The following is a 144,179-nucleotide window of genomic DNA, read 5'->3' as shown; positions in this document are numbered from 1 at the left end:
TAGCTGAGCACATTGTGAGCACCAGCACTGCTACATGGCGCCTGGAGGTGGTACAACACTGGAGCAGGTCATCCAGGAGGATGTCATATCTTCACCCTTGGAGGTCTTGAGACTTTGTGCAAAGCCATGGCCGGCCTGGTCTGGAGGCAGCAATAGTCCTGATCTGAGCAGGATGCTGGACTAGACATCGCAGTGGTAGCCATCTGGCAGCAGCTCTGATGCTGTAGCTCTGTTAGTCACAGCATCAGAGTCCTTCTTTCCTTCAGCTGTTTGGAACTTTAGAAGGCAAATTTCTTGGTCATGGATCTCTTCAGAAATTCTCCCTAGGGTATACATGCACTTCTATATTTCCCCAGGAAGAAACATGGCTACTTAGTCAACCAAAGAAGCTCCTCACTGAGATCTTGTTTTCAAGAATTCAGCCTTTGTAAATGGGTATGTAAGAGCTGATACAGACAAGTACGCTGAGGAACTTAATGTTATCATATTTCTGTGGGTTCAAGATAACCTGTATTAAACTGTTAGTAGTCATCTAAATATTTAAACCAGTAGATCATACAAAGAAACAAGAAAGATAAAGTTTAATCATGTGGCTCAGTTCCATTAAATATACCTGTGAAGTGGTATTTCTGGTTATTTGTGAGTGGAAAAACATTTACTTACTAAATTGTTTCTCATTTATAGTCATTATAGGCTTAGGAGTCAGTGATTTGTATGGCCAAAACCATTAGATAATTTGTCCAACCGTGTAATGTGCAGAGAATCTCCACTGCCAAATATTTTCTCAAGCCCATGGGATACATCTTGCCATCATGGATCATTGCAACTGCAGGAATGGTACCTGCGTATATAACTTTAAAGTAATTGCTTTCTTTCTATTTAAGGGAATGCAAGCAAACTTGCCTGAAGTACTCCTTGGATATCTATGAATATTTGGCAAAACATTCAAAGCAACCTTTTAAAAATTCCCCTTTAACTTCCATGGAAGTTACTTACACACTTGAAATTAAGCACACACTATAGGGCTCTGCTCTGAGATGATGACACATATGCACAATTTGAAGTACTATTTATACAGGAGTAAACCATAAACAGTATGAAATCATGTTCCTCAGTTTTGAGAATGAAATTTCAAAGTCCCTAGATTATTTTAACAAACAAATTCCTCTATTAAAAGAGGCACTTTTCTGAATAATGTATAGCTGGTATAAAATGCAGCAGCACCTCAGGGTTTGGGGGTCATGGCCACTGTGCAGGAGACCGTCACTTGTATCCTGGAGGTGATGCTTTTACCAGGCACCGCGAGTGACTAGTGGAGTGGCATCTGCAGAGACTGCATTACTAAACACTACTGAATGTCTAAGCTGACACAAACTGAATTTCTTTCCTGGTTTACTGCAAAGGGGTTTTTTTCACCCTGATTTTGTTGAGGCTTTGCTGAGCGTGGTAGACTTTTTCACAAGAATAGGAGCAGATGGAGTAGCAGAACAAGTATCCTGCCAACTTTCCTGGGACAATGCACGGAAAAGATTTTCAACATCTGTTTAATTTTTTTTTTTTAACAGGATCAAACCAACCATTTTTTCTCTCAACTTGTTATCAGAAATGGTTAAACATTTTTATTTGATTAAGAAAATAATTTTGAGCCATAGCAAATCTCAGCTGTTCCGGTTAAGATTTTAGAGAACAATAAACAATTAAAACCACAGTCTCATAATTAAAAATGTGAGGTGATTTTAACCATGCTAACACCTATATGAGAAAAGCAGAAATAAGATGATATATCTTACCGTGTATTAGAAACAGTATAAAAATGATTTAAGTTCACTGTACTAATTTCTGAAAAGTCTCTTCTTATGAACATCTAAAAGAATCCAGAATTATTTAACAAATTAGGAAATATTTAATAAGAAACTTCCTCTGTTTTTTACAGTGTGCCTTTACTTAGTCTTACCAAGACACTTATTAATTCGCCAAAGTTATTCAAGTCAGCTGAAGGATAGTATGTGTGTACATGCATGCTTGTACACAGCCTCAGTCAGTATACGAGGAACTCATACTGCTGTAATAAACTGGAATAGTAAGAAGAAAACATGATGAACAACACTTTAGAAGAAAGAGTTAAATAGAGGGGAATTACATAAATGTAACATGTTACAAAAGGTATTTCTCCATTATTCACTTAGTGCTGATTCATTCTCATTAAATGGTGAAATCAGCTTTGACATGACTATGCAACACTAGTGTGATATTACAGCTAAATGCTACTTAAATAGTGATCTGTTATTATAAAATTAACTTTTATATTAGAATCTTCAAATATTTATTTTGGAGTAAGGACATATTGATTTGGCTTTTCCATGAACACAAACACCTTCCTAGCAAGTGGGGACACTATGTTAGAGTGAAAAATGTTTAAGGCTTTTTATTTACAGCATTTGTTTTAGTGGCTTCTGGAAAAGAATATTACATATTTAAACTGTCAGCATTAGGACATGGAATTTATTTTCTCTGCACCAATTTAACAGTCTTTTAAAACTTTTTTTATATGTCATGGCTCCAGGGCTCTTCACAACTGGGCTCTGGAGAGTCAGAAACAAATCATCATTGCAGTCAGCGTATTCAGAGGTCTTATTCCTATTAACTCTGGCTTAAGAATAGTGTCCAATCCCAGAGCTGCATTTTGATCATCTTCCTCTTTCAAATAGTGCTCCAAGACCATGTGGGTCTTGCTACAATCACCCTATACTCCCTGATTTAGACTGTTAACTTCTGTAACGATGCAGAGCTGGTGCTGACCCTCCTTTCACTCCGAAACACCCTCACTACATGCTCCTTTGGCTACTAAAAGTTCGTGCATACTTTAAAGCAATCTGGGGCTGATTTATTCAGTGCACCTGCACGAGGCTTGAGGGAACATACTGCACCACCCATCGCCTCCCAGGCACACGCATTCCCTCTAATTCTTGGTCATGACCCTGTCTCCTTCTCCCTCAGCTCTGCATTGCATATCTGAAATGTTTCACAGAGAAACATGTCCAAAGGCTGTTGGTTAAGCAGTGGGGAGATGGGGCCAGGACACGTGCACTGGGTCTGGTGAAATCTGCTGCCGTTTGCGCTGGCTGTCCCCTTGGTGTGCTTTCCTGGCCCGGGCACCATGCAGAGAGTGGGTGAAAGTGCCCTATGAGTTTCACATCACATCAGAAGATAGATATTGTGGTAAGTCTTCAGGGAGGCAGCTTTGAGGAGAAGTGGGAATATGGCAGTCATTACAGTTCCCTGAAATGGAATCTGCTCTTTCCATGATATCTTCATGAAAGTAGAAGTGCCCTAGAAGTCTTACAGGTCCAGAATCTGGGCTTTGGTGTTTTTCTTTCCTTCATTAGGAATTTTGTCTATCTGGATGAGTCAGAGAGGAAGTCCCTTTGAGTTACACAGCAAGCCAGATAAAACGAGAGACCGATGGCCTCCCGGAACGGATAGCACTTTAGCTAATGTACACATGCACAAGGTCAGCGCTCCAACAAAGGAAGCTAGCAGATCTGTCAAGCCTTCTTTGGACAACCTGTTTGAGGATTAATCATACCAATGCTTGCTCCATGAGGTTGTGTGCATTCAGGCACTGTTCTCTCCTCCAACTCCTTAAACAAGGAAACACTTCTTTTCTAGGATACAGGGGTCAAGTTTGGTCCCCTTTTGGCACCTCAAATCCTTTCAATTTGCCTGCTACTGCTAAGCTAAATGGTGGCATGAGGTAATTTATTTGGGATCAGGGTTAAAGTGTTAATGAGAACACCACATTTCTCTGAAGCTCAGCAGAACCGAGAGCAGCATTCTCAGCTGAGAGAAAGAAAAAAAGAAATCCTCAGCACATATTGGAGCCAAGAGGCATATGGAGCCATTTTAGTCCACGGTTGCATAGCTTCCTCTCAGGTTTCAATCTGAGATTGAAAGTCAGACTGTAAATCTGAAGGGCAGTTTGAATTCTCACATACGTGCAGGAAGTCCATGTATTCAGGATTACTATAAAAGCAGGCTAATTAGAGCCTTTCTCCAGCAAGGTGCTGAGAGCCTTCATCTCCACTTGGAATTGAGAGGACCGGTATGTTTAGCACCTTGAAGGATTAGGCTTCTAAATGTTCCTACTGCTGATAGCACATTTGCTAGGAGGATTGATTTGACAAGGGTAGCAATGTATGGCCATTAAATTGTTTGCAGATTTGACCTATCTGTCTATAATAAGAAATAACATCTGAAGTGCCATAACTCTGTCAAACATTTCAAAGGAATACTTGTTTAAAGATTGAATGAATTATGTAATCTCATAATGTCAGATTAGGACATAAAGCTATGGAACATGACACAGAGCAGCATTACAAGACACTGTCAGAAATTTTATAAACAATTTCTTCTGGACCTCTCATGTGTTATCAGTTTGAGTAGTGACTATGACGCATTTCACATTCCTTCTGGCAGCTGGAGACAAAATGATGTGGCAAAAAAGTGACTGGAAATATCATCCAGGGGCTCTTAAAAAAGAATTTTTTCCATAGCAAAACAGTACAGACCTGCAGATTTTGTCCTGGTGTGAGAGAACCAGTGGGGAGAATGGGAAAAGAGAAATGAGAGCAGAATGATCAAAATCAAGGAAAGCTGGCTTAGAGTTACCCAATGCTTATGCCTATGTTTTCAGGAGCATAATGGATTTATTTTTGTCACATATTATTTGCCTGAGTATCAGACTACCTAGGTAAGATAAATATCTTTTACCTTGGAAGGATCTATCTGATTTCTTTTCAGAATAAAGCACTTTGGAATTTGGGGAAATAGAAAAGCAAAATAAATTCCCACAAACTAAATCTAACATCAAGACAGGTATAAAAAAACAGGTCTGAGAGAAGAAAAGGAAATAAACCAGCAATGAAATAAACAGTGATCATTTTTTATGAGACTCGTAATAAAGAATAATGATTTTAACTTTCTTTAAGTGACAACTAGTGGAAAAATAGGAAGCAGCTAAAAAGTAACATTGAGCATGCTAGGCTGGTGAACATCAGCTGGAGTTGCTTTTTCTGTTATTTTCCTCTTATGTGTAATCTTCATCATTTTTATGACCTTATTCAATTCAAAGTATCTATAAATGTATTTATGTATATAAAAGTATATAGAAATGCCATATACAGCATTTTTGTGAATTGAAATTTAATCAAGCAGAAGCATATGGTGGGCCACTTCAGCAATATCAACCTTGTGCAGTGTAGAATGACAAAGCCCCCATATCAGTGCTGTGATTGCAGAGGTTATGATTTTCACTCCCATATCCCACCTCCACCACTGGCAAGACAAGAGGGGTTAAAATGAAGCTGTACAAGGGTGGGGACCAGCTCCCACCCAGCTCCTGTTTTCCTACTGCAAAGCAGTGTGTGGTGAAGGGAATGCAGCCCTGCAAAAGATCTCAGGAATTGAGAGTTCAGGCCTGTCAAAGCAGCATTAATCCTCACTGGGACGTGCCACCCCTTCTTGGGGGAGCCTGGAGTGCAGCAGGGAAGTGATGCTCCAGATACTGCCTCTCTTGCCTTGCTACGATGCTGTGCCTTGGGGAAAGGGTGAAAAAAGGGTGCCAAGATAGAGCTCTGACGGTGACCAGCTGAGCAGACTCTGGGTTTTTGCCTTGCTTACTTTGGCACAGGGAGTGTCAAGCTGGCCCTGCACTTCAGGAGTCAAGAGCTTTAGGGAGAAATACACAAGTGCTGCCCTGCTTGGCAGAGCGGGTTTTGAATGAGCTTGTCTTCTGTGAGCCATGAGCAACATGGATACACATCATGCACAACGAGTGGAGGAGCTGGGAGCTATCTGCGCTTCTCTGCTGTCAGCATGAGTTTTGCCCTGTAGCTGCTCTTGCCCCAGCAGGCTGTCAAGCCCACACCCTTGATCTTTGCGCAGGCAGCATCTTGCAGGCTGAACTTTGTTTCTGCCCTAGGACAAACTGCAGACAGCTTCTCCTGAGACAATGAGCAGTCTGTCAGCCTGGGACCTACACTTCTCTCAAAGGACAGGTGATCCCCTCCATCTTTCCCTATCTGCATCTCTCCATGTGGGAATCATGCAGAGCAGGGCTGTGGGGAAGCTGGGATCAAACTATGTTTAGCAGCATTAGCCTTGGTAGCAACTTGCAGGATGTACACTCACAAGAAACATCGGTGCTTGGTGATGACTCCCCAAGGATGGCTGGTCTCTGACACCTGTCAGCCAGCACCTTCACATTAGTGAATGCTAACTGGGTCAGTATTACTTTGTGTTAGATGTAATAGCACTTTGTTCCCTCCTTTTTCTTGCTAATAAGTACCTGCTTCCTTACATTCCTTTTGGTCAGCTCTGCCTTGTCAAATGACATGTCTGTCAAAATATATATTATTCAAAAATGGACCTGTTGCCAGCTCTGTGGGGCTGGGGGATGGGCTCATGTATCGTATCACTCTTCCCTTCCATACATCTCAATTTCCTGCTTTCTGCATGATTAATGCACATTTGCTTCCCTCTACATAATGTAGACAGCAAAGAATGAATTATGCTGCTTCATTACATTAACTGGTAACATGTCTTTCCATACCTATATATGTTAATCACTGCTTTCTTGTGCCTTATGTTTGCAAATGAACTAGATAGAAAGAGTAAATACAGAATAATGGCATGTTATGCTCCTTTAATGTAACAGAAATCAAAGAGGAGGCCAAGAAAGTGTTTCTCCTACTACAGAGTTAGTTTAGTAGGTTTTCGTAATTTTAAAGTTATCACTGTCCTTGTTACACATTTGATCTTTGATGTTGAGCTTTGGTAGTTTTTATTAAATTCGAGGAATAAAAGATAGACCTTTCCTGCAGTTGATAGAAAATAGATACTAGTGACTGAAAATAATTAACATATACATTAGAAACATAGACTACAAGATATTGTTCACACACTGAGTGGTTAATCTCTGCCTAAACGTTATACTAAATAAAACAAGCCAATATTGGCACTCTACAGTATTGCATCTGGAAATAACAATATTATGCAGACATGAACATATTAGTAGCTTGAAAACAGAGAGCAATAGCAGATGCTATAAAATACACAGAATCAATCCTGCTTGGACATTTATTGCATTAATACTATTTTCAATTTATTTAGCAGCAAAGTGCTTTTATTACTGACTACTGACTATGTATGAGTGAGAATGTGTGTGTGGGTGTTGTACACACAAACATGCGCATGTTAGCTGCTCTGCCTGGCATAAACAGTCTCTAAGAGGACAGCAATAAAATGTTTTAACAACACCTAACAACATCATACAATACGGCATAAGGACGCAACACAAGAGAATACTGATGCCACAGATCCAGTAATAGTTTAGACACAGGGGATAAAAACTTTATTAACCAAACAGAATTTGACTAGAAAATTAGCAGTATCATCTTATCATCGAGAAATGCCATGGGATCCCTAACCAGACGCAAGAAACCAGCTGTTGGTTGTTTGCCTTTTTTCCCCCTTTTACTTCACAGAGTCTCCAGAAGCTTATGTAGAAAGAAAATCAATTAAATAAAAATGGACAATGATGAAGAAGTCAAGAGAGCAATTTTAAAATCAATACATTTCTTCAAGAAAAGCTCAGAAGGTGGATGCAGAATATGGAACATAAGCCTGACATACCAAGCAGATACAATGTTAAGAACCAAAGGAAGATCCCACAATACTTTCATATTTATCAGAAAGGATGGCATGGAAAGATGTGTAGTAATACAAGGTTGTGCTATTATAAGCACACCAAACCAATCCTCTATTGCCTATCCTGACTCCTAGAGGATAGTTAGTGAAGTTTCAGACACCAGGCTGGTTTTGAGTTGACAGTTTGGGTTTGAAAAACCCAAAACTTCAAGAGTCAGCCAAGAATGAGCTTTTATAGTAGCAAACATCAGCACAAATATCACCAACTTCTGCTCTAAGTACAAGACATAATTCTTCAATTTGCAAATAAACACATGCCACACACTTTTTATAAAAGGCAACAATTAAACAATACGACTCCGCCAACGCAAAATGTTCCATTGTGCACGCAGTTTTCTCCCCATGGAGAGGACTGAAGAAAGAAAATACCCACATGTGAAGAAATGTTAGTCATGTTGTTTGACGCACTTTTGTGTGGTTCTCAGATACTGTCGTAAGGACAGTACAAGTGAAATAATGGAAAAAACCACCAACAAACGAATGAACTTCATCCTAATGCTTACTTACAAGCTGATGTGGGCAACTTTCTGAAACCATCACTGATAAAAGTCACCTAACTTGACACAGAACATGGTGATCTCAAACTATTTCGCTGGATACATGATTGGCAGAAAAGGATCTGTGAATAGTGAATAGTGAATTGCTACAGTTAGCTGTATTTCAGTGCTGCTTCCAAAACTGCCAACTGTAAAACTCAGCCCAGAATATTTCTTGACCTTTTTTGCTATGTCAAAATTAAGGCAGAATTAAATATGACTCAAGTAGTCAGGCAGAGTATTGAGTCAAAAAATTCTTAGCTATATTCACTTTCACTTCAAAACCATTACTGTTTTATTGTAAGTCCATGATTCCAAAAACAGTTCAAAAAGATGACTTTAAAGAAATTCCTTTTTTTTTTTTTTTTGTGCAAAACATCTGTGTAGTGATATACCATGATGAGCATGAGGCGTGCAAATACAACTCAGAGCAACTGGCACTTCTGTCAACACAGTACTGAAAACACTGATGTCATTTAGTATTTGTGGTAAGCCCCAAATATTCCTCTTGCAACAGAACATTTGTTGTCTTCTTCCTATGGAATTCTGAGCTGAAATCAGGTCCAGCTATATCATATTCTCTTTCTTCCCTTACACAAGGTTTTCTTTTTTGAATTCTTCAGTATCAGATGCACACAAGCTCACATCTGAACTTGTATGCCAGGAAGTCCTACCTCTCCTTGAAAACAGGCTTGTTGGCTTTTCTTTCAGCTGTTATTATTTGCAGGTTTCTCATCCATTCTCATGTTGATGAAACAAACCAATGTTGTTGTGTCTTCCCTTCAACCAATACAGTATTTTCATTAATTTTAGTCACACAGAAATTGTAATGAGTTTTTTAATGAAAATCTTATTTGTCTGTAAGGTGTGCTTATAGATCGTTAACACTAAATCATTAACAGTTTCACTGTGCTTTTAGAAGTTGGCGTCACCAGCATCAAGTATCTTTCCATAGGTACTGGCCAAATTCTTAGCAGAGACAGCATCTGTGATACTCTGTCATCAACTGCCATGAAGAGTGATACTGTACCTCCAGCTCTTCTGTGGTTAATGTCCTAGGATCCTCAGGGATTTTCATAATAAGAGCAGGGGCAGTGGCTGAAGGACAAATCTGCAGTCTGTTTTCTGCCACTGTTACCCTGAGGTCGAGGTACTGTTCAGGTCTGTGCCGGTTGTGTCTGGACTAGGAAAAGCTGGTATAAGACAAAGAGTGGAAAACTGGGGAAAAAAATTTATGAGTGGTGTACGTGAGATGCTTGACGTGGGTTCAGAGGAGGAATTTGCTACTGGGTAGGCATCATAAGTGTGTTAAACTTGCAGCATCACTACTAGGAAAACTTAAACACACCTGACTTCCTCCACAGCAGCCACATGCTGAACGGTGACTTACTGCTGCTCCTAACATCACCCAGGGCTGATGGTCACAACCAGTGCTCCCACTCTTCATGCTGCCCCTCCTTGCGGCTTGCACAGAGATCCATATTGCTTCCTATTGGGACATAGTAAAGGATAATCAAGCAGCTAATTTGTCATATACTCCCTGTTTTGAAATAAATACTAGTTGCGTGGGGGCCATGCAATATGAAGCCCCAAGCGAGTACCTGAAAAGACTGTGTATCTGCTTTGAAGAGCTACCCATCTGGGAAAATAGTCTCACAGTCCTGGAGATAAAGCAAAATACAAAACTTACAGAACACATCAGGTTGCAATGTATCTCCACACATCAGCCCTGCTTTCTAACGCAAATTCATCATAACCCCCCAAAGGCCCTGTTCTAGAAATGAGCTCTGCTACAATAAGCCCATAGGCATATGTGAGGCAAAGCTGAGAGTGCTTTTTGGGATACTCTTTTGTCTATAATTTTGATAAGCATCACACGTTTGGAAGTATAATGATTACAACAAATATAACTTCATAAGGTACTGCAAGCCTTTACTAGCTGCTTGTCAGTTGAAGTCCTATCAGGACTTAACTTCACCACACTAAATCCCCCAAAATATTTTCCATAAAATATAATGCTTTTTGGAGTTAATTTTGTACAACTTCCTCTTTTTTTAAAAACTGCTGTCTGATATATCAGGAATGAACATTAGAGCTGATGATCATGACCTGCTCATGCCAGTAATGGTGTCTGGGATCAGCAAAATGACACTAGCAGAAACACACAGCATTTAAAAAAGCAAAAAATCCCCCAAATCGAGTGTTACATTTCAACATTTACATTTCAACATATACATTTCAGATACTTAAAACTAATATTCCCTGCCTTTTGCATATGCATCTGTGGCTTGTGTATAGGAAACCTGGAAAATCAACAAAAGGAACCAGGACAAAATTAATAACCCCTCCTTCTGCAAATTAAACTTCACTCTGCTAAATTAGTTGACCTTCAAAGTTTGGCCCAGGGGAACCACATAAGATTGGAGGGTTTATCTGAAGAAACAAAGATGGAAACAGGGATGAAGAATGTGAGGTGGCTGGTGGAGCGGATGGGCATGGGAAGATTTGTTTAGTTACCTTAAAAAAAGTTCATTGAAAGGGGGAGCTACTGCCACCTCTGCATGAAGGTACATTTTGTCATGACTTATCATTTACTCAAAGGGACTTATTTACCTTCATAAGAATGTGTGTAGAGAGGAAAAGGAAGCATTTTTAAAACTCAGCACAAAGTGTGCTGCACCAGCTGGGACAGGGAACCAAAAGAGAAGGCAGTACAGAAAGATGCTGTTTTTTTCCGATGGTCCAAGTTGAGATACAATGAGAGCGTTACTCCGCTAACACAAGCGGTTTTCAGAGTGGGCATTATTCAAACCACCCCAGACACGTGAACTGAGATGACGTAGATGTCTAAGAACTGTAGCTCAGCTCCAGAGTATCTTCCCTCTGGTATTTCAACATGTTGGGTTTCTGTTGCAATGAACTCATACAGCTGAACATCTAATAAGAAAAGAACTAGAACAAGTAGAAAAGACAAATGATTGTGTGGCCGCTTTAAAAAAGGGTTAAACATGGAACATTCACCTGCTCCTGCAGACTTATGGTCTTATCCCCTTGCCAGAAGGGATTCAGTGCCACAGCATACAGACACTTCTGGGACAAACATGCGTTTCTGCTTACTTTGTAGGTTTTATTGACGGTGGCTATTGCTACTCAATTTTCTAAAACCTGTGATATGGGCTACCTGTGTGATGGTTGATGATGATAACTGTGTGAGTAGACATAGGTACATCAAAAAGACTCCCACAGTTTCTTAAACTACGAAAGTAAATCATTAGTCCTGACTACTAGGGAGACTTGGACACATCTTGATACAGCTGTAGCTTTGCTAACTGTTACAGGCAGATTGTCACTAGTATGGTTCTTGCAAAAAGGTGATCTGACTAATATCTGAAAACACTTACATGTTGGTTGCATTGATGGAGAGTGGGAAGTGTAACCTTTGACCAAAGAAGTAATAACAGTGTAAACTTTTCTAAAAACAAAACCTAGAGGAATTAGTGTCCAGTATCAGTCACAAAGTGCATTTGGGCTCTCTATAAATCTTGCTGAAACATTTAATGAAATGGTCATCTTCCTGTGTAATTTGAACCAGATGTAAGAGTTTTGCAATGAGGATGTTTAAACTTCCAGAGGACTAGGGCGAGAACCAAAAAAGCGTGTATGACACTGAGGAGTGGGGGGCTTTCATGGGCTCTGACCCGGTACTGTGAACCCATATACAGGACGTTGATATCTGGTAAAGCAAATAAGAGTTAGCTACCCCAACATCGGATCTTCAGCATCAGTACGCTGAGCAGGGGCCACCAACCTCTAATTGCTTGGAAACACGAAGGAAAGCAGACATATACATAGGTGTTCCTATTTTGTGCATCCCTTTGTTTTTAACACTCCCCACAGATATCACAGTTCATGGGTCAGAAGATTTTTCTGGAATGTGGAAAGTTTAGATTCAGTTCCCTCTACTCGTTTCTCATCTGACTGATTCAAAATCTACCTGCTCCACTTCCAACAGAGCCTCTCCAAGGAGCATCAGAGAGGGACTCCATCCTAACAATGCTGAGGTATCCTCACTGGCTACTACAGCAGATGGGAATGGCTGATCTTTTTCTTCCACTGTATGTACTGGTACCAAGCACAACGGTTATAAAAAATAAGCTTGCAGGCTCAAGTCTATAAATATTAGTAAATAAGGGATGGACTAACAAACACAATTTAAATTGGCTTCCATTAACTAATTAAAGGAGGCTTATTCTCCTATGGTGTTTGGCGTCAGCTAGGTTGTTTCTTTCTTCATTTGAGGAAGATTAATGGGCCTATTTTCTACTTAACTTTCATCATGATAGTACATTTTTGTTGTGATTTTCTATTTAATGTGTTTTTACCATGATTTTTTTAATCATCATATATCAGCTCCCTGACTGTGAAGCTTTTTCATGACCTTGCCGAAAATTTCTTTTTGATGTCAGAATCCCTGTGTGAGCAGGTGTTACATGCTTTGGCAGTGATAGAATTATTCTTTCATAGCCTATAGAAGCTCTTAAGCTGCCTTCATCCCCATAGCATCTAAACTCCATCGAATAGCACATTAACTGGCAAGACTAACATCCATCATCTTTGCTTCATTCTCCTCTCTTGAGGAAGTGCGTATGTAGGAGAGCATATGGTTTGGGTGGTGTTTTCACTGTGTTTTGTTTTTAAACGTCCATGCTGCTAGGTGTGTATCAGAAAATTCCTCCCCTCGCATGGAGCAGAGGATGCAGAGAAGTTTCTAGAGGTCTTTCACTCATGCCATTTTTTACCCTTGTGTCTTCAGTCAGTCTCTATCTTGTCCAGAAATGAGATTTATCATGACAAATGATCTAGTCCAAGTGTTAAAAAAGGGATCCTTTATTAGAGCATTTTATACCAATGAAATGTTTTGCATCTGTAGTAGAAAGACCTTCCAAACTGAGGATTTTTTTTGTATGGTCTCCCAAGAAAGCAGTAACACTGGTAGCTAGAACCATTACTCCTTACATACACAGCTACCAATAAAAAGACATTCAGTTGAAGTTTCGCCACTGAGTGAAGGCTGATGATTGCTATTAAAGTCCATGCTTAACATTATGGTTTACTTGTTGTTTTACTCATTCAGCTTGATATTCTAGGAACATTTCCAGGATAAGGGGATCCTAATATTGATGATAATGGAGTATTCTACTGTAAGGGTACTTAACCTTGGACAGCTGGGCAGTCACTCTGTTATTAAGATTTGTCATGAAATCAAAATATGCTTGGCAGTGTTACCATGCTGACATCAAAACATCGTACAGGTATCACTCCCTTTCCACAATTTAAAGATAGATTAGGAAAGCAGCATTACTATCCATCCAGGACATGACTATCCCGTGATTGTATCGCTTCACCTCACTCATGGTCTTACTTCTGTGGCACTCCTTCTCAGTCTTGGCTCACTGTCACTCCTCCTCAGGGAGAGGAGCTGCCAACTCCTCTGGCACTGTCATTTACCCTTGTAGCAATATGCAGAAGCAGATTAAACAGGAAACAGACTCATTTCAGCTTGCCATCAAATATGTAGATGATAAAATGCTCCTGGACCACAGGAGTTCTCATCTAATCTAATGTGGTCAGTGTTAGTCACAGTCCAGTGAAATACCAGCTCATATGACTTTGTTATCAGTTGTGATGAATTTATAAAGCTTCAGTTCTCAAACTGGTGATTTCTTGAAGAACACAATTTTTTGCAATTTTTTATTTTTTAGCCCCATGAAAACAGGATTCAAGTACATAAGGCACCAAAACATATAAAGAAAACACAAAATATATTACTTTAAAGAAAATTTCTTTGTCTGTAGAGGGCTACAGTTGTGATTTTTGATCTCTCAGGTTTGATACTGCTGATGTTGCCAAGGGTGAAATAGCCCTTTCTGACAGACCTATATGGAAAACTTGAACTCTGTGAAAATGCCATACCTCCCAATTTTCCCTGCTTTGTTTCCTATTCCACAAGAAATCCTCATTAATTATTCTCCTTACTCTTGACGCAAAGCCACTTATACCGTTTCCTGCTGGATTTCATCCTCCACCTCCTGCGCAATTAGCAAAGGAGTTCTTATTTGTGCTCAGATTTCTTCCCACTGTTCTGCTCTCTCCCCACCTCTCACAGCTCTTCCCTTTTCTTTGGCTGTCTGATTATTCTCCATCCCCTCGCTCCCGATGTTAGCCCTCCTCCTACACCTTCTGTGCCCTCCCTCTCCCATCGCACCCCTCCATTTTGTTTCGCTGTCAGCACAGCAGCAGAAATTAAACTGACTAGCATCCCAGTCCCTTGCTGGTATTTCAGAACTCAGGAGCAAGATCAATTTTGTGTGCTGCTAGCAGAGGCAGGGGAGAGGTGGGACACAGCCTCCACCAAAGGGGAGGGAGCAGGGAGGCAGCACAAAGGGCACAGCAAGGAGGCAGGCAGAGCGAGGCTGCATGGCGAGCAGGAACGTGGCTCCAACATGGAGACACGCGGCTCCATCCATCGATCACCATGCTGCATCTCCCCTCCGCAAAGGCTGTGAGCAAACGGCAGTGAGTGCAGTGAGGGATACCTGCAGCTGAAATGCCTGCGGAGGCTGCACAGGCAGATCTCCGTGAATTCTCACTGGGAGCTGGGAATGACTTCAGGATTTTCCCCAGAGGGGACTTCTGGAAGGAACTGAAATGTGTGACTGTTTCAAGGCTTGACTGACATTTCAGCTCCACAAAACGCAAATTGCTCCCAGGTCTGGGGAGCACACAGTGGCCAATTCCTTTTTCTGCGAACAGAGCATCTATCTTGCTACTTTGCAAATGTTGGGATATCCTGAAGATGAAAGAAACAATGCACGCTACATCTACAGTCTTGTTGTTAGCATTTGGCACCAGAGAATTTATTACTGACCTGATAATCCAAAGAAAACAAAGAAAGAAGTGCTTTTAACTTCCCATGTGCTATGATGGTGGAGCTAGCTGTTGCCTATGTTCCAGGGCTCTTTTTGTAGGGTCTGTTTGCTCTGGCCCTGGGTGTATTTCCAAAACTTCGCCTTTCTTTGGTAAAGAGATCACATTATGCTGAACAGCCTTGGTATGCAGCAGCAAAAATACACATTCCTGAGCATGAATGTCTTGTATCCCACTGTGGGGAATACTGACGTGATATTTCACTGGCGTGAAAACCCCATACTGTAATTCACCATATCAAAGGCCATACACCCCGTATATCCCACAGTTTGTTGTTAGTTTGTGCACTGACTCATCTACACTAATCCCTATGTTGTTTCGACCCCATTCAGAACGATGCTGAGCTGCCATTCACAACCACACACAGTCTTCCCATCACCTCACTCAAGTATCCTATCTACTGGACCTCTATAGCAAAGACATATCAGGAAAAACATCCTGAAAACAAAAATGAGTCAGAGGAGGTAACCAAATGCTTCCATTTATATCTTTGCTCCACTAGATGCGTACAATACTGAAACACAGCAGCCTTAATAAAGAGGAGGGGCAATGACTTCTGGCCAATACTAAATTAACCTGTAGCTCTTGCTGTCATGGAAGTCACACAATATATTCTGTGATAATTCTGAATAGGTGCTGTGAAATTTGCATTCAATGAGTTATGGTATTTATTTAGTTTACATATTATTTTTTCTGGAATTCTCTGTCCTCATGTACTCTGCAGGGAATCCAGTCAATAAAAACATCAGAATCGATTATTCACATAGGCCAATTCCAGCAAATAACCTAAGCTCCTCTTGAACCAGTTTTGAGCTTCAAAGGTTGCTTGGCCGGGTTTTCTGAAGACCAGCACACAACCATTATGACCAAGATCAGTCCTGTTTTACCTGACTAATCCTTCAGAACTGAACCCTGGAATGAGCAAGGCAACCTGTTATGGTGCTTCTGGACCAGTATGGAAAGAAAAAACTACAGATCCCTTCAGATATTTCCGTGTATTTCTAAATAGGAAACACTCCCTCCTACCTGAAAAGTCTGTGAGACCAGGGAGACTTGACACAGGTCTTGCATTCTTTCCATCCTAGCTAACTCACTTTTGTAATAGGTTTCCTTCTCTTTCATGGTTGAAACCTACAGTCCTGGGGAAGTAATTCACTTTCTTCAGACAAAAAGGAGCACTGCACTAGTTGAAAACACGTAGCCTTTACTAAACAGCATCTTTTGCAGCACGCAAATGTGCAAGTGTAGAGATGTACTGACAATGTAGCATCTCTACAGGGATACAGTACAAATGATAAAGGAAGAGACTCTGGCACAATTTAAAGCTCATACAAAATATCATGTCAAGCTACAATATGCAGACTTTACCAAATAGATATTTTAAGATGAAGTCTGGAATTCTGATTAATGTTTTCAGTGTCAATGGGTTGTTCTCACTGTGGACTCCTGTTCTGCTGTGACTGGAAAAATATTTTAGGCCTAATTCATCCTCACTGTCTCTAGCAAAATTAAGGTAACAGCTAGAGCCTGTTCTTGGCCTATATTTTTTCCATCTTCATTTTAAATAATACACTGTATTTTAGACATAGCTACTTCCTCTAAGACATGGTCTGATAATGAAAACATCATTAATCTATAGTATGGAGACACATAGATATTTGACAAAATACCCTGTAAATGGCTCTAACAGAGTAATATTGACTGATTCTGTCAATACTTAGTAAGCAATTTGTTGCAATATCACAGAATCATAGAACAGTTTAGGTTGGAGGGGACCTCTGGGATGTCATCTGATCCAGCCTCATGCTTAAAACAAGTCCAACTAGATGGGGCTGCTCAGAGCCTTGTCCAGTCATGTTTTGGCTGTCTTCAAGGATGGAGACTTTACCTCTCTGGGCCCCTGCTCCAGCATTTAACCATCCTCATGGTGAAATCTTTTTTTGTTCATCTAATAAAAATATCCCTTGTCACAACTTGCATTTGTTGGCTTTTGTCATATCACAGTGTGCATTCGAGAAGAGTCTGTCTTCTCTACAACCTCTGATCATTGTAGACATCAATAAGATCGCCTCTCACCTTCTTTTCGTAAGGCTGAATAAGTCCACTTCCCCTCAGCCTCTGCTTGTATGTCAGGTGCTCAGAGGCCATCTTGGTGGCCTCTGCTGGATTTTTTCCAGTGCACCAACATCCCTTTTGTGCCAGAAAGCCTCAGAAAGGACATAATACCCCAGATGTGGTGGGAATAATTTCTGCCCCTGTCTACATGGCTGCAATCATGCTATTATGGTACAGTATGCTGTTGGCCTTATTTGTCACAAAAACACACTGATATCTCCTTTTCAGCTTCTTGTCCACTGGGACCTTCAGGTCTTTTTCTGCAACACTGCTTCCGTTGTCCATTCTATATGGGTGTATGGGATTATTTTGTCCAAGTTGCAAGACACTGCACTTGCCTTCACTGAGACCCCATCAGCCCATTGCTTCAATCTGTCAAGGTCCCTCAGAAAAGCATCCCTTCCTTCCAGCATATTGACTGCTCCCCATAACTTTGTGTTGTACACAAACTCGCAGATCATGCCCTTCATCCTGTTATCTGGGCTGTTAATAAAGAGGTTGAATGCTCTGGCCCCAGTGCCAATGTGAGGGATGCAACATGGAACTACCTGCTAGCAGGATTTTGTACCTCTGAACACAATCTTTTGAGCCTGTTAGGCCAGCCAGTTTTCCTCTTGCCTTAACATCCACTTATCCAGGATAAATCTACCAGTTTACCTACAAGGATACCATGGAAGACGTTGACACAGGCCTTACTGAAGTCAAAGTAAACAAAATCCACTGCTGTCCCCATGTTCATATAGGCAGTCATCCTATCAGGTTGGTCAGACTTCCTGAAAATCAGAATGACTGTTCTTGTGCTTTGAAGAGGTTGTCCTTGAAGATAAAATATTAATGTAAATTAAATACATATGTATTTTGAAGACTGCTTAAGACTGTACACTTTCATCTAACATATTTAAATAATTAAGAATTGGAAAGCGTACCCTAAAGAAGGTTTGCTTGGTGCTGGGTATTTGATCGGTGTGCCTGGTACTGTATACTGGTTTCTCATTCAGGAAACAGAGAAGTGGCACAAACAAAATCAATGCAAGCTTGTCACCAAATACCTTCAGATTCATATTGTATTGGGCAAAGGCAGCTTCTTTTGGTGACATTTCAGCAGCATCACAGGTGCTGACAGCCGCTTGGGAAACAGAATGATAGTATAAGCTTTGAGCAGTACAAATTGCAACAGGAATGAATTGCAACAAGAATGAATTGCAAATCCTCAGCTCTTCTCCACAAAAGGGTGACTACACAGGTAAGATCAGTTGAATGACAAGCATTGTACGCTACATCCAAATACAGCTGGAATGTACTTTTCTTTTTATTCCCTCTCAGGTAAATTACCTGTAGGGTCCTTCAGAGGTCTGGCTTTTCATCTGTGTTGAGACCTCACCATTACAAAGCAGATATTGGCCTGAATGTAGGTTTTTGGGGAATTATGTTTATACGAAAGTGTTTATATGGTGTTAGAAAGAGACTCCCATGAAAGAAGGATCTTTTTAGAAAGTGACTTGTGATCAGTGTGAAAATACAGTTAAAACCTTTGGGCTACTCTATCCCACCTATTGAACACCTGTTGCTTTATTAGAGTGACATAAAAGAATTTGTTAATACTGTTGTGAGCTACATTACTTCCAATTGCGATAGAAATCATGGACTGCTTCAGGCACTAACTACACGCTGAACAATTTGCCTTTTGGCAGGACTGTGCCTCTGCTGAGCCCCTTTCCACCTGGCCAGAGCTGCAGAACTAGTCCTCTGCAGCACATCCACCTGGTCTATGGGTTACAGTGGGATAGCCCATGGGGGCCCTAGCTGAAAGCTGGACTTGAGCTCCTGACAGAGTACAAGTTCTTTGGAGCACTTCACGTGTGTACTGTGCATATAAATAAAACATGAAGCATGCTACGCTAGCTCCAATTTGGAGCAGCAGCACACTGCCGTAAAATGGAACTACATTACCATATAAACCACATGAATTTTCAGAAGTATCTAAGAAAGACTTTTCCAAATATTTGCAGACAAACCAAAGGGGAGACTAAACAACATGGGGTGAGAGTAGTAAAATGATATTCCTCCTCTTTTTGCTGGAGAAAGAAGGGCTTAGAAGGAGCTGTAGATGTGATTACATATAGAGGAAAATTCCAACAGTGTGGTAAATTATTAATTAATATTGATGCACTATCAATCAGCTTAGTGCTTTTATGGAGTATTCAAAATTAGAGAAAGGCTGATTAGCAGTCTAGAGGGAAGGCCATTTGAGAAAGCATGGCAGAAACTTTGGCTTAGATTTATAGTGGTATTTATCTACAGATTTCATGGGTGGCATTGAATCTGTGCATCCAGTGGTTTCATAAAGTTACTTACTAGGTACTTCATAGTGAAAAAGTAAATCTAACTAGATATGTTTTTTCCAGATTAAATGTAATGGAAATGCATACACTGGACAGGGAGAGGAGTTCCCACAGACCAATCCATCACACCAGTTCCAGAATTGCTCATTTGATATAAGAAAATCCATACTTCAGTTATTTAGCCAAGTAAATATTGAATTTCTATTCACCCCAATAAAACATATTTCTCTGCCAGGGAAATATAAAAATACACCTACTATGACAGTTAAAGACTACAGTGATTTTGGATATTATGTGAACAGAGATGCACATGTATACCAATTTTCTCCTGACATAACATCTATTGAACAACAATAAAGATTAATTAAAATTGTTTCAGGAGTTTTTTCTACAACATTTAGAGTACTGAGATTCATCTTTATACTTATTAGAATCTATAACTTTTAAGAATATTTAGAACAGTAGTGTCTAAGTTTCAAAATTGCATTTTTGGAGTGAGAAGACTGAACCACAGATGAAATTTTACTTATGATTTCATAATTTCAAGCAATAAATCAACTTGTTGTTTTTGTTAAAACAATGCCTGATGACAGACACTTTTCTGGAGTGGTTTGATTTATATTGTTTTAAAGTCAGTCGTCAAAATTAACTTTCTTTTCTTTAGGATTGCTCTAAGGGTTAATGCCTGCATTATGCAGGTTCATTCACATTTCCTATTCAATCTCATTGAGAAGTTAAAAAAAAAAAGAAAGTAGATTTGAAATTATAATTCAGATTTCATTTTAAACTGCTTATCTCTGTTCACCTTCTGATTAAACATAATTTTTTTGGAACCAAAATGTCACATTATCTTTATGACCACGCTCTCCATCAAAGCAGTAAAAGCTTGACGGTTTACTGCAAGAAGGGTTCCCCTTACTGGTGACTCAGAGTACTACAGCATTCTAATCCCCTGTACGGTTTTAAACCTCTAGGATGACAACCCGGAGCAGCTGCCAGTTGTACGTCTTGATTTGCGGACCCCTCACTCGGTCTTTCTTCAAGGCTTGTGCACATGTTTAGCAAACATGCCAAATCATCTTAAAGGTCTTTTCCAACCTAGTTGATTCTATGATTCTAAATACTGGCTACTGATTACTGGATTTGCAAGTATCCTTATGACATTTGGATACTTTTCAATAGGAGGGACATATCTGTGCATGTGCGTAAGTGAGTAAGCAAACATTATGTGCTAAGATACCAATCACATTATTTACAGCTGTAATATGTAGACACTATAGTTATACAGAATGGTTGGAAGATTTTATTGGCAGCTACCAAAACGAGACAGTGACAATTATGTAAGTCATCCTGTTAGTACTGCTGAAAGCATTTTCCCCTGCCAGTATGCAGAGAGAATACAGAAACCTCATGGCTTCAGAGAGAGGGTGCTTGCAACTACAGAGGAGGTCAACACTTCAGTAGTGTGTTTTCACACCATCACACAAAGAACTCCATGGGAGAGAGCTCAGGAGATGAAGCTGTACAGCTAATCCCCCAAGGGTATCTATCCACTCCTCTGCTTTTCATTTGGAACATTGGAAGAAATGTGCTTTCATTTCCCATGCATGCAACTAGACAGTTTACGCTGAAACTTCTGCTGCTGGTATACACACATCTATAGCATACAGAGAACACAAGGTGAGAAGGTCTGTAGTTGTACTTCCTCACACTTCAGGTAAAGAAGTAACCTTAATCTGAAAGGCTGAATTAAATGACTGCTGCAGCCAGGTCAGGAGTTTAGAAAACATCTCAGGTGCCCAAGATAGCCAGGCTCCTCTGCTGGGTAGTTCTTACTGTTATAGGGTTAGGATCAGCTCTGAGAGAGATGGAGGCTGCACTGCAGCATAAGATGAAGCATGCTTATCACCCAGCAGCACTGAAGGATAGAGCTACAGCCTCTCCCACTTTTCCTGTCATGTATATTGTTTGCATATGCCCCTATACTTATTCCCTGCCACACAGGCAGAGGGGCAGTCAGAAAGCTGACTTTGCAGAGAAGGCTCCTTCCCTCACCAGAGCTCTCCTGTGGCTGGGTACAAACAGTTCATCTTACATGTGCTCTCCTGAATGATTGCTGGGTTGCAAAAAGCAAACAAAAAATCCCATAGCCCTTCACTATCCCCTCCATTCAGCTCACACAGAGATACCTGCCTCAGTGCAGGCTTGTCAACTGCCACCACCTTCCCAAGACAAAAAGCTCCCCATACTGCAAAGTGAAAAAGGGTAGCAGCAAGGAGCATGCTAGAGCCCAAATCACCAGCATCACAGATTATCTCGATTCTTGCTAAGCAGTGAATGGCTGTTCCGATCCTAATTACAGCCCATGCCACAGTCCCAGTGAGGCCACAAGGCTTCCTGGGACTTGACTGTCACATCAGGCAAAGCTACACAGATCCAGGCAACCCCTGCTGCCAGGACATCCCCTGGTCAATAACCACTGGTTTCATGGCTCAATTTGTAATACCCCTTGCTGTGGTGGGTTTCTCCCTTTTAAGTCCCACCTTCAGGTTTTTAAGATGTTCAGCTGTGGGGGTTGGGTTCAGAGGCTGTATATTTTTTACCATTTCCAGTTTGAGTGGAAAAAAGACATTCCACAATGCATAAGTTTGGAATATCTTTTATTCTTCTGTGCTAGAGGAAGATTCAGTTAGTATCCCATTAACCACCAAACTGGATTCAGAAAATACATGACCTCCTCAGTTACACAACATCCCAAAGTCACATTCTTAGGGGAAGTTACAATATATAGATTCCTACTCATTTTTGAGGATTTCCTCTTCATTGTATGTGATAGCAACAGCACTGGAAACCTACACTGGATTTCCAACGAATTCTGAGCCTAAAAGCTGTGAAAGCAAGTCAGAACACTGGAATGCTGCTATGAAATAAAACAAAGCACAACAGCCTGATGTTTCCCTTTCCGTAGTCATTACTGTCATCACTTTTTTACCTGCGTTTTCAGGCAAAAAGATGAAACTTCTAACATTTCTTAAGTATCCCATATCCTCTGCTCCAAGCACTAATCTATATAGGAGTGCTGAAAGCTGAGAGAGGAATCTCCTGACAAAAGAATCAAGCTCCAATGAAGTAATATTTAATTTAAAGCTGAAAAATCGTAAATGATGGTTGGTAGAAAACTTTAAAGTGTTACAGTGCTCTGGCTTGCTTTCAAAGGAACGAGAATCTATCCTACAAATGGCCAAGCATCTGAAGTGTCTGTCTGGCCAGGATGTATGTTGTAACTAATTTAGGCATCTGCTTTTGATGATGTCTTTCTGGCCTGTTGTAGGAAGTAGCTTGTGCTAATAGTCATATATGCCATTTTTGGCAGTAGGCCTGTTTCCTTAATTAAAGTAATTTCATTCATACAATCAATAAACACACATTTCCTTCCTAAATATATCTTGAAAAAAATGTTAATTTAGATAAAGAGTAATATAGTATTTGGCCATGCTATGATAATATTAAATCAATATTTGAAGGAGATTAGGGAACATTTTTGAGAATATCAATATCTTCACTAATGGATTAATAGTTTGTCACATACTTAAAAAAATATTTAAGCCATGTTAGAACAACTAACAAGAGAAGTCTGGATTAAGGCTGCTTCTTTTGGTCCCAAACCTAACACACCCCCCCAAAAATAAAAGCAGAATGACATTAATTAATTGGTATGTAGGGTTTCCTGACTTAATGTCAGCTTCTTAACATTGTTTGAAGCATATTTATGCCCTGAACAGCTTTTTTAAAACAAACCAACCCCCATACTTTTAAATGTAAATTACCTACTTTGGCACTTAACGAAGTTGTTTAACTAAGCTTGAATAGCAAGACACTATTTTAAGAACTGCTGAATTTTAGGTTAGACACCCCCTCCCCCAATTCTACTCCAAAGAGCACTTTGCTCTAAGCAGAGTCAAAGGGACATATTGGTTTTCTCCTATTAATCTTTTCTAGGCACCACTGAAACCTTTCTACCTATGTGATGAACCAATGAAGGTCTGTGTGTTTGGGGCAGGCAGGCTACTCAGAGCAACCAGTGTGCTATCACAGGATGGGCAGGTGGACAGAGCTGCTCTCTAAACCTCCATTCTACCAGCATCTATATCAGAGGTGATTACTTGCCTCCCCACACAGGAAGGCCATATATCTCTTCACAGTAGAGATTTGAAGACATAAAAACCAGCCTGCTGAGGCTGTGCTTTGCCTACAGCTCTGCCTTTCACTCCTCCACAGCGGAGAAGCTCAGAGATGTCTTTCACCACATCAACTATGGTGGTGACAGACTTGCAAGGTCAGGAAGTAAAGGGGAAAAAGCTTTAGCCTCCAACTAAAAGGAGAGAAAGATTTAGCCTCCAAGTGCCAAGAGGTGATGAGAAGTCCAGTGCAGAACTCTACCTCTGCATAACAAAATCTCTTACTGCCTTCTCCACTTTCACTGAGCAGACACAAACACAGCAAGGCCTGATGTAAAGCAGGCATCACACTATCTCTCCTTGCCTGGTCCTTGCCACCTCCTTAATTTCTCTGCACATATAAACTGTAAGATCCCTGCACCCTAAGTTGCACTCTAGCTATGCGTTTGCATAGTTTTGTACCCTGTGGTAGTGATGGCCATGAGACTATCAGGAGGAACTTTTAAAAACTGAACTGCAACAACCACAAAATACCTGATCATGCTGAGTAATGCTTGGATGTTCTCACCTGAAAGGTGACAATACAAGTTGTTACAGGGATGGGGCTACCCCAAATTGCTGTGCTAGAGCAGGAGATAATGTACAGCTCAGAGCAGGAAAAGCATAAAAGATGCCCAAGGCATTTATCCTGTCCATAAAAGCTGAAGTTCATCTGTGCCCTAATTCTGTGATAACTGTGCAGTGTGAAAGGAGAGATCCTGACAATCATCTTCCGCATGTTCCTGAACTCAAAAGAATGATGGGTTTCCAAAATGCACTGCTGTGTGAAGGAAGAAGAATCAAGCATACTCAGCATTAGAGACTCCCAGTTGCCTGAATAAAAGACATTCATCATGTAACAGGACACACTTTTTCAAGCTGTAAGAAAATACTTATTTCTAAGACAAATTCCCTAAACTCACATACATCCTGGGATTTACTGAGAATTGACTTATGCATGTGCATTCCAAGGGACAGAGCATTTTTGATTTCATGGCCTAGAAAACAGATGAAAAATAAAACTGTAATTTGAAGGCCAATGTTGAGTCCAAATTAAATAGGAACTTGGGCTGCTCCAGCTTCTTGTTAACTTGGCTCTGTGTTGCATAATCCATCAGCCAGCAGATACATTATTTGTGGGATTGTATTTGTGAGAGCAGCCTTCCTCAAACCACTGCACTTACTTGCAGGAGTAACTGGCCATCATTGGGAGAGAAAAGCAAAATCTAGTTTTTGATGTATAGAAAAGCAGTTTGGCAAAATACATTTTAACAAAGGGCCTCTCTCTATGTTGAAGTGTTGAAATATCCCTTTTCCCAACTGCACTAAGTACGATCCCATCTAGTTAATTTTCCCTTATTGAAGTGTTTTTTGTTGTCTGGTGGTTTATGTTGTTGTTGTTTTTTTTTTTTTTTTTAATTATTATTTTTTCTGCTTTTGTTTGTTTTTTAAATGGGTGTTGGATGAGACAAGATATTACATGGTTGGGCACCTCTTTCTTGTCCTGAGTGGAGGAGTCAAGTCCCAGAATAAGATCCAGACATGAAGGATTCAACCAGTGTGAATAGTTGGTCTCCTTTTGAGATTCACCCAGCAATAGTTTCGTAAATAGACAAAATAGTGAATGGCCAGGGATACGCAAGGTTCTTGTGCTGTGCTGTAGATTTATTGCATTTTTGGCCAACTATAGAAAACACCCTGTTTTAGAGTGCTTGTAGAAAGCTATCAGAATTCCTTGTTGTACAGATTTTATATTTATTTGGAAATTAATATAGTTCACCTTGTATATAAATTTCACAGACTTATAGGTGGCAAATACATAGCACAGGCTCTTGAGAAATACTGTAAAACTCTCCCAAGGTTTGTTTCTTGCCCATCTAAAATCTGCATTGAATGAAGCATCTGGTTGCCATTCTTAATTCCCTGCAAAATGGCTCAGAAAAGACCCATTTCTCATTTCCAAAAAGACCATTTAATTCTATCTATGTGGCACTATAAAGTGAGCATAAATTACCCATTCTCTTCCTACTTACATTATTGTAAGTCAAGTGACTTCAGTACAACTAATCCTGATTTACATCAGTGTAAGCCAGGAGAGAAATAAGGGCTCTAAATTTCCTGAATGTTTGTTTTCATACAGTATTTTCTCCTTCTGATCGTTATCCATTAGCCTATAAATCTTGGTAGTCCTAAACTCATACAGCTCATTAATTTTTGAAGTGGTTTGGCCTACTCTGCAATATACTTGAGCCAACTCTGGCAGCCATATCTCCTGATCCCATTTCCTGATCCCACAAGAAGGTGCTAGTCTGAGGAATTTAGTCTCAGCTTTATAGCTATGCAGGACCATCACTACACACTGTCCTGATGTCTGACTGCATGTCTTAGGGATGCCCCAGAACACTTCCTCAGCAGATGTGATATTTGAATATTTACATGCACTACTTCTGTCATTAACCAAAGGTACCAACTTGAAATCCCCAGTCGTTAGCATTTGCAAACATGGATATCAGTGACAGTAATGGTATCTATAAATATTCCCACGGGAAAGGATGAAACCTCTATGTTTCTAAGGTACTCATCCCCCTTCTCACTGCTCTCTACATAACATTTTGATACCTGCTAAGTGGAACAGACATCAGATTGAATCTGGAGGAACAATGTTAATTGATTAAGATGTCAGTTAAGAGATTGTTCAATACCCTACAGAGAGAAAATAGAATTTTAGGACTTTTCATCCACACTGTACCTTAGGAATCAAATGACATACTCCTGAAACAAAACATTAGAAGAATGATATCACCAGAATGATCGCTCCCTGTCTCATCAAGCCTTTAAGCTACGACTTGTTCAAGGGTTTTAGAAAGTTGATAACTCTCTTCAATTGTTACAGGGCACTGGGCTTGCATCCAATAGTTTTTCATTAAAGGGTGATATCACTAGAGATTTAATGGTTTAAAAATACTACTTTGATCAGTTAATGAGTATAACACCCTGTTTAGTCTTCCCATTCATATGAACCTCCCTAAAGTGACAATTGCTAGAAATAACTTTATTGTTGTACAGGAAACTGAAATTATTGCATAGCAAAATATCAGTTACATCTCCCTGCTTATAAATTCCTAAATTATATAGTACTTTGTATTTACACAATTTACATGTGTTTTCCACCTGAATGATTTCAAGTACTTTTACAAATCATACTTAGAGCTATATTACTTCAGCCTTCCCAAATACTGAAATATAATTCCCGTAAGAAGCAATTCACTACATAGTTCTTTTGCTATCAGCATGCCACCACTGAAATTAGACAGCATTATTCCCTTCCCATAGTGAAAGAAAAAAACCTAAGTGACTTGTCTCAAACCATAAACCAAGTGGTAGTGCAGTTAGGAATGGATTTTGGATTTTTTCATTGCTTGTTCTTCTAACACAAGCAGTATAGTGATAAGGACACATGCTTTAGCAATGTAACCTTTCCATCCATGCCATTTTACTTCAAAAAATTGTTAATTTTTGCTTTGCATAGGGTTGCTATTGAATAACAAATGATACATTTCCACTCCAGAGACACTTGTCTATCACCTGGTATGACAGGAAATTAAGACTGTACTTATAATTTGCAAAGTGCTTTGGGCTTCTGTGGAGCAAAGGTACCTCAGAAAACCAAAGTATTTCGTAATTTTAACTGAAGAGCCTAGCTTCAGAATTGTTTCTCTGTGAGTAATAAATTAGCATTTCCTCTTCTAGTTGCTGTCTTTTGGTCTCTGCTATCTCTAATGTGAATTTGCAGCTGTCAAAATGAATAATACGCAGCATCAATTTAAACCCTGCTTTCGATAAGTTCAGCGTAATAGTTTCACTTTGTCTCGATTTTGTTGATTGCTATTAAATTCTAGATTGTTTTAAATTCCTTGAGACTATCTTGGAAGTATCAATTATAAACTGTAGGCATTTATAAGAATTCAGTTTGAGACAGAGCACTCTCATTTGGCTGGAAAACATTTCTTTCTGTACTTTGGACTTCAGACAGAAGAGGTCATGGAAATATAATTTGCCATTTAAGAAAGTAGACTGTTTAAAGAAGAAATGTTATAAATTATTGTAGAGATTAGAAAAAAAGGAAAGAACCTTCATAAAGAGCGTGGATCAAGTTGAAGAACCACACACAACTTGCTTTTTGTCCATCTACAGAGTTCATGGCTCGTCAAAGTCATTGGAAGAGAAGCAATTTGAAAAAATGAAACTCGAAAGTAACATGACTCTCCTCATTCACAAAGTAAAATTCCCTCTGACTTGGAAATGGAAAATGAAGCCATCAATTCTTGCAGGTCAAAATATTTCTAAAATTATATGTCTTACAACACACTCCCTAAGAAACATGTTATTTCTGCATGACTAGATGTTTTAGTGGATCAGAGCTATGTATGCCATTTGACAGTAAAATCCTGCATAAACCCTCCCTCCCCCTTTTTTTTTCTTTTAGCAATATTTAGTATTCCAAATGTTTGTTGATACTCAAAATAAACAGCAACATCCACATTTTTTCTCCACTGAACACAGCTGACATGTAGGCACTTTTCACAGCCTCTGCTATTTATACAATACTTGTACAGAAAATATCCTTGTCCCTCTGCTTTACAAAAAATAAAACACATATCACAGAGATCAATATTAGAAATGGACTGAGAAAAAGTCTAGGAATAGATTAGGGTTTATCTTAAAATGGAGACTGAAATTAAAATTCAGAGTGAATGAGAGTGAAATCTTGTTGGCTGGTCTTTTGATTTTTTGTTCAAGAGCATGGATGATCTCCTAAGATCATCTGGAGGGTGTTTATAGTGTGCTTGACAAAGCCATTCAGGTTTTTTACATCTTGTTACTTTACATGTTCTTTACCTACAAACCATCCAATATGTGAATTTTCATCTGACTTGCATGCAAATATTGAGCAACCGTTATTTAGGCTAGAAGAGGATATTAATTCTTCTCTTTTTAATCTACATTCTGCTTTTAAATCATTCTTTGAATTTCTATACTTAAATTTAAACATCATATTTTCTATTAATTACTCTGACTGAGGTCATCACTAATGCTGATACACTAAGTCATCTTGATTAAAGCTCAAATGGCAACCAAATTGCTACCAAATGTGTACTGGTTCCCATTTTTAATTTTTCTTTCAAGGATGCTGATGATTTCAACCAGAAAGATTCACTAACGGTTCCTTCCTGCTAATAGGAGTCTACAGTTTCTTATTTCCCTGATCTGGAGCGATACTGGTTATTTTGTCCAGACCAATAAAATAGGAAGGGTACAGCCTTGGATCCTGGCCAGCTTCACCTTGGTCTGGACTCTAGTGTTGCAGGTGAGACTTCGTTATATATGTGAACAGTTACTTGTGCTTGAAATTACATGTCTAAATTATCAGGCAGAATCACTGATGCAACCTTTGGCATAGGTGCAATCCCAGCATGAATCAATCATCTTTAATATGATTAAAATGCACATACCTGAACACTAATTCTTAATTCCTCATATTGTTTCCAAATAAACACTGCACTCAGCAGTGAAAGCAAAAAGGAAATTTCCACACCAACGAGCCATGTCAATTTTAGGAATTGCATACATATGAAATTTAATTAAACTGGAAAAAAGCGGCAAAAGATTATTACACTTTCAGATCCCCAAAGACTCCCAAAGCCCATGAGATGAAATAGATAACAAATAAAAAATATATAATTATAGGTATAAAGAGGGATGAAGAGAGGGAGAGTGATAGAGAAGAAGCTAAAGGTACAACGTAGACTATAAAGTTTTGCACAAAGCACTACATAAGCACCTCTGCTCTTAATATCCATGGTCTCTTAGTAGCTTTTCCTATTGTTTTTTTATTTCATCTCAGTTTGCCATTTTCGCCCCATGTTTCCTTTCTTATGTTTTTAACCTGTAGCTCTTGACTACAGCACACTGTCTATTGTGACATCTATCTTCTCTTTTCTAAATCCTTTCTGTTTAAAAATGTCTTTCAGAAAACTAGCACTGAGATCCCTTTTAGAACAATGAGCTGATCTGGCAGAGGACTTCTGGAGAGGCTATTATTTCATTATTAAATGAAGCCAACTACCTTAGATGGTAAGTGGCTAAGTAAAAATAGATGATTCATATATAGCTGTGCATGCACACAATTCAAATCTGGGGCTTCCCGCAGTGATAGTACTTATTGTTCTCAAATCTAGGCATTCATGCAAAGGGTAATGAATCCAGGAAACTGAGCTTAAAGCGTCATTTTAGATTTGCTGACTTGTGTGCCAGACACAAGGTTGAATTTTGTTTGGAGCCTTTGGCATGGTGTCAAGAGGCGATTGCCTTCCCTTTTGCTTTTCATCTTTCCCTCCTCACCCCAGCACAGCAAGTATCCAAGCAATTGGGTAGAAATGAACTAGAGTGGACAAAGTAGGAGAGTTTCCTGGAGAGACAGGGAAAAGACAGAGGTTGGGATTTCTGCTTCCCTTGCTAGTAAACTACATTCTAAAACCACTGTGAAATCTCTCACCTCTTTGTGAAACTACTCTGTGCTCTGCCTGACACCAGTGCCAGCCTCAGCCCAGCCTCAACACCTTCGAGATGCAGCTTACTCTTGTTCTCGAGTTTATCCAGGGTTGGTGACCTCCTCTCACCAGTAACTGGACTGAGCCCACAGCTGGTTGCAGCAAATGTCAGAACATTCATGCTGCTTATGTTCACCACAATGCCCATGGGGGAACATGGCATTTTTCCTGCATGTCATCAGGAAAATTGTATGTCATCAGGACCATTCAGCCATAGAAGAAGTGTGTTGCTTTATTCAGTGCCCAGAAATCCAGATTTACACTGACGTCAGAACTGCAGTGAATCCCAGCACGCTACTGGAAGCTGTGGGGGCTTATAAAGCCTCCAGACTCACAGAGCCAGACTTCTTCCCCAGACTCTGCTGGGCACAGACACAACTGGGGAAGCAGAGCAGACGCCTCCTTCCAGGGCTCCTGGCATCTGTGTGCTCCTGCCAGGTCAGATAAAGCTTTATGCCACTAGGAACAGTTTGTGGGTAAATGTTGGGTTTGTTGGGTTGACATGACACAGGCAGCTCTGTTTTCCATAGAAAAGACAGCAACTGGAACCTGAGCAGATTATTACACAGAGCTGCAATGACTATGTACACTATACGACATTCATCATTGCTATTGAAGACTGACTGGGTCCATAATAAATACATGACTATTTGATATATGTCCTCAAAAAGGTCATCCAGAAGCATATCCTGGGAAGCCCCTGCTGGCATGAAGTGCAAGACCAGCCAAATTGTTTTAACTTGCCAGTGTATTTTTTGAGTTCATTTAAAACATTTTGTTATGTATATTCTCTTTTAAAGAATGATACATCACCACTGACAGGCAGTGCACACTGTTTTCATAGCCTTGCTTTCATAAATATTATGAACAAATATCACAGTGGTATTGTTATAATGAATTACAGTGATGTGTTTCTTGAGAGTGTGCCAATGACTGGTTTATATCCTCCATGATGTTAGTGTCATAAGAAACGTGGCACAAATCTTTTCCCAAGGTTCACCAGTGTCTTTAGGCCAATAATGCTACACTTCTTTAACAGTTTCCTCTGAAAATTGATGTATAGCCTTCTAAAATTTAATTTTAATATGGTCAGTGATCTAACAACACTTATCATGTTTGAAGTTCCTTTACTGTAATCTGGAAATAATTTTCATCTAGCTCTCACCAACAGCCAAACATAATAAAATATGTATAAGCCAAATAATGCTACACAGAGGCTCTCAGGACTACATGAGGTTTTCATACAGCCCTGCAGTATCACAATTACAGAGTACTGCAGTGCAAGTAGAAAAGGATGCACTGAACTCTTCCCATCTACCGGTAGCTTATCTGAGAGTGAAAGAACATTTAGCAATGGTGCAGAGAAACCCCGTCAGATTCCTGTTCACACACCCGTCCATCAGAGGCTGGGACAAACTTTGAGCTTTCCCTGGGGGTGCCTTGTTTCTAGTCACTGTGCACTGTCTCTGCACTAGGACTGGTGCCCTGCCAGCCTCCTTACAACCTTCCCAGATGGACCGCTTCCTTCAGAAATGATGCACCAGCAGGCACCCTTAGAAAGATATAGCTGGATGAATGTGAAATTCATTTTTATAAGATCTGTGGAGGAGAAAAATGTCATATGTTTGCCAGCTGCTTGTCTGGAGATAGGCTTGTAGTTGGAGCTGTTAAAAAAAAATAGGATTTTAAACTTTTTTCTTTTTCCTGGTTTTTAATCTAGCCTACCCTGTGAGAACAATAGTTCATTTAACTCCAGCTGTGTTCCACCACATTCATTTCAATAATATTTGGTCTACTGAACACACAGAATTAAGTACCTGTGTGTTCTGAAGTGGCATAGATATTTTGTCTTAGGCTCTCAGAAAAAGTACTGCACAAAAATATACTAAGGAGAAATTATATGCAAATATATACCTGCCCATGGCTGAAATGGCAACATTTGCTAACAGATATACCACACAGTATGCTAAGCATGTTTTAAACATACAGAATAAGATATAATAACAATTACCTTTGCAACTTTGCTAGTCTACCTAGCACATTAAATGCTGCCTTCATAATAGTAACCCATCCATAAGAAATTCTAAATGCCTTGGCTCTTTCAGTATCTCAAGGAGTTTTGGATTTCACAAAGCTCCTTTTGCTTCCCACACAAAGATATTGCTCTCATTACAAAAACAAACCCACCCTCCACCAATGAAACCCAAGCAAGAAAATTTCCAGAATGATAAGGAGATCAAAAGTAGTGAGTGAAAACAAAAAAGTCTTTGCCTAAAAGAAGGAAAAACCCTGAGGGGCCCCAAAGCTGCATTTTTTTAATTTGACAGGTATTTAGAAGTGTAATTGATGGGGCAGTTAACATGGCTCTTGACCAAATCAGTTCATATGCGATAGAAATGTCACATTTATAACACACCAAGAATCATGCTAACATGTATTCCATGAAAACACAACTACTTCATAAAATAGGAGAAAAAAGATCTTGTACATTAATAAATGTATTAAAAGTTTCAAGTTGGAAGTGCTATATTGTTATGTCATATTATCTCTGCAAATAAACACAACGAAGACCTTTTCAAAAGCTCCCTCTATTCCTCTGTTCCACTAGGCTATACTACCTGTGCTACAAATATGATGAAGCAAATTGTCTACAGTCCAGCTTTACAGTGGAAACCAATTGCCTCCCACACTAGGAGAGGGAAGACCAGGTCATTTATCAAAAATCACTAATGCCTAAAGCCATGGGTCACTTTTCAACCTAAAGGATAACAGTTTTTCCTTTCAACTACAAAATCTAGTCTAGATGTGCTTTATGATACTTTTTGAAATGCCTTTTCGCCTTAAGTGTGCTCCAGTGTCAGTTACCCTTGTCTGAGGCTTCTTTATATGAAGCCAGAGGCAGCTGCCTTTCGGGCAGTAGGAAAGCCTGAAACAAATAGGCAGAAGAGTTCCTCAGTGCATGATTTTTTTGCAGGCTGGTGTTCACAGACTACCTTTCTAGCACCTACTGAGTATAATATATATCTGCTCTTATGAGTAAAATATATATATACACACACACGTAATTTGGCATTATTTTACCCTGTAAATATTGGTTACTATAGTAAGTTTGATGCATAATGAAGCAGAGGAACAAAGAGACACTCACAATGGAGGTGTGCCTCTACAGGTATTCTGTTCTGCACTCACAGGGTGTGGTAAACTCAGAAAAAAAAACAAATATGGAAAGACAGTTACTGCCCCAAGGATCTTAGTCTAGCTCTGTCATCAAGCCAGACATGCCATAACTTGATAGTCTCTACCGACAACGTTAACTGGTTGCCTTATGTTACGCAAGAACTTTGGGCACACCATAGTGAAAATTAATCTTAGTATATCTGTAGCCCTCTGAGACAGCTTGCTACTAATTACAGAGCTTACATTTATTACAGGTGCATAGGGTCACTGTTGACATCTCAGCTCTTAATGGCCTTTCTTCAAGTACACACCAGAGCACAGCATGTTTCTGCTGTTAAGCGCCATGCAGGTCTCAAACCACCAGTGGAGCCAGCCATCAGCCAGTAGTGACAAATTCACTAGTTGCATTTAAAGTTCCTACTGTATCTTATCAATTGCTATAGAGAAAAGATCAGAAATAAGTACTCGGTTGTCCTCTACCAAATGACTTCAAGAAGTTAAAACACAGCACCACACTACCTGCTACATGGCACAGTTCGAAGTGACTAATTTTGAGTAACCTGAAGGCTGCGCATTTCCCTCAACCCCACAAAGCAGAGCTGAGGTACACTCACAAGACACAGCACAAGCTCCCTCTGCCCTGCTTTTCTTCCTTCTTCTATAGATCAAGGACTATAATCTGCAGGAGCTGTCAGTCCTGCAATTTGCACAAACATTAATTTCCCTGAAAGATAGCAATTCTAGTTTAGAGTGGGTCATCTCTCCAGGCTACATACCAGTTAAACTAAACGTTCATTAAAAAAACAGAAAAAGCTCTTGGATACCAGCACATGGCAACCGTAAATGTTAATTTACAAATCATGGCTAACTTGAAAAATATGAATAAAGATGAAAGTGAAAACAGTGACTGAAAACTTTATGACTGAACATGCTGAATTTGAGTAGTTATGATTAATGGGGGTCACATTTTGTTCCTTGTAAATAGTTGAGTAATTGCTGTAAATCCATGAAAATATTCACAAAAAGTGAAAGGTTTTAGCAAACATCAACCCACACAGGAAATGTGTAATGCATTACCACAGAGCTGTACAAAACCTAAATTCTTTACAGCTTGTGATATTACAGCCAGTGTTCCCTTCAGTTTCTGGCATCATTTTGCATTTCTTCACCCAAATATGATCACAAAATATCCCTGTTTTGTGATCCAAATACAACTCCAGTTATGTGAAAATTATTATTAAAAAACTCAAACATGCACACATTATTGGCTACTTTGAATCTTTACTTTAAAAGAAGTATAATCACTATGTTCATGGATCTGATAACATTACTAATGTAATAGCTAAAAATAGCTGGGGCCAAAATGAGGACGTGTCAAGAGGCAGATCTTGAACACTGATGAAAATGTGTGCACATCCAGTTAGAGAAAGTAGGAGATGACTTATAGACCCACTTTTATCCGAGAAATCTCTACGATGTCACATTCAAAACATGATCAAACAGTCTGCAGAGGGAAGAAATGAAAGGTCCTGTTTGCTCCGTCCCTAGAGCTTGGAGACGGCTTCTCTACCCGTCACCCACCAAGCTGCCCACCAGCTTGATGGCCCTCAGACAGGAAAACTTGCATGGCTTCTCGTAGATCCAGTACTCTACTATACCTGTTTATGCTGAAAAAGCGTTACACTTTTCAAAGCAGAAAAGTTTCTGAATTCTAATCTCCTGCCTCCTTATCTAAAGAATCCTCAAAGGTTCTTCAGGCAGAGTTTACAGTTAAAAGCGTTTTAACTCTGTCTTCAGCAACAGACCTTATCCAGAGCCCCAGTGCTGATTGAACACCTTCCCAGAAGTCTACACTTGAGTTCTTCAAACTTAAAATGTAACATGACTGCTGCTAAAAACTGAAGATGCAGCAAGGTGTACTTATCAAAGTCATTTCCGTATTTGATGAATACTGCCAAGCTGTGCAAGTTACATTATCGAACTGTATCTGACTTAAGTTAAAAATATCAGCCAGCAAATGCCAGACACAGAGTATAAGCATGTTCCTTGTTGCTGCATGTTTACTCAATCAACTCTGCAGACAGGAGCATAAATGACCCACAGGGAATATCTTTCAGCTGTCAGACAAAGCTCGGGTTGGTTTACTGAAGCACCGAAGGTGTTTATGTTCTGAAAGCCCTTATGTCTGCAGAGACTCTCTAATGAAAATCTGAAACATTAGCATCACCTTTAAATCTCTTCAGAAGTTTTGTGTTCTCTGTTTCCAGCATGGCTAATGACGTAGGTTTTCACAGTAAATAAAATCTCCTTTGTTAGCAATGAAAATACATTTTAATTCCAAGTGAGTTTTTATCTTTTTTCTCTCAATAACAAACGTCCAACTTCATCCCGTAACTTTTGTTTTCTTCATCTGCCTTGCACAGACTTGCCAAAATTTTACCAAATATGCTTTTTTCCATACTGAAAATGAGGACATTTTCCATTTTTTTTGTTCTTTGAAACATCTTTTTTGAAACACTTTGCTCCTCAGTATCCTTTGGCAGTGGTAAACCTCTGCTTTCCTTCAGAGATACCTTCAATATGTCTTTCCTTTTTCCTTGCTGCTACTCGTATCAGTCAGGACAGGCTGGCTAGTAACTAACTTCATATCTTCTAGTCAGTGAGTCTTTTGCAACACTGTCAGCCCAGAGTCTGGGTTAATTGGAAGTCATTGCCCAAGGCTAACATCTGGCAATCTGGGCATGAGGCTCTTTTGGAAGTGCAAACATTAATGACTATTCTTGGTGGTGTCGCAATATTAGCTGAACTGAGCAGCTTATACAGGATGCTTATGAAATTAATGATTGTAGAATTGACCTTCACTTTACCTTCGTGAAACTGATGCAATGATTCAATGTTGTGTTCTCAATCTACAGTGTCTTTGTCACTGTCCTCTCATGCTCAAGATGCTTCTGTACCAGAAGGGAATGGTTAAAGATAGGACGAGTTAGCCAGAAGTAGGAGATTATTTTCAGGCACAGATATGTGGGTTTCTGATGTCCAAGAAGACTCTATGCTAATGTCTATCAGGTGAAAACTAGGAATTTTCACAAGGTACCCAGGTTGCAGGGGAAAAACCTATAGTCACTGCCTACTTTGGTACTGTGACACAAAACGGTTGTTGTGAAGGTTAAAATCAGACTGCTAAAGAGGAGCTGGGCAGGACTTCCATAGTAATATCCTCTAAAAAGCCATGTACAAGGCCCAAAAGACAAGAGATCCAGAGTGTCCGGGCATAGAAGAGATGATGTTGTAAACAGCAGGAATTTAGCTATGCTAGGAACCAGGGGCCCATTTAGAATGGAGGAAACCTGTGCAGGTTGGATGGGCTGCCTGTTCATCACAAAAACCAGCACATTGCTATGGAGAACTAAAACAGTCATTGAGAAGCACCAGATCTGGAAGCAGGGGACAAGCCAATAGGGACAGGAACACTCAGTTCAGACTGACACAACCTATGAGGTGGTCCTAACTAAAGTGTAATGCATTCCTGAGAGCCAGGAGGAAAGTAAGGAGCACATTCTCAGTGAATAAGGAAGCGTGAATTAGGCTGCCACCATGCCCACTGAATTGCACACGCAACAGTCAGCAATGGTGTAAAGCCAATACTTGGAAGTATTTCTACATTAATTCAAGAAGCCTAAAAAGTTAGAGAGCGAGCTAAAATGCTTAGCACCAAAAAACAACCTGATAGAATAGGCTTCTTGGAGTGCGACGGAAGAAGGATAAATAATGAAATGTGGTATTACCAATTTGATAGGAAAGATGGAATAGGACACACAGTCAGGGAAAAGCACTGTATATAAAGGATATTAAACAGTGGAACAGTAGAAAAATATTTTTGGGGAAAAAGAAATGCAATGGAATCCTTGTGGGTGAAAAGTATGGACATTAATAACAGTATAGCTGTACCACCAAGCCTCTGATGAGGCCAATGCCAGAATCACTGGCTCAGGAAAAGCTTTATGAAATTAGAGAAGCTGCAAATTTAGGTGAGGTACAAATTCAAAGAGACTGCAATTAATCTCACCAGACTGAGTTAATGCTTCATTAAGATTCAGAAATCTACTTTTTTTTTTTTTGACACACAAATGCTTGCTACTGAAAAGAAATGTATTGGAGTTTGTCTCAGCTGATCAGGACAGGACAACAGCTACTAATGGGAGAGGTGGTCTGTATTAGTGATCATCATATGCTATGGCTTAAAACTAGAAAAAACCAGAGAAGGCCAAACAAATCTAGTCAGTGGCTATTCAATTTCAAGAAAAAAATCCAACAACCATATGCTAAAAAAATTAGTGATTATAAAAAAGTAAACCCCAACACTATCTCTCCCCTCCAAAAACTCTGAAAGGGCTAGTTCTGAAGCCAGTAAGTCTGCAAAAGCCTGATAGGGATGAAATACACTAAACTAGAAGCCTAGGTAACGTGTGACACAAACCATGAAAAAACCAAAGCAGTCCAAACCACCTCCATATGGCTCAATAGGAAAGCAAAGGAAGCTTTCAAAGGCAGAAGATCAGAATGAAGAAAACCCAAACAAAACCCAACCAATCAAAGGAAACCCAAACCCAAACAAAAAAAGCCAACAAACATCAAAACAAAGCAGAAAACTTCCTAAAGAAAAAGTTTCTAAAATCCCGTAAAATAAAGCAGCTCAAATGTAAACAGAAAATAAAGAGGGTGAAACCAGAATTTTAAGAGTGGCATTTAAATGATGCCTAAACTGATAGTAAAGCATTCTTTGAACATCAAAAGCAGGAAGCTATCTTGCGATTAGCAGGACCAGTTGATGACAAAGGCATAAAAAGGAAGAGGAAGGAGCAGCTATCTCGTCTATGTAGTGTCTCCTACACTACATAGTCTAGGAGCCTTCCACTGAGAGTGGAAAGCTAAAAAGGAAGTATGATCACAGTTTATAGTATCAGAAAGAAGTGGATAGCGGAATGCAAGCAGGATCAAACAGAATGAAATCCTGCAATGCTAAGAAAAGTAGTAGGGGACACTATGAAACTGTGTCTGAAACAGGAGACTGATTTAATTCAGATCAAAGTACTTTCCACAGCGAATAGTGAACCTCTGGAACTTGCTGCCACGGGAGGCTGCTGAGGCAGACAGTATAACAGTTTCAAGTAGGAAATGAGGCAAATTCATAGGAAACAGACCCTTGAACACTAGAAATAATATGCAGGTACATGGCCTCTAACATCCCTAATACACCAGCTGTGATGCTGAGAAAGCATGAGAATGGACCATGGAAGTGACCTAGTTTGCATGCTATTCTTAAACAATCTCTCCTACTGCCTCTGCTGGAGGCAGAAGCAGGCTACGCCGATCATTGGTCTTATGTAGTCAGGCATCTTTTTATGAACTTTTGCCCAGTTTCTGCGTCTCGGCTTGTGTTATGTTGCTTTTTTAATCTCTCAGCTAAACAGCCCATCCCATAACAGTCTGTGTCACTCTTTTTATCATTTCCGATAGATTGCCATAAGTCCTACAACTCAGGTACAGGTGTTCTTCTAGGGCTGATGTATGAAAGAAGCCCAAATCATCCATGAGTGAATACCCTAAACCAAAGTGGATACCATTTCACAGCAGCAGTTATAGAGAAATAAAAAAACAACCCTTAGCATGTAGCAGATTTAAGTCTCAATATGAAATACTTCTTTTTTGAATAAAAGGGCCAGAAACTGAATTGGGAAACATATTCAGAAAATTATATTAGCATTGATTAACCAGTACATTGCAGAAGTTAGTATCCTAGTGAGACCTATTCTAAGAGTAATAAGTAAAAAAAGTAAAGGAAAAGTTGGTGAACAACAGATCACAGTTAAATGGAGGAAATACTCTCTTCTGCAGAGTAATTTCTGCAGCTTCTAATCTACAGTGTTGCAAAGCATACAACAGCAGTAAAAGTTAGTGAAAAGATGAACACTCTATCCCAAAATATTTGTAAATTACAGCACATTAACAAAAGCCATTTGGATACGGTCATTAGTACAAAAAATAATGCAACAAGCAGCAACACCCCCACTGTCCTTCACTAACAATCAGAGGAAACACAGATTCCTCAGCGCACATGTACCAGACTCCCATCTGGAATATCCTGTATTTCCTTTCTCCTCAGATTTTGATGAAAGGTGATAACAGATAGTACAAATCATCAGCACAAGCTCACTTATTGGCTCGATGGAAATTCTGAGCAAAAAGATGTTGGCAACAGCATCCCAACCATCTCTTTTTCTGATTTGTTGGTGCAGTACAACACACAATCATCAGAGAGAGAGTTTTACAACCATTGCAATAGTACTTTCTATTTATAACTATTGGAATGTGAATTTATGGTCTGTGAAAGGCTTTACAGTTCTGACTGACAGCTTGGGAGTCTTTTATTTCATAAACACTACACGATTTAATAAGCAAGAGATCAGGAAGCTGATTCTAAGAAATGAACCTACAGAAAGTATTTTTCAATCTGAAGACAATCATGCTAAGAAGTCTGAGGTTATCCTCTTCATGTTGTTACATATAGATGTGCATGTGTTGCTGTACAGAAACACAGCAAGTTGCAGGGTTTATACAAACTCCTAGAAGGGAGAAAATGTTAAAACAGCATGCTGGGGAGACAGCTGAATTAGAAACCCACAATAAGAAATAAATGACTTTTCAAAGGAAGCATAATATGTACTTTTACTAAGGACCATTTATTAGGGACTAACACATCATTTATTTTGAGTGCAGCTTTGGAAAAAAATTTGCAAAGGCCGTTATAGTTAAATCTGAAGATTAAATTTCTAGTTTGGAATTTTCAAAACATTCTTTGCTAGTTTAATCCTGCTCCCCTTAAAGTCAAGAACAGTTTTTTTCAATGATTTTAATGGGAAAGGAACCGAAGCAAGCAGAGCAATTCCAAAATTTCTGCCATGGAGTACTTCAGCTTTCCTCTTTACAGGAGTATTAGTTACATTTTTATGTAGCTATCTAGACAGGCTGGGCTGCAAGAGCTGGCTGAAGAGAAAGTTCTTATTGGCCCAATAGGTCTAGGAGTTGAATCAAAGTGTTGAATGTTTTGTTGAATTAACTTCATACAAGAATTTAGTGATGGGTCACATCTTTCTAAATGCAAAAGCTGTTGTCAGAACTACATTGTTCAACTTCAGAAGCTCTCAGTGAACACTACAATAGGTGCCAAATTTTATACTTCTACAGGCTTTCCAAGTGTCTTAAAAACATTGATAGTCTTAGCCTGAAAAATCCTTGTGAAGTGGGCTATAACCATGATCGCCCGCCTGCCTTTTTTTTAGCATAGATAAGGAAGAGAAAATACAGAAGCTGTAGCAGAGAAGAACCTACATGGAAATTTGTGACTTCAGGCCATTAGCCTGCACAGAAAAGGAGAAATAGGAGAATTGCTGGTGATGAAAATACTGATCAGTGCAGTTACTTGCTAGAAGATACCTTCCTGCCTGAAGGTCCATGGGTTCCAGGAGGCTGGAAGTTGCACAGTAAGCCAGCCAAGTAACCATTAAAGTATTGAACGAAAAGGGGAAAGCAATCAGTCCTTGAAGGCAGGAAAGGTCTAAAACAAGCTGGACACTTGGGAAAAACAAAGGTGAGCATGAAAAATAATGTGAGTCTGGTCCCCTTTTATCAGGACAGGGTGAGGTTCACCTAATTTCAGCTGCCTAACAGTTACAGAAGTCTCATCTGAGCTGACTGTCCATCCTCCCTTTAGCATTAATGAAGAGATCAAGCACTGCTGGGGTGCACCTAGTTCATCCCTCCACTTCAGATCGTGTTCTAGGACAATAAGCTGCAGGCAACTGAAGTTGATGACAAAAAACCCACCTTGGGAGTGTCAGCTAATAATTATTTTAAGATGGGGCAAATTTTCAATGAATAATAGACCTTCAGCTACTCTATTCAGGACTGCATGTGGTCCAAGGCAGCAGAAAGCTGTCCAGCCTGTAACTGCATTGTGCTAACATGCAGTCCTGGCTATGTTAATTAATAGTTAATTAACTGGTTTTGTCCCATCTGCACAGAACCTAATGCAGTGGATGCCTAACTAGTGTCCCAGTCTGTGATTTGGGATCACATACAGCACAGCATTTGATAAAATAATGCTGTGTTTTATAAACTGCGCACAGATCCAAGGTTGGAAATTGCTAAAGGACGTAAAAAGCTTGTATTATTACAATTAGATTTAGCTGTTTCAGTGAATAGCTGAAAAAGTTCAATACTTAGCATCACCAGATATAACTTGTCCTTGAATTTGCACAAACTCTGCTTCCTTTCTTCAAATTTCTTCTTGTATATGTCCTTATAATATGAATGTCCACCACTTTTCATGATCAATGGAACAATAGCTACCTCACCTTTAACTTTACATCTTTAGTTGCAGAAGCCAGTAACTGTGAAGACAACTTTGAGTGTTATACTTGTTTTCCCAGAGGAAACTGCTAGGATTTGCAATGGAAAAATTACTTTGAACATTTTCCAAAATAGCAAACAAAAATTACATCTGTCAGCAGCGGGAACAGATCTTACATGTACTTCTTAGGCACAGCTTCCTTTTGATATTATGGAGATGGAAGGGCTTGTTTTCTCAGCAGCAATTTAGAAATGTCATCTAGAAGCTTCAGAAAGGTAACCCTTCAAGGTACTGTAGTCACACCTTAAAGAGAAATCTGATTTAAAAATCAACACTGACCTACACTTCTCCCTCTGGGCACACTACACAACAGGCTAACACCTGCACATCTGTTCTTCATACCTGAGTGTGTCTCAGATGCAGAAATACAGGAAATAAACTACTGTCTAAATCACAAGATATTGTATTACACTTTGTGGTTCCCATTAACTTAAAGTGATCACAAACTCTTGGAAAGAAAACCATACCATTAATCATATGCATTTAACTTTATGTAAAATTACAATTAAGAACAACCTAAATGCAATTGATTAGTACCAAAACCTGGCAATTTATTCAGATTGTGATTTGTGCAAGCCCGGCCTGGAAAATGCACAAGTAAGTGATATTCAAAATGGCTGCTACTGTATGATAGTAGCAGTTTTCTTTCCAGCTAGTTCAAGCAATCTATTCTGCTGCCCAGTCTATCTCTGAATGTCTCTTATTCCCTTATCTTTTTTTGTCTTTTTGATCCCCTAGATAGCTAGCACTCCTAACTTGGAGTCTTGAAAATACATATCAGCTCATTTGCTATGCCTGGCTGTATGCAGGTTTCACTGTTATTATCTTTTTTTTTTTTTACTTTTCACCTACAATGGTAGGCTATCTGTAATACGGTCACAAAAGCTGCTGCAAAAACAGTCTAATGACATCCACTAGCATGTAAGATTTTATACAAGCGTAATTGACAGGTCAATATGCAATATATATGTTCTTCCAGCTGTTGCTAGATGTGATCACCACTAAGATATGAAAGAAAGGAGAGGAAGAAGAATTCTAAAAAACAACACAGAATAAAAAATATTTCATATAGGAACTAAATGTATAGCAAGCACTGGAGTCTTCCATGCTGAACCTACTTGCATTTAGTGGTGGGTCATTGTTCTTACTTCTCAGTGGCACCAATACATTCTTCTCTGGCCTTACAAGCATCACTAAATTGGGAGAGGCAATGGTCTTTCCTGGCCTTTGAAAACTCTATCTGGAAGCAGAGGTCTGATGAAATTGTGTGTCTGGTGTCACCTCACTTGTGAAAGACAGAGAAGGCAAATACTTTGTCTAAGGCAATGTCATGAAGTATCATATCAAACCAAAATGTTTCACACTAAAAATCAAGCATCTCCTTCAAACTCCTTACACAACACAGACTAACACATTCAAAGGCATCCAAATGCTGTTTGCATACCCCTGCACAGGTCTGCCTGCAAACCAACTGGTTTGTACCTACTGACACTAGTACATGGACAGCATAAATAATGCAGGCTACTAGGGTCTGCCCTAAAAAGAATAAGTGAAAATAAGAAAAAGAACTATTAGGACCTATTGTGATAATTTGGTCAAGAGTCAAAGGATAGAAAGAGCAGCCATCACAATCTATATATGAATTATTCACACAGTACATGTGGAAAATTGGTACTGAAATATTTCAATTTGAAGACTTTCTGATTTCAAAACACACTTTTCAGTATTTTGCCGAATTATTCAAATTTGCAATATTTTGCCAAATTATTCAAATTTGCAATATTTGCAATTATTGCAAAATAAATTCAGATGTTTAGCTCTCACCAGGAATGGAAGTTTTTTGGGACTCTCTCATTCCAGTTCCCAAGACTTTGTAGTTACAACATGTAACCACACCAACCCTGTCACAAAAGCATTTACATTAGATAGCAATGGAACATATATAATTTCTTAAATCAAACTAGCCGCTTGTCCTGAAAAATACATGAAACACACCCACAGCCCAATAACGCTTTTCTCACTCATGCTAATTGGGTCCTTCTTCAGTGGCTGAGAATGCACAGGAACTCAAGCTCACTATTTAACTCTGCTTTTGCAACTCAATTCCTATCATTTCCTGAGACTGTCCACCATAAAACAATTACATGAAGTATTTCTGTTTGATGTTGTCTAGTTCTAGAGTGACTCATATAAAAACCAAACTCTTAACACATTACACTTAAGATACTTTTTTTTCCAGTGCTCATTACCACAAAGTCGCTATTACATGTCCACCCAGATTAAAGTATAGTGGATTTTTTGGCATAACATTCTTTTCACAGACAGATCAAATGAGATGGTATTATTGCTCTGCATATATTTAGCATGCTCCTAGCAGCTAGAGGCACAGAAGACAAACCCCCCAGACACCATTGCACACTTCCTAGAGTGGCACAAATACTGCTGCATTTCCCTTCAGTTTGAATATTGGTCCAAACCACCCATTGCCTGCACACAGAGGAACAGTGGAATGACACAAATATCAACACGACAGCTAACAAAAGGCAGAGGAAGTGTCCTCTCCAGTCAAGCCAAATACATAAATTCATCATTCAACACTACATTAAATAGCTAAAAAGAAAAAAACCCACTTGAACTTCGACTTCCTTTCAACACACTTGATGCTGTTTACAGTATTTTAGCATGTTACCAGATTTTAATACAACAAATGTGCTCAGCTACTGTTGTAGTACTCAGTGTTTAACCCTGTGACACCCCTGGCCCAGCACACGTGACTGCTGCCAACAGAACGCACGCTCAGGGAGTTTAAATCTCAGCAGTGAACACGCCTGAACATTTCTCTTCTCAGTACTGCAAATGCTTGCAATAAATTACATACAAAATATAGGCCTGACTCACCGCCACATTACACCAATACACTGTACACAGCTGCCTTCAATAGAGTTACACTAGTGTAAAAGAGAAGTAGGGAGGGGTGAAGCAAGCCCTATGTGCAGATAATTAACCATCTTTTTCATTGAACCATATTATACTTTCCCCATAAACTGGCAACAGAACCAATCAGTGTACACATTTCATTTCAAATACAAAGTAATTTTAGGAGCTAGCATTATTGTACCATTTGAAATATTCTCTGTTCTCATCAAATGATTCCCTCTGTAATTGATGTCATAAAGAATATCTGTGTTAAGCTGTCTTCATTTCCACAGTTTTCAATCCTTATGATGATCAATTATTTATATACAGACTAGATGAAAGGCAAGATTGTAATGACTCCAAGAGATTTAAGAGTGATATAATAAATCTTGAAAGCAGAACTCCAGTGGGTGATGGTAACAAAAGCCAGTACTGGACGATCTTATTTTACTATTTTTAGAAGTTCCCTTTCACTCCACTCCCCAAAAAAGATCACCAGAACAGCACTTCCTCCTGGAGTCCTTCTCTTCTTGTGCTAGCAATAGAGCTTCTGCTTCAACATGAGATCCCTGCCACCCTCACCCTCTCCGCCTTGTTCTTCCTTTAAAAAGAAAAAAGTGCATGTTTGTTGCCATCCTTATCAGCCCAATCAATTTGGTTGCCAGGATGTCCTCACTGAGTGGCAGGGGAAAGTCCTTGATCTAATTTTTTAAGAAGTGCTTCTGTACAAAGTACATTAGCACATCTTTATCACACTAATGATGACTCAGGGCTTCAAAGTTTACATTTGTATCCAAACTTTCCAAAAACATCTGGTTGTCTTTGGTTCAAGGCCACAATAAACATAAGCATTGTCACCAGTCAGTACCCATGTTATATGTAACTTAAAAAGGACATACACTTCTTCATATGACTCTCATCAGTCTTGAAAAAGAAATCTGGCAAAAATACCAATGACTTAGATAAATCAAAGATTTGAACCCATGCTTCCATCTGCCTCCTTTTATTCCACAATTCTCTAAAGAAAAGATTCAACAGCTAACAGTCACCAGTCTATTTTCTGTGATCACATTGAGCCATCAGATATGTTTAAGCATGTGGGTTCTGGCTTGCTTCCAAGTGTAGCTTCCAGCCATGTTTAGGGACATATATCCCTATTAATTGTTCAAACAAAGAAACCTACACCAAAGGATATCCTTTGGATTTCTCCCAAAATACAATACATTGTCCTAGTCTTACATGTCTTCATGCTTGCAGTAATTCTTTGTAGTAACTTGAACACATGCATTAGGTGTTACAATATATAGTATATTTATATGTTGCAACACTGACCAGTAATTTGGGCAACTGTAAAGAATTTGATTTTCAGATTTGCTCTGAACCCCAAGCTCAGTTAGAAGGTCTTCGGTTGGAACAACAAGAACAAAGGATCAATAATTTTTCTGAGTCAAGGCCAAAAAATGTGGTTAAATATAGGGCAAATTCCAAAGACTTTAAGCAATACAAAAAAATCTCATTCACATTTTATCTCAACAAGCACTTCAGAATTGTTACTTATATTAAAAAGATGTACAGTAGTTACACATTGCAGTGTGATCTTACAGTTTTAGATTGTATTAAAGAAGGTGTTTCCTACAGTGGTAGACAAATGATGTGATTAAAAGATTACATATTCTAGGACCAAGTTTTGCAGTAAAAAATGTCTGTTTTCCTCAATTAAGACTCACAAAATATGGTCCTAATTGATTTGTATGACAATAAACGTGGTCATGGTTACAATTAGTGCCAAAGTCTTTTGCCAATTTATTTCTCTTTCTCTCCTTCGGGATTTCTCCTTTTCATAATACACTTGCAAGAAACAATAACTCTTCAAAATGTCTGCATGGAGTTAATTCTAAACGATAAAGCAATCCAGTGCAGAAAGCAGCTAAGATTGAGCTTATGTCAACAGGTAGAATTTACAGTCCCACAAAAAGAAATGTTTAACAGTCAACTATTTAGCTGCAATAAATTAGACTTTCACTGTGTTCTTCTTATCACTGCAATCTATAGATGAAAAGCAGTATATGGTAGCTAATTATTAATTTTATTTATTACCGCAGGCAGGATTTTCTAGTAGTACTCTGTTCCTTAATGTGAAACTAGGGATCAGAACTTTATGATGACCTGAAGCTGATTTCTTAACAGTTTCGATTTCCTGCTCTTCATAGTTACCATAAATCTTGTTTTCCTCCTCAAAACTTCAGATGTTTCTAACTTCTTATCTATCAGCCTCTAAAGTGCTTCCAGACTCCCACAAATGTTTCAGCAGACTCTGCAGGCTTGCCTGCCACTCTGCTAAATGTCAGGCCATATATCTCTTTTGGGGCAGTTCCCCTCTGAAGAAGCCATACCATCCCAAAAAACACATAAGCAGGAAGGACCCAGAGGCACCCCAGTCTCGGCTGTATTTAAAGTCTGAACTCATGCTGTCATCCTAACTTGCCTAGCATACAAACTGATTGGAGAAGACCGTGCTTAAGATCACCAGACTAAAGCAAGAGACAAACTTCAGCAATTCTTCTGTGTGTCTGCAATCTCAAGGTCAGGCAAGGCTATAGCCCACATCCTCCAGCAACTATTCTATAACACTTTGCAATGGCATCATTGATCTCAATGTGGCTACATGAAACCCAGATCCTGGACCATATCGTGCTTTATTGAAAACTTTGATTGCAGAGATGTCATCACATCGGCATTGGTAAGTTTCCAGCCTTAAACCTGGTTGTCTTAAAACAGGAGGGTGGGGACTGGGGAAGGACAGCATGGACACTGGAGAGAAGGGTGGTGAGGAAGGAAAAGGAATTTGCAAATGCGTGCTTCATCACAGTTTAAGCATTTGAGAACTGGAATAAAAATGAAGTATTTTGCTCTTGCCCCATCTATGTTCTTTACAAATCACAGCCACCAGAACAAATTAATAGAACAGATGTTTTTCTGTTCAAATCTGACTTTACCACTTGGTTGGATGCCCTTGGAAGTGTTCTCAAGGAGCAAAACCAGGACTTCTTCCCAGCTCTACTGTGGGCTGTCAGGAATTGTGACACTTCTAGGGAAAGCATGGGGCAAAGCCAGAAGCAAAGGAAAGAGGATTTACAATGCTTACATAGCTGTTAGAATTGCCTCTGTAATACAAAATGCTAACAGCAGTACAGCTCAGCAAAGCCATTCTTTTGCCCAAAAGTAATCTCTAAAAGAAAGCCACGTAATAAAGGATATCCTGGTACTGAAAAACAAGCAGCGTAACATGGAAGGACAGTGTGGTATGGAATAAGAAATCTTGTATGACACACTGGCTCCTCATGTGAAAAATGGTCTAAGATGCCATTTATTACTTTGGTCTGCAGTTCTTAAAGAATACAAAGTGAATATACAAAAGGCTTCTCTCCTTCGATAGCATTATCCTTTCAAGTGTGGCAGAATGTTTGATTAATGCCTAGCAACTAAGGGATAAGGTGTTGCATTTCTGTTGCATGAAATGTGAAATGACACAGGACTCATTGTCATGTTTCCTGATGGTGCTTTCATGTTCAATTTTGTTGGGTTTTAAGCTGTTTTGCTTCTGCTGTTTGCATGGGCTCATGTGAATAGTTCAGGATTTGGGTCATGTGGCTTTGGTCACATGCAGCAGAGTTGATAGCATTTTATACATTCTTCTATAAATAGGTGCTGAGAATATCCTGCCCCACGGCTGTATTTGACTGCTAGATGCAGCATTCGCAGATGAAACTCCCTTGTGTGAAGCAGAGCTGAATGTTTACAGATGTGTTCGACAGAGCTAGCTTTTCTGCTGAGAACTCTTTCCAAATCATGTTTCTCTTACTAAAATGCAGGAGAGTTCATAAAATGGGAATCTATGTTTGATGGGAAACATGCTGCTAAGAAATAGTATGTTCATGTTGTGAAACATAGGAAATAAAAATGTGAAGAGCAGTTGTATGATGTCATTGTAGACTGTATTTCTCTAATTTTGTGGAGGTAAACAAATCAGCTGCAACCCTGTTTATTCAACTTTACCCATATCTAGGACACCCTGTCTCAGCTGGATGTTTCACTAGGTGCAAGAATAACTGACTATTTTCCTCAAGAAAAACTGTGTGCTCTGTTATGGGCTTTTAAATTATTCTTTTATTTTTTTGAGTGACAATTCTGTTCTACCTTCTGCACTGCCTGCAACTACCAGGGCTTTCTTCTCTCTGCCCCATTTGCAATCTCAGGCAATGGGAGTCTGATGGGAAGTACAGGAATGAAACCGCGTTCTCAGGATTCCTTCTTTCCCCACACACCCTAACATAGCTTTTCACTGCCAATGTAATGTGTTGCCCTGACAGTTATAAAATTACCCTTCTAATTCCGAGTATTTTTCCAGACAGATGCTGCTAGGTCGCTTTGTTATATTTTGGATGCATTCTTCTTACTATTTACTAATTCACATTTCTAAAGGGCGAGGCTTGCCTAGGATCAGCAAAAGGCAGACAACCCTACATCTGCTCTCAAGCACCCCCCTCCATTGCTGTTGATTGTTGCATGTTGCTCCCTCTTTCCTCCTCTCCTAACTCTTCTCAACAAATGCCTCAACATTTTTGTCCACTTTGCCAAGTCCCTCAAATATCTGCTTCCTCCACCCCTGCTCTTGTGTTCAAGAATGTCTCTGGCAAAAGCCTGTGACCAGAATGACTTTCCCCACCAGAAACCTGTTCTTCCCTCTTTTGGACTCGCCCCAGCAGAACACCTCTCCCACCACAAATAAGCCTCCGGACTGCAGTTTCTAGGGACCTCAATTCAGATCATCTTTGCCTTTTTCTACTTCCCTTTTCACTTCACAGTATCCGAAAAGAAATTTGACAGAGCATGACTCGGTCTTCCTTTTACCCGTTTGCCTTTGGAGATTACCCAAGTCTCTTCCATACAGTCTCTACTGCAGATGAACAAGTTTCTCAGCTGTTTTCCTCCAGTCAGTCCATGGCCACCTCCCGAACTTCCCCCTCAGGCTCCAAAACACAGCAGAAACACAACAACTGACTTCTTTCATCTCTAAGATCATTGTGCGTTGTCAATACCATTACATAGAGGTGTTTTTTTGGGTTTGTTTTTTCCTTTTTTTTTTTTTTTTTTAATACCGCTTCCAGCTAAGATCCTCTCTAGCACAACTTTCCTCTTCACATTTCAATAAAGATGATGTCATTAGAGTTTCAAGTGATGGCTTCCTAGATGAGTCTCATGGCCACTTACTCCATTTTCATTCCCTTTACGCATCATTATTCTTAACACCCTCCAGTGCATATGTTCAAATAAATATTTACCTCCTCATACACCTAACTTCATTGACATCATCATACCCCAACTGCCTTATTTCTTGAACTGACCCTTTAGAAGGTCTCTCCTTTTTTTCCTCCATTTTTCTGTGGGACTTCTGCTCTGTACCACATCAAAATTAACTTATCCTTTAACATACTTCAGCCTCTTTTCAAAACTTAAGACTTGTTTGACTCCCCATGTTCATGGAATGAGTCTTTACTGGCATCAGTGAAACCTAATGGATATGTGGCCACCAGCTATAGCTCAGCATAGTTTCAGTATGCTCTTTCTTCTTCCTCTATTTTAAACACTTCCCACTATCTCTTGATTTCAGTCACAGTGGACTACCCTACACAAGTACTAGCCTCTACATGTCATAAACTTGAGATGATTCTCTTTGCCTTGACCTCTCTAGTCTTCACATTCAGACTGGGTCTAATTTTCACAGCTGAAACTGCCCATAGCGCTCATCATTTTGCAGCTCGGCTGAAAACCTTTCTTCATGTAACTGAAGTAGCTTTGCCTCACTCTAAACCCAAGCAAGTCACAAAGAATCTTCTTCTAGCTTCAGCTCTGGGGCTTCTCTCTGAGTACCTCTTGAGTTGCTGCTCCTGCCTCACTGTATTTTCTTCTTTTTCTTCCCATGGAACAAATACAGCACTCATTTGATCTCTGAGAGGCTTAAAACATCGAGACTAAAACAGCCATGGGGAAAAAAAAATTCAAACCAAAAATTACTCACCTCCCTCCTTTTCCCCTAAATTGGGCAGAGCTCTTGCAATAGGCAGGAAGGGGTAAAATAGCTTGGGAGACCAAGGCAGCTGGTCTCATCAGACAACCACACCCAGCTGTTTTATATATGGGACAGGAAGAGGAAATTAGAAGCTGGAGTAGGAGGATAATTCCCTGTTCAGAAGCTTAATGTGAAAAGACTGTTGTATTAAAGGCCATATTTATTTGTACTACAGAAAGATTTGAACAAATAGGAAATATCCCCACTGTTGCCGGAAAAAAGGGGGAAAGCATTTTTATTTATTTTTCCTGTGGCTTGTATATTCTTATCTTTACTATGACACTTTTGCTTTGAGTATATTTTACCAGGATGCCAAAAATTGAAACTAGTTTTTTGGATTTACCTTTCTAGTTTTTTGCGTAGTTTTTACATGTTTTTGCTTTACACAGTGATTTGTCATAAACTACAAGTTATGAAAATTATTATCTTCTCTAATTTCTATGACAGTTTTAGTCTTGACTGTGCCAATTTAAATAATCCTTCCAACTGAAACTTTACCCACAGGATCACATAGCATGCTTGGTGTCCAAAACACTTGTATTAAATTTCTATGTCCTATCAAACAGCTGGTTTGGACTACCAAAAGGTCACTGGAGCAAGCAGCTACTTCCCTCTTTCGGTTTGTAAAGCATTTTTGGAAAATACTGTAGCTAGATTGAACTTTTAAACTCAGTCAGTAACAGAAGAAGCAACAAGAAGGAAATACCTCTTCTCCCCCTGCTCCTACTCTGTGAACAATGTATCAATTTCTCTGTTCTGGTGGTCACTTTGTTAATACCTAGCTAAATTCCCTAGTTCATAACAAGACGCCTCCTCTCATAAGGAAAAAGAGGAATACTGAGTCTCCTGTCTTTCTACAGTTTTTGATTACATCATTTTTTCACTAGGCATAGTTTGTATTACAAGCTATACACCGTTTAGCATTGCCAATCTTGTCAGAATCTGCAGAACTGCTATAAGATGAAGCAAATTCATTTCTAAACCTCATTACATTCTATAACTTCATTCTTATGTTTCCTTTCACAAATAAAAACATACAGTCCATGATACATTTTCTATGAGTCAATGAAGACTAATGGAATCATACTTTACACGTGTGAAATGAGAACTTAGTCAAAAATGAATATGGAAATTAGTACAATGTATTTACAAATTTACCATGATAGCACTAAAAATTACAGCAATACAAAAAAAGTGCATAGTGGCTGCAGATCTATTTCATGGACTCATAGTTTCCCTTTTTATCATAGAATATAACTTTTAAAAATGTTTGAAAAGTTTAAGTTCTTACATTTAGTTTCTAAACTCTTGTAAAATATGTCTGCTGCATAATGGGAAAGTTTTACGCCAAGATCATTTGGCGTACGTGAGAAACAGACATCAGCATTTTTACCTGGTTCTCATAATCATTATCTGTTCAGCAGGTGTATGGTGCTGTATTTTTTTCTTTGCATTTTGTCATCCTTAAAGCTCAGTGTGAAAAAACCCCACAATAAATTATTGCTGTTATACATCTCAAGTTTTTTGATAGGGAATGCTGTTAGAATGTCTTCTGTTCACGACATTCATGGAATGGAGTTTTCTTCACTTGCACGTGCCATCTGTAATGATGATGCTTCTTTCAAGTTTGGGAATAGCAAACAGAAGTATGAGTGGTTCTGTGTGATCTAGTTGTCTAGAGAAGCCACTTGCTGCAATCACCTCACAGCAGCTGCACACCAGCTGAGTTTTGATGGTGTTCCACCTTCTATAGGAAGATTCAGGCATATAGTAAATTCCCAGATTTAATTTAAACCTGTCTTGAAGCAAAATGAGCCTTGTGCTTGCAATCCAAATCCTGTCAGTGCCATATATTGTTACTTACAGCTATGACAATGCTATTTTTTACTAGGATTTTTTTTTATTATTATTATTATTATTTTTACTTTTGACAACATCACTGCAGTTCCAATGAAATGCATTACTTCCAAGTGTTTGGCATCCCTGGAGTATAAATGGAGTATATGAGCTGCAAATGAGGTTTTCCTCACATACATAGGATTGACTTCTGTGAGTAACCCTACTGAAATCACTTGATTGACTTGCTTTTTAAGAAGTCTGGCGGCTTACATACATAGTAGAATCTTATATGAAATATTCTTCAGATTATTTATCTTTGATGAATACATATTGAATATGGGAGGAGGAAGCAAAATGTTTACACTCATTTTAGTGATAGCTGCTAATTATGATATGATATTGAAATAGATATTTGCATTTATTTGTACGTACTTAAATATGAAAACTTAAAATCCGAACCAATGTTCCTAAGTATGTCTTTAAGGACCACCTAGTGGACAACCTTTGTACGGCAGTTTTATACAATACTACCTCTGCAGCATGACACACTCCTCTTTGGGAAAAAAATCTATGAATCTGTATAGAGGTGTAAAGGACAGGGGAAGAAATGCACTCAGTTACAGCTTTGTTGCGAACTTCCAATAATATTTATCTTCTCTGGATAAATGTCAGTGTAGAAAGAAAATTTCTTTGCCCAAATAGATATATTAACAAAATTAGTATGTTGAATTTGTGTTGTTGCTTGTCTTACGCAGAAAAACACTGGAATAGATGGGCTGTTCAATGAAAAATGTAGAAAACTGGTTTTCTACTAGATATATGTGTAAAATTCAGTAAAATACCTACATAGTTCTAACAGAACCTGCATTCCATGCAACCACATGTTGTATCTTCAGTCTCCAAAACAGAGTAAATTGTAAAGTGGAAGCAAACAGCATCTATATTAAAAACTAATGATGTAAAAAATGTCTTCAGTAATAATAATCTAAAATGTGAGTAACCTCAGACATGCTGCCTTCCTCCATTATGGAAATTTAAAAATATATTTTCTTGATTCAACTATATTCCACATAATTAGCAATACATATCCACCCTATTACATAAAGCATACCTTGTCATGTGCAATGTGGAGCTATTGCCTATGTTATAAAGAATAAAGATGTATTTGTTTGTCTTTGTAGCAGTATTTCCTCAATTTATCTTCATTCAGATTTGTTAAATATTCATTTATTCATTGCAGAATCGTGCATATTTCCTTATTCTGCACTCAGACAAAGTGTTAATAAGGGACCTTAACTACAAACCGTATTTTTCTGTCATTTGGTTGTTTCTAAATATACCAGGAAGCACTTGAATTTACACTAAATACACCAGAAAGCACAGCTTGATGGAGGTATTTTTTTCTCTTGCCCTTTCTATCATTGACACAAACCAGCATATTTTGTAAAATTGTAGAAAAGGGTTGATGTTTTGTGCTACTTATTCTGCTGTCTTACAGGTTCTGGAAATAAGGCCATTACTGTGTAGCAGGAATGTAAATGGATTTTTACATAGCATTCTCTATGGCATTAAATTGTTGTTTCTCATTATTCGTTATAAACTGAATCCTTCCTATCTCAGGGACCCTCTCTATACCCTTTTTATGGCCCAGGGCCAACTATTCAGGGAAAGTTTTTGTGCTCAAGGGTAATCTGGTGTCATGGAAATTCCCATGGCCCAAGTAACTTCAGTGGAACATTCTACTTGCTGGAGACACAGAAGACAGAGCGGAAAAGAAAGAAGTGCCCATTAGGTTTGAAGTTCAAATGTGAGTGGAAAATACACGCTTTAGCAGCTACCTCTTTGTAGAAGCTGAAGTGGGCCAGTTCTAGCTGGCTAGTGGCAATTTACAATTTGAACATGTTTGCTAATGAAAGGAAAAGCTTTCCAAAAATTAATGTAAAAGGGGGGTAAGGTCAGAACTGAGCCACAAACACATCTCATCAGATTTTAGACATAGTAATGATTCATATTACAATCGTGGTACTCCTCTGCTGTCTTAGATATGGCCACAGTCCTTTAAGGAGGTCTCTTGGCCTGAGTGCTGTTTTCATGCCACATAAACAGGACTAATCAGAGTTACTGATTAATCTGAACCCCCAGTAACGGGAGGGAGGGAATGGCCCAGCCTATTTGAACCCTTCACTACAGTGGACCGGGATGACATCTGGGACCTCTTGCCACCTGCCACTTGTGAACTTCTCCATGAGTTCATCATCTCCCCTTTGCCCATGTGGTCTTTGTTCAATGAAGATTTGGGTAGGTCGCTCCGAGGATAAGGGAGGTTGAGCAGCTGCATTCCTAGAGGCTGGATTTTACCTGTAGGATTAGAAAAGGATGTGTCACACTCTAAATATTGGAAAAAAAAATCTTCAAAACAATACATAGAATGCATTCCCACTCACTTGAAACAGAGCTACTAGATGACAACCAGGAAATGAAAACAATTATAAATAGCCCAGAGTAGCTGCACTGAACACAAACTGAATGAAGTGGAAAAACAAGCAAGCAACATAGCTCATGTAAAGTCTACTTGATGCTGAAAAGGTTTCTGTTTGAATGAGCTACAATTGCTTCAGGTATATGGGTGATGCCAAGATCCTTTTAGTCCTTAATATACATGAAGTTATCGGGAGGGGATTAGAAAGTTAGGTGTGAAGTGGCTTAAAAAATTTCCCTGGTTTCCAGAGCCTGAGTTATTCTGAAGCCTCTGCTAAGTCTGCAAAGTTACTGTAGCCATGCAGAGGGCTGTCTAAATTGCACAGGTCCCAACCCAGTCATTGCAGGGGCCAGGACACTGCTTGGACGCCACAGCACCTCCACCCAGAACCCCTGCTCCTCAGCACACATACTGTGTACTGGAGTTCAGATCTCTGCAAAGCTTATTCCACATTCTCTACATCAAAGGAATCCTTTTGCTGCAGAACTGGGACTTTTATGACTCCTTTCTGCTACATTAAAGGGACTGGATTGAGGATCTTCACCATTTGTGCAAAAGACTTCCTTCTTCTCTGCTTACTTGGGGTTAAACAAACAACTTATTTTTATACGGCCCTCAAAACCAGCTTGAAAGCACCAGAAAATCAGCTGCAGCAAGCTATGTTCTGCTACCAGCAGCAAAACAGAGGAAGACTTCAACATCTGTGATTTTATTTAGAACAACTGTGCCTGGGACAATTGCTACAACTCCTGGTTGACAGGCAAAGAAATCTCACTTGGCTGTTCAAACTCAGTTCAGCAGCCTGAAAGGATTGGTAAGTGTGATCATCTGACGGTCACCCATATAAAAGAGGTTTGCAGCTCTAATGGAGATTCTCTTTGGTAAAGACTGCTGTCACCAGGACATCTTACTGGCTGTGTTAGCAGAAGACAGCATCTCTGACGCAGGTTTTTTGGTTTCGGGGGTTTTCTTGGTTCAGGATGGACAGACACGCCTTCGGTGAATACTCACACTGCTGCTGTTGTCATGTTTTATTTATTCATCTATGGATAAATTCACAAATTACGTTGGAATTAACACTTGTAAGAAAGAGAACAACTTCCTCATGAACTCAAATCTAATCTGGCTAGTAGAGAAAGAGTTACACATTCTTGAGGGTGGGGATTGGCTTCAATATGCCCAATTTTGCAGTAGTTGCAAGATGCTCTTTTGTTCTTTATGTCTTTATTGATGTTAGGCCATGATACGAACTGTGCACAGCAGGTTTTGGGACCCTGACACTTTTCCTATAGCAGGGTTTAGAATTCGTAAAAACAAGATTAGTAAAGCTGTTAAATGTGGTGGATTAGCTGAAACATAAAAATGAAAGAAAACCATTGTATTCATTAATTCTTTTGGTACTCGTTTGATGCTTTCTCCAAGACCTGTTGTTGCTATCTGTCCTTTCTGATTCAGGTGCAGCAGCAGACACACTCAGTCTAGGTAAAAACCACCTTTACGAAAGGTCAGCAGGCTGGTGGCCACCAACTCCATCTTAACAGGTTGTTTGGTTTGTTTTATAAAGACGTTTTCAACTTGAGGACATTCTAGGTAAATTCTAGCTGGAACTGGCAAAGTTAATTCTTTTAATGACCATGACAAGTGCATGGGTAAAAACCATGAGGGATGATTTATGCCTGTTTAGAAATGCTTGTTGTTACACACTTGTCAGCTATTTGCTGTCAGAGTAGACCAGAGTGTGTGTGCTTCTGTGTGTGTATGAGGACGAAAACCAAACAAAACACAACTGGCTCCCAATCTGTCCCTGCTGCTACTGTAAGATGTCTTCTCATAGACTGCCAATGCTTCTTGCATCCGTGCAATGATGCTGTAGATGGTGTTGATGAACGTAGGTTTGTCATTTGAACTGCAAAATGTTAAAGGTGAATTCACACAGCAGTTTGCTGTGATGAGAAGAGTTCCAAAGGTCCCCTCAGTCCAAACAGGATTCGCGGTGCTCTTCAAATGTGTCATTTTATCAGGGAGATACATGACACCTTTCCCTGTAAACTCAGGTGAAGAGCCATAGTCAGCTCTTAGAAAGTTAATGGGCAAAGGAGGAAAGGAGACAGGCAGAAGAACATGTTCTTGTTTATATTGTAGTAACAAACTGCCACTGATACCTTCTACAATTTGCTAAGGCATCATAGACCAGAAGCCCTGTGGTATCTGGCTGGTGACAGCTGTGGCTGTGTAAAGACCTACCAGGGCATGAATGAAGGGCTGCATTCTGCTCCCCTCCACCTCAGTTTTGGAAGGAGGAAGGGTGTAAAATCCAAGGACATCTCCCATTCCTGCCCTCGTAACTGTGGCAGCATGGAGAGAAAATCTCACAGAGCAAAGGTAAGAGCTTGCCTCTAAAATGCTGCTTGAGCTGAACTATATGCTGTAGCTGTTCTGTCATTTTGAGCAATTCAGAAAGAGACATCTAATTCTTTGACATATCCTCATTCAGGCCGAGTAGTTTTCTCGTAACAGTCAAAAAGCTTGATTCTGTATTGGTTTGCATTGAGTCTACCTTTTTAAATCAACAGCTCATGTCGGTGCAGAATCGGGCCATTTACTTGCCTGCCGCACTGAGCATCTTTCACCTTTGCACGCAGTTGTCATGACAAATCATTCATACTACAAGCTTCTCATCTCCTCATTTCCATTTTTCTTCACTTTGTTTTTTTTTTTTTATTAAGTGCTCAGAATACCCCTGCACACACAAGTGGTTGCAAGCAGCAGTGCCGTAGGGATCCATCTAAATGTGTTCTGCTGCTAAACAGCAGCCCTAACCAGAAAGGCCCCTTCACTATACTACGGGGATATTCCCGACCAGGGCTTGCCAAGCATGACACATAGTTGTGTGACAAACCTGCCCCTGCGTTGCTGCAGGCACTGTCCTTGCCTCCCCTTCAGTGGAGGGTGACTGGCAGAGGAATGTCACCCTGTCACTCGGGACTGCCCTGGGGATGGGCGACCAGGCAATGCCATCAAATGCGTTCACGAATTGCATAGCCTAAACTCATCTCCAGGGACCAAATTAGAGGAAGGTGTAAGTTACATGATGAAGAACGGCTTTCAATGGGACCTTCCCACGAAGGGACCAGGAAAGGGTGTAAATTTCCCCAGCTACGACTCCGCTCTAAATCCAGCTCCAGGTTTGCGAGAGAGACAAACCCCAAAAGCACCTGCTGGGCATTTACACCTCACAGCACCTCCTCATGTCCTCCCGATTCTGAATGTCAGGCAGCTCAGCGTGCTCCAACGTTTCTACAGCAGCCAGATCTGTCTTCATCTGCTATTTCTCGGACAAGCCCTTGTTCAGCATTCTTATCACTTTTCTGTCCCTGATTTGATTTTCCCTTTGCCCCCAAATTCAATTTTCCAGCAAATTATCCCAGCTGCTCGCGAAGCCTCCCCTGAGCACAGGCAGCAGGCTGCGTTCCTTTGTGGCACCCGCTGCTCGCCGCGCCCGCACAGACCCAGCCACCGCCGCCCGCCTCCTCCCTCCACGAGGGCCTCCCGCCTGCCCCTCCGTGACGCTGCTGCCGTGCGGGGATTCCCGGCAACCGACAAAGGGGCGGCGGTGCCGGCGGCCCCTCCCGAGGGCCAGAGCCGCGCTTGGTACCGCCCCGTCCCCCCTCACATGGGACGGGCCGTGACGGGACCCAGCGACACAAGATGGCGGCGGGCACTCGCGCACAGCGCCGCCTCGCCTTTTGTGGTGGTGTCGTCGTCCCTCCACCCCATCCCCGGCCCGCGCCGCCGCCCGGCAACAGCGACACCCAGCGGCGCCTCGGCGCGCTGCGGGGCCGGCCGCCGCGCTCCCCCCCCTCCCCTTGGTCCCGCCCCTACTCTTTGTCATGGCTGTGACGTCAGAAGGAGGCCCACCCTCCCGGTTGTTACGGTCTATGACGTCAGAGGATACCGGCCGCGCGCCACGTGTGTGCCTTACTCCCTTGGCACGGATTTCCCCGCGCTTCCGCCGTGGGAAATTTTGCCGGTGGGGCCGGTCGGGGCTGGCACCGGTTGCTGGTTCCCTCCCGTTCCTGCCCCGTGCTGGGCGGAGGAGGCCACAAGCGCTTTGTGGCTCCCAGCCTTCCACTCACCGGCTTGCAGAACATCCCCCTTCGGGCTCCGGGGAGCAGAAGAGGATCCGAGATGAAAGGGAGTGTGGAGAGGATGGACAGTGCTGACTTACCTGAGAGCCATCGGGGATTGCCCCTGGGTGCGGTGGGAGAGTGGGGGTGACAAGTGGGAAAGCAGCTCGTGCTTTTGAGCAGCTGGCATTTAAGCGGTTAGCGTGACTCGCAGCAGTCATCTACCAAGAGTCAGATGCCCGACTCTTACGAAAGAGGAGCAACAGATTTGTCCCTGTGTCACAGAGCACTGCAGAAGGTCTCATCCACTGCAAACAAAAATACGTTTACAGTTGGATATTTCTAAGAATAAACCTCCTTATGATCTAGACAAAACCATGGTATTTGTTGAACCTTCCAATTAGCTGTTTATTTATGTAACAAAAAACTCCACTGAAATTATGCATGAAAAAATAACAAGACCTGCTGTATTTAAATCAAACACTAGCTTCATATACATAATGACCTTTATATCCCAAACATACCATTTTGCATAAACGGAATACCTGCAGGGGCCCTGAAGCAGGGTACGCTACAGGTTTGTGTTACACGTGTGACTGACCCTATTTGCATAATATGCAAGAAAAATCATTGTTTTTCATGCATAACAAAGAGCAGTGCTGTAATAGCAGTTGACACAATGGATCAGGTCAGGGATGACAACCAGCAAATGCTGATGGTCTGCAGAAAGGATGGAGAGGATATGTGGAAGAAAATGAAGGGATTACTTATACATCAATTACTGTAAAGAACACAATTCCTGCAATTGCTAGCAAGCTCAAAATCCTCGTGAAGTTCAATACCGGCTCTCACCCTTACTCTGGGAGGAGGTGGATTTGAGAACACCGAGTGTAACTGAGGAGTTTGCTTTGCTACGCCATCCTCATTTTCTACAAGTCTCCTGTGCCTAATAATGCAGCTAGTCTTGGTTTCAGTTTTCCGTAGGAAAAAATATCCTCAGGTGACAGCGCCATGGATGCTCTGGAACTCACTTGTTCTAAATAGGAATCTGACTCTGGGTGCTTTTCAACAAGCTTTTCATTAATCTGGCACCATTTCCTACCAAAGTATTAGGGTGGGAACTGTTCCATTGGCAAGATTATGTCTAAGTCTATATTTAACTGCAAACCACTTTAAATAATGTGGCTGTCAGTTATAGTTATGTCAGTTGCATCACAACTAATTCAGCGCTTTTGACACATACACTCATCTGTAACATCTTCTCTTTGGGCTAACTCAAGAAGAAAGAAAAACAGCGTAGCATAGGGTGTATATTTTTTTTCCAGCCTACATAAGCCAATACCTAATTAGCTTTTGAGGAATTGTTGCTTTCTGAGATTTTGCTTGATTTAGTTTGATTTTGGCACATGTGATGAGTCTTAGATTTTCCCCAGTGTCACTTTTCATTTTCAGGCAGCGCAGGACATCTTCAGTCCTTCTCACAGATTCATCCATACCTAATTAGCCTTCCCATGTTCTTCTCAGTAATTTTGTTCAATACAGGAGAAAACATCTGTCTAATACCTTTAAACAAAATCCCAGATAAATTTCTCCTTTATACTGGCAACAGGTGCTGGGAATATGCACCACCAGCCACCACCTTGTGCTAAAAACCAGCTGTACATTTCCACTGACACTCAGGGTAAATGGGGAAAGATAAATATGTACCACTGAGCCCTGCCTTATTGGAAATGTAGGTAATAACTAATGAACTGGAAAAGGTGCAATTCGTCACCATGCTATGGAAAGTATCCTGAGATTTTTCTTAAACTGTTTATGTCCTTTGTTTTTTCGGTCACAATGTTTTCCTGAGGAAGTCACAGAATTGACATACTTTTACCCACTAATAGACTTTTATCCACTTCCTTTGGTTTTACTGTTACTGTGAATAATTTAGATTCCTGTACTGCCTTGGTCTGTGCATCACTGTCCAACCTGAAGAAGCACATACTGCCTTTCTGTCTGGTAAATGCTTTTATTGCCATCAGCTGCAACACTGTCTACTGTTCTGCTGAAGAGTTCACTTGAACTTTCAGATTTTGTCTCCCTGTGCATGCCCTGACGACCATCGTCATGCACATTTTTCCCCCTGGGTTGGCAACTCCCTTGCTGCCTGTGTCAGAACAATTATTCCTGTAAGATTGCCTTTGGACAAGGTGGTTTTGGGTTTTTAGTTTTTTTTTCCTTCATCACAAATTATAATTACTCACCAAACAAAATGATTCTTGTACTGTTTCATTGAGCTTTTTGTTCCAATTCACAATCCCTAAGCCTTACCAGTGGCCCACCCCAAACGGCTCTATCGCAAGTCGTCACAAACATTTGCAAGAAACTCTTTTGTCATTCCCCTTGGAAGAATACACAGTCCAAAGGGAACAAGTTTTCCCTCCCAGCTAGGGCTAGGACCCATATGATATAGGAAGGCCTCTGGCATATGTTTGGTTTTTGCAGTGCCCAGCTCTCTCCAGGCAGCATCCCGAGTTGAGGAACAAAAGTGGACCCGTGACATGGCACTAAAGAGTGAACTTCCAGAACTTCAGCATGGGATGCAGGATAGGGGTTAACGGAGGGAGGTTATGGAGGCCATCGCTACACATGGTGAATCCATGACTATTTTTTCTAACTCTTTCTTCTGACAATGTCAGTGTGAAAGACTGTAGCTGTATCTTGGTCACTCAGTGGGGTCTGTAGTCATCACAGTCTCTCTGTGTGGTTTGTAATTATCTGTCTTCAGCTAGAGTTAAAGGAAAGCTGTTAAGAGTATAGAAAACTCAGAGCAAGATATGAAACCAGCTTGTCTTCCTTTTATTTGCAGGTAGAATTCTCTGTCAGTGAATCTGCATATGGGAGAGGCTGAACACTTTCTTAATTCCCTTTTACTCTTGTAATCATGATTATTCAAGCCCAGATAACAATGGTCTTCACACACCTTGGTGTCATTGGGAGTAAGGTACTCATTGCCATTAGAAGATCGAGGTGTGACACTGAGTGGCATTTGCTGCAGCCTCGCTCTGTTCAGTCTGCTTCATCCTTCGTGTTGACACTAATAGTGTTTAGTCCTAGGTAACTGGCATTAGCTTTTAAAAAACTATTTTAGTACTATGAGACTTGAGTGTCTAGACGCTACTGTAACTTATAATAATATAAAATGGTGATACATTTGAGTGTTTGAATTACAGGAATTATTTCAGAACAGTAGGACAGAAATGGTCCTCTTCTCAGCCCTTCCAGCTTCTTGAAACTGGTTGTCTTATCTTGCTTTTCTTGGTACACAATAACTGCTATTTGCATCTAATATATTATAAGCACATGTTGAGTAATAGACCATCAAGCTTTTGCAGCTTCTATTTTCAGTTACATTGTGTACTGCTGCTGAATAAGAAATGCAATTGCTGAAATTTCTTTTCAATGGTATGTTGATTAAAAGCTGCTTGAGTTTAAAATTTCCAACCGTCTAAAATCAAAACCCTTCACAGGCTTCATATCCCTGGCCAGCCATAGAATTTATTTTCCTACAGTGTATAAATAATGGATTTTTCTGTTTACATGTATCCATCATCAAACTAGGTTGAATTCTCAATTGGCAGTGTGAATTGTCTTGCAGTGAAGCTAACTAGCTGGAACTAATTTTGAAATGGGTATAGTGTGTAATTATGGAAACCTAGTGTACAGGGATGGATCCACCTGAATTAGTCATATCTGATGTAGAAAAACATGAACAAAAATGACACTGAAAACATAGCTGCCTGGTTGTAAACTAAATCCATTTTTGTTCAGTGATTTAAATCCCTTAGCAAGTGTTACTGTTGAATATGTTTCACAGTAGCTTTTTCAGTGAATGCTTTAAGCATAACCACTGGCCACAGTTATGGATAATCTTGCCTCTGGAGAGGGGGAAAAGATGTCCACAGAAACTGCAAAACAATTAAACTTCCTGGTTTTAAAATTTACTTTGCTGTTAAATTTTTTATGTTTCTGGTACCAGGGTGGTTCAGAAATGATCTGGTTAAACCATTCACAGCTGGCCTGGTGGCTGCAGAGAGTTCCTGAAAATAGGTGTATTTCAAGCTGAGCAGCACACAGGCAGGTGACCAGCAAGGTTGAAAGACATAGCAGGAAAAAAGAAAGTAGCAATGTTGATTCCCGTGATGGAAAGTTTTTGGTAGAAGGGAAGCTGCCAGCAGAAGGATTCAGCAAGGATGAACTGAGCAGGTGAAGTGTTGGAAGGAAATTGGTGGAAGACATAGAAGGAAGTATGAAGGGAGAGATAATTCAAGGGGATTAACACAGATACTTGCCAGTTGTGCTAGAGTTTGAGGATATCTGAACTAGAGAGGGACTGGGGGATGGGATGGAGCCTTTGAACACAGAGAAATTTATGGACCTCTGAAAGCAGAGATAAAGATAAGGCCTTTCAGAGATGGCTGAAGATGAAAGACTCACAATTAATCTAGCTTTGAGAGATGTATCTAGCTACGGGAGCTGCAAGATTCAAAACTTAAGTTGCTGCTGCATGACACATGTTATGGGGTTGTGACTCCCTGGATATAACACCCTGTGGCTGGATGAAGGAGAATTCCAGTTACCTTCCAGCTCCATGCCTTGCTAAGCTTGTATCACTTCTCTGGTGTTATTAGTCAACCATGATCTTCCTGACATAACCACAATAGTCGGGCTTTGCTATACAGTTATTTTTTTTCACCTTAAAAAGAAGGAAGATTCACTTGCATCTAATATTTATCTTGAATGTAGTTCATCATAACCCAACTGAGTCACTGAAAGTCTCTGTGGATGTCAGACTGCTGATTTGTTGTCTGCATGCAGTGGTAAGACAGGTGCTGAGACTTTCACCACAACCCTCATGTAATAAAAGTAATTCTCTAATAGCAGCTATTGTTTATTTTGGTTTGATGAATGCCAAGGTAGCAAACAGCACAGGGAGAAACACAAGTAAGAATGTAGCATCTTTACAAGTGCAGTCATTTCTCCTATATCCAATTCACCTCCTTGAAGAAAAGGGAGTTTTAGACTGCACTCAGCTCACCTAAGCTGGGGTGGATTGGAGAGGTCACTGAGTCCAGACTTTTGCAGTTGTGGGCACATACGTTTCCTAACGGATTTTTCAAGTCTGTGTTTAAAAGCCACAAGTAAAAGCTCCGTGTCCCTTCCACTTGGGAAATTATTCCACATATAATTCATGTTCAAGAAGCATTTCTTGATACTCAGAACATGTTTTTGCTTCCCAGTCACTCTCTGAGCTCCTTGCTGTTCCCTATGGATCCTTCTGAAAAATGCCTTTCCTTCACTGGTGGTCTTCTTCAAATATTTGTAGGCTGTTATCATGTCCCCCATTAATCATTTCCTAGCCAAGCGATTTATATATTTAACTCTTCTAATCTCTTCTCATAAATCAGTCCTCCAAGTCTTTGGATCATGTTTGGTGCTCTTCTCTGAACTCCGTAATTTGTCAGTATCCAGAAATGCATATAATATTCCAGATGGAGCTGTACCAGCACTATACAGAAAGTGGCTATTTCTTCTTCTCTCAGTGATGTGATACTCTTTACTCTGTCCAGTATTGTACTGGCCTTTTCACACCATATCATGTTGCCAATTCATGTCATTTAGCATGAGCTATCTCCCTTCGATCTCTTTCATCATTATTGCATCCCAGATTTCTCCTTCCTGTTATTCCTTCTCAGATGCTCTTCCAGCCTGCATTTTTTTTCGAAGGTGAATGTCATTTAGCTATTTTTCTTTCCATGGTTCTATCTTCTCTAGGAAATTCTCTGTTATTTTCTCCGTACACTGATCTTTCTGTCTTTCATACTTGTATCTGTGAGTCTCATCAAAGTGCTGTGCACTTTTTTTTCCAGACCATTAATAAAGAAGTTCAACAAAGGCTGTTCCTAGCAGTCATCCACATGGTAGCCAGGAGACACTTCCCACCACCTTGTTACATTGCAGCTTATTTCCTGTAATTTCATTACTTCAGCAACTTGAAAGACACGTGGAAATGGCCAAGCCAATGTGAATTTCTTCTTCAGCTAAGATCCTGTGAGATACAACATCATACCTCTATTAAAGCTCATCTGCGCTTGCGATAGTTCCCTGTCCTTGCTAAAGGCTCTGTACCTAAGGCTTACTGCAATCACAAGTGACTGTTAGGAACAGAAAGTGGATTTACCAGAGAGTGGCTGCCTGCAGTACCCTTGCTGTTGTTAAAGTTGGTAATGTTAAGCTTTTCCTCTGCTCTAATTTTTCAGTTATTTGGTTTATGCACAGCGGACATGAAGGAGTTTAGGTAATTCTTTAAAGTCCTGTAGGATGCAGATTGCCCAACTTTTTCAATTTGTTCACATTTCCCTAATGTGTTTCCTTACGCGTCCTTTCTCAATTGTTGCAGTGTCTTTCACAAGATCCCTCCCTCTCAGTGCTCCAGGCATTTCTTGGTTTTTCCCACTGAGGAAATACTTGAAAAGGAACTTGGTGTCAGAGCCATTTTGGAGTCTTTTATTTATTCTTCTCATGTGTGAAAGGATCTGTTCTCACTAGCATTTCTTTTCTTCAAAGAATACTTATAAAAACTCTTGAAAGAGTCAAGGTCAATCTCCTTGAACTCTTTCGCTAACACAAAGTTCTGCAATATGTTTTTTTCAGTTGATTTGGGAGGGTTAGAGGTTTTAGGGAGGGGTATCTTTTGGTTTGGGGATTGTTTTTTAGGTGTGTTTATATTTAACTTGCAATTCTTGATTGACCAAATAGTCAGAAGAGAATATACATATATTTTTTAATATATAAAGCTCCACCATCTCTGCAAGGAAAATGAAATCTTCATTGTCAACAAACTTTTGCACCATATCTTGATTCTAGTCTTGCTGTCCTGAAGCATTGGTGAACTTACACTGTTTGATATAAGCATAACTGACCTGGATTTCTTATGCTAGACCCCAAAAGTGTATTAGAGTATATCTAGCGTTTCTTAATTTTATCATTTCCATGTACAATTACAGTTAGTGATCTCCAGAAAAAGATGAAATAGAGTGATTTTACATCCTTTAAATTATACAACTAAAAAAATAATTAGAAATGTAACCTTGGATGACAGTAACTTCTTCAAATAATTGATGAGAGAAGGAGCAGAACATGATAGCTATCAGAAATGAGTCTTGGCTCTCAACACAAAAAGGAAGTAAGAAACACAGTGAAAGACCAAATTATGTCTCATATTGACTCTGTGACACTTCTTTCAGTTTGAAGGTTTTGGGAAGTGATAAGTAATCAGCATAGCTGTCTGGGGGAATAGAGAGCTATTACATCCTCTCATTAAAGATGAGGAAGCAAAGGGGTGACAGGGAGGCAAATCAACCATATGTCACGAACCAGACCTATAGCAAGGTACTATTAAAAAGAATCTCTTCATTATTCTGTTTTAAAATAACAACCACAGGAAAGCACTATGAAATGTTTCATTGTTAGGAGAAAGGCATTGAGGTCTGATCTAATAATTCTTTCACATTTCTAATACTTGCCATGTTCAGTTATATTCCAGGATAGCGCAAATTTTTGAGATGCTGGCCAGTTCTATCAACATCTAAGTTTATTTTATTTGGGGTATTTTTACAGTGACTAATTTGATTACAGGTAGGGGTCACTTTCAGAAAAGAAGTTCCTCTGGAATATGCTATAATGATTGTCTGTAGTTCCCTTAGATATGCTAGCAGTGCACTGTAGATGGGGTTAATTGACAGAAGCATTGTTTCACCCCACTGTATGTTGTTCTTTTTCCATACTGCTGGATGCAGCTAAAGTTCCATACTGCCTATGCAAAGTCTGCTATTGATTTCAGTGTGCTATGATTCTATCATGCTTATGCTGAATGGACTGAAAGCAACATGTACTTATTCTGCATGTGTCAAATGATGTCCTGCTACAACCTTGTGCCTTACACATGAATCTTGTGAAAGAAATGAATAAAAAAGGCAAAAAGTACCACATTAAGAAGGCCAGGTGTCTGGCTTTCGTTTGATTCTATCCTTTTAAACAGAGGAATGTCTAATTTTATATGGAATGCAGAAAATGTCAATGTTGAGTTAGAAACAGGATAATAATAAAAAAAGTATTTTTGGCTTACTCAGAGATGAGGAGGAAAGAGATGTCAATTAATAGTATTGGCTGTTGAGAGTCTACATGTAATGAACAGCTAGTTTAAGTCATATTGTTAGAAAATAGATGACTTCCTTATAAACCTTTATCATAGTTGGCATCATTTCTTGAATTGAAAAGAAACAAAAGAGACTGATCTGGCATGAAGCCTATACTACATTTTACCTTTGATGGAGATCTCTTCAGATGTAAGTTTTAGGCAGACTCATGGGTTATATTGCAGCAAACTTCCATCTTTATTGCTTGTTGTGAATGCGGGTTTTATGGAAAACAGGACTGCCAAGCCAACAGCTTTGTGCACTTATTAAAATTTAAAGTTGATTTTGTTTTTTCCTAAGCTGGAACTAGCTCAGTATTGTTTCCGCACTGTGTGCAAGCGCAAGAAATGAAATCACCTGGAAAGTAGTGTGCATTTGGGTGACTAACAGCAAATGTGTGTGGTCTGAAGATGAAGCAGTCAACATTTAAGTGTTGGTTGTTTTGCCTGCTGCCTTCACTCAAAATAGGTGTTGTGTGGGGCTCCTTCTCTCTTCCCTTGCACAGCTGCTCAGGACATGCTGTTGGTGCATTGTGGAGGCATAAAGGTTTAATGCCTCCCAGTTGTGAATTGCTCAAACCTCGCGGCTGGTCAGTGCCAGCAGCAGTATTTCAGACTGACCCTTGCTCTGTGCTGGGATGGGTCTGTGGGCACTGGGAGCATTTGGGGTGAAAGCGAGGGGGTTCTGCCTGACCCCAGCCCAGCAGAATGGCTCTCCCGCATGAAGGTGTCTCCAAGCTGCTTTTGTAGGTCTAGGGTGGCTCTTCTGCTGGTCTTTGTACGGTTGAACCTGATTTTTCTGAATTTATTGTTAGAAAAACCATTCTGTCACTTGAATCTTGTTCTTTGTGCTTTCTGATGTTTATTCATTACACTGGAGAGGAATGTGGTTATATTAACATTTGATTATCTCTTGTGTTTTGGTTCCACTGTTGCATTTCTGTAGCCAGTGTTTTCCTTTTTTGGGCTGAAAAGCTCTTCCCCATGTTCTGCGGCCCTGGTCCCTAGCTGTGTGCACAGTAACCCCTGGCAACACCCGCACCTCGGCACAAACACGATGGATGGATGGCAGCTCCTCGCGTATGTGTGCACATCTCTGGCGCCCACCAGGCTGTGGACATCACCCTGGGTGGCTGCAGTGCCTCAGCACACTCCTCTGATTGCTGCCAGCCAGAGCCCTTAACCCCAGCCGGTTATTGTTCGTTAGCAGCAGTGCAGCTAACGAGGTTGCCGTGAACTTCTTCATGGTTTACAGCATGTGTGATTTTCAGACTCATCCATCACTGGGTTTAGTTTGTTTCAGCGGGTTTTGCTGACATCAATAGAGACAGAATGAGGTCAGCCCTGAATTCTTCTGAAAATGTCCTCTTAGGAATTTGTTTTTCCCCAGTAAACCAGTAAATAAATAAATCCGGTGCTCTATAGCGATTTAGCTTCTTGGGAAACTTCAGCTCAGCAGTGGTCTGTGACTTCCAGAGAAGACCTGGTTCTGCCCAGTTGTGTTGCTGGGCTGGCAGAGGAGCAGCAAGGTTGGGTCGTCTGTCCAAGGGCTTCACCAGGAGAAGGATGGATCTGGGTTGGATCCAGGCACATCCTGGATCTGCAGATCCCCTTCAGCTAGAAGCGTTATTTTGCGTTTTGTCTCATGCTTCTGCATCCAAAATGCACTGAATAGCAATGCTGGTTTCAAATAATCCTTCTTATAAGGGGAAACAAGGAAAAATGTGGTGTAAGGAAGGATGGGCAGCTATTTCTGTTGTTGTCTGTGCGGAGACAACTAGAATTAATGGAAACCCCTGGGAGCATTTGAACACAAAAGTTGACCCACTGAGTATTTTGCCATCTGCTTTCTTTTGGAAGAAATGTTCCAGAGAAAGTTGGGAAAAAGTCATGAGTGCTTTAGAGCTAGTATTGTGATATTATTTCCTGAAGATTTATTGCCTTTTGATGGCAGTCTTTCAGCAGAAACTCATGAGTAGTTATGTTGTGAAGGAATTAGGAACTTCTGTGGCTTGTCTTTAATTTACAAATCAGCAAGAGTGTATCTCTCTGAGGTGATGTGATCTTGAGTAATTTACATTATATGACATGACAACTTTCTCATACGCACAAATTGCCCTCCAGGAACGTGACAAAATGGCAGTGACTCACATTTAAGTGTTGTATTACACCACAAAATTTAGACCCAACTCAAAAGTTTTTTAGAGTTGTGAGCAGTCCCATTAGAAGAGACCCAAAGCTGAATTCAAATCAAATTGCAGTATCGCCTGTAGCTTCAATTTGTTTGGATATATGATTTCAGTTGGCTCATCTTGTCTTTCAAGACAATTTCAATTTTGATAGCCCTTTTTGTGTTCGATATTTTTTTGTTTAGAAAAACCCTTCACATATTTAAATCCTTCCATATGCCTATGGACTTTTAATATTTGTTCATGTTTAATCATATTTTCTTTTGCTTCAGGAGCTGGATAGTACATTAAGTATGTGTATTTGTGTTGGTTGTCTTCACTCTTATTGCCTAATTAGGAGAATATTTTCCTATTCATGCCTGGGAATAGCAGATTTCTAAAACAATTCCATAGATCTAGACTTACTGTGAGGTTTTATTTTGGAAGGAGTTATTCTCCTGATGAAAATACAACCATCATATCAATTTAATATTCAGTCTAACTCCCTGAATCCTATGTTTATGGCAAATGATCAAGTCAATAAGGCTTTATGACTTTGTCACAGTAGAGTCCTTTCCTCATTCAAGGAATAAATCCCAGGCCACACAGAAACCCATTATGTATTCTTGATATGTAAACCATTCTAGAATAAAATTTAATAACAGTAATGAAACTAAATCAACATGACAAATTTCAAATAGTGCAGTGGAACAATTTTTTATTTTTTTATTTTAAATCCTGTAGCTGTTAAGACTAACTGAAATGGCAGAATCATGATGTGCAAAGTCCTGCAGAATAATGCTATGGATTTTGCTGCTGCAACAAGAAACAATCTTTAACAAAAAACCATCTGCTGAGTTCCCTTTGCAATCACTGGCAGCTGAGATGCAGTAAATTAGTCTCCCTCTTCCATAAGCCCTCTTCTTTATTTCTCTGATACAGCATACATTGCATCACTGGTAGTTGTTAGAATACTTGTGCTGCACGTATCCTTGCTTTTATATTTATAAATAAAGGGGTAAAAACCAACAGGGCAAAGCCCACATACATAAGGTTTCTTTTCAGGGCTCTTGCTGCTTGCATATGTCTAAAAGGAGACGAAGACTAGATTTAGAGACCTTAATCTCATTTTAATCCAAAAGGTAACCTGCTTCAGAGTCTATGGCAGGGAACATCATCTGGATAACAAATATGATCGACCAGAGTTTTGATTGATTCAAATCAGTGTATAGTTTGGACCTGGCCTAGTTTTTGCTAACTTCCTTCTTGTCTATTGTTGGAAAATTTCTGAAAGCTGTAATTTCTATCAGTTTATGCTACTGGAGAGCTTGCTAACAAAGGCTATGTTAACTAGCAAATCATCTCCCCAGAGCTGTGGTGGTTGCTGACATGATGGATGGTGCTGCAATATCAGGTAAGGCCCTACTTTGCCACACCCTCCAGGGACTTACGAGACTTCAGAAGGCCTCATGCATTGGTTGCATGTCAGGACTTCCCATGGAGAAGGAAAGTCAATCCCAGTTTGTAAGGCCCAAGAAAAAGAGCAAAATAAAATCACAGCTTTCCACTGTGCAGTCACATAGCTGCTTCTCATCAAGCCTGTCTGCATCAATTCCTCATTTTCTCTGTCCCATGACACCCGGTCCTGCATCTGGTAATCTTCCCTCAATGAAGCAACAGCAGTTACTCTAGCCCTAAATAATGCAGAAGGGAGAGGTTTGTGATATGATTTGGGGGAAATAACCAAATCTGTATTTTTAATGTGCTGCCAAAAGAAGCAGTTAACACCTTGATCCAAGAAGATTTCCTACTAAGAATTTAGTTGTGTTATGGGTGAAAACCTTGAAGTATTGTAGGGCTGTTGCAGAGGGCTAGCATGTGACGTTGGGTTTGCTCCACCTGGGGATACTATGGAAAGTATGGAGAAACCAGACACACTGAAAATACAGCAGTCATGGTCTAGATAATGGTCTAATAAGTAAGTAAATAAATAAGTGGGTTGTGGTAGGGACTCCAGCCGTGTGTCCAGTCTGTGCCCATCACTCTGGCAGCTCTAGTGCGTCTGAAGACTGCAGAAGACAAGAGCAGTGTGGGGCCAGGCTGCCAAGGCAGGTTATGCTGGTGGATCTGCAGCTGTAGGAAGGGGACACATGGCTTATGTGCTCTTCAGAGGGGTGACAAAAGCCTGCTTCTTCCTTGAGGGGAAGTGGGGAAGGTGGGCCTGCCTCATGGGGATTTGTGCATGTGGAACAGACTGTTCCCTTTGTGCCTTTACCCTTCCTGTTTATGCATTACTCCCATCAGTATGATAGTTAAAACCAACTCAGATCCTGATCGTGTTTTTAATATATATAGTCTGCAACTGTAAAGGGCTATTCCCTATTAATATCATTTAGTATTCTTTAATTACTTGATGTACTTTCACCTCTGTGGAGCCTTCAGCTTGTTGTGCTTGCAGAGCTATTTATAGTCTGCCTTGTCTTGGGACTACTTTCAGAACACTTCGTATTCAACCTTTCCGAAGAAAAGTCTTTTAGCTCTGGAAAGAGGCAATAAAAAACTAGCATGCACACAACACAACAAATAATACTAGTTGCACCAAATCCTATTAATTATTTTTAAATGTCCTTCAGCTCAATTACAGAGGAAACTATTGGCCTCTTGGCTTAGAATAAAAGCACAGAGGCTGCATGATGGGCTGTGGTCACAAGCATTCCCCTGAGCTCTGGTAGGAATGGAGAACAGGCTTGTGTTCACTGCCCTCACTGTGTACATAAGGCCAATGTATCAGAAAATATCCAGTTGAGCAGCTAGTTTCAAGAACTTTCATGCACTGATTATGAATCTTATTTTATTGTTAATGTTCCTTCTAAGCTTGACATTAATCTCCTTATTGCATTATGCACACAATGCAATGAATTATTTTTTGGATGTATAAAGGAAGACTAAAAATACTCTACACAGAAATATTAAGCAACGGACCCAATGTGTGACAAGACAGGAATCCTCACCCTCTGGGATTTCACAAGGGAATACGGAGTGACATGAAGTCTGGTCTGGAGCTTTGCATGAGAAAACAATGGTATGTTTTCTTATAAAAACAGTGAGTCATTGCAACCAAAATGATTTCAAGGAAGGGTCAGTTTCAAAATTGTTTGATTCAGAAAGTACTGGGAAAATTTTTTAATTTTTAAAGGACTTGTGTCAACATTTTCTTAATAGAAAACAAAAACTGTTTGAAGCAAACTTTTCCTTTGAAACTCAGGCTAACTCAAGACAAACTTCAATGGTCTGAAGGGAAAGACTTTGAAATGAATATTTTAAAATTAATAAGGACATGCTTGATTCACCATTGCACATATTTATTTTCAATATAATGAGTTTCGATTTTTCATATTTTTCTTGACTTGTTGCTCATGGTTATATAGATTCTGAGACAAATTTATTTGGAGTAAATATACAAAATTTTATTAACCTGACTGTACTTTTGAGTGAGATCTCCTTTGACTGACCACAAGGTAGTGGTTTCTTACATTTTTCCTGGGCTGGGTCTGAGATAGCCCATGTTTCATATGTGCATGTTACCCACCCCTAAATGAATTTAAAATGGATTCCTTTGGGGTATTCAGAACATCAGGACTTCTGATACTGTCTCTTGGTTAGGAGAAGCTGAGAAGATGCTGTCCTGCTCACCTGCTTTCACTAGATAAAGATTTATTTTGTGGGATGAAAGAGGTAATAGTTGCTGCAGTGTATATAGCATAGTTGTTAATCTGAGTATAAGAAAAGGTTGTTTTTGACTGTCTTGAAACATGCATACATCTTCAAAAATATGTTTAAAATGAGAAAAAAGAAAGAAGCATCTATTATGTGTGAGTGTTGTCACAGTCTAACCTGCTGATATTTAAAGTTCTGCTTTCCTGCTTGCTGGTTACAGTTTTGTTCAAGCTCATATTGCAGTCCCAGTATAATGCAAACAGGATATATACAGGTATAGTGATGTAACTGATAACTGGTATTCTGTATAAACATGCTTCTGGGCGCTGGGCAGTATAAAATTTTCTTGTATGTTTTGCAGTCCCTTATATAGCCCATCACTCTTTTCACTGATCTCATTTTGATTTCCATGCCATAAACACACAGGAAGGCAGGGCCATGTTTTCAAGAGGTTGTCCGGGAGCTTTCCCATGCAACAGGAACTGCCAAACCCCTGACCCAGTTACAGCATGCTTGCGGTGGGGGCTGTCTGTAACTGTGGTTTGTGACCAGGACAAAACTTTCCCAAGCTCCCTCAGTCAGCTTAAACCACAGGGTATTTCGTTTGACTTTGGCCAACCCTCATTTCAATCTGGATTTCCAAAGAGGGAGAACAGCAAAAGGTGGAGTGAAGGGAAGGGTGTCAAGGGGCAGAGAGTAGCTCTCCTGCTGGTATGACATCCCTGCCTGGATGGGTTGCTCCATTCCAAGAAGGACCATGTCCTAAAATAAATATTCTCAAGCATTTGTCTAGCTACAAACTGTGAGGACTGCTCAGCCAGGCACTGGTTCCTGGACTCATCCATCCCTCTTCTGTAGAATGTCTAGGTTTGACTTTAAAATTAACTTTATCTCTAAGTGCTGCACTGAAATAGGGCCTCCCAATTACTGAAGAACAAGAGGTGTTTTATAATTTGCAGTAAAAGTTGTGACAGTTAGAACCTTCATTTATTTTCCTTTTACATAAAATTAGGCTATGTGCATAGTAAAGGTTAAAATAATCCTTGTTATCTGAATTATTTGAATACCCCAGTTCTATTAATTTCCCTACGAGTATATCTGGGTAAGAGTCACCCTCTTATGACAGCCATTACTAAGAGGACTGGTTTGTTGCAATGTGTGAGCTGTTTTGCAGGTATCATAACAAACCAGACTAATTTAGCAGGGTCTGGTAATATTCAGCCTTTCCTTCACTGACTTTCTCTGGAGAAAATCAGGATTTCTGACTATGTGTTCTCATGTTTGAAAAATCCAGACTAACAGAGTTGTTAGTTAAAAAAAAAATCCCCCAATGTTGTTACTAGTGCTAAAATATTCATTAAAGAATGGCTTGAGGTTTTTCTTAATTATACTGCTGTTAATCTTTGAACTCTTCTGAATGGATGTGGCTTTATTGTTCTCTAACCAACTGAGCTTATAATTCTATTGCTATATTTGTGGTTGGCCAGGCACGACACATTGTACCACACTAACTTCTATTTATTTTTTTTTTTATCATTCTGTTATTAACAGTTTGGTGACTTGTTTTCTTTTCCTAAATAAGCAGGAACTCTATATAACCTGATGTAGTCGTATCTTGAAGTACAAAGAAAAATTAGCATGTGGCAGTAAAGAGCTAACCTCTTGCAAGAAGAGGAATATGAAATTATGAAGACAAACTAGCATTCATTACTGACAGCCTTCTAAAACAAGAAGGTAAAAGCACAAAGCTAAGTGAATAATTTTGTGGTTGGTTTTTGAATACAGTTGACTAAGAAATTAATATATGCCGTTTAATGTAATTATATTAATTATAACTAATTTTTCTATTACTGCCATAATGGCAGTACACTTACTGAAGTGTGCTGAAGTTCTGAATAACTTTCTTTTGCTAGTTTTGTTTTAGAGAACACTTACACTAGTGTAGCAGTCAAATTTGCGACAGTGATGATGCAGCTGGATATTTTCAGCATTAGTGTAAATGCACCTCACTCCTTTTCTGTATCTCTGATAACCTGTTTTTAGATGCTCTTAAATTGTGGGGTTCTGCAGTCGCACAGAACCCCCTAGAGGCAGCTGAACAAATTATCAAGGGTGGTGGTAGGTGCTTAAAAAAAATCAGTTGCTTCCAATTGTCGTAAGAATTTAACATCCTGTTTTTGTCTTTCTACAACCTCAGCCCTCTCAGTAGTTCCAAAGCTACATTCCTGCATGCTTTTAACAGGATGCAACAGCCATTTCCTTATTTTGTATGGCTATTTTTATTAGATTACAATTACTTTACATTGTGATTAATTGAGGGCTAAAACTCAGCTATTCATTTGATGTATATACAGTCAAGAATATTTCTTTGAAGTTAGTTAGAGTCCTTTTAAAAAAATATTTTTCCTCAATTTTGTATACAGTTTGCTAAGTTAATGGACACGCTATAGTACAGAGGAGTGCATATCATCTGTGTTCTGTGGAAGCACAGTCTTTATTGCTTTGCATGAATTGAGCTCATGTTAGAAAGGGATGAAATAATTCAAAACACTGTAAAAAAATTGGTTTTGTTAAAAAGACATGCTTGCTTTAAAGACTACATAATGCATTGTATGCACACCTCATTTATTACTCTATGCTGTTCTGCTGCTGTAAAACTGCTGTCAAAATAGATCATGCCAGCAAAAATATTCTCAGTTTCCTGGTAAAGCTAAATGAAATCAAATCTAAAGTTTGTGATACATTAAATCACAAATACAAATATATTCTTTACAGCCAGCTGTTATGTCTAAACGTGCACATTTTAAAATGGAAATATTTATCCAACATGCTGATTAGCAATTTCAGTTCTGAAAAGCCTGATTACATTTAAGATGCAAAAGATTAAAATGACTAAATGGATAATGTTAATAGTTCATCTTCCTTGATGTTTTTATATGTTCAAAATCACAAAAGTTACATCAGAACTTCCTGCACAGTTAACTCACCAGCAATAGCATGGTTGTAATGTATCTTAACTGCAAGTTGTAATCTCTTATGGCCAGTGTCTGAAAAACAGATTCTCACCGAGAATGCCTCTTTTAGCTTCTTTTACAATATTTACACATACACGTCTAATTTAATCCACAAAACTACATAATAGATGGGTCGTATTAAAATGCCCTAAAAGAGTAATGAAGAGTTATCTTAATTACTAGTAGAAATCTAACTTCTTTGAAAGTTCATGTTTGTTGTTAATAATTTTTCAACTGTTCTTCATCTCTGTGAATAAAATTAACTAAAAAAAAAAAAGTCTGGGTTTACATTTTGTCTAAAATCCAGTCCTGTGTTACAGCTTAATTCTCCCATTTTTTAAAATCTATTTCTTATACATTTGAACATGTAAATTCAGAGGTAAAAATATTACTAGTCTTTTTTATACATTGGCAATCAGTAGTTCAAAAGTTCATGCAATACCATATGTCCTAATAATATTTATCTAAATCTAAAATAATATGGAACTGTCAAATAGGATCCCACATGGTAACAAATGATGGAATGCAGGGGAACTCTTAGATTTAGCCTTTTCTTTTTTGTTCAACAAGCTAATGCAATAAGAGCAATAATAAAAGGTTGTGTAGTAGGCCAAAAGTCTGTGACAGATAAAAAAGAAATGTTGGAAACCGATGAAGCTTTTGCACAATTAGATTTTTTGAAGCAGTGCTGTAAGGATTGTCCAGGGCCTGTTCAGTTCTGATTGATGGTAAAATTATAACTACATCATATTAGCTGTAGAGTTCACTGACAGGTTACTGCAGATTAATACTGCTACTGCTGTTCACTTACCATCAAACTGGTGGAAATATGAATTGAGATGCTCTTACAACAAACCCTGCATATTAAAAGGTTGGGTGTTTTACCGAACTATCTCCATTCTGTCATTAGGGAAGGAGATGCAAACAACATTTATCTCCAACGTATGTAGATATACAGTAACATACTAATTGGTTTTTCCAGGGGACCTTGATGCTGCTGACCAGTTAGCAATCATGCACGCTTAGTGTTGCTTTGAGGTTTAGTCTATCATTAAAATGATACTTGCAAATGATAATGAGCAATATTTTTCTCTGATTTAAATATTTAGTTTCATGCAATAAATACATGTTTGTTCTGGAAGATAAAATGAGAGATATTTAAAGGGCCCAAGCTGAGTGAGGGAGGTGCTGCATCCCTTCAGTCCTGGGTGGAGATGTGGGGTTGGATGTGCTGAAAGTCAGCCTGGGGTGCCCAGCGTCCATGGCCAGTACATGCAGCTCATTGTGACATGGAGAAGCCTGGGACTACACCTCGCTGATTGCAATAGTAGAAGCAATATTGTGTGTCTGAAGTCACAGAGAGTCCTGTGGTTTTTGTTTCTTTCTTGGTTGATGTTGGGACTTTGTTCTGCCAGGATATCCTCTTACCCAGAATCTCTGGCACCATCCAAGTTCTGGCTGATAATTACCCTCTGCCACACAAGCCTTGAGAGATGAACTTTATTTCCCTTGGAGGAAAACTCAGCTCCAGCTATCCCACCCTGGGCGCCGTGTAGCTATTTTCTTCCTTTTGCCACTGCCAATGACTGTGATAAGTATCGTTTCTCACCATTCCCAGCTATGACAAAAGCATACTGACATCCCATGGTGGGTACCTGTTGCCTTCCCCTGTCCCAACTGCTCTACTTATTTCACCAAAGTCTGCCTAAACCCTCCTGTTTCTTTCCTCACTAACCCACACCATATCAGAATGTCTTTGGCTAGGAAAAAATATGCACTTCCATAATAAACAAAAAGTCTAAAAAACCCACTTCATCTGAAAAAGGGCATCTAGAGGAAAGGTGTTGCTAGTGGGTAGTCAGAGTGGAAGCAGTGTTCCTGTTGCTGGAGTTGGCAACAGGCGCAAGTTGCCTAAAGCAGCATTTACTCCTGCCCTCTGCTCCCCTGGTCACCTTCATGTGCTCCTCTGCCTCAGTTTTTCCATCTGTAAAATGAGAAGAATCCTTCCAGGAACATGGCAAGAAGCAATTCATTAGTGCTTTCTGGGACTCACAACAGGAAATGTACTACTGAAGTGCACAGGTTTACAAAAACAGTTCCCCAAGTGTAACATAATAGCATTTGTGATTTTAAAAACGCAGGCATGTATCTTTACTGCAAATCTCAGCTGAGTTAAATGTTTTTTTTGTCAGGGAGACATTGTTTTTTTTATGATAGCTACTCTGTGATTCATGAGTCAACATGCTATACAAATACCAGAAGGCATAAGTGAGTTATAGACATTTCTCAGGAGTGGCACAGCAGTTCTCTGTTGTGATTATTATATATAATAATCTTGCTGTAAATTACACATCTTCAGCGGCATTTAATAGTCTTTAATTTCTATCTGTTGCTCATTCATTTTACAACATGCCTAGATTCTTGCATCTATGTGTTTTTGGATATTTTTTCCCTTTGACACAAGTAACATTTAAATTAAAGTTTATCATCCTTTTAGCAGAGTTTTGAATGTGTTTGAGGATGTAGGAGGTCAGCAATTTGTGGTTATACTCTGTTCGTTGAAAAATACCTTTCTGGCTATATGCAGAATCTTTCAATGAGAAAAGTCAGGTTCAGAGTTTTGCTTCAGTTCAAAAAGGAGCCCATGTGAGGCCAAAAAGCTGGTGTATCTACCTGTGACACGTTGAAGGCCCAGGTTCAAGTCCCTCCAGCAGTTTGAACCTGGGCTTTCTGCTTTCAGGTGAGTAGCCTGGCAATGGGGCATGGTTAGACCATGACTCGGTGGGTTTTGAAAAAAGTCAGAATATTTTGCTTTTCGCTCCAGGGCAAGATGAGAATTCTTTGGGGACTTTTGAAATTTTCCAGGACAGATAAAACTGTTTCTTTGACATCACTTCTCTGCAGCCCATGTTTTTGGAAATTTTTAGGAGGCTGGATAAGCTTAGATTTGCTCAGAAGTTAAGTGGATCGCAGAGGGACAAATTTAGCCATGACATAAACTTGTTGACTTCCAAGTTGGTCTTATTACCAGCAGGATTGAATTTGGCCAGTAGACAGCATTTATGCAGAAAAGCAACATATTTAGCAAGGAGAGGATCAAATGCTCATGGGGGGCAGGGGAGAGGAGGACATATGGGGGTGAGCTGGAGAGAATTGAGGGAAAGACAGAAAGGAAAAGGTCATAGCGTGAAAGGGTGCCGTGAATTCCAAAAGTGTCTAATTAGGTTTCTGGCTGTGGAATTTGCCTTTGCCCCAAGCCAAGAAGCCCAGCTGTTTTACAACAGGGCTTTTGCCTCCTAGCAATGACTGCAGACAATGTGTGACCTAAACTGCAAGTGTATTTATAAGGACAACTTCCTTCACTCTTCACAACAGATTCCATAAAATATATATAAAATATGTTCAAATGTTATTTAAAATGTTGCATGACTGCTTCAGTTTCTAATGTACTTTTCTTGCTTTTGTTGGGCATTTAAATACAATTTGGAAAAGTCCTAAAAAGAGGGGGATGAATTTCATTAAAGTTAATCCTCTGAACTTGTATTCCATTGGATTATTTTTAAAAAGTGTCAGTCTTCAAAATGAAATTTTGATGGAATATTAAATTTGATGAATCATTGACGGTTTCCACGTTTGTTAGCTTTTACATACCACATTAAAGCAATTCATTAATAGTGTCACACGATACTGCTTTGATTGAGTCCTAAAAGGTTAATGACTTGATACAGGCTGGTATTCTGAGCTTTACTGTTTGCAGGCGGTTTGTGGTGAATGCGAAGTGCTTTGAAATTGTAACAAAGAGAAATCTTTTATTTTCCTCTGTTTCACGTCCAGAAAGTGTTCTCAACCAATCTGGATGTGCAAGATGAACTAGACTTATCACCACTAAACTACATTAATTAAACAACAGGAGGTAAAGCCATGAGGAGCAGGTTTTTTGTTTGTTTTGTTTAGTTTGGGGGTTTTTTCCTTACAGGACTTACTCAAATATAACAGTAAAAAGCTTCATGTTCATATGACTCCTCAGAGCAGGGTGGATTAAGATACATACGAACCTCAAGTTTGCTGTCCACCTACTCCTCTTTGTGTCTTTAAACTGCCTTTCCAATTAATTTTGGGGGCTGCAACTTGTCTTCCTCATTTTGAAAGTGATTAACCAGTCCAGAATTATTCCCTATTTTTAGATATGCTGAGTATTTTTCAAATTGTCAGATGCTTTCAAAAAGTGCCTTTTAAGTGCAACTGCTGTGGACACGTCCATAATGTTAGGGTTTGAACAAGTCAGAATGTGGGTTGGAGACGGGACCAGTTTTTTGCCCACTGCTCTCTTGGTAATGGCCGAGCTGGGGAGCCTGGTCAAGTACAGGCATTTTTATATGCCCAGGAAAGTGTTGCATTTATGTTGCCCGGTGAATGGGCAGTGTGGGCAGCAAAAAAAAAGGAAATAACATTTCCAAAGTCTGTCCTCTTAACTACGCTGTATCCAGATTTTATGAAATTTGAACTCTCCTGAGATGGAAATAAGCTTCTTGACAAAGTCATGTGTGAAGTTAATTTTGTTTTAAGATAGTATTGAGGTTCTGCTCTGAGGGGAGTTGTTAGTAAAACAAATGGCTCTAACTGTTTTAGTATGGAAGACAAATCAAAGCATTTCCATGAAGTAACAGGGGTGACCTGCTGTAACTTAACCATTTCCTGAGCAAATACAAGCTGCTCTATTGGATGGGGGAGAGTTCCCATGTTAGCCATTGTACAGAGAAAAATAAAAAGTTCATATAAAAGAGCCCACCAAGGGTTATATGGCTGCAATTGTTTCCAAACTGAAACAACTTAGTATCTGTTTATGATTGTCACTATCATGTTATATTGTTCTTGTAGAATCCATAAAACCTAAAAGTCTGCAGTATTACCTCTAAACATCCAGCGGCTGCAGCCAGGAGATTTCAGAGCCAATGTGTTCAACCAGAGGAGAGGCAAAAATCAAAAGTTAATAAAAAGTTGACCTTGATTTTATTTACCATCTTAATCTAATTTTGATGAGGTGCTTCATTTCAACATAGAAGAACAAAAAGCCAAGCTCAAGCTGATAAGGTTAAGGTACTTAAACTTGCGTCCTATAAATGTTTCTTTCTTTTATTCAGGGATTGGAGATGAGAAAGAAGCAGCAGTAAATCTGAACTCCAACTTTCTCACCACAGCTTATGTTTCCACAGTTCAGAATGGTGCCCATTAGTTTTCTGAGCCATTCAGATGTACAGCGTGCTATCATATTAGCAGTGCTTAGACAAGGATATTCATTTGCATTTCATAGTCACTTCCTTTGCATTGTGTATGACAAGTGATGCAGAAAACGAGTGGGCAAAGATGTGGTTCTCCACTCAACAAAACTGTCCCTTGGAAGAAGCTACAAAACAATTCAGTGTCTCAGATGACAGAGACGTCACTCAATACAAATATAAACTATTCTGTTTTCCAGACAATGCCAAAGTGTTCTTGTTAATTAAAACGTGTTTCAAAAGCTAATGATTGAAAAACAATGCACACTTGGACTTGAAAGCAAGCTGATGGAAAGATAGATAGAGCAGTCATTTGTTGGTAAATCAGATGTATTGTCAAGTACTTGTACTGGCTAATTGCAGTGGCTTTTTACTGTCTGATTTTAGCAGTTTCAGATTTCTGTGTTACTTCTAGCACTTCTAGCAGTTCAAACAGTAATATGGCTAAGGTAAGATACAGACAATCTGCTCACAAGATATACATATATCACATGGGTAACTGCAGTCCACAAAACTTTCTGTAGGAACAGGATCATGATGATGACGACAAGAACAATGAGAGAGAAAGAGGAAAAGAGGGAGAGAAAAAAAAGAGCATATCATCTGGTTAATCCCATCTCAAAGATACTTCAAAGCAAATTATGCAACGTAGCTCTTACTTACATCTGCTTAGTAGGAATGTCATTTGAGCAACACAGTTTGGAAGATAATGGATTTATGTCTAGCAGGAAGTCATATGTGTGATGACTTTGTGCAGATTCTGTTAGGAATCATGTTGCTAATATTTTTTTCTGTTCCAACAATGTCATATAAAAACAATGCAAATTTTATATTTGAAGCTCGTATCAGATGACACAGGGAATGCAGATGAGAGGGAGCTTTATTTCAAGGACAGATTGCATTAGGAATGATTCCTTTTAGAGTTGTCCTTGCCAGAAGCAAAGCTCTTGGCTTTCCTGATTCAAAAATAAGAGTCACATCCTCACATGGGGTAAGTGTTGTTGTTCTCTCAAACCCAACAGTGAGATGGTAACTTATGATTTGGCCCATGTACTGATTAGTCTGATAGATGAGTTTATATTTCTTGCTCATAAACATACCCAATTTGTTCCAGTTCTCAAATTAGGATTCTACATATTTACAGGCACTCAGAGAATAAAAAAGAAAAATCAGCACTCCCTATTTCAAACCAGTTGTTATGTCTCTCATGATAATTTCATATTTTATTATCCTTGCTTACAGTGGTCTTTTACCATGTCTATATAAACCTCATTTGTAATGGTCTCAAAGGACATACTTGGTATTTCCAGAACAAAACAAAATTAAAACATACACCCAGAAACCACACACATGCACACACAGTCTGAAAGTACTATAATGCCTAAGGCTTGATTCAAAGCCTGTGGAGGTTTCAGTGTGGAATCTGGGCTATGACTGACAGACTGGGCTAACAGTGCTGTGACATGCGGAACAGCAGCTGAGCCTCTTGCCTTCTCCCTCATTCCTCTAGTCTGCAGCATTTGTGGGGTAATTCAGAGAGATGTTCGGCCTCTGTGGAGGTGGTACTTTGTGTCATCCTGAAACAGTCCCATTTGGCTACCATCACTGGTGAAACATAGATCCCAGTGGGAAAAAAGCTGCTCTGCCCAACAGCAGGCTTCAGAAAAAGGAAGGCTAAAATGGCCCATGTGGGGAGAAAAGCCCTTGAAACTTTCTTAACTAATTGTTTGTTTTCATAAGCTTATGGAAAAACAAGTGATCCAACAATATAAATGGCAAAATATGTGAAATGGCTAATGAATTTAAGGACTTGACAGTAGGAACTCTATTGAACCACTGCCACTGATTCTTACTTGTACTGTAGCAAGTTCACCAGGAATAGTACAGGTATAAAGCACTCCACAGAGCTCCCAGTTTTGATTGGAGATCTGTCATGATCCAGCAGGGTGGATGGTGTACACATGCAGCATGCACACACACAGAGCATGCACACGTATGCAGCATGCACACATACAGAGCATGCATGTGCAGCTGTGCTGCATTGGCATGCAGATAACATGCAGATAACAGGTATATCCTAATATATTTTCATTTCCTCATACACTATCTCGAGCCATGCTACAGGTATTACATATGCTTATGTCACAGAAGGGTTAGGGATATAACTACTGGATCCCAAGGGACAGATGGAGCAAAGCCAGCATAATCTCTGAATCCAGCTCTCTACTCTTACTCTCTGATCATAAAAAGCCCAGTGAACTTGGAACAGACACTTTCATTCAGCAGCTGTTTGTGTATCAGCAGCTAAAACTGTACGTAAAATCAGAGATTTTTCACGGAGGCTCAAAACGGGTGGGGAACCAGAGTCCTTTTTCCTGCCATGGCAGCAGCCCTGAAAGACCTGCTCAAGGTTTCTGTGCAGGCTGCTAGAGGCTTTGGGGTGCACTGTTCTTCCAGGGCATGGATTGCCCTCTCCCCCCACCCATGTTTTTTTCTCCCCATGTTTGCGTAGCTTCCAGCACATAGAAGGTTCTATCAAAGCAGAGTGCTAGAATTATATAAATGCTTAGTGCTATTACTATAAAAAGTAACAAATATCCTCATATATGCCTGCCCCTCCCCATGGGAGTTCTGGCTATAAACTTAGGTGGTCTGAGCTCAAAAGTACAGCCGTGGAATTGCACCCTATGATTTGCTCTTTTTGACGTAAGAGCTGTATTCTCTCCCACAGGCTGGTGTCTTCCTTTTTTCTCTGTAGGAAACTCAAAGTGCTTCTGTTTTACAGATCTCTTTCAGGCATGATTAAATTGGCCTCAGAGGAATGGGATTTAACTGAAAGAAGGCCAACTGGTATATTTTAACCATTCCCAAGAATCCATGCTTCATCAATAACAACTGGAGAGTCCATCACTATGAGCAGTCAGAACTCCATCAGATGAACTTCAAGCAAAAAGTGTGTCTTTATCACACTGTGCTTAGAGGACAGAAGACATATATTTTAGAATGAATATGTTTTTCCTTTCCCTTCTCTGCTTCTTTTCCATAAGTTTGTTCTTGTAAATAGGTGTGTGTTTTAGTGACAGCCACATGGACCTGTTATAACATCCCACTTATTTGTCTTTACTATTTTTTCCACTGAGCTGTTTTTCTTTAGTAGGTTTTAAGAACTTTCACCTCAATCCTTGAGCAATTCAGGGTGCAAAACCCAAACAGCATTTGCTACATCAGATGCAGATTTTCTGTTTGAGAGAGGGAATTTGTTTTGTAAAGATGCAGTCTTGATTTAAAGACTTCAAACGATCTACCACATCCTGCGGTAGGTTGTTCCAATGATTAATGGCCCATGCTAGAGAAAGTACAGCAGCTTCCAACCACTGGATTGTATTCTGCTTTTTTCTGTTAGACTAAATAGCTATTTGTTATCAGAAATCTCCTCCTTATGTAGATACCTGCAGACTTTGATTAAGTCACTTTTTAACTCCTCTTGGATAGCCTTAACAGATTAAGGCATGTCTTCCTAACTCTTTTTTCTTTAATTTTTTTTTTTAAATCTTTTCCTGGTTTCATAATATAGTTCCAGAACTGACATGGTATTCCTGCAAGCATTTTCACTAATGCTATGTGCAGGTATAAGAGCACCTTCTGAAATCTAGTTAATGCTATGTATCTTCTTCTTGTCTTCACATCCTCCTGGTATATATATTGTACTGAAAGTCTGTATTCCTTTGTTTAGCTACCATTATTCCCAAATCCATGCTGAGGCCCTGAGTTGCTCTGCAGGCTCTTCCCCCACCATGGCTTTGGCTGCCTGTGCTCCAGGGCTGCTCTAAAATGGTGCAGTTGTGTAACCCTCTATTGAGCTCCCATGAAAGTATTTAAACTATGAGAAATAGATGGAGGGAACCTCGTCTGGGGCTTTTGTCCACTGTCTTGGAAGCTGCATTTAAGCTCAGGCTTTTGCGCTTGATCGTAGCCCAAGTTACATTTTAGGTGTGCCTTTGCCAGCCTTGTCCTGTGCTGAGCCTGATGTAGCCTTGCAGACCTTACTTCTCAGTTTAACCTCAGACCTGCCTTGGCCCTGTGGACTGGTCTGAGATGAGTGGACTTTTGGCTGACTGTGGTTACTGCTGCTGGACCTGCTCTGGTCTTGTCTGGGTAGTGTGTTCCTGCCCCTGCCTTGCTGTCACCCTCCGCTGTGAAATAGGAGTGTAATAAGGACCAGTGACTGTGGGGCTTCAACAGAGGATGGCAGGTTTCAGTTCCCAGTTACTCAATATCATTTGTTGAGTTGGTTCAATTCATTTAGTGGAGTATGTTGCTTTGTTGGAGTTTTTAACTTTATCAGTAGAACTTGCTATTTCACTAAAAGGACTAAGATCATGCATTTCTGACAAGACTTCGCTTCCCTGAAAATGTGCTGAGACGAACGTTCTGCTGTTGTCATTTAATTATTTACTGATTGTCTCCAATGTTAAGCTTCTAAGACCAGGACAACATCTCTTTTCAGCTAATGGGTTGAGTGTCTGTTAGTCATCATGTTTACCATCTTCAAACATTTGTATGACCTTAGCTTCTTTTACAGTCCTCTCAGACTCTTCCAGCTTTTTAAAAAGTCAGTGTATGTAGATCAGAGTGTTCCCTGGCAAGATACTTTTATATCGCTGAGAAGAAGTTGGCCAGTGCCATTTATCTGCCGCTGGGTAATACTTCTCTGCTGGCTGATGGGACAAGAAGAGGCTCCACAGCCACCTCAGGGTCTACGAGCACTTCCACACACAGAAATGCTGGTGGGAGTATGAATAAATGCTATCATTAGAAGGACTTTAAAAGGAGTTAAAATATTTGCAGAAACATCAAAAGATCGGGCTTTCCATTATTCTGCTCTGCAATGGAGACAGAAGGGTAGCCCTGGCTGTAAGCCCTCCCTGTATTACATATATTAAATACTGCCTGCTTTGAACTTGTCTAATTTATGCCTTGCTTTACCATCCCAGCCCAAGCCCCATCTAGAATTACCACCCAGGCCATACTCCCCAGTCTGCTTCACGGAGAAGCTAGAAGCTTCAGCCCAGCTCTGGTCCAGACAGGAGTCTGTGCACACCAGCTCCCAGCTGCAAGGAGCTGCCTTCCCACTGCTTGGGTCAGCACAAAGCAGCCTCAGTGCTCCTGACAGCTCCTCACTGTTTTGAAAAGCGCTTCAGTTCTCAATGACTGGGCAGGAAGTGTCCCAGAGTTGCAGTGTTTGGGTCTTGCAGAAACATTTTCACTCATATTCTAGTGCAAAAACTGGAGAACGAACCCAACACTTTTTTTTCCCCTACAGAAGAAAGCACAGTAAAACTAGCCCCAGAGTGATCAATTACTGGTGAAAGAGCATTTGTTTTAGGAGGTAAAAGACGTGAGGAAGTGGTCAGAATAATCCAGATGACTCTAAAAAAAAAAAAAGGCATGAGAAATAGCTGAAGCCATCAGTAATCACGCATGGGCAAAATTTTTAAAGTTTTTTCCTTTTCCTTTGTTTTACTTGGAAAGCTTTCTGAATTGAATGATATATTGAGAAATTTCATAGTATGTTAGATAAAAGTGTATCAATAAGCCATCTGCCATTATTAAAGTACACTATTACAAGCTAAAGGTATCCTTTCCAATTTGTAACTGAAATTTCACACCTCTGTAATAATTCTTGAGCTTCACTCATCATTTTCCCTAAATGGAACTTAACTATTTGCATTGGTTTATTAGACTGTGTCAGTGAGAAAAGCAAAGACAAAGGGAAACATAATAATGTTCCTAATAACTAATTACTTAGAACAAGATCCTCCAGCTGCTGTAGTAAAGATGCTCATGTGGCAGGGGTTTGTGCTTCTGGATACAGCACTTGCTGTGTCTGGGTTAGATCAGGGTCCCATTGAAGTCAATGGGTGTTTTGTGCTAAACTGGATCTTGTATGCTGTCACTTGGGCAAATGGCCACCTCAGGCTACAGCAGAAGCAAAAGCACCACATTTGTTTTCACTTCTGAACTGCTGAAAGTAGGATTATATTACTTGTATATTTCATTCTGATTTTTTTTCCTTTGATTTAAACAAAGATACCACTGTGGTATGATCTGATACCAAGTACTGTGCGAGAAGCTGGAGAAGTCAATTACAAGTGAAATTGCAGACTTCGTTTACTGTTGCTTTGCTTTTAACTCAATGTTTTTCTTCATAGGCAATCAACATGTAATTTCCTTTCTTCAGCTGGTACTTTTTTGTCTCACAACATGAGCAGTGGCACTGCTCATCTGAATTCTCAGATTGTTCTCACTTTGTGGCACTTCTTTCATACTATTTAACTCCATCTTTCTCCTGAATAGATATATTACAGGGGAAAAATGAATGTAACTTCTAACAAGTTGCCAAATGAGCGCAGCAAAACTGAGCCATGTTGAGACAGTAAACACTGACTGAGTCAATTTTTCACTATGCAAAATGTATTTATTAGTATTTTGCTCAGACAATCTAAGGGCCCAGAAGCACTCCTCCAGTGACTAGCTAAATCTGATTTTTGTTTGTGACCAGCATGAATGCTGACCTTTGCCTTCTTGACTGATCTTTGCATCTCATAGAAAGTTCATGGAAAGGTCACGGAGCAGCACTGACTTCCTCTGCGTGTGCGTGTGCCTGCATCCCTGCGTGTGCCTGCGTGTGCGTGGGGACACCTTCCTGCCGCTGAGCCAATGGAAGGGCTGGCCTTGCCCACCGACAGCTTTAGTTTCATGTTTGTGGACATCTGGACCCACTTACACCAACAGCAACATAGTCAAACCAGGCAAAAGGGCACATCATTTTTTATTTACCAAGTGCCTTTGTTCGCCTTAATTTTCACCGGCAATTACTGGCTATTTATCTTTAAAGTTTTGTCTTGGTTCAGATATGTTCTTAGTTTAAGGAAATGGTACTACACAGAATATCTGGCTTTGTAACACGAAAGGACTAAAATGTGGCTAGAAACTACTACAGAAGAAATGGCTAACATGGCTTTTTCTTAAATACGCATGTATTAAAGAGAATGAGCTCTTCGCTTAGATTGCTTTGGTGTAGGTGCATGAAAGAAAAAATGACTTCTTGTATATTCTTGAGCTGACTCCTCTGACAGAAAAGTTCAGCACTGCTTGTCACTTCAAAAGAGAGCTATGAATCTCATGAAAGCTGCTCTGCTGACACCATCAGCTGTACAGCACCGTTTCCAAAGCAGACTTCAGAAAGCAGCACTGTTAGAGGGTTTTAAATCTTCGCTCAGAAACGGTATCTACTCACAAACAGCAAGAATAGCTCTGAAATTGTGAAAAATGCACTCGAGTCATATTTAGAATGATTGCATGTGGGGGATATAACAATACTTTTCAAGACTGTAAGCACTGCGTATATTCCTATCTCGTGCTATTTATCTTGCAGATATACAGCGCTGGAAGTTGCTGGCTGCAAGCTGGTAAGCTTGTAGCAGTGAGAAGGAGAGATCTCTCCGTTTGTCACTGGCCGTATATCACCACAGCTGTGCCCTTTGATTACACAGAGGGCTCCTCTAGCCATTAATAATAGGAAACACTTTTTGCCTGGTGAATGCATCTCGACGCCATCCTCTAACACCTAGGCTTTGCAGTGAGGTAGAAGAGGTAAATTAAGGATGGAGCTTGTTCATTTTACATTTACACTAGATGTGTAAACAAGGATAACCTTTGTTTTCCTTGGAAAAGAAAATATGCCATTCTTTTTCCTACCACCACAGTGACTAGATTTTTACAGAAACAATATAGGACTGCCAATTACAACTTGCTGAGGAAGTGACACTAATGAATCACCATAATGCTGCCACAGCATCACGGAAAGTCCTGTGACGCCAGTCTTCCAGATTAATTGCATCACATATAATAGCTGAGCCACATCTGCTGGCCAGGTGTATCAGCATAAAAGATTTTCCCCAAAAAGCAGAGCTCAGAGTAAATCAATATACAGTCTGAATGAAACCCTGGGTATGAATACTGCATGGCCAGAATTAGATGGCTATCTGAAATTGTCACAAATAATTGATGCTAAGATTGGAAAATTTTAAACCGGTGTAAATCGTTTAGCACCAGAGAGCACTACAAAAGGCATTTCATGCTTGATCTGCAAAATGAATCAAAATTAATGCTAAGCTCATGTGGCATGCTGTTGCTCTTACCTCTAGCAGTGCAGTGTATCTGAGCTGCTCCAGAGAGGTGTTTGCAGTCAGTGGTGCATGGAATCTCTCTGGGTCTGGCCTACATTGATCATCTCCCACAGCATCTTTGACACAGTAGGAAAAAGCTTAAGACCATTCATCTTAACACTGATTTTAGTCATGTGTCAAAACCTTGGTTTAACCCATACCAACTTTTGTTTAAAATGAGGACTTTTGAGTAGCAAAAAAACCCAACCGAAAAACATGAGCCCCTTCGATGGCCGCACACAAAGAGTTGTGGTAAATGGCTCGATGTCCAGTTGGAAACCTGTAACGAGTGGTGTCCCTCAGGGATTGGTGTTGGGACCGGTCCTGTTCAACATCTTTGTCAGTGACATGGACAGTGGGATTGAGTGCGCCCTCAGCAAGTTTGCTGACGACACCAAGCTGTGTGGTTCGGTTGATACGCTGGAGGGAAGGGATGCCATCCAGAGGGACCTTGACACGCTTGTGAGGTGGGCCGATGCCAACCTTATGAAGTTTAACCAAGCCAAGTGCAAGGTCCTACACCTGGGTCGGGGCAACCCCAGGCACTGCTACAGGCTGGGCAGAGAAGAGATTCAGAGCAGCCCTGCAGAAAAGGACTTGGGGGTGTTGGTTGACGAGAAGCTCAACATGAGCCAGCAGTGTGCACTTGCAGCCCAGAAAGCCAACCGCATCCTGGGCTGCATCAAAAGAAGCGTGACCAGCAGGTCGAAGGAGGTGATCCTGCCCCTCTACTCTGCTCTTGTGAGACCCCACTTGGAGTACTGTGTACAGTTCTGGTGTCCTCAACATAAAAAGGACATGGAGCTGTTGGAGCGAGTCCAGAGGAGGGCCACGAGGATGATAAGAGGGCTGGAGCACCTCCCATATGAAGACAGGCTGAGAGAGTTGGGGCTGTTCAGCCTGGAGAAGAGAAGGCTGCGTGGTGACCTCATAGCAGCCTTCCAGTATCTAAAGGGGGTCTACAAGGATGCTGGGGAGGGACTCTTCCTTAGGGACTGTAGTGGTAGGACAAGGGGTAATGGGTTCCAACTTAAACAGAGGAGGTTTAGATTAGATACAAGGAAGAAGTTCTTTACAGTGAGGGTGGTGAAGCACTGGAATGGGTTGCCCAGGGAGGTTGTGGATGCTCCATCCCTGGCGGTGTTCAAGGCCAGGTTGGACAGAGCCTTGAGCCACGTGGTTTAGGGCAAGGTGTCCCTGCCCATGGCAGGGGGGTTGGAACTAGATGATCTTAAGGTCCTTTCCAACCCTTACGATTCTATGATTCTATGATTCTATGATTCGAAACAAAGTCTGCTCTTGCTAGCCATAATTTCACATCCCTTATTCGTCAACTGCTGGAGGCAGCCATCCCATCACCCGGATTTGCACTGGGGAAAGGATTCTGCATAATGCAGTTGCTTTGGAGGTACTCCAAATATCACTCAGAAAGGTATCATTCCTGTTGCTGCATTTATCCCAGATGGTGCCCTCTGTTTATATTTTGGCAGAACCTACAGTTACTTCATTGATGGTCCTGTGACTATGATATGTTCCTCTTAAATCTGTACTGACAACTTATTTAGGTCACGGAGTCAGAGTTTAATTTCCTCAAGTTAGATTTATTCCCTCAAGATGTAAAAACATAATAAAGCGCATGCTTGTTGCTGATTCAAACATGGGGCTGGAAATCTCCACATTGGAGGCTCTCCCAGCATGCTGTGCCTCATTTTTCAGCCTCAGTTACTCGCTCCTCTATTTGAGAATGTGCAAGCTGAAGCTTTTGCAGGATGCTCCCCGGGCTCAGCAGTGGGCATGCACCAGCCTGGCCGCCCACTTTGCTCCATGGATTTTTTGCTTTATTGAGTTCTGACTGCAGGCGGGGAGGTGCTACGTCATTCTAGAGACCGCAGTAAATCCTTGGCAAGAGAATCCATCCTGGGTTCTCTTGTGTGAATAACATGACGTATATGTAATAATAAAGTATTTTATTTTTTTATACCTCTGTTGTTTCACAGACACATAACTTAGCTGGAAAATACCATCTACCTATATGAATGAACAAGTAAGAATTAATTAGATGTGACTGGCTAAATTGAGAACATATCTCTCAGTTTAACATATTTTTCTAGAAATCCCGAAAACTACACAAAGCTTACTTTTTTTTCTATTTTTATAATCTACCTGCCCAAATACACTTATTATATTGGTCACTGAATTTAAATGATGAATTTCCCTGCTTTTAAAGCTAAGAGGAAAAGATCACTAAATTCCTTATCATGAGATAGTGATAGACTTTTCAAAAATGCACAGCATCTTGAAAGTTTGGTTTCATATACCATTTATATTCCTGAGAAATAGACATGTCTCACATTCTGTAGCAGTGTTTTGTGACATTTGGATTTACAATGCTCAAGTTTAAGTCTCTAGCCCTTTGCAGTCTGTCAAAAACAGCTTCTCTGTCCATTTATTTTTGTCTTCTGTGCTCAGTCTGAATATCTTTTGTAAATTTATACTTGACAACCCTCGTATTTCAGCAGCTGGCTTTGTTTCACAATCTACCTTGCTTGCTCTGTTGCATTAGCTGAAACAACAAATTTAATCCATGATGTCAATAGTAAATTATAGTGGAGATGTAATATATGCCTGACATCACTAAGGTCAAGGCCATGGTGAAAATATTGCAAATAATAGATCCAAAGGGTCTCCTCATAGTGGTAGTTGCTTGCTGCACATTTAATGTTACGAGAAACAGATTAATGCCGCACACTGCATTATGTTAGCCTTTTAGTTACAGCCAGCATAAAACTCTGGCTAATGTAAGAGTGCTCCCTCAGCATGAAAACAGGTTCCAGAGAAGTTTGCTATGTCATTATATTTCATATTTTCTAACTGATAAATAATTAAAACAAGAATTACTTTACTGAAAAGATTCATTTAGAGCACACATTTTCCATTACCCTAACTGTTTGGAGGGTTTGGAGGAAACATTTATGGCATACCTTACCTAAACTACCTTGCCATTAAAGTATCTAAATTACCTCAGTGAATTCTGAGCACAGAAGTGGTTGATGAATTGCTTTTGCATAAATGCACTTTCCCTTTGCTACAACCTAATTTTGTGTATAAACACACACACACACAGAGAATAAAGTAACTACTGAACTCTCTCAAGAAGAAAATTGAAGCCTGGAATTTTCTCTGTGTAATGAAGTTTTTCTAAGCATTGCTTGCATTATAAGCATCCTTGGACTCTCTGAGGACAAGCCAAAAATGGGTTCTTCTACAATGGTGAAAGAGCAGTTAATGAATCATTTTCTCCAGTGTGAAAGTACTCATTCCTGTTAATTTGTCCAGTTTTACAGCCAGAGCTTTTTTAATGTCAAAATTCACTTTTGGTTTAAAAGTCCATTTAGTGCCAAAGGGAGGAAAATAAAATTGTGCCAAGTGAACCATAAACAAATTCAATGTATGGCAGAATATGGAGCTTTCCATTCCATCAAGCTCTATTATTTGTTTTATCTGGCAAAAAGAGCATCAACAACCCAAGGATTTTCAATCTGCAATTCATCCCTTTAACTTGGCTCTGAACTATTTTCATTCCTTAACAAGAAAGGATGGGACAGATTCAAAAAGTGGCAGAACATACCAGAGTACAGCTATGGTGCTTGACTTTCCACATGCACTGTCTGGATGAACATAATTTAATAGGTTTGCTCCTCAGAGGAGCGGGTTACCTTTTACTCCTGGTGTTCCTACCACTGAATGGAGGAAGGCTTGTGCGGGTGGTACCTTTTGGCTTCCATTTCAGATTAGTTTTAGTAGTATGAGTAACCCCACAGAGTGCAGGAACACACAGCGGATGATGCTTGACTCAAGGTCTTTACATACAAATCCACATTTGGGAAATATGGACATTAACCACCTCTGCAGGAGCTTTGACCATCATGTGTCTTTGCCCATGTTCTTTACTCCTTCATTCAAATTCATGGTAGACTAGAGTGACCAAGACTGATTGTCATTTATCTTGTCACTGTATTCAGTGATCTCCATGCAATGAGTTGATGGGTTTGGTTCAGTTCCTGTGGGATGTCAGTCCACTTTTTGTCCATTATAACACATAATGGTCAAAGCAGCAAAGAAATGGAATGACAGGTGACATGATAATCCTTTCTTGAGGTTGTCTGGCAAGCTTGAGTGAGGCAGGACGGCAGAAGGGATTTACTGAATCTTGTGCTTTTGACCTCTGGGCTGGTCCTTTCAGAAGGGCAGTTTTCATTATTGATAATCTGGTGGTCAACTGCCATGAAGGTATTGCTTTAAGGATGTAAACAGTAATGAGAATCCCAAACACTGAAGTTCCTGTGATAGTCTCTTACATGCAAACAAAAAGTAGAAAAGGGAATCAGTGGCTGCTGGAACCAATCAGCGTTCTCGGTCTGGGCTGCTTTGATGACTATTTAATCTTGCCCATAAAAGCAGTTTAAATAATACTGTTATGTGTTGATGCTCTTAGCACTTGCTTTGGTGCATGATGTATGGCCACTGTCTGCTCCAAGAATCAACAAATGTGCATTATTCCATTAGCAGTTTTCTGTTTTCTTCACAGCTTTACAATTTATTAGTTATTTATGTTAATGTACTAATGTCTTATTTTACATATTTATAATATCTTCTTTCCTTTGCCATGAAAAGCAATGAAAAGTTTAGGTATTGCAGATCAGTTCAGCTTACATAACATTTACAAATGTTCTTTATAAAACCAGTGTCATAGAGAATCCTTTCTACATTTGCAACTGCTGTTTTAACTTATGTGAAACTCTTACTGATATGAAAACAAGATTGAGGCTTTTCTAATCCTCTGATGCTTCTTTCCTGCTGTTTTTCAGAAAGAGAGAGAAACTCCAGCTGTATAAGAAGAGATGACTCTTTTTCTCCCAGTAAAATCTGGGAGAAATGTAGGAAGAAGAACATCATCAAAAGGTTGAAGCTGTGGATAGGAAGGTTTTAGTGGGAGGAAGAACTCACACAGGGAGCAGTGTGGTGGAGTCTCAGAAGGTTTCTAAAGGCATGCTTATTCAACAAAAATGTAGCTGATATCACTCGCTACCTGGCAACTTATTCCTGTGCCTGTATTATGCAGCATGAGTCAGTTATTTCTGACTGATTGTCTTTTCTCGACTTCCATGGCACATGGTCTTCATGGCACTTACAGATTCTGAACATTGTCAGCATCATGGCTCTGTAAATATGTCATTTTAAGGCATCTCCATTACACCCAGCACCTTAGCTCTGCTCATTATTTACCACAATGATGTCACTCTGGGCTAAGTCAAGCAAAGGCATTGTGTTAGTGTGATGCTTTTAGTTTTGGGTGCTGACTGTATTGGGTCAATACTGGAGCATGGCTAGTTCCACCTCTGCCCAGCACTGCAATTTAAAAGCATGTGCCTGGGGTGATAAAAGTTTCATATATCAGGATGCAAATTATTTGTTGGTTGCCTATGTGTAACTTCAATTAAAGTTTTTAGCAATGCTTATGTTTTCTAGCCATATATCATCAATGTTTTGGGGCATATTCTACTCATTCAACTTAATGACCTACTTTGCTACATCACCTCAGCAAAGGCTGGAGTTCATCAGCATCTGATGTCTCCTAGGTAGCCAGTGTGAAGTTGTCAGAAACTGTTGATGCAGTTTTAGATATTTACTGACGAATTCTCAGATATTTTTAGTTGTACACCCGCTCTTGCAAGTGGACCTGTCCCCGAACAGAATGACTCTGAAAGAATATTTTGGTAAAAATGTTAATACACTCTTTTGGACACAGATATGCTTTACCTACAAAAGAGTTTCGAATGCCTTTTCATTAGCTGCAGACCACATCTGACTTCCCCTTTTTTGCCCTCACAATGTGACTCAGGTTAAGCCACATCAGTTCCTAAGTTCCTGTGTTAAACAATGAAGGATACCATGGTATGATAACCCCTTATTAACTAAAAACTGCATCAACACTGACAACTCACTTGGCACAGGCCGCCTAACAGACGTGAGATGCTAATGAGTTTCAGCCTCTGCATAGCGACATTAATTCATCTCAGTGACGTGCTTTGTTTCCCAAACCCCAGACACTTCCAGTCTCAGAAAGCACCTGTAGATCCACATTTGATGGCTTCCGACAAGTTTTCATTTATTTGTCTTTTACACAGATTTCATTACTACCTTTTAATCTGAAACCATTTCTCACATATAGAGAAAACCACCTATTTCCAAAGATATTTCCAAGATTATTTAGGGCTCAACTGACCATGAGTATTATTTATTTAAAGGTAAATTTCTCTAAATCAGAAAATTGAAGAGGACTAGAGCTTGTAAGTGACCCCTAACCTTCAGTTAACACCAGCTTGTCAGTTTGCCTTTTATTTGTTTTCTAAATAGTTAGAAGGGAGAAATTTCACCCCAAACCTAACAGTTTAAAATGATCTTATGCTACCTAACAATGAAAAAACTACCATCATCTTATAACACCCATAATGTTTATGATTCTCCTTCTATAGGAATCTTCTTGAGTCCTGATGGGATATTATGCCCAGAATTGGTTGATGGGATGACAGAGTTTTTTTGGTCAGATAAAATCTGATCTACAAGGGTAAAGTAACAGCGCAGAGCAAAATGTTCACCCTTATGGAAAAAAAAAAAAAGTCTACATTGCTGTAATAATGCCACTTCTACCATTTTAACTAAATAAGAACATCCACTCTGATCTCTCAGATCTCATCTATAATGTCATAGTCAGGATTAATTTGGTCATCCTCTTAGAACAAAATTCTTGCTTTCACAAACTGGCTTAAAAATCATGCTAACAGTCTCCAAACAAGAGTAGTGGCTGGGTGTTAATTAATTTTCAGAAAACTGACTAGAAAATGAAGTTTTCTAAGCTGAGACTGTTGGTGGTAAAAAACAAATGCACAATATTAATCAGCACTATTTTGGTTCAATGGACTTGTGGTTTCCTTCCATTAGAGTCTGTCCTTCCTCAGAAGCAAGCTCTCCCCACCAGGAACACTTATTTTCTGAGAAATACTTTCTGGGAAGAAGGCTTTCCTGGTGAGAAATACCCACCATATAGGGAGATCATTAGGCAGCCCTCTTCACACCCTTCCTGACAGAGAAGGAATACGCAGATCTAAGTAATTCAGGTGAAATGGATTATCTAAAAGGAGTAGGGGAAAATTTAACCTGGAAGGTCTGATCATCCTGAGAGTTCAGCTCCATCCTCCTCTTCCCTTCATGATGCACCCTTCCCACCTCTGTCTCTCCTGCTGTAGTGCCTCACTCGTTCCATTAGCAGCACTGGCTCCAGTGAGAGCTTTCCCTGCCTGACACAGGGTATCTTTTGCTACCACTTGCCCCCTCACAAGTATTGAGGGCCACAGAGCTGAATTTCTCCTTAATGCCACTGCACTAGCCAGTGGGTTCACTCCAAAAGCATGCTGCAGTGAGAGCAGGCGCAAGAACAGAGGGTGGATTTTTGACTGGGAAAGCAGTGTGCGCAAGGATAATGCCTTTTGGAAGAGCTTATATCAGGACCCAGGATGTCAATGGTTCCTCTATTCAGAAATAAGCCAATGCACATAATTGTGGTTCCTGACCCAGTGCTGGAATACACACAGCTGCCCCAATCACACATGCTACAACCTTGCTCCTAGAACTTCTACTCTCTCTAAATGGCAACATTCCTGAATTAAAATATAAACATGCTCTTCCATAAAAGGGGAAGAAAAGGAGAGTTCTGTATTCTGCAGAAAACCCAGCTGACTTGAAAATAAATATAGAGGAAATATATAGCAACCAAGAGTAAATGTTTTTTCTCTTCAAACCTGTAAAACTCTAAAAACCAAATAGTCTCAAAATGTGCTCTCTGTCTCTGGTCTTCCAGCAGCACGCAAGCTCAGAGTTCAGAACACTGGCAGAAAAAATTTACAAGTCAGTTCATAGGAAAAAAATTTTTGGAGAAATTTTGGTCTTGTTTGCAGAACTGTATATCTTGTTAGGGCTTGAAAAGCACTGCTTTGGATTTCTCATATAGCAGGGAACTTCTTTGGGGAAATTAAGAAACAAATTAAAGTGCTGTTTATGGCAATTGAAACACTCTGAAAGCATATATTAATTATGATGAACATCTTATTCTTATAGATGTATGTGCTGCTGTCATAAATTATTATAAGCAGCCCCTAAGGCCATATCTGAACGAGGAGACCTGGAAATATATCTGGAATGTGCACCAGCGGTGGGAGTGCCTGCTCCAGCTGCCTCTGAGCCTCCTGCAGGTAAGACCCAGATGTGCTCGGGTTTTCTTCCCCCAGCTTCTCCTTTACCTCATCTTCCCACAGAGGGGAAATTGGAGGGTACAGCGCTGATGGGATCTCTTAGTACTAGAAAGCTGCCATGTCAGGGTTCCTGGGTGCTGGCTCCTGGCACATACCATCAAACTGCCCCAGCCCTGAAAGAGACAGTTGTGACCTGGCCCCCCTTGTACTGGGAACTACAGAAACCCAAAGCAGCTTTCTTAGTCCCTGCATCAACACTTTACAGTGTTATGTGCTGGATGCTTCCCAGATGAAGACTAGAGATCTGCCCTCAAGAGTGTACAAGAGTCCAAGAGAAGGGAGAAGTACAATGAACTTGAGAAAAACTCTGTTGTTTTTCTTTAAAACGAGCTCAATACTTGGGAAGGCAGCAAAGTCACATTGCTACCTGCTATGTTGATCAGACACTTTCCTATAGCAACCCTGTTTAAGTAAAAGATAGATAAAAAGCTTTATTCTGACAAAAAATAGTCAAAATACTGTTTTGTACTATTATTTGTCTAGGTAAAGTGAAGTTTAAATTGCAAAATGCATAACCAAATGCTGAAAGGTTTGATCTTGCTCAGGCATAAATGGGTAAGTTGTGCCCAATGGCTGAGAACTTTCTGATTAGATAATTTGTTCACGATTGTTTGTCAAAATGAGACATTTTCAAGGGAAAGTTTCAATGACTTCTTTGTCAGGAAAGGTTTCATAGCTTTGTTTTTTGGTTAAAAACAGGGATAAAAGAGAATAGGCAGACTCAGCACAGCCTAGCAGAAGGGTCACAGACTTAAAACAGGCAAGACCTGCCTGGAAGTATCTGCTGTCCCCAATCCACCCAAAATGGTTTACAGACCTGCAGAACCCCCAGTCAGTTCGCTGGTCTGTTTATCCACTTGTCTGTTCCCTCTGCTTTTTTTGCTATGGTTTCTCTGTCTGGTTTTGTTTTTTTTTACTCCTCACATATTACAAAGGTTTTCTTTCTTTTTGCTTTTTTGGATTTTTTTTTTTTTTTTTTTTTTTTTTAAACTTGATATAACAGAGCAGCTGTTACAAATTTTAGAACAGTCTTATGGGTCCAGAATAAGGTTTCTTGCCTAGCTTCAGGTAATTTGCTTCACCTCTGAAAGCAGGGAACTTGTGAGTGCTTAATGCTGGGGCATCAAGTCAGCTCCTGTGTATTCAAATCCCTATTTTACACATTCACTTTTGCACAGCTCGCAAAGGCAAGGCAACCCCCAACCCTTTTTAAAGTCACAACATATTTTCATGGTGGCTAGAAACAGGTCTTTGCCCTCCCTTGCCTGCCCTGGGCATAGGCATTTAGAGCTGCTTAAGATTCACTTGCAGAACACAAAAATTCAGGACCCTACTTACCGCATGTACAAGATTTTCTGAAAATAAAACCCCAAACCCTGCAAAGAGATTTTACACTTTGTTCATCTTGGCATTTGCATCTGCTCTGCTGGCAGAGAGCTCTAATTGTCAGGGACACAATAGGCTGTGCTCTTATCTGTGATTAATAGACATGATCTTTCCAGAATGATAAATGCAGGTAGGTAAAGTCTCTGTGACTGTATCTACACTACACCATAGATTATCAAAAACCCTACAATGTGGACATTATAATAAGCATTCGTAGTGTCTAAAAGTGCTGGCTAAGAGTTCCTAATGTCTAGAATGTGATTTTTATGATTTCAATGAGGCTTTGTGTGGGATCATCCTCCACAACATTGAAATTCAGTGTTCAGTTTTTCTTAGCTGTTGCTCAATGCAGTGGGACCAGTGCCCTGAGGCAAAGGCTGTGGCAGAGCCCTGCCTGTTCTTTGCATCTGCTTGGGGTGAGAAGAAAGCTCCTTCCTATTGTACTCCCTTCTCTCCCCTGTGCATCCCGGGACTGCATCCCCCAGGCAGTCTTCTGCAGGCTACATTATGGCTGGAACAGGGGAGGTCCCACCACAGAGCTGTCCAAAAGTTCTTCAGAATGGTTATCTATGGGCTTACCTCTGCAGGGATATGGGGTGCCATGCAAGTCTTCCCTCCCCAGTTGCTCTCTCCCCCAGGATAGAGTTTAATATTTATCATCAAAATGATAAAATACAGTAAGTAGGAAAACAACATGCTGGATTCAACTAATTCATTGCAACATGAAGCCAACATTTAAGTATGAAGTTTAAATATAGTTTTGTTCTAGGCTAGCCTTGCCTGGCCTATGCCACAGTACAAAGTTTGGATCTGAGTGCCAGAAAGCTCGAAGGTGCTCATCCTGATGATTTTATTTAAATCATATTGCTAATACAATATCTAGTACAATTCACAGCCTACTTTGGAAGTCTCGTCCCTTGTTAACAAGAAGAAGCCTTAGACAAGCCCAGGAGTAAAAGGAAGTGAGGTTACGGGAGTGAGGGCACAGGAGTGGGGACAAGCGGGCTTCGTTTCATGGGTGATCACACAGATCCACAACAGACATTCAAGGGGAAGGGCAGTAAAACTCAAAATTGTTTTATTTTTCTCATCTGTCTTTACTTCCTTGTGTGCTTTTTAGTGACTTCAAAGGAAAATATTCCCTGCTTCGTAGGCAATAGTATGTATTTTTAAAGGTGATGTGCTGATTGCCAAAATATCTATTGCATTATGTGGATCAACAAAAGGAAATCAGACTGGTGAAAATGTCTTAAGACAAGGAAAGATGAGACTGAGAACCTTTGCTCCTCCTCAAAGCCACAGCCAGCTCAGAGTTTGCATTTGCAAGGCAAACTAGATACAGGTGTCACAAATTGAGTCTTTTGGGAAACTCAGACTGTTACAGCCCCTCAAGAGAAGCATTGGAACAACATTTTCCTTTTTCCTGAGAGAAAAGTTTCAGAAGGCTAAGATCCTCTGAAACTTGCTGCAGCAATGAACTACCACCATTAATATATCCCATGCCATCCAGTCATGAGGGGGAGAATGGTGGCTGCAAATGACAACCAGCATGATTAAACCCACTCATTAAAGAGATCAAGAATCTGCAAATGCTGTGGTGCGTAAGATGCAGAGCAGCATACTATTGGCAGATGGAAACATCTGTAGTAGAGATGTGACATTCAGAAATATGCAACAAGTTTTTCAGATGCTCTTGCAGCCTGAGACACAGGCCGCACACTGTGAGCAGATGGCTCAACTATGCTTCATCATATGCAGAAACACTGATGTGTTGTCATGCCATGATGTAGATTTCTGTTGATAGCAGGTTAGTGGCATTTGGCAGTAACCACCGCGGAGCCTTTTTCCCTTTTTTTGGTGACATGGGTTGTTTTTCCACAGAGGCACACGGCATGGTGCTGTGATGTTCCCTCTGGTATTTCCTCAGACCACCGTGGTGGGTTTGGGGAGTCTGCGAGGAGCAGAAAGGAGCAGCTCAGCTCTACTCTATTATTCTGCATGGGAGCCAATGGCCAAGCAGGAGGTTCCGGCTCACATACAGCTGTCTGAGGCAAGCTTTGTGATGAGGAAGTTTTTGGTACTCAGATCCTGAGAAGCATTATTTTCAGTGTATATGTTCTGTACCAGGCAGCATAAGAATTAAGCATGGTGAAGAAACTTGTATAAAGTTGACATAAGGGTTGTATCTGCTTTTTTACCTCAGGTTTGTGATGAAATTCCAGCCAGAGCAGTAATGGCCAGGAAAACTCTGCAGTTAAGACTGGTCAGACTCTTACATCTCTTCCTCTTAAACAATTCCACATATAAAACTACTGATAGTTTTGCTGCTTGCCTCTGCATTAGACCAAAGCAATCTACCTAGAGCGCAGGGCTGTGCTACCTGAAAGCTCCAGCAAAGTTAGCATGAGCCTGCTCCTGTTGCAGGCAGGCCAGATTTGCCATACCCATGTGCATCAAACCTCTGCTTTGGTGTCCCTAACAAATGACACCCTTCTGGGGAGAGCTGATGGCTATATTCTGTGTCCTTGAAGCCTTACCTACTTAACCCACTAAAACCTCTCTTTTCCACAGGGGCAACTCTGTTTCACCTGGCAGACCCAAATTGGGAATTCGTAACAATAAGGAGCAAAAAAGATCTGACAAGGGTTCTCCCTCAGAAAAACGTTTTAGTCTGTGACTGGCTACTTTATAATCTTTATATATCTATATCTACTATATCTACTATATCTACTTTATAATAATTTATTATATCAGGATTTATAATCTAATTGCTAGGTTTCCTCCAAGATTAATTAGTTGCTACAGATATCCACTCTCATTTCTGTATATCAACAACTCTTAATCTTTTAATGCATATCAAGAAAATATGGGGAAGGCCAACTTCTAAATACTTTTCACAATGGCCAAGATGATAATGTTCAAACACATGTATTAAGCACATTTGTTCCCATAAAGCACACAAGCCCTAGAATCTTTGGGTACAGAGATAAGATATATAAACATTTTTATTAACATGAATGAGAGTCTTCTTTCATTTTTCAATAATAAAAGATATAAAGGGTGAGAAGATGAATTATCAACAAATTGAGAATTTGGCAGGCAGAAAGAAGTACTGTCACAGAATCAACAGCAGAGAGGAATCAAAAATACGAAAGAACTTCCGTGACAGCTGCTAAAAAACACCCACTCTGAAGCCATGTGGGCATTATTGGATGATATATGCATGGAAAACTAAAATAATTACTTTTTCATTATCTTGAGGAGACAGTAGTGGACAACTGTAGAAGACATTTCAGGAGAAGCTTTAGACTAGTCACCTGATTAAACAAAGTTAAGTGCGTGTTTAAGGGATTTGCTGCCTTGGGATCTTAATTATTAGGGACAACTTCCATGTGTGTGTTTGCTTTAACATTGTCTCCTGGTGGAGAACTGCTGGCCGCAAATGGGCTGGCAAGGTAAACAGAAACAATGCCCAGCTGCATAGAGCTGAGTTGCTCCATAGTCTGGACAGGGAGAAGATGTACATAAAGAGATGAAAACAAATGTACTAGGAAAAGGTTATCTGTAATACTGAGCAGTAGAATAGATACTGGCAAAAAGAAAAAAAAAAGTAAATAATGATGGTATCGAGGTTTTGAGCCTCTGACAAGATGAAGGAGTTGACATTACTGAGGAGACAGACAGGATATGATGGAGAAAATTAAGAGGAAAAATAACATGCTTTTGTTTTGGAGAAGGCAGCAGGGACAAGGGTGCTGGATAAGACAAAGAGGCAAGAAGCAGACTTTGAGAGGCAGTTGGAGAAGATTGAGAAAAGAGAGAAGAGTGGAAAGAGAAGAAAAACAAGCAGAAAAACAAGAACCACAATGGGGTGAGAGGCATTAGGAAGCTGCAAGTACCTCACATTTTCATTACCATCTACTATGAACTGGTTGAAGTATGCATTAAAGTACACACGTAAGGAACTTCTCATCATCACTGATAATGAGCTAAGCATAAGCCATGGAAGCCTGTTATAAACGCATTAAAATAAAAGTTAAAATATCAGCCTTTGAGGAGTGGCCCAGCTTATCAATGGCATGGGCTGCCTGATGGTCGTGTCCATGCTCCTTCCATGGAGGTTGTACCTGGGAAGCATTGTCCATGTAGGTGCCCTTTTCACAGGCAGCAGAACACCTCCATCTGCATGATTCTGATCTCAGCAGTCATAAGCTTGCAATAGACTGGCCTATTTCACTGGCAGGGCTGAACTATGAAGTGGAAAATACTGAAATTATGTTCATCCATTCCAGGTTCCTTGTATTTTTTACTAACATGTTGCAAATAAACAGTTTAATATCTAATCACATGGATGGGGAGATCAGCATTTCTGGAAGTTATCAGACTCAAGCGCAATGGATGAAAATGAAGAAACTTTCATTTTCAGTGCCAATTGCCATGTAAAGGCAAGGCCATACTTTGCCTCAGTTAGTCATTATCTGGAATGGCTTCACCTAGCATGTAATGGAAAGAACTAATTTTTAGAAAGCATTCTTGAAATCATAGGGACAAAAAGCATCATGAAAATATTAGTTTACTTTCTTTATGAGCAGTGCGTGACTCTGCAGCAATCCTAGCATGATCTTGGACTTGCAGACCTCTCAGTGACCGGAGGAGTGTGCTGTATAACTACTAATTATGTTGCCACAGCTTTTGAATGGCACCATTTTGTTGTTAGAATGAACAAAGGATGCCTACGAGGGAGTGAAATGTAAGGTGCTGAGAGGAAAATTTTCTGTGGCTTGCTGGGGGAATGTGGGCAGCATGGCTAACGTGACAGGTCGTGATGAATGATGTTACATGAAGAGGGGCTGGGCCAGATGTGTGCATGCAGTGAATGTCTGTCCTCGATGAACTGGGTAGCTTAATGGGAGTACGCAAAGAAAAGGTCCTTTCTAAGACAGGATTTCATCCCCCTCTCTTTGTCAGGACCTTTCATTTAGAAATGTTACTCTTGCAGCAGGGATGGCCATGGGCTACATGGCATTAACCCGTTTTGACACTAGGGTAACACAGTGGAACAGCTTCATCAGCAGGCAATGATCAGGTTCCCTCCAAATCAAACACTCAGAAACAGAGATCGCTGTTGACGAAATAAACACCGCTTCAGTTCTCAGCAGTTAGCACAGATTGCCATACACTGCAAACTCACTGAAATCAGTATATTGGCAGGAATATGTGGAGAGGACTAAGGTTAAAGTGGTAATCAGGTAGAAGTAGAATTTAGCCTAGTAATCACACCACTTCTAACACCAGTCATCCAGAAAAGAAGTTAAGGAAACTAGAAGTCTCCTCTGAGTAGAGACTTCCTTTACATCATAGCTTTCCCTCTTTGCTAAAGAAACATACATAAACACGTGCCAATAGTAATGACTTTTTTGTGTAGTTTTGCATGGACATCTCCTGTATCAGCATCTTCCTGTACTGAGAAAGCTTTTTTATGTTACGGGCCATCTCCAGCACTGTTGGGAGAAAATGCATCACGAAGAGAGGTGTTAGGGGTGGGTGGGCTCAGCACCATGGTGGTGAAATATTAACATTAGAGGTAGCAGTGTAAAATATGGACAGTCTGTGTGGCTCTAGACAGAAGAAAAGTGTGTGTAAAACTTGCAAAAGCATTCTACAGCTTGCTGGTGATCAGCTGTCTGGAAGAACAGTATTTTTGTACAGCTAAACACTGTACAAAGTGGGTGATTGTGTGTCTTTCAGCTTGGTTTTGGGTTTTTTTTTTCCTTTTGGCTGACAAGATTTCAAGCAGATTAGCAATAAAATCAATTAATGTAAACTCTATGTGACTCTTCACCGGCTGTCAAGGACAACTAGCAGCCGCCAGATAAAGCAGCATGTTCCCCTCCTGAACCCATTTTTTACCTCAGTGCATTACAGTAAGTTGTCCTTTCAGTGGATGTTTGACGAGGAATCATGTTTTTCTGAGCCCTTTTTAAGACAGACAAAAATTAATTGGTCCCACTTTCCTGACCTACATCAGGCAAGTTATCTAAACACTGTAATGTAGTCATATATAAAAGTTATGGCAATTCCTTCACTGCTCAAACCATGCAGTGATTAACTCTATTTGTGTATTTATTTCAACACGCTGAAGATGTCAGAGATCTTGGGGCCATACTTGAAAGTGTATCAACAGTGCCCTTTTCCAGGCAACTATATTTTAGAAAGCTTTAATTTTGTTGTACCTAGATGTAATCACAAGAGGAGATACATGTTTAACAATGAATGAAAATGGTTTGGATGCACTGAAGTCACATATAAGCACAAAATTAAAACAAAAACTATTATCAGGACATGATTTTATTATGAAACACTCTTAAGCAGCTTAGTATTTTAATATTTTTATGTGGGCATACAACTGTCAGCAGTTTTCTATTTTCTTTCTCTTCTCTGGGTCACTGGGCAGAGTAACAGGTGAGATTTGTAATTCTTTTCCACCTACTATGCTGTTAGATGTTCTTGTGGCTATGCCCTTTATTTCCGATTTATTAGCTGATACAGAGAGTTATAAACTGGCACTTGTATATACAAGAAATGGGAAATGTGGGATAGTACTAGAAAAAATCCTTGAAGTACTTTCAGTGCTTTGAAACAGTAAAATAGTAATAATAGTGAAATACCATGTAAATCTTACTATTTCAGCTACAACACATGCCAAGGCCTGCACCAGTATCTACACCAGCCCTTTGAGGTGAACCAGTGGCCATACACAACCACGCTGTCTTCATTTGAACTTGCAGAACTAAGTGCAGGACCAGGGTTTCTCCTGGCTCTGCTCATGCTGAGTAGTAACTTTCCTACTGCAGTCTACTGAAGAACCTGCTTATTGAAGTCAAGAAAGCAGAATCTGACCTTTGGCAGATAGTTTTACCATATCCCATGGAGTAAGTTACTATCTAAAATGCACAATAAAACGCACATTAAATAATTGTCATGGAGTGAATGTCATGATTATTACAAGGTCCAGACACAATATATGGGAGAGCAAGAGCAGCATTACCTGTTCACAGTCAGCATCAGTTGTAGGGGTATCTTGTGTTAGCATTTGTCAGCATTAGTTCAGGAGGAGCTTGTGTGCAGTGGCCAGAGCAATCAGCCCAGAAGAGGGTCTGCCAGCCCTGGGGTTCAATCCTGCTCCCAGTCCTTACATCTCACCTCAAAGCTGACATAGCTAAAACTCATTCAAACTCTATTTCTTATGCCGGTGCCAAAACTGGCCAAGATCACCAAGGACTATCCTGGCCCTTGTAAAGGGCCATGGCAGCTTGCAGTCACCGGTATGCTAGCAAGGTCTGAGAAGTGAGTTCATTAAGCCTGAGTCCACAGTCTTTCTGGCTTTGTCTTGTATGTGGATAACAGTGACCTGATGGGAATGGGTCTAACTAAAAATCAGCAAACTTTTAGATTTCAAAGTGACAGTGTAACTGATGGATGATGATGAGAAATGGTGGTGGCCCTCAGTGATGTACACCATAGTCAGATGCACCATCAAGAGTCATACATAACTAGGTAAAAATACACTTTTTAAAACACCTAAACATGTTGGCCCTTGGCAAATAGTATGCAGGGATTTTTTTTTTTTGGCCTCAGAAGTAAATAATGCATACTTTATAACCATCAAGAAAATTCTCTACTTTCCCCTCTTCAGATCATCATCCTAAGAAAAGAAAAGAAATGACACAGGCAACTATTATCCAGTTAAATTGGCTGACTGATGTTTTTAACATTGATATTTCTTTTTTTTTTTTCTTTTTTCTTCTGCATTTGGAAATCATAGAGGAGAAATAGCAGCTATACAACTTCAAAGCACTTTCTAGCACTGGATGTCATTAGAGATATTTCAGCTGTTCTTCCTACTACGATGGCTCTGGCTTTCACATGCGGCATGCTCTAAACAACAGTAAGCAGAGAATGGACAACCGTTTGCTCACATGAAGTTTTGGTGTCAGTATATATCAGAAGGGATGTGCCTTCCAATTTGATTTCAAAATTCTGCTGGCTTTGCTCACACCACAACCATGAGAGCTTTGAGGTGACCAAGATACTTCACTGGTCAACAGACTGAGCATGTTAGCCATGAGGCAGGGATGTGTGTGTGCTTCAGTGGGTGCTGCATGAGAGCCTTGAGTGAGGCAGAACTGCAGGGTGGCAGAGGGGCTCCAGCCTCTGTGGCTGGATCCATCCTGAGCCCTTGCTCCCAGGGTCCAAAAGTTTGCTACAGGAACAGTAACACTAGAAGAAGAGACTTTATTGCCCAGAATGATCAGGACATCATACATTCAGCTTCATTTCTGTCTGAGATTGCCAGGTACCCTGATGTAACTGGCCATATGGTTTGTGTGAGAAAATTCCCTTCCCAAACAAAACTCTCCACAGGCAAAATATTTGAGTTGCCGTTAGAAAAAAAATGGGACTACTGGTCTCACCATTATTCATACCAGGATAAGGCCAAAGCAGGTATCTGTCACTCAGTGTCTTGTTTTGTATCTTTCTTGCTGGTCATAAAAATTTTAACCCTCCTAAATGTTTCAGTCTTCTTCCCATAGCACTCCACATCTTCCTCTATTGCTTTATTCTGATGTGGGCATAAGCCAGATTCTTCAGTGAAAGACAGAAGTACTATATCTACTTGTATTCCTCCTGCTTATTTCCCATCTCACCTCCCTCACAGGGCACACCAAGTATGTACTGCTTCCGCAAAGTACACAATGCTACCAAGGGAGCAGAGTGCAGAGTGACAGGAATGAGATGTCCTGGTACCAAACTGGGACATCCCCTTTCCTGAGTATGCACAAGGCCTGATAAGTTTGCATTTCCTCTGCACATGGATGGACTCCACCAACAGGATAAGCAGTTTAGCCGGTTATTTGTGTTGACAGGGCTGGCCATTTAATAGTTAATATTGCCTTGCACTGAATGCATTGTTATCAGGCCTCTAAGGTATCACATTTGATGGGCACAATTCACACTTCTCAGAACCATTATGCCAAGCTTCCTGCCAACTCCTTAGTTTACTCAGGACTCATATTTGCAAGGTTATTTTTGCAGCGACAAAGGCTGGAAACTTCAGGGCCGATCCTCTGCCAGAAAGAACTGGCACGGTCCCGCTGCCTGCCTGTGTCCTGGGGCACTGCTGGGGCAGCGGGCAGGCACGGGGAATACCACGGCACCACCTCCCTCCAGCTCTGGTTCAAGCCAGGAGTCAGCCAGTCACACGGACCTGTCTCTCCTTCAGGTCTATGGTAAACCAGCTTGAAAGCCATGAATTTCCTCAGCCACTTTCCATTATCAAAGGGCCAATTTCTTTTTTTAATTTATTGTTGTAGCCAGGTGGGTGCTGGGCTCCCTCTTCACTTAGGCTCCACGACCTAGGCTTTACTGTACTACCAGACCTGCAAGTTTGATATCCTCAGGCAACGACTTGCAAATGAGAATCATGTAGCAGCTGAAAGCATTTTATTGAAAGTGGGCAAATATAAGACCCAAGACACAAGGTATCATGAGCCACAAACTGAAGGGAAGGCGGGGAAGCTAAACAGGAGACAAAAACACTATTCTATACTTCAAAGTCAGGAAATAAGGACATTCTTTCAAAACAGCAGATTATGAGTATGGAAAATTACCTACAACCAGGAAAATGTGAAGCTAGTATTTTCAGGACTATATGTGTTCCAGTTTAATGGGCTGTATCTGGTATATATTAAAATAGTCCTAAGCAATGCTGTTATAGTTAAAGGTGGATCAGGTCTTTTCATTGTAAATACAAATTTCAGGGCACATAGTTCAGTGGTATAAATCCCCAACAGCCTAAGCCTGTGATACAACTGTCATGCCTGCGTGCGGTTCCTCCTCCCTACACAAGGCTATACGAACCAGCTACATTGTTTTTACCTAAAGAACAATGAGTACAAAGAAATTTATTTGGGCTCAGTTCAAATATTGCCATTTTCCCTTTGACAAGAAAGAGAAGGATTTAGAGATGGGAATTTCAGAACAAGTTCTTTCTCTAAGAAGATTGAGTACTTGCCATGGATGTGGATCAACTCGTTTTCATAATTATTTCCAATGTGGAGTTCTGGCAGTATGTGGCACTATTAGTGGGATATTACTGGAATACACACAGTGAAGAGTTTAGTCCAATGAGGATATTAGGTCCCAAAGATGCTAGTGTGGCTTTCCACTTTAATATATGCACAGTGCAGATTATGCTGCTGAACAGTAGCAACAGATCTTGTCTACACATGGAGTTATTCCTCCGAAATCATGTCTGGATCCTTCCTATTCCAGAAAAAAAGTGTGTTTGATGCTGTGCTTAAGTCATTTTCACTGTAAATTAAAATAACTGAAAGGAAGAAGTTTTATTCTACAGTAAGTGAGTCCATACACAGAGTTCTTTAAATATCTTTCGCATTAGAAAGTCACATCCTACCATAATGTAGCTCTGAATTGCAGAGAATATCGTATTTATAAAGTATAGATTCTCAAGGGATGAGAAATATTGCTCAAAACGCCATCCAAATGTTAAAAATGTAATATTTACACTGGATAGGTGCCATCCTTGTCTGGCAGGCTAATGGATCAGAAAAAACTGTCTGTGAAAGAGGACTGTGGGAGTGGCTGGGAGTCCAGCAGTTTCTTCCCCCCCTCCATTTTTAACAAAATTGTACTTCCTGGTGTTATGGTTTAAATCAGATTTTAAGGAGTCCATTATGATGCATCTGTTTAAAATATCAAGGGGAAGCACAAGTTAATAACACTAAATGTGCAACAGCAAGGGCTGTGAATGAATACTGCCTCTTCTCCTTAACGTGCTGCCTCTTGTGTTAAAGCATCACAGACACACAGTTTCACATCTCCATGGTCCTAAAGAGTGTCATGAACTCTAAAGAGCCAGTTGTGCCTTTGAATGTTTCCCATGCCCTTGCTTCGTTCAGATCAGACCTGGTGGTCTTATGTACAGCAATCCAACTTTGTTGGTTCTAAGTTAATATTTTAGTTAAGTTACGCTGTAGTTACAGGAAATCAAAATGCTATACAGCTATTTGTCTTTTTGGCAGTTTACACAGTGTTGCCATTTATATTACCTGGAGAGAAAGAACTCCAACAGACAACAACCCATGCAAATAATTTGTAGATGAGCTAATTTCTATTTCTTCTAACGCCAATTTTAAATCTCCTCCGCATGGATGATACAAAATATTATGATGCAGTCGATGAAAACGTGGCTCCAATGAAATCAATGAGTTTTCTGACTGATTTGAGGAGAGCCAAGTTTTCATCCCTTATCTATTTCTGCAGCATAGGGCCCAGCTGTATTACAGTAAGAAAAAAAGAAAAAAAAAAGAAATCCAACAACAAAAGCCTAAAGCCATTAATCAACTCAGAAAGATCTGGTTAATGTATTGCAAGATAGGCCTCTGTTGGGTGGTGCGTGCCTTTAAATTCTGCAAGCACTTAAACCCTGCAAAAGAAATGACACATGTGCAGCCCCAGTCCCCCAGCCCAGACAATATCCATCCTGCCTGCTGCAAGCATCGTGGCCTGCTGTATCTGTGCTTTTCTTCCTCACCCTTTGAGGCCCTTCTGACAGGCAGACTGCAGACTTCCCTAGGCAGGCTCCTGCATTGCTTGTTGCAGCTGGAGGTGCAAGGCAGTGTTGGATATTGAAAGAAGCGGGGCTGAAGCTGGATGTAAACAACGTGAGTTCCGGCCTTGCCCAATGCAGGGTCAGATGTTTGCCCATTGTGTCCTTATTGCGCCTGCTTAAACATAACCTATAGTCACCTATCGTATCCTTTTTTGTGAATTATACATCACATTAGGCTGATGTAAAGATTCCATTGTGGAAGTAGTGACGCATACTCAAAACCACCCACCATAAATTAGAACACTGAATTTTGGGGAAATAAAAAACCAGTTCCTCTCACCACTGCATCCCGGCTCCTGCTCACACAAGCACGTATCCCAATTCATGTCCATAAACCCCATGGAACAAATGGGATTGTTCACACCATGATATTGTACACGTACTTGCTCAGGCAGAGAGCAGCACAAAACAGCAAACACCTGATCAACCAGATGAGAGAGTTAGGGTTTTAAAGAATGTATTTAAAAATAAAGGCAGTGTGGCTCTGCACACCATAGCCTAAAGAGGGATTTCCTAGGAACGTTCCCAAAATCCATCAAATACTAGATTTGATCCTCAAGAGCCTTTCAGTAATGAAACTAACTCCCCAACCCCTTCACTTCATTTAAAAACTCTTCAAAGTTATGCAGGCGCGCACACACCTTAGCCACATGGATGTGGAATTCTGCAATGCTTCACTGACTTTTTAATTCATATAAGTTCAAAGCTTTGATCACACTGCCGCTACACTTTTTGTTTGCATTTTTGCAGTCTTTACATTATATCTGGTGACAGAAGACTGAAAATTTCATTAGAGGGCAAAGAAAATCATTATTCAGCATTCATTGAAAACTTGTGTATTTCCATAGACGCTTTAGAGCTCAGGTTTTTATAAAATGCAGTAGGCAATGTGATGTGGTAATTTTCTTCAGCTTAAAAAGTCCAACTTCTCCCAGTAAGCATCACTAACAGCAGTCATTACTGTAAAATTATTGAAGGTTTATATAAAAATCTGAGATGGAAGAAAAGCAAAGCTTTTTGCTGTTTATTCAAATATATTTTATTTCTGTAATTTGTTGTAAACATATATATATGAATTACACAGTAATATCCTCATTCCTGTAATCAGAGGTGATAAACATAAGGGTATATAAAACATTACAAACTTTGAATCAGTGAGATAAATATACATTTTTATGGCTGTATGGTCTGCATGTGCACACAGGACTAGCCAACTTTATGTACAAACAGAAACACCTATTTTTAGAAACCAGTCTTAATTTAAGACAGTCGAGCTAAAGCAAGCATGACTTTACATTCTGCCTACAACTTTGCCGTTCATTCAGATGATCCAAAACAACGCACAATACTCTTTATGTTTTAATTTGCAACCCTACCTGAACTCAAAAGTGTGTAGATCCAAAGTTACCAAGTGCAGTTTGCTTACAGAGTTAGAACTGCGTGTTTAGTTTTTCCCCTCAGTGAGAAAAAAGCTCTTTGTTCCTGCTCATGTACTGCGTATCGTTAAGTCAGTTTTTGCCTAAAGGTCGCTCTCTCCCTGCCCGCTCCCCGTCGGGGCTGGCCCGGCCGCACTTCGGGTCCACTCTTAGAGCGCGCACCAGCCCTGGCTCAAAGACGAGCCAGGCTTAGGCAGCAAGGCACTGTTTTTCGTACAGTAGTTGGCCTTGAACATCAGCCTTGCCCCTTGAGAATCAGTTTTCCTCTTCACCTGGATAAAATGAAACTTACACGTATTTTCTACCAGCCATTCTGAAATCAATTCCGGTGGTTCGCTACTATTTTAACCTCCCCGCTCCCCCCCCCGCCCCCCCGCGGAGTTTCGGCGGCTTTGCCAAGCGGCTTCATGTGCGGGGAGCCCGGCGAAGCTTCCTCCCCGGCCAGCCGCGGCCAGGTCCCGGAGCAGCCCCGAAGGACGGACATCCTGGGCCGGGGGAAGGAGGGGGGGCGATGCCGCCGCCTCAGCTGCTTCCTCAGCCCAGCAGCCGGGCGCTGTCGCCGCCAAAACCAGCCCGGATACCGGCGAGTCGCCCTCCAACGAGCACGGACAGACGGCACGGCACGGCGGAGCACAGCAAGCGGCAGCAGCCCGTCCGGTCCCGTCTCGTTGTGTCCCCCCGCCCCACCGCGGCCGTGTGCGGCGGTGCTCGTCCCTGCCCCTGTCGCTGTCCCTGTCCCGGCCGTGCCTTCTCCCTGCGCAGCACCGACGGCAATGGAAAGGTTGAACTTACTTGGCTCCTGCGGCGGGCCCCCGGCGGCACGGCGGGCCAGCACTCTCTGCCCCCGGCGCGGGACTCCCTGCCCTTGCCGCTGTCCCGGGCGCGGGGGGCGCGGGCCGGAGCGGCGGCGGGGCCGAAGCCGCCGGCAGCCCGCTCGGCGCTGCCTGCCCCGCTCGGCGCCTTCCAGCCCAGCTCTCCCCGCATTGTTTTCCTCGCTCCATTTTCCACCCCCCCTTTTTTTTTTTTTTTTGATTTGCAAGAAGACGCCAAAACCCCGGTAAATGGCTCATTTCGGGGGGGGGGGGCGCTGCTCCGGGGGTCGCGGCGCGGGGCCCGCCGCATTCCCGCTCCCACAGCGCCGCCTGGCGGCTCCGCCGCGCCCCGCCGCGTCCCGGCCCCGCTCTCCCCCCAACCCCGTCCGTGCGTGCATCCCGCCGGCCCGGCAGTGAAAAGCGAGGATCGCCATAAACTAACCCCCCGTGACCCATATTTAGTTCAAGTGCAATCTTTCTTTTCTGCCATCCCCCCCTTTTTTTTCCCCTTTCCTGGATCCTCTTTTCAACCCACTCCGCGCCGCCGCACTGTCTATTACATGCTAATTTAATTTTACTATGGACGATATTTTCAGCATTTGCTGAGGACAGTAAATTTTGTAGTTTATGTTATTTCACTTTTTATGACTTTTTAACACTTAATAAAATTTTATTAGAGCACTTTTGTGTTTACAAGGCCACAAAACTCTTGGCAGGTTGTCAGAAGTCCTTTTTATTATGATCCTACTGATATACTGCGAGTAATGAAATAATCATGTCCAGAAATGTATCAAAGGCCAGAGGGATTATCCAATTTAATGGCTCTACAGATGCGCTGTGAAGGATACGGACAGGCAACGCGTCGACAGGCTGGAAAGTGTGTGCGAGGAGGAGGCAGAGCTGCTTAATTCCTTTCCCATTGCAGGCTGGTTCTGCCCTGTCCTGAAGCCTCCAGGCTCAGTCATGTGACTGAACATGGATTTAGTCTGTGGCAAAAAGCTCTTCTCTCTTTATTCTTCCTAGATGTGCACCTAGTGCCAATGTGCTTGCGCTGGCGCTTCCACTGCTTGTGACATTTGTTAAAACACAATTTACTGGAGAACACCCAATGTCATCATACCATTGTGCAGCAAACAGTGGCTTTGGGTAGCAGGGTTTGGTCTTGCAGCCAACAAATAAATAAATAGAAAAAAGGCAGACCAAAGTAAACAAACATAAATAAAAACTCAGAGGCAGAACGAGCTGGTGAGATCAAATATAGGCGAGACATTTGTCAGTATTCTGTGAAATGATTGCTTTTCGCTGTTCTTTTTGCAAGGGTAGGGTTGCGAAGCGCTCATGTTTGTGCATGAGCCTTTGCTCCACAACGGGCTGTTTCTCTGCACTGCTTTTGGTGCTACAGCCCGAGATATTACAGCTGTTTTTAAGGTAATTTCCTTTTATTTTAAATAATTGTTCATTTAACATATGTTGTTAAACTCATTCTTGCATCAAAAAGAGGTGATTATACTTCCTGACCCTGAAAGCAAGGTGGGTGGCTTTGTTTTATAATTAAATTTGCCGTGTTCAATTTCATATTTTTCTTTTTCTGCTGTTTCCTAAAGAGCATGCCAAAAAAGACAAAAGGCAGCCATGCTACCAGGAACACTTCAATGCTAGTCTTGTCTCTTTAACACACATTGTTCTGAACTTTCAAGCTTCACAGGGACACCAGAAAGAGATTCCTTCATCGTTCTACAATTGTTTAATTCACTGTGATTTAAAACCTGCCCCATTAAAGCCTGCAACTAGATGTATTTCACAATTACCAAAGTAGAACAAGGACTTTTTCCTCCCAGCACAAACACATGCAGCTTATTCCAAGTATCTTGTGATACTGCCAATAGGGATTTCTTTTAAAGAAAGCAGGTACTATCTGTGTATTTTTCAAATGTATTTGAATAATTTGCCAGGACTTTACAAACAGACCTGAAGACAAGGTTAGAAGTGATCAAAGAATTTATCTTCGAAATCATGACAATATATTCATGGACTATATGTTAGTATATTTATTCATATTGTGAATCCACCTCGCCTTGGAAGAGTGCCTCCAAAATCAATGGGGCTTCTGGAGGAGTTAAAATAATGTACAGTGTAAGTAAATACACCAGAACCTGGCCCAGGAGAAGGAATATAAATCATTAAATGCAGTTTAGCTTCAGAAGAGAAGTTTCGTTTTTCCAGAACAATGTCATCTACTGCAAATCATAAGTTTGCAGGTCAAGATCAATTTAAACTTCTTAAACCTTTAACAGCCATCAAACTGGAGACCTGCAGGATGAAATCATGTGGTGAAAGAAGTGACGGACTGGAAACTGTTAACCTTAGAAGAGGAGCACTTGCTGTTGTTCTGAGAGAAAGAGCAAATTTAGAAATGAGTATAAATATGTAAACATGCCACAGATTATTTAATCAATGAAGCATCTAACTAATTTAACTCTTTCCCAGTGGCTTAAGTTTTTTATTGGAACTTCAGAAAAGGTCTGAGGAAGCAAGTATGCTGTTCCCACCATCATGGAAACAGAAACAGAGTCAGGATTCAGTAACTGGACCTGGGCTGACACCTAGGTGAGGTGGGCAAGGCTGGAAAGGTTGTCCTGGCTGAAAGAGGATGACCTTGGTGGAATAATCTGAGGGAGCATCATGACTAGGGATGGCCATGTCCCCAGCATGCACAAATGCCGGCCCTGGCAGAGGTCCCTCAGATTGTCAGGGTAGTTATGTGGGAAGAGACATTCCCCTCCACCGAGGATGGCCGGAAGATGCTATTAGAGACATGAGAAACATGGGTCCAGGGGGAAAACTGTGGGTACTCTGCTACTGTATTTACACATAAACCCTGTTTATGGCCTGGTTATTCTCTTTAATAGGCCATCAAGCAGATGCACCAGTGAAATGCAGCATACTCTTGGCACATGGTACATTGCCAAATCTGCTGATTGGTGAAAAGAAGATGATGTATATTAATCATTTTAATGGGCCAAATCCTCCACCTATTCAAGTCAGTGGAACCTGTGCCATTGTCCACAACAAGACTAGAAGCGCAGTCATGATTAATTAGTTATTAATAGGAAGTTACCTAGAAGCCTCGAAATGACTATGTACTATCAAAAGCACAAAGCTGGACTATGATATGGTATTGAATGATGGAATGAATAATAGTAGTTTAACAATTTATTATACGCATGCAACATGCCTTTTTCATAAGACAACTATGAAAACAATAAATTATGAAAATCAATCCAGAACTCTTTAATTAAAGAAGATAATATGTTCTGTGAGAACCACTTGGGTTTTAGCTACAGGGCTTCTATGGACTAGAGTGGATTTGTGCAGCTGAATACCATTCGAAGTTCTGAAAACAAAGTTAAGGTTGACGATGAAGCCAGGTACACTCCCTTCTAAAATTTATTAAAGGGACTTCAATCAGGTCTTTAACTTTCTTTTTGCAGAACTGCTGGCAAAACAAGCGATAGTTACGTTTTCATGGCTGTTTGTTATTTTTATTTTTTGGTTGGCATATCATTTGCTTGTTGAAAGTTTCCATTTCACAAATCAGGAGAAAATGAAATAAAAAATATGGGTCCCTCAAAGCGATGAAAACATTTCCACGGGTTTGGTTACTATTATTCGAGAAGGAAGGCCTGGTTCCTATAGATTAGATATTAATATACTCCCCTGGTATTCAGGAGACCATAAGACAATCCCACCTCTGTAAATTCAAGCATGGACTGGAGCTCACATCTGCCACCTCCCACATGAGTGCCTAACACGTAGCTGATGGGGTCTTCCAGCAAGGGCACACCGGGCAGCTCAAGAGAAGAGAGAAAATAACAGCAAAGTTTAACTCGTCTCATGAATTTTTAGCAAAATTCCTCATGTCTGGGGGGGGTTGTGGCTTGGGAGCAAGGCTGGAGCTCCTGACTAGGCCATCAAATTGAGAAAAACACACATTCCTATCAAAACTGTAGCCTTTTCTTTCCCATGTAGTCATCTGCTACAGAGATTAGTATGCTGCAGATGTATAAAAGAATGAAAGTACATGAAGATAATGATATCAACTTAAAGTATATAAAAATAAGACAGTTGAAATGCTACCCGCATTGTAGTTTTATTATAGTTTAATGGACATACGCCAATGAGCACTGTGCCTCTGTGTCCAAACTGATAGATGTACTCCATAAAACCTTTTCTCAGAAGAAAGTCAGATAAGTGAAACTTGGTAGAAAAATAGCTGTACTTTCTGCAGCTATAGATTATTCAACCAATGAAACTCCTATCTAACTCAATACTACCCACGTCCTTGGATTTACTTTCCGAACTCTAATCTGAAGTACAAACTGGCTCCCAAATTCCTCTGATGACTGGTAATTTTGAAAGCCCAGAAACCCTTCCTGGGGAGATAGCAGTAGCTCCAGACTACGGGTTTGTGGCTGAGACCACAAAGGGATAGCATTTACAGTGCTCAAGACAGAGCTTGGGATTTGCTTTCTTGCTTAGGAACGTAGCTATCATTTATAATCCAATGTTGCTTAAGTTCTTAAGATGAGTGGTAGTTATGGAATCATTTAATGTTCTTTATTATCTTGGCTTAGTCTCATTTTTCTTTTCCTTTCTTTGCACTACATATATATCTCTGTCTCTCATTACTAGTTCTCAAGAAAATTTTAACATTTCTTTACTGTCTGTTTCCTGGTAACTTATGGAGACAACTTTATTAATGGTAACCATAGTAATACAGAAACAGAATTTAACATGACTGCCTTGAAACACCCGACTCAGAATAACTACAAGGAACCCAAGATGCAATTCTTAGCCAGAGGAATTATAAACAGCAAACCAAACTGCAGAAGTTCTCACCTCGTGTTGGAAAATCCTACCAAACTGCTGTGCTCATCCTGCTGAACATTTGGGGATTACGGGCTATTATGTCGATTAACACTCCTGTACCTGTCCCACGCCTTCTGCATGTGAGGCATTGGCATGAGTGACAAACATGGCAAGGGTGCTCCCAGAGCCACCAGGAAGTCGCTGGCTGCTCAAGTGCTGCTCTGGTTACTACCACAGGACATCATCTTGCAACTTGCTGGGTACAGAATTCTCCTTATAACCATTTTCCAGAGAAGAAACTGAGGCACTCAGATTGAAGGTATTTAGGTCCCCAGGGAAATCCTACTCACTGTTCTGTTCTCACAAAATCTGCATGGCTTCTGGTTTTGTGCTTACCTGCCTAAAATATCCTTATGAGTTTAAATGATACCTTCAAGGTTTGGCAGATTTAAATGGCAAAGCAGGAAGATGAATTCATACCCCTCAGGTTACCAGCCTAGCCCTTAAGCACGGTAGATAAGGCAGCATGAAGTTTCATATGGCAAACTGCCTGCACCCTCCTGTGTAAAACATGGTGTGGCGCTGAATGAGCCTCTGCAAGGAGGATATATAACATGCAGGTCTCATGGGCAAGTGGGTGCCAGAAGCAGATATGGTGGAAGGATTGAGTTGGGTGTCAGATGTGACCCAGCACGGTGCAGGCAGCAGGGAGCCAGGGCTTTTGGAAGCAGTGCCTGCACAGCAGCCGGTGAAGCCTGGGTGAATGGCTCCCCTCTCCCTTTTGCTCTGGGCTGGAGAGGCAGCTCTGTTACTCTTTGGGTGCCTGGGGACAGGAGCCATTTCAAGCACCATCTTTTTGACCCAACTAATGCTTGCTTTTAAGGGAGCATTATGGACACTATCTGCAGCCCACCCTGGTCTCTCAGACCACACTGCTTCTCCCTCTCTCCTTGCACAGTCCCAGCCACGCTGCTGGGATGGCTGGTTTGCAGGGAAGGAGGACAGAAAAGATTTGCAGGCTTTTTTCACCTTCTTGATCTGTGTGCATTGCTTTCCTGATGCACTCCGAGGCAAGGGTGAGGAGATATTTATATCTCCCATATCAATGAGAATTACCAAGATCTTAAAATACCATTTAGAAGTGCTGTAACAATGAATAAGTTACACCGGCAGTAGCTCTTTAGAAGTTTCTCATGTAAATAAAGACCGTCTCCAAGAAGGATCCCACGCATAATATTACATAGTAATCATTGGCTTTAAAAATTATTACAAACAAAATAAAATTCAGCACATCAAAATGGATTTGGGCTATGTGACCATTCAAAGCTTATTAAAATGACAAACTTGAAGAAGAAGCTGGAATGCTTAAAACTCAGCACTTATTCATGTGCTAGTTTGATTTAAGGAAGACTCTAGAGGCTTTCCTGAGCCTCTCTGAATTATTCCCCAGACTTCAATGCTGGCCAAAATATGGCCATCACTAAGCCCCAGGTCCCTCCCTCTGTGTGATCTGGCTTTTCACAGAAGATTCAAACCTGGCAGTCTTTCCTCTCACACACATACTCTTGGCAACTCTTTATTTTCTCTGGGGAATTCTAGGGCCTTTATCTTCATTCACACTTTAAAAAAATGTCGTTTGCAATGCTTTAACACTTCTACAGCAATTTCTTGGTGTGTAGCATAAGCTTGGGGCCTTTCCTTTTGGCTTGAAGGTGAGCTAGGGCATGTCTGCACTGCAGCCTGTGGTGTACTGCAACAGTGCCCAAGCTGGTGCTCCACTGCCCAGCCTTGCTGCTGCGGCTCCTTTGCAGGGCAAGTTGCTACTTATACTGTGTGAGTGTGGCCAAGACCTTTTACAGAAACTTCAGTGAAAAACTGCTTTTCTGGTTGCTCAGATTGTTCACACACCTCAGCTCAAGTCTCACATGCCTGAGGGGCAGGAACAATATGTTTTTGCAAAATTACTTCCCATAAAGCAAAAAGTTTAGAGCAGCATGTGTCGAAGAGGTCCGCTGCAGTAGAGCCCCAAATGGTGATGTCCAAACAAGCAGTGCCTGCTGTGGGAATGGGAGTCAAACAGTAGGGGTAGAGAGCCAATGAGAGAATGGAAGCTACAAAGAAAGGGTTTGGACATCCTTCACCATGAAGTCCATAAAGTGAGCTTGGCTCAAGGAAGAGAAAGGGTCTCGTTGGTTTTTAGACTAGTTGAAATGAGTCTTCTGTGAATAGAAGTTTTGGGAATTCATCCAGCTGGACAACTTTGCACATCAGGTTGCTGTGATTTAAGTGACATCCTTTTTATCACAATGACATTGAACCAACCTGAAAAATGTTTCAAGATACTAAATCCTTCAAGCCTGATATTTGGAATGGAGTCCTCTTTCAGAATTGGAATTTTCCCATCACTGATGACATCTTTGTATTATGGAGTCCCTTATCTTTCATTCTAATGATATTGCATAGACCTGTCTTTGTCACACAGTGAAAACCTGTGATAAAGTGATGCAGTGAATTTTCTCACTGGGATGTAAGAAAAAGATGTCTCCTGGACCGCTTCTGTTCTTTTATTTTTTAATAAATTTTACAGAACCCTGTTACAGAACACAAGATAATTCAAAGCAGATAAAGTTTGTATCAGATATCAGATATTTTAAAAAGACAGTAACAATATCACAGGAAGGTGATTCTAAGGGCAAATCAAATATAATACTTCTTTTTAAAGTGTCTGAAAAATTAGGTTATGTTTTGTTCACATAATTTGCATATCTTCAGTGCTTCAAATTGTTACTGTCCAGACACTCTTCAGCCATTGCCCCACAGGCTAACATTGTGAGATGGTGAATGTATGTCACTTTAAGAGTAAATTCTTTTAAAAATGTCACCAGAGCCAGGTAGGGCCTGATCTACTGCCCATGGAAAATCAGTGAAAGCTTTTCAGTTACTTCTAAAGCCTTTGAGTTGGTTGGTTTCACAGTTAATATTAGTAAAGGATATGAAGATAAGTGACTTCTGCTTATTTCCCAAAAGCTTTGTACAATTACCAGTGTACTCCCATTTAAGCCTGTGCTCACTAAGTCAGTAGGTCTGTGTACATACGTCACAGAAGACACATAAAGTAGGATGCTGTGCGAAGGGAGAGATCTCTAAAAATTCCTGCAAGTACTATAAGAAACATACTTTCACATCAAAGCAGCGCCTCTTATGCATAATAATCAATTCAGACTGGAGAGAAATGGGGCCGTTTTTAGTGTTAGTCCATTTAAAAATGTTTTCAGTAGGTAAAACACCTGGGGGAACACCCTGTATTATAGAACTTGCTGCAAATGTTCCAGACGTAGTTCAATCAAAATACCAAATACCTTTTACTACAGTCCAGTTAACCTTTGTATACTAAACAGTTACTTAGAGGACTTTCCTCACAAGATGAACTTCTGGCAGTGGATATATAAACACACTTTGTGGGCTGAATCCTTTTCCACTAACATACTTTGTTTTTGGCACAGTTAAAAATAGAGGGGAGGCTGGAAGGGTCAGCCACTTCCCGACATCTCAAATCTTTATCAGTACCAGCAACCTCTTGGCTGGTGTCAGTGATTTGTGGTATTGTTGTTTATCCGTGTATCACTCACTCAGACGCACTGTTTAGATCCAAAGGTCTCAAGACCATCTGCAATCTCTTCTAGGCTTGCTGTACCAGACAGGGCAGACATCTGGCTGTCAGTTATAATTGCATCCTGCACCAGAAGTTGGTTTTAAATACTCCTGCTTCCCTTTGAACGCAGAACTGTGATGCACAACAGTTTCAAGCCATTACTGCAAGAGGCAAAGTCAATCCATGGCTTTAGCCCAGTTTGAAACAAGATTTATGAGAGACGGTGAGGAGGGGGGCCATTTTACAAAAGGGTGGCTGTTTGAGCCTGCTTGGGTTTTAATGATACAGCAGTTTCCTTTCCAGCCCGTACAACTTCTTCTTTGAACGCTGACAGAAATAGTGCATCAGAAAAGTATATTTGTGGTGTTGCCATGTTTACTGTTTCCTGTTGTCTTTCTTTGGAAGTATTTTAGCAGAAATTAGGACTTCACATAAAAACCCTACAGGATCTGGGATGAAAGGATTTACTATTAGGTTTCCTTCTCACTTGAACATGGTGGACTGTGATTTAAACCCTACAGACTCATGACAGGATATGATGCCAATTAAAAGCATGCAACCTAATTTTTTGACAGAATAATCACATAATCCCCTTTCTATTACCTGGCTAAAGGGTTATTGACAGCACCTTTACTTCTCAGCCCAAATCTTGGATTTATTAGGCTAACAAACTGCTCTTGTTTAAGTTATATAGGCCAATGAATATTGCTGAATGTCCAGGCACAGGACTGCATTCAATATTGCAAAGGGATGTTTTTCCCTTGGTAATTGTCACACTGGGTCAAGAATGCACAGAAATGTAAGTGGACAGCTGGTTTTGGTTGAAAGCAGAATTCTGATTTGCTGTTTAATACCAAATCAATTATAAAGTAATTTAATAACAAATCTTATAAAGTGAAACATTTCAGTGAAAAATTCAGCTGAGTCTCCTCTGAGCTCTGAATTCAGTTTGCATGCAGTATGTAGGAAGTTTGATGGAAAAACATTACTGGATTAGAGACAAGAACGAGGTTAAGTTCTGCCTCTCTGAGTTGCCAGTCGTGACTGCTCGAGCCCAATACGTGATCTCCACTGTTTTGTCAAGGCAAGATTTTTGGCAAGATGGACCATGCTGATGCACTGTTGGAAGTCAACTATCCCTTTCTTCTCTGACACCTGATCTGACACCAGCAAAGAATGCAGAGGCCAGTATTTGCCATTCAATTCAGCCTCTCGTGGACTGCTCTTTCTATTACATATGGCTTTCCCCCAGAAATGTTTCACATTTGCACACATTTTGTGCAGCAGTGTCTGAAATGGGGAGGAATCTTTTTCTCTCTCTGTGTCACATACACGCTCACATAAACTGGAGCCTGCAATTTCCCTAATCACTAAAATCCCTTCTCCCCACGTGTAAGTTGTTAACCTTCATTACATCCCCAAGGGGACATACACTAAGCAGAGGCCTGTTAAAATGAAAATAACCATCCCTCCAAATTGCCAAATCATCATATTAAAAAGTCCCCTTCTTATAAAGCAAGGTTCATCATGTGCAGTGCCAGGCTAATTCCTCCTCAGAGTTGAAAGCAATTATTTCTGCTAGATGGTTTTATTTTTTAAAACACTTCATTGGCTTCTGCAGCATCACAACAGCACACATTGCATTAAATCTTCTCAAAGTTACAGTTTTTAAGGTGAAGATACACCTTACAGTTATTAGAAAATTCATACGGAGGTTGCTTTCACATATATGCATACATTGTTTTCTTTGAGCTTCAAGGTTAATTTTTACCCTGTGTGTTTTCCAGATGCACGTAGGATTTTCCCCTCATTTCCTGTCTCATTCCTAATCTAAAATCTATTGCCATTTCATAATAATTAAAAAAAGAGCTGGGCTGTTGAGTGAGCAGAGGAACCCCGGTGCTGAGCCGGGTGTGCGAGCCCTTCTGAACCACCATTTTACCGCTCTTGCGTGTGGACTGCAAAATGGTGGTTCCCAAGATTTTGATGAGCAGGGACCTGCGATGCACTCGTTGTGTGGTCATGAAAAATGCCCTCAGCCCTGCTGAAAAAAGGCCGTCTTCTCTCGCCTGGGCTTGCCTTTGTGCCTGTCTCTCTGTGCTTTCACTGCCCTCGGCCGCCTCGGGACTGCCCGTAATTCCTCTGTGAGATCTACAAAGCCACTAAATGCTGATTTCTAATTTAAAGTTCCTCAGGAGTAGCCACGGTGCTGTGTGCATGACATACAACCGCAAATGGTGAGAGGACAGAATCACAGTGATTTTGTGTCTTACGTGTTTATTAATAGAGGACCAAATGCCACACAGGCAGTAGTCCCAGGACCAGTTTGTATGGGGAATGAATGTTTTACTCGTGAATAAATGGTCCCTCCAGATCAAGGTTGAGGTCATTGGCAAGATGTAGGCGTTAGCTCATTTTAAAGCTATGTGCACATGCGAATAAAGGAGTTAATACTTGGACTGTCAGTATCTCTCTTTCATAAGAGATGTGTTCAGCCTATTTTTTTTTAATAATTGGATACAAACAGTTGATCCCATGCTTCAGTATAAATTTGTTGCTGGCAAAATAGCAGTCAAAGCAGGCAGTGACCTTGGGCTACCATTAGCTAGCTATCAAAGAGCACCACAAAAGAGGGTTCGGAAAATGCTAACGAAATGGAAATTGCCTGTGATTACCCACAGCAGGATTAAGCATCCTCTTTTGCCTGTGAAGAAATAATTTCCTTTCACCCAGGTATGCAGCTACTGTAGCGTGCTGGAGAAAGCAGCTTCACAGTGTGCCGGCAACTGCTGATGATACGGAAATATGCTAGCAGTTGAGAATCTATGTGTAGCTTCCCCCAGATGAAATAGATCCACAGCAACAGTATTTATGGTCTACACAACAATATTATTTTTCTCTCTTTGGTTTGCAAGGGTTGTAAATAGAAAGGGGAAAAAATAAAAGGCTAAGCTATTAAATCTAGGCATAACAAGGCTCTGAAAGCCAGGTTTATTGTAGCGAGGTATGCAGAAGTGTTACGTTTTTTGTTAAACACCCTGTCCGCGCCAGGATTCCTGCTCGAATGTTATTTATCCCCCGGAACCTTTGGGGATGAACAGGAGGAGCAGACAGATGTCCCTAAGCGGCGGCGCCCCCTGGCGGCGGCGCCGCGGCCCGGGAGCGGGGCCGGGAGCGGGGCCGGGAGCGGGGCTGGGGCTCCCCGCGGGTCCCCGCCGCCCGCACCCCCCGCGCGGGTGGAGGTGCGCCGCTATTTTGACGAAAATGAAATGAAACGGTCCCCAGTGCTTTGATTTTACCGACTTTTAAGCCCCAGAGCCAAGTGTTATCCAATTTTTCCCATACAATCTGCTTGGAGAGCTAGCAGCGCATTTCAGAATGGCTTATTTTGATGACATGGTCATAATTCTAAATAATTTGATTTCCAAATATATACATCACATTGTGGTCTCGCCAGAAAATCATTCTATTGAAAGACTTCTGTCTTAAGATGTAGACTAAATAAAGGAGAAAAGATCACACGATCTGAACACCTTTCTGGGGGAAGGGGTGGGGTATACTGCAGGAAAAAAGCTAAACAAAGAAAATATTTTCCAACCCCAAAAGCTTCTTTCTGGGGGTCACGAACTGGAGACATTGCGGGTACTGTCAAAAATCTAAAGAGGAAATGAAAAATAGCACTTGGTCCTTTCGAATACGTGTGTTTTCTTTTCTTGATGACTGGAGGAGACTCCATTTCTGACAAGGTTGCTCAGTGTGTTAGAAAATGCTGAAATATGTCATAACTCCTTGGTTCCCTCAAACTGAGAAATCAGACAGCGTGTTTAACATACAAGAACTCTCTGTGTGTGTATTAGGTTGTATCTGCAAAGCAGAGCTTCCATGTATATATGTATGTACAGTGGAATTTAAATCTTCAGCCTCCAATAAAATTGTATTCTGTAATAAAACTGCTGCACCTTGACTCCAGACTACACTGAATCCCAAATTAAACACCCCATTTACTCTACTGTAACAAGCAGGAAGGTTTGCTACAGTGAACACTATTACAGACAGGAAAGGCATATTATCATTCTCTTTACCTTCTGTACATACGATGGCAACACCTAAACAGCCCCTGTGAGTCATATTTTTCTCTAGTTCCTGGCTCCTCTTACAAGAAAGAATTGATGAAGGGAAAAGGTGGACTGAAATGTGATACTTAATTTCACATCGTTCCCTTAATTACTTAGCTAGCTGGACAGACAGCTCCAGCAGTTTAAAAGCAAGCAGGTAGCGTATTTTACTACAAAATGTCTTCCTGGATTTCATGAATAACTCAGTGTCATAAACAGAAACAGCTGGCATGCTGAAGGCTGTGTAGATTTCTTTATGCGCTATATATAATGTAAATGCTTCCCACTTAATGCACACGAATTATCCGCTTCATATCAATGTTTGCAGCCCACAAATACCATAAATAATATACCACGGATATAAAATTGGGGGACTTAAACTTGTTAATTCAGGTTATATATTAAAATGCCATTGTTTAGTGGCCAAGTGCTATTGTTCAAAGGTCTAACCGTTTCCGATGCATGCCGTTCTTGGGTGCTAATTTTCCTATCTTTCTCTAGGATAACCATCATAGAATTTTGATGTTTTTGTTGTGGTTATTAAATGAGAAATTGGAGCTCACCGAGGGTAACGGGAGGAGAGAAAGGCCGTTAATGCCGCTTTGTCACGTCAAGTGGAGCGCAGGCGAGCTCAGCACGCTGTGTCTGGGGCTGGGCTGAAGGCTTTCAGCTGTCATCTGAGGGGAGCCACCCTCTAGCGGACTGATGGTGAATTTTATTCCTCTTTTCATGCCTCATCCTGGTCTTCGTTTGTTAAATACAAGGTACCTTCTCTAAGGATATTCTTTGCTATTAACCTTCATGCATGAGGCAGGAGCTGAAAGTTAATAAAAAAGTATTTCTAATCAACTGTGGCATGGAGAAGTCATACTAGTAAGCCAAGAATGTGAATCCCCAGACCTCTCACAGCTGAGGTTAATCTGAAAGGAGTTACAAGTTTGAAGTTTTTTTAGATCAGATGTCTCAGGCAAAGAAGGAGGCCTCCATTCCCAGACATCTGATCTAAACCCTTTGAGCCCTGGGAATTTTGACTCCAGATGCAGGTTCCAGCTCTGCAGATGATTCTTATCTTTAATGGGACCAACTCAATCAACCTCACAGATCTGTTGCCGTTGCAAAAGAGCCAAAGAAAGAAGCTGGCTCTCAGCCTGTAGCTTTGGGGAAATTCATTCCTTGAGCACAAGTAGTCTGAGTTTGGCTCACCTCTATTTAGAAGCGGAGTAAGCTAGGAAAAAGAAACAGGCCAGGGAGTTGGAAAGATGAAGAATAAAGGATGTGACTGGATTAGAAGTTTTTCTGGGCCCATGCAGGGCGTTGCGTGTAGCATTGCTGGGCTAGAGACTCTGTTAGCATCTACTGTAAGTTTTGTTCCAAGGGATCAGATTTCTGGAGCCTGAGACCAGTTACGATACATCAGAGAAAGCCTCGTAATAGGAAGCTTTATTGCCTTCTGCTAAGTGAGCCAAAAGTCAGGGGCTTTCCCTTGTAAGCATAAGGCTGGGAAGGGGGGAAGGGGAAAAGGGGGGGTGGGAGAGTCTTTTTTCTTCTTGCCTGATGTGTTTCATCCTTCCCCACCTCCAACATCAAAGTGTTAGCTAGGGCAAGTCAGTCCTGTGATTCTGGAGCTGTGTATTTCCCCTCTCCCAGTAGTTTCCATGCCCATTTCCTATGCCCCAGCTGCCAGAGCACTAACCCTCTGCTGCTTTAATCACTCCATTAATCAAGCCTTTGCAGTGATCAGCACACTAGCTCTCGCTGCCACAAGGAAGCCTGTTACTTCTTCAGGACACATAATCTCCCACTAGCCCTCCAAGGGTTTTTACTCAACTGAGCCATATTGCTCCACCAGCTAAAGAGAGTATTTAACTCCGTTTGAATTAGCTGTGTTTTCAACAGAATGTAGCACATATAAGGCACAACTCATGAATAGTTCTTATATTTTAGGCACTATGAAGGTGAAAAGACTTACTTAGCCATTTTGTATCTAGGCTTCACAGACACTGTGATTTCATTAAACGGACGAACGCTGTCATCAAATCAAAGATCAGCAGATACAAACAAGTCATTTCTGCTGGCTCCTAGAGCGCCATGATTGCATCCCCATGGGCACAGGGGTCTGTCATACACAAAGGCATGTGCAGAGACAGTCTCGAGTCCAGTCGGAGCAGTTTATTAACTACTATTTTGTACTGGGTGGTGCCAAAAGATGGCAGACCCTATTATGCTAGTAGACTTTGAAAAATTTGAAATGTAGCCATAAAACAAAAGATCACAGTAAAGCCACAGACAGAGCGAAAATAAATGAAAGCTTAGTAACCTTCAGTGGCCTCTCACACTTCTTACTCTTGCAAGGGGAACAGCGTAGCACTTGAAAATGATTTTGCAGTGTCTTTTGTCGAGTGAAGACTGGGCACTCTGCTGACTTGCAGGATGAGGATGTCATTTCCGAAGGTTAAAGGGAAGCGGGGAGAGTCCTGTGTGTCTCAGGGAAGGTGCAGCTCCTGCCTGGCGTGAGGTGGGGCAAGGCTTGTCCCCTGGTAGCTCTGCCTGCCTTTGCTAGGAAACCTCTCTTCCCGCGCATCTGTCCCCCGGCACGCCCTGCTTTTTCCTGAGCCATCCATTTCTGAAGCCAGGAAAATCAGGGATAGGAAAGGAAGGAAAAAAACCCAACAACCCAGAGCTGCACTAGAAAGTATTCACATCACTACCACCATCATTCCAGCAACATGTGAGAGCAAAGGCACAAGGGTGGGATGTGAAAACAGCAGCAGAGAGGAAATGAACTCGGAGTTTGAGAATCCCAGCCTGCTGGGAAGGGCAAAATCCTTCCAGTTGTGGCGAAAGCAAAGAGTAGTGTCTGAAGAAGTGGAGACTCAAGGAAGTGGAAGTGAGACCAGTCTGTTTGCTGATGGTACTGGGGGGCACAGAAAGCAAGCATATTGCTATTCATCACCTTTGAGTCTTTAAGCATAACCATGCTCTGAAATTTTCAATGTCAATTTATATAGCTGTTCATTCACTTCCCAGGTCCAGAGCTGAATTCTGCAGCTTTGGCAACTTGTGACTGCTGTGAGCAAAGCAGTTCTCGCACAGGAACGCACATACACATGTGTGCAAAAACACCCCACACACTCTCGGGGTGGACATCTGCAAAAATATCAGCAGCAAATAGAAACAATAACACCTAGAATCCAAAATAAATCCAATTCCAAACACTGATGCAGTACAATCGGTACAATAGTTTTGCAGAATCATTTCACTGAAGTATTTACTTTTCTATCTGCTGTGACTGCATGTTTAAGCTTTTCTTCCTGTATATTAATGCTTGTTTTCTCATTTAAGTTGTCTAGCTCTCACTTTGTAAACGTGCATCAAATCCAAATGACATGTTTGCATGCGCGTACTCAATGAACAACACAAATTATTTATCCCTTGGGATAAAGGACTTGAAAATACAGATGGTCTTGATACAGTCTGATAAGAATGTAAACAGGAAAATATCTTTGTTGACTTATTTCTCAGTAATCAGTAATAATTAGTTATTGTCTAGAGATTAATTATATTATTTCATAAACCTTGCAACAAACAATAGCTAACTGAAATCAGCTTTGATTTTCTTAGGATTACTAAAGATAACATCAGATAACTTCCTCAGCAAAGTAACAAAAGCCCATGCTCCATTTTCCATTGTTTTTTTGTCTACATCTAACTTAAAGACAAAAATCATGATCATGAAAAGTGTCCCAGAATTTTATCTTGCCCTTCACTTCAGTGGTTTTGCAGTTAAGTTCTTTTTATATTTATTTCATTTTATTTTATTTTATTTATTTTATTTTATTTTATTTTATTTTATTTTATTTTATTTTATTTTATTTTTTAAAGTGTGTTTTTGCATTTCTCAAAATAACACCTCATCATATGTCAATACTAAATCTGTTGAGTAATTTTAGTTCTTCTGAAATTATTTCTCTTTCTCATCACTTTGACCAACTATTTCCACCTCAGGAAATATAGTTGGTATCTTGCCTTCAGTGTGTTATGTTCTGCTTCCCTGTTTCAGCTGAGCAAACCCAAACAAAATCTTTTTCTCTGCTTGTGGTTGTTCCATAGGCTGATTAGATTCCAGACAGCCATATATATCTCTTGTAATGACTTAGCAATTTTCCAAGAATGTTTCAATTTTTGGATTAATATTGGTAAGAAACTAAATAGTTGAGCTGTACTTGGCTTTAGTAACATGACGACTTATAATGCTAATCCTTTCCCTGACTCCTAGTTCGAGGGAATCGCAAAGTTACTGTGAAGGTCTGTACATACAGCTGCCTTCATGTCAGGGCAAATCAAATGCAAAAATGATCACAGAGAAAAATGCAAAAGGATGTGAGCATGGATGAATTAATAAACATGTGCAACAAATGTTCCTCTTTCAGCCCTTTCTGCAGAGCTGTGAACTTGCACTGCCACAGACTCTGCTGTCACTCCTCCTGGCCCTATCAAGCCTCTCCCCTTTTTCTGCCCTGCTTGCTCTTCTGCTTTACCTTCACCTAGATGTATTCCTAGATCGCATGCTAGTCACTATTCAGTGCTTCTCCACCACAGTCCTCAGACAAATTCGGTGTCTTTTTCTTATTGTGTTTTAGAAATTGGTAGCACACATTAAGAAAGAATGGCTTAACCAAATGGTCAAGTGCAATGATGGCTATCTATCTCAAGGTTGTTGTTAATATTATTTATTTTGGTATAATTTCAGAAACAAGAGGTATGTGTTTTTATTTTTCCACATGTAAGGCTATTAGATAGTGTGCATTAAAATAAAATAGAAGGCACATTCCATTTTCCCTGGATAGTCAGCTATCTAATGCAGACTACCTATGTTGGTAATAGGTGTCTCTGAGTCAGGGCAGGTGGGGTTTACTAAAGCTCGTATATGGTTGGAAAAAAGACATTTTCTATTGCATATAAATTGTCTGAGCACGACTCAGACGTTGTTATGGAGATGCCAATGTTGTTGCTCTACAGCTTAACTACCAATGGCCAGAAATGACACAGTTTTCATTACAGCTTTGTTGAATATAAGTCCAAATTCCTTTTTAATATGGGAATAATCAAATTAGTACCCTACTGGAGAAGCTTGACGAATACAGAAAAATAGCAAGTGAAATTACCAAAAGTAAAACATAATACAAGCAGACATGTGGATTGATGTTGATATATGGAACTGTAATGCCAATCTACAAGAACTGCTAGTCTTGTAAAGCTGTGCTTTATACCTTACTAGTGTTTGACCTCTTGATAGGTGGACTCGGCACAGCCAAGTAGACTGGTGGTTTAAAGAGGCCAGGGTTTACCTCAGTCACCAATAGCAGCTTGGGAATTTTAAAAAAGGAGAGGAATGTCTCAGTCGGGTCTACCAACCAAAACGTCACGTAGGATGGAGAAATCTTCACCTAGGAATGGCCTGATGCACGTAAATGTACTCTACAGGGTAAAAGCACTGTGAGGTTGCCCTTTTCTGACAGCTTTCAGAGCAGACTGGCCACATCCTGGGTAGAAATTATGGGACTTGCAGAGCAAGACATAGCAGCCCCCTTTGGACTTTCCATCAGTCCACAACGAATAGGCCTCCATGAGGCTCCTGCTTCCTAGCTGGTTCTGCTGGCAGGATAGGGCCCAGGAGTACAAGTTCACTCAGGGCAAAATTAAATTTACCTGCATCGTGCCTAGTAATTAAGTCTTCTACCAAACTAGTTCACCACTGACCAACTAGAAGCTGTGAGCTCAGCACCTGGGGAATAACTATCGGGACACATTATCTATAAAATCAAAAAATTACTTGGGTGAATATAATGCACACACTGATTCTCCTTTTGGATAAAACTGATTTAAAAATTAGCATGCTAAGAAAGAAAGGATAACGTCCTCATATCATAGGCATTTCTTCCTAATCTTCTCAGCATTCCTTCAGAATTAGGTACAGGAGCAAAGAAACAAATCTATCCCCTGGATCTGAAAAAGCAGCATCTTCAATCTCTAGCCCAGTCTGCTGTCGATTCTGCCCAACACACTTGTCTGTCTTAGTCTCTCAGCTTTTTAACTGGGGGTAATATTAATTCACCTTTGTAAAGTGCTATGAACTCTTTAGATGGAAAAAGTGCTGTGGATGTCAAACTCTGAACTCAATTTTGGCAAGTAAGTGAAGAAATTGATTTTGAGCCTATATTTATTTGCAGTTTTAAATTGCACTAACTTCCTTTGACTTACTCCGAACACACAAATGTATAATTGGCAGCAGAATTTGTCCTATACCTTCTTATAGACCACTCATCTAACCACTGAACTAGAGCAGACCAGCAGACAGCAGAATCTGGCTCCTTGTATCTCAAGCTGTTTTATAAAACTGATACAATCAGCTTCCCTTTTATAGATTTTTTTTACAAATTATTAAATCTAGTGTTTTTTTAATATGCAGTGAAGAAATTCTACCGTGCTGAAGCAGAGTATAGTAAGGTCCAAATTCTACCCTCTGTTATTTGAGTAGATAGTTAAAATAAATATGTTGGTACCAAAGGTGCTTCTTTAGGTTTATCTTTTTGATTTGCTGCAGTACAGGCATGAAATACATTTATTTTATTTTGCAACTGCTGATATTTTTTTGTAATGGCTGCTACAAGAAATATTGACTTTTTATCTTTTAATAAATAATATTTATAGATTCTGAAAAAATCATTAGGTATGAATTACAGCTACTGTAATCATTATAAATACATTAACAACAAATGGTCAAGCAAAATTAGAAAAGCTCTATTAAAAATTAAATAAAAAGATCTATTGAGTAAACAGATGTCTCTTCACAGCAGACATATCCCCACAGTTATTGACTGAAGCACTTCTAAGTATTAGGAAATGACAAAACATTACTAAAATAATGCTCCATAAAATACAGCTTGCAATGTTGCCTTGATTGGGGATGATCGGGAGGCTAATTAACAGATTTGTGTGCAGTATTCTCAGAAATCCACTGGCTTCTATAAGGAGATCTGAATGAGATGCTTAGAAATAATTACGGAGTTCAGGCAGCAAACTTAAAACAATAGCTATCTTCCAAGATGACTGCACCCTAAAGGTGACATCTGTCTGTAAAGTCCTTTTTTTACCTTCTGCAGATAAAAGGTTCAAGAGAACAGTAGAGAAGAAAATTGCAGCAAATGGACTCTGGAGCTCAGCAAGGTAGAGCCCTCAGTTCTGATTTGAATCAACTCAAATAGAGAGGGGATGTGTAAAATCTAGTAGGATTGAGGCCCCAATTGCTATTAGCATGTTATAAGAACTTACTCAGCAAGTAAGTGTATGACATAAAAGGTATAATCCTACAGTGTCGATGGCCATGTTTAAAAAGTACATAAACAAGATTATGCTTCAATTATTATGCTACTTTGCTTTTACAGAGGGCTAAATCTGATGCTTTAGATTTAGATGCAGTGCTAACTTCCAGGCTAAAACAAAGCTAGTTTAAGGAATTGAAATGGCTCCAGTTCTTGATTTAAAACAGGTTTTTACTCTCAGTAATCTCTGGCAGTAAACACACATATTTTTCTTTTCAAGATGGTTTATGATCAGTGATTTCAGTCCACTCCACATTACCCTACCACATGTCTTGAACTGCTCGGGACAATCCCAGATTAGAAAACACATTCATAGGTCTCACACAAAGACTACTTTATACAGAAATAACAAAATGTCCTAACATCTGTTCACAGCCCATTTAGTAATAAGCTCATATACCTTGACACTTTCAAAGAAGGTCTTCCTATAAGTTACCGTTATCTCTGAGAGACAAGGGATCCAGGTGGGGTTTGCACACATGCTTTCTTTTAAACTGAATCTTCTTATCACTGATGTTATTAGAGAAGCCATTCAATTCTGTCCTTGCTTCCAAGGTGGAAGACCTTAGCTCAGGTTGGATGGCTCAGTTGTTTGGTAGATCTGAAATAAGTAAGGGCTGGGGTGAACATTCACTGCCTACCAGAAAGTTACAGTTACAGAAAATCACCATATCCTGTCACATGGGGAAGGAAGAGCCATGAACAAGGGCAAAAGAAACCCATGAGGCCATCTCTATGCTGTGGTCTCTACAGGGGTAGTCTGGGAGACCATGAGTCTCCCAAGAAAGAAGCAACGTGGGGATGGTATGAGCTATTGCTCTTTGACGTTTACTGTTTCTATTTCAGACCAGGAGGAGGGTTTATGTGCTCTGAAGTTTGTGTGTCTTTTTTTCTCAGTAATGGCAGTCACTCTAATAAAATGTCACTTCTCCCTTTAAACTTGCTGCTCTGACTCCTCTCCTACTCTCAACATCAAATCCCCACCAGAGCGATGCCTGTTAAGCACTCAGACGACCACCATTCAGGATTTGGCCTATCTGGACAGCAACAAACTGTTCTGTAATCCGGGTCCTTGCTTTTTTAATACTGGAATGATAATGTTTTTTGCAGTTTTAGTGCCCATTAGGAAGTTGTCTTCCTACAGATACCCTGATTTAATGTGAGACAGTTGATTTATTATATGGCACAACGTGAATACTTGTTTTCACCTCCTTCCTGTCTCCACCCTCAATTCCCACGTGTTCTGGTTGAAAAGTTCTGCAGCATATAAGTGCCATCATCAACACATACACCACCAACCCTCTTTGTAAGCGTACCTTTACACTGAGTGCTGACGCCTACAAGCTTTACAGTCTGAGCAACCTAAATTTGTCAGATTAATGCTATTTTAGGATAGGTGCATGACCTAAAGTGTAGTAAAGATACACCATTATAAACGACAGACATAAAGAATCCAGTAGTGTTTAGAGTGCTTAACGCTCAGAATAGTTTCTAATTTGTTCAAGACAACTGCTTGAGGAAAGAGCGGATACTGCAACTAAAAGTAATAAAGCCTCCCACAAAATCATGCATTAAAACAACAATTGAAATGTACATATTAAGTGACACAGTTGACATGCATCTGGGTAATTTAAATCTATTAATATTCTAGTGGGAAAAATGCTCACTGCTGCTACTTGGCCTGATGCAGATCAGAGTAACAGTGCTGCGTCACTTGATGTTGTGTGGTAACTCTTACACTCTGTCTGAAAACACGTTAGAGATAAATAAGAAATAATAACAGGAAAGAAAAATTACAGGGTATAATGCACAGGAGAAGAGAGATGTTTTCAGCTGAGATTTGAAATCAGATTGAGAGTCAATGAGGTAGAGAGATAATGAAAGTCTGTTCCAGATGGTGGGAGCTGCAGAGCAGAAGGCTGTCTTGCCACCAATTAATTTAATGAAGCCCACCCATCAGTTTCTCATCCTGACTTTTTTCCTGAACCATGTTAGGCTCAAACCTCGTGGTGTGAAACCACAAGAACCTGATGTGAAAAATTCCATGCTCTCGGCATGGTGTGGTGAGAAATTCCCATGTGCAGATCTGTCTGCAGCAAGGCCCTGCATTCAGACAAAGGCTTTTCTCTCCCAAATGTCACTGTTAAGTCCAACAGATGATCCTACAGGAACCTGTGCCTGTATGGTGATGAGCACCTCCATCCCCAGATTGCTCCGCACATCTTGGAAGTTGCTGCTCACTACTGAGTGAGCAGTCTAGTACAACAGAATAGCTGCTGCTGTTTAGGCAGAGAGCATCATACAGGGAAAAGCTTTTATGTGTGCAGTGGGAGGTAGTTCATGCACAATGTCTTTCTCTGGGGTGAGGCTGCACTAGCTTACATGGCACATCATTGTGTGGCTGGTTCACCCTTCTACACAAGCAGAGGCACCCCTGAGATGCAGAGAGCACTCATAAAGCAGCCCAGCTCTTTGGCTGAGCCTAAAGGGAATTCCTTCTATCCAGGGCTGGATACACACACATCATACTAATATGCTCCTTCAGAGGACTCTCATACATCTGAAGTTTAATGCAACATAAAACGACCACTGTGATAATTGCCTTTGCACAGTGGAATTCTCTGAAGCGAATGTAAATATTAATCATATGATCTACATATTGTAACAAGAGAAAGCCTGCATCAAACATTATTTCTAAGCACCAGTCGCCAAACTAGGACAATTCCTGACAACTATGCTAACAGTCCATCTAACAGCATCAACAGCTCATACTGAAGAAAAGAGCTTTGCCCTATCCTATGAAGCCCGTCAGAACCAAGCTATTTCAAATGAGACTTAGAAGTGAAGTTTCAGAAGTCATGCTCAGCTCAGCTTAGGGCCTCTTCTTCTTTGTACAGAGGAGCTTTCACTGATCTTACAGCATAAAGGTACGAGAAGCAGTCTTTCAAACATTTGGATCTCAGATAGCACAAGGCTTTCTAGGTTAAATCAAAGCCTTCATGTTACACAGAAACCTACTGGTAACCCTTATAGTTGAGTGGTCATTCTGCAGGAGGAAGCATCCCTGAACCATAAGAATACCGTGGTCACCTTCAGCTTTAATTTCCAGATATTTCCCCTTCCATGCCTGAAAGATCTGATTTTGCATTATCTGATTTTGAAGCAAGCATAATAAAAAAGTTTGTGTTTATGGAAGCAATTGCAAACTTTTGACTGTATGTAAGTGACAAATATAAGCTGTTTTAGTTATGGCTGCTTCTTCATTTGATAGATGTTAAAAGTTCTGGGATATACTTCCACTGAACAACAAAGAACCAGTACATGCTATCAGTTAAATTCATCACCTTCAAGTTATTTTGAGGTAAAACTGTAATAATGCATAAGTGAGTTGCTTCCCAAAGACTGTAAATGTAGATTCACAATATTATTTTGATTCCTTTGAATAATTCTACTTACCACAACTCTAAAAAAAACCTAGATAAAAACTATTAAAGAAGTGATGACAAAAATGCCATGTTAGATTTCCATTTATTTTATCATTAAAAAGATTTACAGCCTGTACTGATATCAGATTATAAAAATTAGGGTGCACCATAAATTAAAAGGGCTTGCTCTTGCTGAGCAATATAATAAGGGAGCTAATATTTGTCAGGATTTTTGTCAGATTTGAAAGGTCTAAGAAGCAGAAAAACAAGCAGCAATGAAAAGTGAGATCTTAAAAGCATGTAGAATTTTTAAAAGTAGACTTTTGTGGAACGCAATGAAATATTAGTAGAAAAAGGTAACTTGCCAAAATAACTGCGCTAATCTTCCTCTCATAATAGCTTCACGGCAGAATTAGCAATACTCTTTTTACTCCGCCTTTTTTTTCTTTTTTTCATTAAACAGGCTCTGATATAATGACATTGAATTCCATGCAAATATTCTACTTCTTTAGGAATAATTTATTGTGGCTTTACTGGAAAATTTTAGCTGTATCTTAAAAGGTTTTATGGCCTCAATTATAGCACTTTTACTCCTAATAATCAATATTGATTTTACCCTATCATCCTCTTTAAAGTTTCTCTTGGTTTACATAGAATCCAAATCTTGACTGAGTTTATAAAGTGGTAATATTTTCATTCTCAAATCATGTTGTTTTGGATAATCATTCTAGCTCTTCAATAGCTACTTCTGCTATATCACTAAAACCACAAACCAAATCTTAGTTTCTTTGTTGTAAGAAGCAAGTGTAGTGTTAGGCATTACGAGAAATACGGCTAATTAGCAGGATTGTTCTGTGACCTGCAGTTGTGTTTATTCCTTTATGTGTTTCCATTGTGCTCCAGAACTTCATTCACAGAGTTGGTATCTCACCTGCAGTTGCAGCCTACACTCCTGTAGAAACCTCAGGAAACACAACATGCTGGCCTACGTGGAGCTTTCACTATAGACTCCTCCAAGCAAACACAGCCTTCTGAATCAGCTCCATGCATTACAGGCAGATGCTAGGTATCTATCTCTCCCGTCTGCTCCGCTGCACAACCAGGCGTTTCCAGCTGTTCAGTTCTCAGGAGCTGTAACACTGACTCCTTTGACTGTGACTTTTCAAGCCAACACACACCCAGTTACCATCTCCTGCGGATGCCGTGCCACTTTCCTTAGCATTAACACTACCGTGCATGCAGAGTCTGAGCCACAGAGAGTGCCTGCTCTTTAGGTCTGCTGTCCCTGTCTGCACTTCTCCTGGTGATGGCCAGTGATGAGATGCTGTCACACAAGGCGTCCCAGTGCTTCCCAGAATTGGGAGCTGTGGAGAAGGCTGTGATTCAGGCAGCCAGCTGCCTCTTTTTGGCATAACTTCCTTGCTCTCTCCATTGAGCAAAACAATGAGGAAGAGATGCCCTTTGATTGGTTAGCCCCAAGGTTTATTCAGCTTTAAACGGATGAAGTTTGACTCACTTTTCCTGGAGGAGGGCAAGTGACATCCTTGAAGGCTCTGTCTGCAGTGGGCATATTTATTTACGTTTGTCAGGATCTCCATTTTCCACTCAAAGTATAAGCTTCTTTATTTTGCCCTTGCCTTTTCTAACATAATTAAACGGTGACACACAAATATACACATACAAAAGTCTAAATATTGACTTGCTTTTCAAACTAAGAAGAATGAGGAAGAAACACACGACAAAAGTGATATGAAATGAATGGTATATAGAATATTTCTGTGACTGTTCTATTGACTTATACACCTGCTTTGTAGGTTCTTTTACTCTGTCCTTTTGCTCCCTTACACTAGGTTTATTTCAGCATCTCTGGAAATGAAAAGATCTCCTTTTGTTTCAGAATTAGTATTTGACTGATGAAAAGAATGAACCCCAGGGGCTGTCTTTTCCAATCAGACACTGTAAAAGCACTTGAGCTGACTATGTTCTGCAGAACATTGAAAACATGGCATGCCCAGGAAATGTTTGCCATCACATTAGTGATGCTGTAATGGGCACCACAAATCACCTGGACATTAATAGAATGAAATCACTTACTGCCTCTGAAAGCAGCTTTATTCTCAGTTGGTGTCCTGAAGGCACCATGTGTGCAGTCTAGAGTTTCTACCACAAAGGAGAAATTTTAAAATATCATAAAACTCCTCTTTTACTTGCTGCTTTTGGAGTTTGAGTCTCCACTGATTGTTTCTGATAGCAATCCCTTAAACACAACTAGTGCTGGAAAAAAAACATAAAAAAAAAATAGTTTTCTTACAAACTTTCAGTGATCTCTGATTTTTCTAAAAGCTGTAGCAGGACAGGATACACATGACTTCTAATGACTGCCCTTGCTCTCACTTAACTGCAATAACGCATCAAACATGTTTCTTTATCCTGTTATTGCTGGTTTGTAATTTGATCATCGGACAGATTTGAATTCTCCCCAAGCTGTTCCAACGTGTCTGTAACAGAAGCAGAAGTACCTACGTGCACTTCCCATTTTGCTCAGAAAACAGAACAGCTTCAATGATCATAGCCCATGTGAAGCAGACAGCAGTGGTTAAATTAACTGTTGTGATCAAAGAAACGGGCTGTTAAAAATACTTGATTTCCTATTAGAGAAGACTTTTTAATTGTGCTTCTGGTGCCTAGAACACGTTGAATTTTTTATGAGATAATTCAGGTAACAGCCCATTAGAAATGTATTTGATTTAGCTGAAGGAAGTTTGGGAAAAGAGAGCACTGCTGTGTGAGCGGTGGCTGTCCTCACCCCTGCCCCTGCCTGGGCAGCAGAGCAAACAGCCAGCTGCATGCACACACACCAACATCAACTGGAGGCTACATTAATATATCTAGGTGTGAGCTACAATGACTGAAAGCCCACTCAGCTTTCCTTGTCACAGGATCAGTATCCTCTGCAGCTAAATTCAAGAGATCTCAGGAGTCAAATCTTTTACTGTCCATAAAAGAAAATATCTGGCATCTCAGGCTTATCTTTCTGCTTTAAACTTATTTTCACTTTGTATTAACAGAATGTTTGTTATACCATGCTCAAGAAAGCATCTAGTTTCTCCAGTGCTACACTAGCAATCAAACTGATAGCTGTAAAACAGATAAATAGGAGCTGTACACCACCGTTTCTGCTGGCCCATTTTTCATTTTTTGAAACAAGCCCCCGAGAGTCTTTTTGCAGAATAAATTGAAGATAAAAAAGTTATCTCTTGATGCGTATAGTTTGAACATGTCAGATTTGTGAAGCGTCTTCTCTGGCTAGCTTAGCACTCTGCCTTTTGAAAGACATAGAAGGCAAAACACAGCTGTCAGAATTTTTAAAGCAGTTGTGTAAGACAAAATTAAGTAGCTCCATTAAAAGCAGAGGATCTAGAAAGTCAGGTTGCATGCTATTTGTTGATGCCAAGCAGCATTTCACTCTACCATTCCTCCTTACTGAAATCAATGAAATTACACTGAGATAATGCTCAGTATGAAGAAACTTGTCTAAATCTGGACTTAACTCTTCTGTTCTTGGTGGTGAAGCTGCCCTTATAACCTAGGATCCAGCGAACACCTCTTGCTCCAAATAGGAAAGATGATATAATCCTGCACAGCTCTGAGCAGCGGGCTCACTGGTTACTGAGGACCCATTTATTTTGAGCAGTTCTTTTGCCTCTTTAAATTATACTGTGGGAAGCTTTGGCTGCGATAGAAGAAATAAGGAATCCTGTTTTCCTTTCTCATCTCCAGTTCCTCTGCAAAGCAGAAGACTGAATATATTTTCTCAGTATGATTATAAGCAAAATATCAAGTTTAAGCTTGCAGAAGGGAGTATTTTTGTACAGAATTCTACTTCATGGTAAGCCACAGAAACTTAATTACTTTCGGATCTTGGAAAGCTGGTCTTATCTGGATCTGAAATAATAGATCTGAGATTCTTAAAGTTAATAATTCTTAGTATAGTGTTGCTTGATTTTCATTTCTCATGTAGATCTTCAACAGTTCAGGCAACTATGTGGCAAAGCTGATTTTACACTGCATTAACTTCTTTATATGTTCTTAAAGTCTACACTGGCACACCTAAGACACCAAACTGTCAGCTTTATTCTGCTTGTTCTTCTAGACCATGGAACTACTGATTTAATTTAGATTATTCCCAACATTACATAAGTTAGCAGACCTCAGATTCTCCATTCTGCTACCTGAACCTGTTTTACAGAAACCGAATTGTGGAGGATAGTGACATAGCAGGATCAGGGAATTTTGGAAAATAATGATTTAAATCAACAGCTTTCAGTCCATTTCTTACTGCACTTCCTAAAAGGTGATTAGTATGTTTGTTCCAGCATACCTCAATTTTTGATGTGCAATCCCTCAAATACCTCACAAAAGCAATTATTAATCAGGCAGAGGCCAAAGACAGGAGGCAGGATAAGGTCCTGTAAAGTTTAAATCTTTATATTCATGTAGGAGTGGTGGGGAGGAGAGGAGTAAGATTGGTAATCTTGTTGAAAATATTTCTTTGAGAAGGTAAGAAGTCTCAATAGTTCTTGTTGTTATCGCCAGGAAGAAGGGAAATCTCTCTAGCTGTAAAGCATTTACAGTGTTAAATGCTTCCGCATTACAGGAAAATACACAACTAAAAAGTGAATCCCCTCTTTGAAAAGCTGTTGTACCAAATACGAAAACTGAATTCAGTTCTTAAAGTTCAAGATGAAGGTATTTTATCCTGACCTGTAAGAATGTCAGTGTAGCCTTTTATTTAGAAGTCACTACTGATGCTTACTTATCATCTCCATATGTCAAACAGGTGCATCATTTCAGCACTGATGTGCTGATCATCCTCTTCTCCTCTGCACAAGCACTAACCCATGACCAGCTTGAGGCAAATGAGTGCTTGCTCAACTTTGCCTGTGGAAGCAGTCACAATGATTTTACATAGGGAAATGATAAATTTAGTGCAGGTGTACACGTCTGCTACTTCGGAGACTTTACTACAGAGCTGCTGTGAATCGGGTGTTATGCCATCAGTATGGTAGAAGCACCAAGCACAACAGGGCACTGATTAGGGCTTTTAATAGCCCTGAGTTAATAGCATCAACAGTAAACATGATCAGTTCTGCTCTGTGTGTAAGTTAGGCTAGTTCTGTTTAAAGAAATGAAGCAAATTTTGTGGAGTAACTAAGCTAAGAATTTTGGTCAATGACACTGCCATTAATTTCTTAGTATAACCTGGATGAACAGTATCCTATTTTATTATGGCTAAAGAGAATGCTATTCCTGAAAGGTGAAAATAGCCGTATCTCAAATGACAAATTGTAGGTGAGATGGGAAGTTATGGCTTTTCAATCAATGGAAGAAAACATCCCAGTTATCTGTGAAAGTCTGTGCACAGTTCAGATGACAGAAGGTATTGTACAGCAGTGCTAGAAGACATTCATGAGGGTTGTTAGCATAATACAACAATATGGATTCCACTCTTAGTATCCTAAATGTGTAATTAAACTCTTTAGTACTCTTCAGTGATGTAAATTTGTCTTTATTATATGCAATACTACTCTAGTAAAGACCACCTCACAGGAAATAAAAAGACAACCAGTCAAAGAAAATAAGAAAGAGACATAGGGTGAATTCCCGATCCTTCTGAAATTTATGTCAAGGACATACTGCTAATGACTTCTGATGTTCATCTACACATGCGTAGATTTAGAGACTCTCACATTGTTCGAGTAAGGAAGGAGGAAATATCTGAGAAAGGAAGAAATGTCTGAGTCAGAGAAACTTTACCTATCTGCTGATAATCTGTCAATACAATGGAGTGGATGTAGTCAAACTGTCACACCATAAGAATACCAAAGGTAGATTATGGTGATTATTGAACAGCTTGTATTTGAGCCTTGTGGTAGCAACATCCCCACTACCATTTACATAGAGCTGAACACTTCAGGTAAGACATGGAATAATGGCTAGAGTCGGGAAGAATCGGTATTTTTGCTTCCAAATTCATCTGGTCTGTAGGAGGTTGAGATGGCAATGGAAGATGACTGGTTTGGTAGGAATAGATGATCCTACAGAAAGGGAAAGAAGTCTGGATAATGATTTTTCACTGAAAACAGTGGAAAAGGCTTTAGCCTTGGTCTGTATTTTCCCAGACATTTGTGCAAAAATAAATGGAACTAGTCATGTAATGGAAATTGCCCTGCTTCTTATGGAATGTGGCCTTAAAAAGTTCCTACCTCAACTGGGGTGAAAACCATCATTTTCAGCTTCATTTTCCCTCTGAATATCAGATTGAGCATTTGTGAGGCAATGTCCTGTGAAAGGAATTTCCCTTCACTTAAAAAACCCAGCTAAAATATCTCCTGACAAATATATTGAGTGAATCCAGTAATGATTTTCATTTGCTGATGTTCACCCAGTAAAGAAAGGAAGCGGCACCCTTCCTCTCAAAGGAAATGAAGAACTCTGTTCTCAGTATGGCGGTGTATGGGGAAAGCTAATTACTTTTTCCATGCCAGGAGAGAAATGACATGTGGCTATAAAGAAATGTGAATTCTGGTGACCCTGTGACCTTTGCAGAAATGTGACCTTGGCCTGTAACAAAGTGTGCGTCGTGGTGGGGCGCATGCACAGCGCTGGGGGCA

The 144,179-nt window shown here is 40.4% G+C and overlaps 1 long non-coding RNA gene across 1 annotated transcript; it reads left to right on the top strand.

Moving 5' to 3' along the window:
• The first annotated feature begins 47,443 nt into the window (after positions 1 to 47,443).
• Positions 47,444 to 107,096, top strand: LOC115608968. Its single transcript, XR_003991700.1, has 3 exons — positions 47,444 to 47,881; positions 98,540 to 98,673; positions 106,810 to 107,096. It is a non-coding gene; the product is annotated as an uncharacterized LOC115608968 (long non-coding RNA).
• Positions 107,097 to 144,179: the final 37,083 nt, after the last annotated feature.

Source organism: Strigops habroptila, chromosome 5 (assembly GCF_004027225.2).
Source record: "Strigops habroptila isolate Jane chromosome 5, bStrHab1.2.pri, whole genome shotgun sequence".
NCBI lineage: Eukaryota > Metazoa > Chordata > Aves > Psittaciformes > Psittacidae > Strigops > Strigops habroptila.
This window is presented reverse-complemented; position numbering and strand designations above follow the sequence as displayed.